The 144,179-nt window shown below is 38.5% G+C and overlaps 3 protein-coding genes across 10 annotated transcripts; all 3 read left to right on the forward strand.

The window, feature by feature from the left end:
• The first annotated feature begins 661 nt into the window (after positions 1–661).
• On the forward strand, positions 662–34,360 carry erf (Ets2 repressor factor). 2 transcript variants are annotated; one of them, XM_067361332.1, is made up of 5 exons: positions 662–1,190; positions 23,997–24,231; positions 29,911–30,026; positions 30,132–31,069; positions 31,162–34,360. In XM_067361332.1, the coding sequence occupies exons 1-5, from the start codon at positions 1,169–1,171 to the stop codon at positions 31,717–31,719; spliced, it is 1,869 nt and encodes a 622-aa protein (XP_067217433.1). In that variant the 5' UTR covers positions 662–1,168; the 3' UTR covers positions 31,720–34,360. The 2 variants fall into 2 exon arrangements, with proteins under 2 accessions (XP_067217433.1, XP_067217434.1); XM_067361333.1 differs by having other exon boundaries at positions 24,012–24,231.
• Positions 34,361–38,483: 4,123 nt separating this feature from the next.
• Positions 38,484–67,457, forward strand: cica (capicua transcriptional repressor a). 4 transcript variants are annotated; one of them, XM_067361591.1, is made up of 22 exons: positions 38,484–38,698; positions 43,324–47,059; positions 47,497–47,553; positions 49,029–49,160; positions 49,304–49,457; positions 51,720–51,819; positions 52,100–52,282; positions 53,165–53,297; positions 53,411–53,698; positions 54,241–54,338; positions 56,729–57,590; positions 58,649–58,788; positions 58,886–59,046; positions 59,997–60,184; positions 60,270–60,683; positions 61,080–61,258; positions 61,382–61,506; positions 63,770–63,921; positions 64,049–64,180; positions 64,267–64,392; positions 65,908–66,224; positions 66,907–67,457. In XM_067361591.1, exons 2-21 carry the CDS (start codon positions 43,495–43,497, stop codon positions 66,177–66,179), a joined length of 7,461 nt encoding a protein of 2,486 aa, XP_067217692.1. In that variant the 5' UTR covers positions 38,484–38,698; positions 43,324–43,494; the 3' UTR covers positions 66,180–66,224; positions 66,907–67,457. The 4 variants fall into 4 exon arrangements, with proteins under 4 accessions (XP_067217692.1, XP_067217691.1, XP_067217693.1 ...); XM_067361590.1 differs by having other exon boundaries at positions 65,908–67,457; XM_067361592.1 differs by lacking the exon at positions 47,497–47,553 and having other exon boundaries at positions 65,908–67,456.
• A 1,948-nt stretch (positions 67,458–69,405) lies between these two features.
• gsk3aa (glycogen synthase kinase 3 alpha a) lies at positions 69,406–92,245 on the forward strand. 4 transcript variants are annotated; one of them, XM_067361595.1, is made up of 10 exons: positions 69,406–69,792; positions 70,835–71,022; positions 76,155–76,238; positions 76,716–76,826; positions 77,308–77,438; positions 78,436–78,640; positions 80,263–80,397; positions 81,231–81,417; positions 86,770–86,847; positions 89,488–92,245. In XM_067361595.1, exons 1-10 carry the CDS (start codon positions 69,537–69,539, stop codon positions 89,538–89,540), a joined length of 1,428 nt encoding a protein of 475 aa, XP_067217696.1. In that variant the 5' UTR covers positions 69,406–69,536; the 3' UTR covers positions 89,541–92,245. The 4 variants fall into 4 exon arrangements, with proteins under 4 accessions (XP_067217696.1, XP_067217698.1, XP_067217699.1 ...); XM_067361596.1 differs by having other exon boundaries at positions 69,407–69,792; positions 80,302–80,397; XM_067361597.1 differs by lacking the exon at positions 86,770–86,847.
• Positions 92,246–144,179: the final 51,934 nt, after the last annotated feature.

Here is a 144,179-nt window from a genome sequence, read left to right on the forward strand (position 1 = left end):
GGTGGTTACGGCCTTGCTTCTAAATACAAATTTTGTCATTGTTTTGGAGCACACTGCCTCATAGATAACATTAAGGCTAACATATTCATACTAAAAGCTAAGAAAACGTCACTTTTGATTTCATGGGGACTTTAAGAAAATGACAGAATCATAATAGTATCATATAATCTTATGCATGGACTACTTTATGTGCTTGAACTCCAACAAATGCTGCAAACAGAGCAGCCAAATATTCTGCTAAACTTCTCCAACAGAGCTCCACTGAAAAGACATTTGGGTTTGGAACTAGGCCTACATGATGATGTGTAAACAGATTTTCACTCTCTGGGTGCACTATTATTCACTAAGTGACACAACAACCCTTAATACAAAGCTAATTTTTTTGCAGTTACGTGAGACCACCACTGCCGACAGCTTTTTTTGGTTTTCGGTCTGTTTCTGTGGGACAACCACATGTCATCTGCACCTCGCTATGTTAGTCGAGATCGGACGGCGTTGGCGGTCTCCGCAGCAACGCCGCAGTGACGCCAGTCCCGGCACAAACGGCGAGTGGGCGTGGCTACGTGCGCTCTCCGCCCCTACTCCCCCGCTCAGCGTGGGCGGCCCCGTGTGGCTGGAAGAACGAAACACGACACCCCGATAGAAGAAGAGGAGGAGGAGGGAGGGGGCAGACGGGAGAGAGAGTTGCACGGAGTGAGTGGAAAAAGAAAAAGTCCGTGGAAAGAGAGGGAGAAAAGTGGATCGGGCATTTCTGCCTTCTCGTTTGTTTTGATTTTGTCGGCTTCGCCTCGTGTTTCAACGTGAAGGCTTGAATATGCAACTTCGAAGCGTATATGAAGTAATCATGAGTTCAGCGCGGACACGGACCTCCTCCATCGGCACGACGCGCTCCGATATCTGACCGTAAAAGAGCGAGTGTGTCCGGCCACAAGGCAACAACGTCCTCCACGTTGGGGAGGAAAAACATAACACGAAAACTCCAAACAAACCGGGGGAGGACGAGTGAAGGGGCTGGATTTGAGGAGGAAAAGTTTACAGAGGAGTTTTGTGTGCGATCCTGAGCTCACCGAGAGGAAGAAGTTCATTTCATCTCTCTCTCTCTTCTCTTTCTCACTCACTCTCTTTCTCAGTTAGCACGACTGCTAACGAAGCGGCTATACTCTCCAACATGAAGACCCCGGGCGATACGGGTAAGTTTTCCCACACAACAACCACCACAGGTCGATTTAATCCAACTTTAGATTGCTGTATTAGGAAAAGCAAAGGGCTAAAACGTATTTTAGTGAGTTTTGAGTTGTTTTAGGTGAGTTTCTCTGCATATGCACCCCGCGAATTCCCCTTAGATTAGGTGATGTGTTTGTAATATCTGTATTTAAAACGACTTAAGTCTAGGTAAAAGTCACGGGTACAGTGTTGTTTTGAAAGGCTTGTAAAGTTGAAAGTAAGAACAACAACAACCATGCAGCTAGTTGACAAAGTTAGTTTTAATGAGTTTTGAATCAGTCGTCTGTTTTTATGTTGGTTAAACCGCTATTGTAGGACATTTACAGTTCTTTTCCTTTGCGTAGCTGTCATTCTGTCTTTTTCGCTTACACGAAAAAGTTCGCGTTTATGGATTAAAATCGATATTTGGGAACACACAGATAGTTTTCATAACTTTTGAGGCGTCCCGACTTAGACAGTCGTGGCTGTTTTAGATATGATTGACATAATAAACGTATTTATCCAGGTGCATTAAGCTTTATGAGAAAACGTAAAGGTGTTTAAGATGGCTTTATAACCGCTTGTGTTGATCCAGTATGGCATCCACCATTTGCGAGCAACTTTCAGCCATTTGGCCCTGAGAAAGTGGCATCCCATCACAGCGCCTCTCTGTGTGTGCTGGAGGATTTTACACAAGATATTTCACATTTCTAATTTCTTTGTGTTTACTGTTGTGTTTTGTTCCTTTATAGAGAGTTGTGCCTATATATGTAAAATTAAACTTCATATGCTTTACTCGAGGTCGTTAAATAAATCCTGCTTTTCTTTGTTTACTTTATATGGAGGCTCGTTTTGGTTAAGCTGACAATCACTTTAACTTGCTTGAACTGGTTGTTTGAAAAGCTCAAAACACTTTTCTGTAACTCTTAAATAGACAGGAACATAAAACACGGTTACTTTCGGTTTTAAAGTATGTAATTGTAATATAAATAACAACATGTCAAAGATTTCAGCTCAAGTTACTGTTAGATAAAAATAGCGAGTTTTTATACCAACTCATCTGAGCATCACCGTTCATCTATCATCTTAAAACTGTAGAATGAAACCGGTTGTGGTAGCTTTGCATTGTAATCTGTGCCTTACAACCTCTTGATTCATAATAATCTAGTGATTATTCATCTGGTTGTATGGAAAAATGCTGCCAGTTCATGTCAGCTCAGTCTCTGTTGGGTGTCTGAGCTCCACCAACGCTGAAGTCGTGGTCTTATGCATTAAACCATTAGCTAATTCTTCCATTCGTCCTCCCCCTCATTTGGTCTGCAGTATAAAGTAACCCTTCTTATGGTATGGTAGAAGTTTTCCATGTTGTGCGTCGTGTCTGGGACGCAAGTCTGCGTTTTCGTGTAGGCGTGCAGAGGTGGGGTTCTGCGCACGCTTACTAACTCATGTCAACTCCAAACATATTGGGATTTAAAGGTAACAGAAAGTACCCAATCTTAGCTGTCTTAGTGGTTTTCATTAAACCAGGGTATTCCAGTTCCAGTTCCTGCAAGTGTATCATGGGTAAATATGGTATGTACGTGAATTCATTTCGACCCTTTACTTTAAGATTGAACAGTGCTTAAAACAGAGTTTGTACAAACGGAAATGAGCAGCACGGTTAGTCTTTGTGCCATATCGAATTGTTCCTTTTAGGCGAGGTGTTCCCCGCCCAGGTCACCTAGGCTTTGTGTTGGAGCGATGAGATCGGCCCCTTTCTTTTGAATAGCTACTTTGCCACCCGAGGGATTAAAGAGTCACCTAAACCAGCTATTTTACCTGCCGGTTAATAGTATTGTCATGGTATGAAGTCACTGGCGTCCTGCTTTGATCACGTTTGAGATTTTTTTACACTGTTATTTTAGTATTTTCTGCAACATATTTTGGCCTAGATCACAGAAAAAGAGTTTACATTGTATATAAACGTCTGCTGTTAAAGTTCCAATGTGCATCTGACTAGGGTTTATGCAAAAAGATACACCGTTGCATCAGTTGATTGCACTTTGGCTCTCTGTTTGGCGTCAACTCCTGCCCAGCTAAGCACGGTATCTGTCTGTCTGCCTTGTAGGCCAATAAGTGGCCTATTTTTGGTGCCTTTTTCCAATTGCGTTATTCATTATATCAACAGTTTGCCACATGTGGGTCTCACATCTGGAACCGGGCTCTCTGTTGTCTCTTCTAGCGTATGAAGTTTAAGGGACCCACATGGGCAATTAGCCAGCGCTTTGGGAGGGTGGCGGTGGGTGCCATTATTTTTTCAAAGGAGGGTCTGGGTCAGGGTGGGCTGAGCGTAGGTGTGGGTGTATAATTTCTCTTTCGCTGCAAGGTATGATTCACTGTTCCATTGGCAGAAACGTGCCATGGGTGTTTCTTTCTTTCTTTCTTTTTTTTTTTTTTTTTTTTTTTTTGTGAGGCACTATTTGGATGTTTTTGCATATACTTTTTTGCTCTTTTTACCCTCTTTGTGTAAGCATAAGTAGTAGTCAGTGAGAGATGTAGCAATTAATGCTGTACCAAATTCATCCCAAACCCATCAGTTTGTAAATACAGCTTTTCCATAACAAACATTCTAGTATATGGAGGAACCTTTTGTTTCAAATGTTTGGACATGAGATTCTTTGCAGACAACTGGTCTTGCTTTTTAAGTTAACGTATCATGTTCTTGCTTACTTGTATGATTTTAGACTGTCTAGAGTCACTCAGGAAGTGTGCATGCGATTGGTTGGTGTTTTATGTGGCTCTGTAGATTGGCTGTGTTTCCTGGCCTGTTTTTTTTCCTGGAAACACGTATAGACAAACGTCTAACCATAGTATACGAGTCTCACTGTACAGCTCTGCACAGTAAGACTCATATACTATGGTTAGACCTATATGTTAATTTACTTTCTCCCTTAATATTGGCCTGACTTTTCAGAATATTTAGAGAATTATCCAAGCAGAAGTGAAGTGTATATATCAACTACCAGATCATTTGGGGCTTTCTCGTTGCATCTGTAGACTATTTCCCCCCATTAAATGGACCCCAGAGTTACTATTTTTCCATTTGCATAAGAATGACTTCTTCCAGTGCTAAAGTTAGTTCAAATAAAAACCTCTTTCCTAAAAGTACTGCTTAAAGGGTTAGTTCACCCAAAAATTACATTTCTGTCATTAATTATTCACCTTCATGTCGTTCCACACGCGTAAGAACTTTGTTCATGTTTGGAAGACAAATAACGATACATATTTTGATAAAGATATATTTTATCCTCAATAGAAAGCAACGAAATTACCACTTTCAAGATCTAGAAAAGTAGTAAAAAATTTTTTTTTTCCTCTTGGATTTCATCAAAAATGTCAATTTGTCTTCCGAAGATGAACGAAGGTCTTACGGTTTTGGAACGACATGAGGGCGAGTAATTAATGACAGAAATTTCATTTTTGGGTGAACTAACCCTTTAAAAAATAGACAATTTTGCATAGTAGGAAAGTTTGTCATGAGCACCTGTTTTGTCTCATTGTTTTTATGTAAGGCATTTTCTGCCATCGAAAGATGGATCCAATCACTGCGACCTGAATGATGTCTCATCTTAGTTCAAAAGGTATATCTCTGGATATATCTCTCTTTCTATCTCTTTAGAGTCAGTTTTGTTTTTCCTGTCTGTAGTCTCAGATCAATAGCTTTCTCAGTCTGATTCAAGCTGGTTGTCTCAATACAGGGTTGAATCTTATGATGAGCAATACGGTTTGTAACGGTCTGCTCAGCTCATACGACTTCCTCCCTTTCTTTGTTTCCTTACTCAGGTGGTGTAAAAGTTCAGGCTGTGTCAACTAACAGCACACCTTTCTTTAATCTGCATTTCAAAACTCAGGTGTCCATGTTTGTAATGCCGTGCAGCTGGATCTTTATGCCAAGCAGGTTGCTAACCGAGGTTTGAGCTCAACCAACTTGTGGAGTGTTGTGTCTAGTGGCGACCACGGTTTGGTGGGAACTCTGAGGTTTTGTCGAGACTGCGGCTGACAGTTTTCCCCCCGTGTGTGTTTGTCTGTGTGAGCGTGTGGCTTTGGCCGTCCTTTTGGTGTGTGTGTGGTCACGCTCGTGTAACAATTTGTGAGTTTGCAATGTGTATACTTTCCCTGACATTTTCAAGAGCATTCCCCTTTGGAGTTTGTGCCCAGGCTTATGGTGAGGAAAGTTGTGAAGTGTTAGGGAGCATTCAGAAGGTTATTTTCAGTTTTGAACTATCTGAAAAGGAAGAATGGGGCAAAAAAAATAAATTGCTAGGTTACTAGATTGGGATAATTTGTTGTTGATGTCAGAAAATGCCACAAATCGGGTTTTTGTCACATTATATTGCACACTACAGACAAACGAACTATGGCAAATAATCAACGACACTTGTGCAATCTGTCTATCTCTCATATGAATTATTGCAAAATCCTATTTATTGTAGCAAATAGTTTCTTGTTTTTTTTTTTGTTCATTTCAGTGAAATTATTACAAACAGGGTTGTCAAAAGTACCGACTTTGATACCAAGTCGGTACTGAAATTTAAAAAATGTGAGCGGACGATACCAATGTTTGAAAGCAGTCGTCTATCAGCGGATATATTAGGGATGTGCTGAAAGATGCCTGCTATCAAACACTCCCGTATGTGTAAGTGCCCGGTGAACAGCATTAACAATGTCTATTTACAACATGTTTTTGAAGTGTTGATCATTGTAGCCAATCACAGACCTATCTGTTGAGTGCGTGAACACAATGGCCAATCAGAGGTTTAAGAATAAGATTTTTTTTTTTTTTTTAGTGTACATGGGTCATGCTGGAATGGCTAGTCATCCAACAAATTAGTTTTATACACTTAAAAAAAGAAAAGAAAATTCAATTAACTTTTTTTTTTATTATTATTTATGTTACCATGAAATACGTTAGCTCTTTGACGGTTTGCATTCAGCATCTTTAAGCAACACGCAAAAGCCATATTCATCCAGGCAGTCGTTTTTGTCTTAAATTTTTGCACAGTTTTGAGCTTCTTATGCAATGAGTTTTGAATTAGTACGGCATGTCAAGATGAAGATGGCCTCAGATTCTGACATGGTATTAAAATCTATACTACTTCGGTATGTCGAGATATTAAAAAAGTAGACTTTTTTTTTTTTTTTCGTTTGTGCTAAGTTCATCAGTTTTCCTATATTACTAAATTGTTTTATGTAGTGCACAAGCATTTGATTTCTAGAAAGAATTCCAGCTTGTAGGTTGGTCACAGCTTCGCCCATCCAGCTTTTTTTTTTTTTTTTTGTATTTTTATTTTGAGTTGTGCTCAATCGCTTTTTAGAATTTTTCTTGTATTATTTTTGTCACAAATATAAATCAGAGTGATTTTGTGACAATGGTGCACCCCATTCCCGTAATATGGTTGTAATGAAGACAAGAAGTCACGGTTGAAGTATGGGTTTTGTGTGTGTATGTATGTGCAGCACATAGTTTATTAGTGGGGCCCAGACCCCCCACATTCCACTTTAATGGCTGCTGTCTGTGTTGCATTACACACAGACACACACAAACACAGACACACACACACACACAAACACAGACACACACACACACACACACCAGCCTACGCTCAAGGAGGAGGCACACACACGTTCCTAATTCTCACAGTTGCGCGCTCTCTCCGTCTCTTGAGCTGCCATCTTTGTGGTGACGCCACTTTGACTCGCTCCCACTTTTATTTTTATGCAACCAATTTATTTTTGCAGGCAGGATCCAGTGCTGGTGCAGTATGGCAGGGAATAGAGAGAGAGAGCGAGAGGAAGAGAGAGACAGCGATCATGATTGATACTAGATAGGGGTCATGCAGGTTCGATCTGGGCTCTTGATCTGAGTCACGGAGGTCTGTGTGGAGGAGAGAGTGCTTTCAGAACCTGTCAGTGGGTTTCTGATTCCGTGTAGGCCATTGAATGTGGCAGTGGAACTTTCAGCCACTTTTGCAGAACAGTGGAAATTAGAGTATTAAAAGACAAAATTATTTGCGAAACGAACGTTTTCAGTGGGATTCTGAAGTCTCGTGGCACTTAGGTGATTTCCAGACCCTTTAACCATGTGGTTTCAAGTAGAACGACCTATAAAGTTGTGCCGGCCTCAATGGGACATTTAGCCTAATTCTAACTTCGTCAAGAGCTAGTGGCTGTGACTGACATGTGGCTACGCATAGTTTGCGGAGGCTTGATGTCTGTGCGCTAATGGAAAGCTTGTAAATGAAAGCCCCATTAGCAGCGAGGGAAAGGATTGGCGAGGGTTTTGGTGCTGCAGTCTTGGCCCGGGGTGGGAGAGAAAACAAGGAGCGACCGTGGAGACGGCGTTCTAATCCCACAGCTGGAGCCACGCCGTGTGCCGCCAGCAACTGTGTGTGTGCATGTGCATGTGCGTTCGTCTTTGGAGGAAAATGAAAGTGAAGACAGAGTCTAGAGACCTAACCACAACACAGAACTTGAAAAGAGGCAATCTATTGACTTCTCGTTCTCTGCCCCACACCGCCACCTCTTTTTCCACTCCATCATGTGCTTGATCTCTTTTGTGATCTTACGTTCTTGCTCGTTCTTAATTCCAGATGGGTGGTATCGGCGTCGAATGCGCAATGCTCTACAGTCATTGTTGTACTCCTTGAAATAGTGTCTAGGAAACTACGTAATACTACACACTGATATGGAGGTGGAAAGTGGAATTAAAGTCAACATGAAATTAAAATTGACACCCTTTTACTTTCTGAATACGCACTCCTGGTCTTAATGTGCTTAATTGATTTGTACACTTGTTTTTCTAAGAAGAACAGTTTTTTTTTTTTTACCTTAAGCTATTAGAGATGGCTAGTCGACTGGTTGTCTAGTTAATTGGTGAGGTTGACTTGCTTATCTAATTTCTTAGATTTGACATTTAGGGTGTGTTCACACTTGTTTGGTTTGATTAAAGCGGACCCTGGTGCGATTGCTCTGTTAGTCTGTTACCGAGACTGCTAAAAAGATGGGTCTCGACTCACTTCCACCCAAACTCTAGTGTGGTTCGAATAAAATATGAACAACATGGACAACAGACAAACCAAAAACAGGACATTGTCACAATATGCAACCCTAAAAAGGAAAGCGTGCTCACGCATACCTGTTTTTTCTCGTCATAGTCACAATGTTGTCCGTTTCAGTTCAGTACAGGCATCAGAACCACGTCTCCTCGCACCAGATATTCATATGTGTGTGTGACAGAGGGATTCCTGTCGCTGTTTTAACTACTTTACACATTTTATAAGCTCTTCACAAGTTCTAAACTGGTCAAAATGCCATCATATGTAGGCTACGCACATACAATGAGCACATTTAGCCAAAGCACAAAACATTGTTTTGGATGTTTAGTAAGTTCTGTCATGAAATATACATCATAAAAGCTGTCCAATCATTTTTTGAACGTATCCCTCCCTATTATGGGTGTAACGATACTCTCATGTCACTGTTCGATACATATCAGGATACTGAACTCACGATACAATGTCATTGCGATACTCCAAGACACATGGTAAAAGGATAAAAAAAGTACTGTTAATTAAAATGCTAAATTTAGTATTACATTGTGAGTGGAAATGAATAGGTTTGGACTTGGTGCTGGTAACCCAATGCACAGGACAATGGTGACACCAGAATAAAAATATTCATGATTCTAACACGCAAACTAATTCAATTTAGATGAATATGTTTGCACTCTATTACTGACTAGATATATTTAAAATAATGTAGGCCACTTTTTACTGGTAACATGAGACATTTGGCATCAGGACCCACAAATTGCGATACTTTGTGATATATTGTGACAAAATATATATTTTTACACCCCTAATCCTGATGCCTAACTGTTCAGTGTTAAAAATGCAAATACGAATGCTAAGCAGACCAGGACTAAATTGTTTTTTTGCTTTGGTCCAGACCAGACAAACCAAGCGAACCAAACTACAAGTGTGAACACACCCTTAGAGTTGATTCTCAAATTTTCATGCTGTTCTTCAGCTTTTTTGACTTAACACAGTAAAACCATTGTATAAACATTGACATGATTCTTCTTCCAAGAACAGACATCTTTGGTCATTGCAATAGCTTTTTGAGCTTTGCTTTTTTAAGATGGTTTATTGCATTAAAATACTTTTAAAAACTTGATTTAAAAGAGCCCCAAATTGTTTTATTGCCCTCAAGTAACTTTTTGAATATTGTTGAACGTTTAAGTAAAATGCGAATGCAATTTTGTTAATTTTAAAGCTAAGTCATAGAAGTGCTTCTGTGGTTAGTTGTTAATGGGGGAGGTTGAACACACCAAATGTTGCCTCCAGGGTCCCCATGGAGATATTCAGACACCTAGTCTCCTGTCTACCACACTCTCACACTCATTCGCTTTTCTTTAGACATTCCACAAGACGCATACACACACACTTCTCAGCCAGGTCACACACATACAATCTAGAGAATCACCTGGGGCCCAGATGACTGTCTCCTAGCCAGCCTTTGGGTTTAATAGTGCTTTCTTGCTGTTGATGTGGACCAATCACCGCTCTCAGCAGGGTTCCAGGGTTTGAAATCAGACAATCACATTGCCATTTCACTTTATCAGACGTTGCATCATTGGCAAAATGCAAGCTTAGGTTTACTTCAATGCTGGCTCCACCCGCTACTTCAAATACGGCACTCAAGGTTTGAATGATGCTGTTATGACAACTATTTTTTTAGTATATCTTTGAGTCAACATTAGCAAACTCGACTGATTTTGCATATCAGTTGAATACCCATCCCCATCCCCCAATTGACAGGTAAATCTCACAATAGGGATATCAACCGAGAACGTCTTCAAGCATGTTGCAACAAGTAGCCGAGCTTTGTGTTAAATGCTATCTTTTAGATGTTGTTGCTGCAGAATTGTCTTAAATCCTGTTTTCAACATCATGGAAATTGCAGGGTTCACCAGTGAATACGCCTCGTTTTTAGCACGACAGAAACTTTCAAGGCTTTGCATTGCTGCAAGGGGTAGGTACGGCGTCTATCGCAAGTTGCAGCCACGTGGAAATGCCAGTAATAGAACAATGATCTCCGACAACTGGACGAGGAAGAAACGGAATCAAAGCCCACAACTAGGAGGGAACACCGTAGAGAATTTAGTAAGCTGTCTTCTGAACAGACCAATAATAGGGAACGCAGTGACCGGGCGAGACAGTCGCACACCATGTTTATTGCTCAGCTAAGTCAGTTTAAGTTTGTGTTGCTGTTTTCGGCAACTCTGGAGAAGAGTTCTCCTGGTCAGTCCTGCCCAACCCTGTATAATCTGGCATAGGCAGGGTGATGGCAGTTAAAATTAGCTGCTCTGAATGAGCTTGGAGCATCAAGGAGAAAATGCTGAGCTTGATGATTGTAGCCAGATTCAATCTGGCTGACTTCCACCTGCCCTTAAAGACCAGAAGGGTGAGGTTCTCTTTAGCATTACCATGCACAATGTTGCTGGTTTGGAGTATCTCAGATTTAAAGGGGTAGTTCACCTAAAAATGAAAATCCTGTCAGCAGTTACTCACCCTCATTTCATTTCAAACCTGTTAGACCTTTTCTTCTTTGGACCCCAAAAAGATATTTTGAAAGATGCCCCAGTCAAGTTTTTTTTTTTGCCCATACAATGAAATTCAAACATTCTTCAAAACGTCTTTTTTCGTCAGGTTTAGAATGAAACGAGGGTGAGTAAGTGATGACAGATTTTTGGGTGAACTAGCTTGGTGAAAACAACTCCACCTGTGTAGATGCAGCATTAAAAACATCTAGATTGACCTTTGTGTCATAGACGTCTTATCATTTTTTGGGGGGTTTTCTTATCTTGAACCAGTATCTGGAACCGGAAAAATCAAGCAGATCTGCACTGGTTTTCCTCTGATTGATCTTCTCTGGCCATGACTAAGTGCGAACAGAAGAGGGGGAAGGAAAAGAAATCGGTTAAAAAGTTCATGTAGAAGTGGCTCCCAGCAGGAGATAAAGCCAAGATGAAAGCTTTACTGTGATAAGATATTAGAAATCCACGTCTTGCTGATAAAACGTAATGCCACTATCACCCTTGCAACCTCTGCGGTTCTAATGACTTTTGCTCGGCTGCCTGAGCGAAGGCCACTGGAGTGTGTGATTTAACACTCTGATGAAGAGAACATGATGGCTGGAAGACTTTTAAGATTAAATCTTAGAGATTTCACATTTCCAGTGAACTAAAGAGGTTGCTGTTTTCTGCTTTTTAACTTAACCTTTTTTTTTTTTTGCACTCGTAAATCATGTTTTAAACAACTTTTTGTTTTCTTTAAGGGTACTATTTAGGTTTCATATTGAGTATCTTATACTCTAATATTCGTAAACTCTTAAAGGTGCTATATGTAATATTTTCTGTCCGCTAGAGGTTACTAGAGGCCTGTTCAAAACAAAGGCGTAGCTTGATAATGCCAAGTTTGAGAGCGGAATCTTGGGACATGTGGTCTTCACCTCACAGCTGGTGGAAAACAATTGGGATAGAACTCAGGAAGAAATCATGTTCATGGATGCGATTATTAACATTACTGTGGTATGCTTCTTCCACTTTTCCGGTCATGAGTATGAGGTAACGCAGCTCTGTTTATCATATTAGATACATTTGAGTGTGTTGAAAATGTTATAACGTTACTCTGCGTTCGCTTGGCGGCTGCTGTGAGACACTGTTGCACACTGCAGTAAGACAGATCGATTTTAGAATATCATATTAAATGCTGGATGGCTTTTGTTGATAAATGGCTAAACGTATTGTATGATGGAGAAAATGCTGTATAACTGTTACTAAAAATAAAGCTGTATCTGATTATGCTATGTTAGCTACTTGACAAAATAGTGTTTTTCTCTGAGGCTTGCTAAAAAAACATGGTCAAATCAAGAAAATTATAGTTAAACAATAAGACTAAACGTGTTGAGCTATATAACAATTAGTTTTCTGTCTATAAATGTATCAAAACAGTTGTTCCCTTGTCTATTAAAACATGTAAATATTAAAGCGTCTTTGGTGTTTCCATGGTTTCTGCAAACACCAAGGGTAATGTGGGTATGATGCCTATGGAGCCTTGATTAAAATTTTAAATTTTCTCACAATTTACAAATAGATGCAAACATTTGGGATATTGTAAGTACTCAAGTGAACAAAATGCCTAGTGGTTTTTGGATATTTTACTGCAAAATTCTTACATATTGCACCTTTAATAGATATGCAAGTATAGACATATAATTATTTCATGTAATACCAGTGGTTTGAAGCTTTTGGTTTTCATTAAATTAGTGATTGTGCATTATTTTAATTTGATTATTTTAATTTTAGCTTAAATTCATTTACATGTTTAAAGGGATAGTTCACCAAAATATGAAAATTATCGCATGATTTACTCACCCTCAAGCCATCCTAAGTGTATATGACTAGGTGCATCTTCTTTCAAATGAACACAACCTGAGATATTTTTAAAAAAAATATCCTGGCTCTTCTAAGCTTTATAACTGTAGTGAATGGGGGGCATGATTTTGAATCCCAAGAAAGTGCATCTATACATCATAAAAATAATCCATACGACTCCACTGGGTTAATAAAGGCCTACTGAATTGGAGCGATGGGTTTTTATAAGAAAAATATCAAAATTTAAACTTTATTAACTATAATAACTAGATTCTGGAAGACGGCCCCCATTCACTACCATTATAAAGCTTGGAAGAGTCAGGATATTATTAAATATATCTGATTGAGTTTGTCTGAAAGAAGATAGTCATATACACCTAGGATGATTTGAGGGTGAGTAAATAATGGGGTAATTTTCATTTTTGGGTGAGCAATCCCTTTAACATTGTCATTTCTCACACTGTTAAAAAAAAAAAAATATATATATAGTGCATTTTCATCTTTAATGAAGACTGGTTGTACAGGTTTAAAATTGAGTATCACAAAATATAATTAAATTGTAGTCGCATTTTATTTTAATAAGTTTGAGTTTCGAGGGCATGGAAATATACTTTAGTTTGTTTTATTTGTTGTTTTTTTATATATCACAGAGTATTTGACTTAATAAATGAATGAATTTCATTTAGATTTTACTTTTTGTTAATGATATAAGCAACACTGTGAGAATGCCATGTTTACATGTACACCGGGTCAAACAGCAGGCCATAAGCCTTGCACTTTTGTATACTTGATTATTCAAACATTTGCTTTCTATAGCAAATCCAAAATTAGTGATTGATTGACACTGAACTTTTTTACAGCTAAATTCTTGATTTTCATGTCCGCTTAAAACTATATACCAGGCAAGTTTTGGAACAGCGCACATGCAGAAAAGTGTATAGTCCTGCAGGTATCATGTTCGTTTTACAAATTGAACCCAAACACATGCATTTCAACCAAATTTTTTTGTGTCATATGAGGTACAACATGTAGACTAATGTTTCAGAAAGGTTTTTGGTGATACTCGCTGGCCCGGTTAGCGAGTGCACGCGCAGTTCAGGAGACCTGCACAGGCCTGTTGGTAAGGATTGTTTGGCAGACGGCCGTCGCAGGCTGCTCCTCATGCTCAGCAGTCCTCACATAGCAGGAAAATTGGCCCAGAAACGCGCCCTGCCTGACCATTTATGGTTGATTTAATCATATCCCTACGAGGAACTCCCCTGTGACGCGTCTGGTTTCTGTCTGGGCAGAGTTGGCCGTCGCACTGCGGCGTCCCGGACATCTGGAGCGCTGTCTCCACCGCCGTGTGCCGGTAACTGGAGTTTTTGGTCTCGCTGGTGTTGACATGAAGATTGTAGACATGAAAATAACAGCTACTAGATGTTTAGCTTACGGAGCCACAGCTGTGAAAGTATTAGACATGGCTAATGGCTCCTCCTTGGCGACACAAGGCGCTCTTCAGTCGCAGCCTGGGTGGGAAATACCCTCACGGTGTAACATGGGTGGCAAAATGACCTCGCGTAACACAGAGGATAACGTGTAAATGTAATCAAACACTTGATCCCTTTTGCCCTCGGTTCTCTCGTATTTGGGTTAAAGTGTTCCCAAAACACCTGTCCAAGTGCGCGATATCACACACACTTTAGATCAAGGAGACTGATTATCCGTATTGTGACTATAATGTAGACTGTTGGCACACGCTGCATTATTTTCATACTCTTGGGATAGTAGAGTCTACAGTTTTGTGGAAAAATGTAGATGCTTTAACATTTTTCCCTCAGGTAGTTGCTGTTGGATGATTTTATTTATTTTTTTTGGTTTGGATTTACATTTTGGTTGCATTTTGATTATTTATAAATGGTTAATTAATGCTTAAAATGTCAAAATTTTAATAATAAAATGAGGTATGCCCTATATTGGTACCATATGGTTATTAGCCACTTTTTTTTCTTCTAAATTTTGTATTGGTCAGTAAAATATTTATTGTATTCTCTATACCCCTATTGTTACATTTTTAGATTACTTTTGTCACTTTTTAAAGAACATTTAAACCCCCATTCTAAAGTTTTGATGCCTAAATTCTGTTTTAAATGATTGATTTTTTTTTTTTTTTTTTTTTTTTTTTAAAGTTTTATTTTTTATTTAAAATGCTGTAGTATTTTAATATTGACTATTTATGCATGCAGTCTTTTATCGCTTGTTTGTGTCTGTTGCATTTCACTGTCATCTCTGAATTAACTCTTATTGTAGAGATGTTGCGCTCTGTGTAAACCTGTTGCTTATGCCAGTTCTGTCACTGCATTTCAATTTTGTTTGTATGTCACCATGCGTCTGTGGACTTCAGCGGTGGCCCTGATGGAAATAGCCTGCTGTGATCAATCAACCTTGACTTATTTACAGTTAGTGATAACAATGCCTGTCGCACTTGCAGCATACAATAACGTGTTATTGTTCAGTCAAATGAGCTAGTTGTGCTGCATGTCAACAAACACATCCTAAATTAAAGCTCTGTTACAGTGTTTACCTTGCTACCACACCAGTTCAGTTTTGAATGCTGTTGACCATGCTTATTTACTTGACCTGCTGTGCAGTGATATTAATGCAAATGCGATATTGGTGATATATTTGGTAAATTGTTGCCATTTAAATGTTTACTGTAACAAATGGATTTTAATGTTAGTGTATAAGCCAGCTTACTTCATTACATATTTTACTAGCATCCAATTTGCATCTAAGTGCAACTGTAAACCATTGCACTGCGGTGGCGCCCCTTTACTAGCGTCAATGGAATTCATTTGGAAGCGCCTAATATTCACCCCCATGTCATTCAAGATGTTTTTGTCTTTCTTTCTTCAGTCGAAAAGAAATTAAGGTTTTTGAGGAAAACATCCCAGGATTTTTCTCCATATATTGGGGTGAAGCTTCAAAGGGCTCTACATGATCCCAGCCGAGGAATAAAGGTCATGTCTAGCGAAGCGATTGGTCATTTCAAAAAAAGAAAGAAAGAAGAAAAAATAGTATATGCTTTTTAACCACAAATGCTTGTTTTGCACTAGATCTGCAATGTGCCACGCATTACGTAATCATGTTGGAAAGGTCACACGTGACATAAGTACCATGGTAGGGCGAAAAACTGAAAAAAAAAAGTTAAAATCTTTTTACCTTTTTTTTTTTTTTACGGGCGTTTGACTTAGTCTTTGTGATTACGTCATGTGCAGAGCTAGTGCAATACAAGCATTTGTGGTTAAAAAGTATATACAGTTTTATTTATTTATTTATTTTTTTAAGAAAATTACTGATTAAAGGTCACCAAACTGCAATTTGGACCTTCAACCTGTTGCACCCTCATGAAGTCCACTGTATTGAGAAAAATCCTGGAATGTTTTCCTCAAAAACTTTAATTTCTTTTCAACTGAAGAAAGAAAGACAAATATCTTGGATGACATGGGGTGAGTAAATGATCAAATTTTAATTCTCAAGTGAACTAATCTTTTAATTATGTAAGCAAATTCCATTGGTTTGCTGAATTTATAATATAATTTATCATTCATCCACTTTCAGACAGTTACTCTGCCTCTTTCTGCATCTTGTCAGTGTCCCCAAGAAACTCACACCATTGGCCTGACCCTTCACTAGGTAACTAGAGATTAACCAGCAGAGTATCAGCACACCTTCTCCAGTTAGCACTGAACCGCCAGCTCAAATGGATCCCAAAGGTTTTTATTTGCTTTTAGGCATGAAAGAGATGAAACGTAGGCATTTACATGCCTGTTTGCTGCCTGTTAGGGGCAACAACCCTGAACCTTTACCATCAGGGTTGGCAAGAGGAGGCATGACTGTGTTGTGGGCAGACAAATACACACAGCGAGTTATGTAAGAGTGCATGGCGGCGATCATGTGAGGGCTGCAGGCTAACACTGCGCATCTACAGATGACTGGCCGACGCTTTGATCCTCTCCTCTCAACCTGAGTGTTTGTTCTCTCTTTCTGGTTGACTCGCTCTTTCCATATGCTCCCCTTTCTCTTTCTGTCTGTTATCCACTGATCACCTTTTTCTGCTTAGTGTGTTCAAATTTTTCCTGTGGAACAATACAGGGCTTGATGCTAAGGCTTTTTTTTCTGCTGGTCCAGTCGCAAAAAAGTAATAAATAAGTAAAAGAAAATAGTTATTGTTTTTATAGTTTTGGACCCATGTAACCTTGTATTGTAAATTAGGTTAGGATACCGACATTAGATACCAGTGAAATTTCTATTCTCTATTCCAATTTTGATACAACCGCAAAAACTGCTAGCCTAACTAATATAAATGTAATACATTATTAAAGACAAGTGAACAGTCAGTAATAAAATAAGAAAAACTACAAGCAGTAGCACAAATAAATACAATAGAACATGGATACAAATGAAATAAACAGTGTTTTCAGGTAGGTCTGACAGTAGTTTACAGGTGCAGAAATTGAAATAAAGTAATCAAATGTAAAATAACACTGCATAGTCTTCACTGTATACATTAAATATATCTTAATCATTGTTAAAGTAGCAAAAGTTATTCAGTCAAGATTTATTTTCTTTGTTGTTGTTTGTTTAACTTTAAGACAGACAGCAGCAGGTACTGTATATTATACTGCTGTCACTTTAAGGCCTAATGCACAGATCCAGTACACTCATACTGTTACACAAGTTTTTTTTTTTTCTCAACTGTTTACGTTCACTTAAGATATAACCAACTGTTTACTAGGAAACGGGCCAAGACATTTTGACATAATTTCATGTGAATTTTTCCATTCAATTTGTCCATTCAAGTGCAAGAAGACTTGAAAGAGAACTCCATTCAGCATTACTGTGATGTCTGAGATGCAGCTTGCTTTCTGGGCGTGTGCTTCGGATGTGTGTTGCGCACACAAAACTTCTCACACAGCATGCGAGTACTGAATTAAGTTCACTTTTGCATCTTCTTGCACTTGAAAATTTTAAGTTGTCAGGGTTTAAAAATGTACAAATGATAATCTTTCGTGATGATGCACGAAAGTGGCCTGATTGGGACAGTGACGTTTCTGTCAACTGTCCCAAGCATCATTCATGCTGGCCCTGGGCCATCGAGCAGTCTTTATTGTCGATCCCTACTATAAATATTGCCTATAGAGATGGCTATATTATCATTCACACAAAAGAATGATAACGTTCTGTTTATTATAATTAGCCCTGCTGTTTTCACACAAAATTAAGCAACTGAGTGATTTTATTCGTGAATTGTTGAATCCGTGATTCATTTAAACTGAAAGAATTCATCTGTGGAAATGAATCAAACTCCTCAAACAGTTTGGATTTGTGATTCTTAAAGTTTGCTATTTAAATGGCTGTCTTGACTAGGGTTGTCAAAATCGGTATTGAAAATTTACAATACCAGCATTTCCCCCTAGCATTTTGAGTGCTGTTGAGCAGATTCTTAATCACTTCTGATTGGCCACAGATATGTCTGTGATTGGCTACAATGATCAACGTTTGAAAGCAAGTTATCTATCAGCGGATCTCTAATATATCCACTAATAGATGGATCCGCTGATAGATGCTTGCTTTCAAATGTTCACGTTTGTATCTGTAAGCGCCCTGTGAAGAGTGTCAAAGATGTCTATTTACAACAACATGTTTTTTGAAGCGTTGATCATTGTAGCCAATCACAGACACATTTGTTGAGCGCATGAACTGAATGCATGACTGTTTCGCCAATCATTCTTACATATTCGGGTCTTTATCGACCCGGATCAATATCTAACACAGAAGGATCTCTACCTGTCGTGATAATATAAAACTCCTCTGATATTAGAGTAACAATCACAGAAGAATAAAATAAAGCATATTTTGTTACCTTTTGGAGCTTGAAAAGGGCTCAGTTTGAGCAGATGTTTTATGCCATAATCACTGTCCTCGTCAGAGCTCATTTCCCAGTACATTCAGCAAATAGGCTAGTTTTATGTTTGAGTTCACGAATATGAGCACATTCGCGATCTCAAACGTATTCTCAACTATATAATTTTCAAAATCAATATTTTGATTCACCAGATCAATCCAGTAACAGTTAGTCATATTTGATTGCATTTAGTAGTTGTTCTGCAGTAAATCTCTGAGCCATTTCATGTTTTTCTTATTTCCTTTTCTGTCTGAATGAGTCGTCACTTCAGCGTTGTGTATCAGTCATTGCCACCTTGTGGAATAAAGGTGAATTGCACTTATTCCGTCATCTAAGATTCAATTATTGTTGTGCAGAAAAAATATATGTACACTCATACACACCTCGGGTCGTTTGCGACCCTATACAATTTTTTTTTACCAAAAATGAATACAAAAATAGGCATTCTTTTATAATTTTAGGATTTTTTTTCTTGTTATATTCTTTATAATGAATTGATTGAGGAATACCAAGAAGGTTGATGTCTAACTTTAAAAAATGAACGAGGAGGAGGGTAGTGAATGACGTTCCGGGGTCACTAAAGACCCGAGGTATGCATTTAAGGGTTAAGCATCCGCTCAACAGGGCTCAAAATGCTAGTCATATTTGTAAATTCTGGTATCATCAAATTTTTTACATTTCAGTACCGACTTGGTACTGAAGTCGGTACTTTTGACAACCCTCGTCTTAATGTGACAAGCAATAGTTTTCGAGAATGAAACTGGTAGTAAAAGTATCTCCAAACTATGTATTTTTAAGTCACTGTTACATGACTGTGAATCATTGATTATGTGCATCTAAACCAAACATCCTCCAGGTATCACCAAGATGAGTCGTCTTAACGCAAACAAGAAGGTGAGATCTATTTTGCCTCGAGAGAATGTGAGACACAAACATGCAGTTTGCAGGGTTTTGTTGTACTTTTCATCCGGGGCACTCTCATTAGCGCAAAACAACACTGACTCATTCTACACAGTTCAAATCAATGCAAACAACTGCTGAACGTGCAGATGGACGCCGAAGTGCCCCGTATCATTCAGCCGTCAGTATTTTTAAGCTCTGTGCAAGGCATAGTGACATTACTGATTGTAAGACAAACATTTAGGCAGCAGAGCTGCTCGTGGTTCTTTTGTATTACTCATCCTGCACACATTCAAGCTGGCACACACTCATACCATTTTTTTCCCTGTCGCCACCATCATTAGTAGATGGAGAACGACCTTTTCCTCTGCCTAAATATAGAGTCCACAAAGAATAGGAGGAAGGGAGGGAAGTGGGGGAGAGATGGAGAGAAACAGAACGAATGAGCGCGGGGGCCCTAAACATTTCTGAGGCTTTAAATACAGACCAGAGATGCAGAGGACGGCGTTTTTGTTTTCTTTTCGTACTTGCGTCACGGCTTCACCATAAAAAAGAGCTGTTGCAGCTGAGCACTAATCGCAAACAGAGACGACTGCAATAGGTGCTGTTTTTAGAGACTTTACCTACAGAAACGACAAAAGAACCAGGCCAAGATGGATGTTAGTGTCTAATTTCCTCTACCTTGCGTGTAATTTTCGCTCAGATGTTCGTCAGCCAGTTTGTTTGTTCGTGCCGGTACAGTTTGTACAGGTGCTATCATGTAAGGCTTATGTCATATTGTTTTTCTGAGTGTGTGTACAGGGCCCTGTCAAGCGAGGGTTTTGTCTGGCAGTCTCCAGACTCCATACCCATTAGTGACAGTAACCGTCAGAGAAACAGCAGTCCCAGCAGAACCCACAGACACCAGGGGACATGCCTGTTTTAGCTGTTATTGCGCTTTGATTGAGCGTGTTTGTGTGCACGCGCTAAGTTGTCTTGTGGGCTTGTGGTCTTGTGTGAAAAAAAAGAAAAAAAAAATGGCACACTGGTTTGTTTGAAAGTACCTCAAAGTGGTTTCTTATAAAGTCATTCCTCGGCCCTCCCCAGAGTCTGCCGTTTAGCCCGTGCCTGGGGTTTGTTTTATGTCCCTATTTATTAAAGGACGTCAACCTGTTGATCGTCACCATATTGCCAGTGGCTTTCTCATTCACTCTTTGTAAGGCAAACATCACTATTACTGTTGCTGGTTAGAGAAGTGGAAAAAAATGCCCTGAGCTTATGTATTAAAATTTGGCATGTAACTTGTCCTGGTACACTAATTGTGTGGCTTAATAAGTTATATCAAATTGCAGAAAACTACTTTTGAAGAACCAACTATCAATGCCTTAGCAATAACTAGCATAGGTTGTTTCAAACTGCGAAACACAAAAGAAGATATTTTGAAGAACTGTCTTTGTTCATACAATGAAAGCCAATGGGGTACAAAACAACATTGAAGCCCACTGACTTTCATTGTATGCACAAAGACTCTAAGGCATTTTTCGAAATATCATCGTTTGTTTTTTAATGGAAAAAAAGAAAGTGACAGGTTTTAAATAGTATATGAAGGTGAGTAAATGAACTGTCTTTGTTTATTAGAATCAAATGTACTTTGGATAGCTTGTGCATTTTCATTAATTGATTAATTGAGTTAATTTTTTTTTGTCCTCTGCGCTATACGTGTATTTATAGCATTAAAGTGTCTTGTTGCTAGGAGATGGTATGGGAGCCAGAGACCCAACGCACGAGAGAGAGAAAAAGGTATGAGAGCAGAGGGAAAAGGCGCACTTCTTGTGAAAGCTGAATGACAAATACACTCACGCATACGCTGTGAGTCAGTGCTGACGCGCACCCACTGTGGGAAGCTTTGTGTTGCTGTGTGCCCACTCGCTCGGTGGAGGTCTGATCCCACAAACACAACTAATCATGTATGATCTATTTAGTGTGACATGTCTTGGTAAAATTGGAATGAACAGTGGGAAATGCATTTAACTTGAGGATCTGGAGACTTTTTGAAGACACGTTCCTACAAACCTCTTTGTGAAAGAGGCTGAAATTACAGGCAGTTTGGTGGGGTGTTTGTTTTTATTTATTTTATTATGTCAACCAGTACACATTTTCAATTTTTTTTTTCTATTTTGTTTATGCCAGTGTGTCCTGCATTGCAGAAACTTGCTGAAAAAGGAATCATATTTTACTTATGTGTGGTAATAAGTGTTTGCAGTCTGAATTGTATGTCGAGAACATTCAAAGTTTTCCGCAAAATGCAGAGAATGCATCTTTCTGTTGAGTTGATTCATGAGTCTAATTCATGATCAAATCCTTCACTGAATGAACTTGCTGAATCCACCAGAGTGGTTAATGAATCAGCATCTCGGTACTGAACTGTTACTAAAGATATCATTACTATATACATTAACCAAATTTTGTGTATTTTAAAGTTTGTAAAATTTAAAGGTGCAGTAGGAGATGCTAACATTAGCCTGCTAGCATTGAAAGCATACGATCCCACCCTCCCTGCAAATAGCCGTCCAAAGCCATGCCTCCTCCAAAACACATGCGTGCACACAAACGGCTGCTCTCGGCAAAGCGTCACAAGAGACGATGTTAAACTAACTCATGTCTCAAAGCGCATAACATTACAATAATGTACGTAAACAACTTGGAGAGCTTGTACGTGACTGCCTCAGATTAATTTCGTTGTTGATACTGTTGACATGGTCATGGATATGCACAATTCCGAGTCTGACTGAACATCTCTGGTTACAGCGTCACGGGTTGCCATCTCTTAATAACGGTAGCTATGGCATGAATGCAGCATAAGCTCGTTGTTTTGATTCTGTAGGAACTGTAAAATTGGCTGCTGTTTGTTTGTGGTGCTCCTTGACTGAGGTTGGTCTGTAAAAACTGCATAGCATGAAACGCGCTGGTGACGTATGATGTCTGCGCGAACAGTATGCGAGGGAACGTAAAAATATACGCTGACAGGCAGGTAGGACATCATAGTATTTCATTCGGATCGAATATAATAATTGGATGCCCATTTTATGGTCCTACGTCTAACACAGACGAAATATATTTATAAAAATACATTTAGACTGTTTAACAGTGATTATTATCAGGATATGAGGAGACTTTCAACTAGTATAACAAAAAATGTTTCTGTAGAATCACCTATTGCACCTTTTTAAATTCAGTGTAATTACTGACTTGTTGACCATATGACAGTATTAATTACCTCTGGGTTAATCGTGCATCTATATCAAGTAGTCTAACTGATCTGCTTCTTTATAGTAGGTCAAGTCAGTTTTACATCTCTGATCTGCTAGATGTCTCAACCAAACATCTCAATCATGAGTCAAGCCACATTGCCGACTGTTTAGCAGTTGCCACGGACAGTTAGTACCAGCCCACGATGTCCAAGTCATCCTACCGCCCCCCTGCACAGCGTGCGTCCCCACAGCACATGTGTGCGGTTGGCGGTACTGCTGAGCTGTTCTGCATTTGCTGCTTAACACGGTGATAGGCTTTATAAGCAGCCAAGCTCTAAACCATCTGAAAGGGGCATTCCACTGAGCACAACAACACGTTGTGCGCCAAGACCCTCTCTTTCCCTTTTGTGTGCGAGTGTGGGAATTATGCTGTTATTTTCAGTCGTTCCCACCTGACATGGTGCGCCTAGAGATAGAATCTTGGCTCATTGTTTTTTGCTCTGATTTTGTTTTTTCTTTCCTAATAGGACATTGTGTCTAATTTAGAGCCAGCAGAAATACTGCACCTCATTCTGGTTGAGTCTGCAGACTTTGCTTTTTTCATACTTGACCAAGTATGCCAACGGCAAACTCTCTCAGGTGTTTCTCCAATGTGTTTGACATGCTTGCTTCAAAGAGCTTTCCCGCTGTCTCATACTGTCACGTTGACTCAGCGTTGTGCATGAATTCATAATAGGTCTGTCACTTAGCATGTTGTGTAACCGTCTGTCCATGTTAACGTCCCAAAGCACAAACAGTTTCTGTAATGAGACATAAGACCCTCGAAGTCACGGCCATGTTTTTGTCTCGCCTCCAGCGACCTCCTGCTTATTTTCTTCTTTTTCTGCAAGTATTGAGTCTAAAAGTAGAGACTGTGTACAATCTCTCCCTCTCTCTTTGTGTGTGTATATTAGCATTTGTTTTGACTACTGCCTCAAGGATTCTGTATCGAAGGGCTTGTTAACTAGACACTATGGCTTTCTGACGACTTATTCAGACTCCGAGATAATTGAGAGATAGGAATTGCATACAGACTTTTACCAGACTAAAATTCAGGAGAGTTGGTCTGCATGAAGACCTACAACCTTGGAAGCACATTGTTCCCTTATTAATCGAGATAAGATGTGGTGAAACATGCCCTCACCTTATGAAGAGTAGTGAAGTGGCAAGGCTCTCAAGTGTTTTTGTGTCTGACCTCTAGGGTTTGCCTTCCCAGACTGGGCCTACAAGCCGGAGTCGAGTCCTGGTTCCAGACAGATCCAGTTGTGGCACTTCATCCTGGAGCTGCTGCGGAAGGAGGAGTACCATGATGTCATCGCCTGGCAGGGGGATTACGGCGAGTTCGTCATCAAAGACCCGGACGAGGTGGCACGACTATGGGGTGCCCGCAAGTGCAAGCCCCAGATGAATTATGACAAGCTCAGCCGGGCGCTCAGGTAAAGACTAACTCTGCCTATTAAATCCCATTGTAATTGCAATTGTGTCTGTACTCTGTTGTTTTCATCCACTGTATCTTCGCTCATGAAAAATTCTACATTAGAGCAGCTGGATGAACTCAGGTAATCACTCCGTTCCACAACCAAGTGAGCTTCCTAGCTAGGCAACATTTGTAGGCATCATTAGTACTCTATTGATGCAGTGGCTGCTCTCGACGGTCAGCAACTAAAGATTGGATGTTTTTGGGCCAAAATGTTGGTTAAGGAATTCCCATAATGCACTGCATCAAGTTAAAATTTCATCCAATGTAGGGTAAAAAAACAACAACAAAACAAACAAAAAATGGTAGATTATACATTTTTGATTATTTAGAGTATAGGCCTTTTCTCACCAAGAACGATAACTATATTAGCATCCATACTATTGGACAGTGTCCTATATATCATAAGCATATTGCAGTTATGTCGCCTGCCACTTAAAAGTTCAAGCTTTCTGAAGTCAGGTGGATTCAGATTGGAAGTCAATGTTTTATCATTATTTGTTATCGCTATATCTATGATGTAAATGTCTCTGTTCTAATAGAATTAGAACAATTAATGAAACTTTACAGTTATCATTATAGTTATCCTTGGTGTGAACAGGCCTTATAACTTGTTGCAACTTGAGATAACTTGTTAGCTTAGCAACATGCAGACACACTCTATGCCAGGGATGAGCAACTTCGATAGTGACGAGGGCCAACATTTTTTCTCCTTCATACCAAGGGGCCAGATTACTAATCCACACTCACACCTTCCTCAATTTACTTTTTATTAAGGAACATCAGTGTATAATTAATGCAATTTGTTTTTAAAGATTTTATTAACTATAAAACTTGTGCAATTATGCTAATACAAATGGGAAACTTTGTTTTCAATTGATAAGCAATATTTTACCCCAACAAGCAAATGTAAACATCTCAATTGCATTGTCTGTAAATTTGCAACAAACAAATTTGATCATAAGGTTAGAGAACATTCTCAACTCATCATCAGAGAACAGTTAAAAGTGCTTATTCAAAAAATGGTTGTTCCATATGGTATTACCATAATCCACATCCACATATTACCATGAATAATAAAAATACTATTTTTTGAAAAATGTTTAAGAACATAATTATGTGCATACATTTCTGTCATTTATTTGGCAAAAAGGTTTTGTAGACTATGCATTTTACCTAAATTGAAATCTAAGACAAGTGCAACTCTGGCGTTGCAGGTTCATCTTTCATACTTCTCATTGGTTGCTTTTTTACCATCGGGCCAAACCATTCTCTTTGCTTTACCTTTCCATTCCATGCCGATCCAAGCCGGCTGGTACAGATATGGTTTCGTTTTCCACTGTGGGGCTGATAACGGAGCTCTTCAATCGTTACCTTAGTAATGCAAGAATTTACACATGATATGCGATGTAAATAGGGACCACATTATGGAGGATGACCAGTTATTTCTTTTTATTGTATGATTAATTTGTGTTCACGTTGCTCAAATAGCATGTTTAGCAAACTACGGAGAACCTGGCAGCCAGGCAACAGACATGTGACCAGTCCTGAGTGGCGACGTCACTACTCGCATTCTAGCTGCACGGTTTGGCCGTACCGTACCAGGCTCAAGTGGACAACTGCAACCGTTCCTTACCATTCTTAGAATTGTTCGGCCTGGCGGTGGAAAAGAGGATTTTGTGAGCAGTGCAGTGGTGTAATGGCAATGTACATTAAAATCTTTCATTACATATTTCATTTCCAACCAAACAAATGGATGGCCCCTTGAACTTGGTAAAAAGATAATCTGTTAACCATCCTGATTGGATTTTTGCTAATTTTAGTACTTTCACATTAGCGTAAACTTTTAGTAAACTTTCACCTACACTGAAATAATACGGGGATCGACTGGAAATAGCGACCTCTCCTGGTTTGATTTAATATTAACATCATAATCTAAACGCAATCATTCTATTACTTGCTTTTCAAATGTTTTAAAATTGATCATCCAAGAAGTCTAGCGACCATATTTAAAGACATCGCGGGCCGCCAGTTGCCCGTCCCTGCTCTATGCAAACGGATATCAGATATATACTGCAGTTGTGGCCTAATGGTTGGAGAGTCGGATTTGTAACCTGAAGTCTCGTTACCGGCAGGAAATGTTGGTGGGGGGAGTGAATGAACGGTGCACTCTCCCACTCTCATTACCCACAACTGAGTTGCCCTTGAGCAATGCACCTAACACCCAATCACTCCCCGGGAGCTGCAGCAAAAATGGCTGCCGACTATTCTGGGTGTGTGTGTGTTTGTTCAATACTCACTACTGTGTGTGTGCACTTGGATGGGTGAAATGCAGAGCACAAATTGTGAGTATGGGACACCATACTTGGCTACATGTCACTTCACTTTAATTTCATATTAGATTGTGATAATTTCCTGTACTCATTAGTAGACCTACTTTTGAGCATAACTGAGGACTAGAATCTATTATTCATATTTTTTTGTTATGTGTATCGACTGACTATTATGCTAACATAAAATAGCATGATAGACTATGAACTTCAGATTATCAACTGTGAACGTTAGTCAAGTCTTTGTTGTGGTTCATTTTAGTGTTATTTGTGTGGTATGCCTAAGTGACCGTTAACGGAGTTGCTTACCATGAAGAGCATTTCAGATTATTCACTTACAAGGTCCATTTCAGTTAGGATGCTGCCCATGTAGGCAGTAGACGGCAAGGCAGTTACATTTTGTAGCTGTAAAGTAAAGCATCTATCTCAAAGTGGGGTTTATATTGCCAGTTTGATCATTTCTCAGTCTAAAGCATTTTGTTTCTCTGGTGATTTTATGTGCACTTGTTCTCATGTCAACTGACTTTGTGTTCAACAACAACACTTCTGCGCTGTTTGTCTGTTTGTGTTAGCGTTACTTCCCGTACACCATTTTTCTGCCTTTGCCTTTGTCCGTCCTCGTCTGTCAATTGCAATCCGTCCAGTTGCCTGTTTGTCTGTCTCTTCGTGTTATTCACCGCTTTGGACCGGTCGCCATGGCAACCTGCGGATGCCCACTCAAACCTGCTGAACCTGCCTTCACCATCCTAGAATAATCAAGCCCACTTAGCGCTCATCAACCATCACTTACAGGATGAGTTTTCATCCTCCACTTCCGAGAACTCTTTCATTTCTCAAAGAGATATGGACATATGAATGGAAGAGGAAGAGAGGGGGAAGAATAAAGGCAACAGAAAGCTGCTTACAGTTCAGATGTGAAGCAGAAAGTTCTTCGATGTCAGCAGAGAGCGTGAAGACTACTGAGAACCAGAGAGAATTCGCCTCTGTTCAGCACATGTGGAGGACACAAAACACGTCCTCTCAGTTCACTCCAAAAAACGCAAAGCGCACACACTCTCTTGTGACCTCATCTTGACTTTTTCAGGCTCTGTTGAAACTGGTTTTCTTCATTTGCGTAATTTTGAATTTTAAGGTCTCTGCATTTGCAATCTTTTCTAGGCCCACACAGAATCTGTTTGAGTAAAAAAACTTATTTCTAAAATTCTACAAATCTTTCATCCTTTTCATGTTCATTCAACTATCACTATTATTTATATGCAAGTTTAAGGGTTTGCTCAAATGCCTAAACTTAAGTACTACATTTTGGTGTTCAACACTCAATGTTGGTGCAACCTTTTTTGAGTTGGAATAGCAAGCAAAAGCCTAGCAACCAACCAGAATACACTAGCAACTGCTTAGCAACACCCTGGCAACCATGGTACTTTGGAATATACCATGATACTGAATGAGTACCATGTTTATATAGTCTTTCAAGGTCCACCATCAAATCATGTGATATTATCATGGTACGTTTCCAAAAACCATAGTAATACTTTTTGTGTATAATTGCATTTTGAAAGGGTTTAAAATAAATGTTAATTTAAGATATGGTAAAATCTGAACACTTTTTGCTGATTTCATCGTGTTTTCAGCTACCAATAACAGTATTTTCAATACAAGTAAATCTATTCTGCAGATCTTTTTTAAAAATGTGTGAAAAGTGTGTTCATTCAGCGTGGATCTATTCATTTGGGAAAGAAATGCCTGAAGGCATTCTCTCTCTGCTCACTCTTTTCATCCATACCTAAGAGGTTGCACGTGTTCCTTAAAACTCAAACACCATTCAGACAGACTCCAGGCTGCACAGGCATCCCATTGTTGAGCTGTTGAAAATGAACAGACTTCAGACCAACAGACAATTCAAAACAACATGTACACACTTGTTGTATTTACCTGTTAACCTGATGCCGCTTGTAGACCATGATATAGCCAGAAAGGTGCTTTCATGATGAATGTCATCTATTATGCTTGGTGAAAGTAAACGGAAAGCCATTTGGATGCTCAACAGCATATGTACTCCATGTATGTGAATGTCTGCACAACACACGTGCACAAACAGGCACACTTGAGAGTTTTTGTGCTCTTTTGAAGCAAGTTCAAATGCACTTCAAAGAGTGGTGTTGTGCACGTGTAAGTGTTGTTCATGCGCATGTGCCCCTTTCTTTGTTGAGTATGTGCCTGTGTGAACTCTTGAGTGCCCTGATTCACACATCATTGTATATCACAATCGTGTCGTCTTACACATGCACTCTCAGCACCCTCAGTGACGTCTTAATTAAACACATTGAACCCATAAATCATCTTAACATCTGAAGCTTCAGATGGCCATGAAGTCACGTATCTGCTCTGCACATATCTGATTCTGGTTGGCTGAATCCTTTCATGTATGTGAGAATTTACCATGTGTATTTTATATACAGTAACCTTCAGCACTCCTTTAATGATGCAGATAATTACGTCAGGCTTTAACTGAAAAGGGTTTGGTTTTTCTCTTTGGAAAAGCTGGTCAAAAATATTGCTTCCTGACAGCTGCAGTATGTGATAGTTTCACCTAAACATCTTTTGTACACCACTTTTGCACATTACTTCATTCAGAATATCTCACACAGTGATTTTATCTATCTCGGTCAGACAGTCAAGGTGAAAACATTGAAAATTTAACATGATCTATAATTTACGTTATAGAAAGATCATGCAATCAACAGACACAGATTCAGTAAATCACTATTCAGTCTTGTTACATGAATATATAGTACAGTGTTCAATGTTCTATTTGATTTTACTAAAATTTTGGCGACAGACATTAAGAAACATCTGTCAGGCATAAAAGGTGTAAGTGATCTGATTGTTTAATTAATGTAATTTCTTATATAATTGGTGGTTTGTTTTGTAGTCACTCCAAATATAGAAAGAATATAGTGTAACAAAATAAATAAATAGAATTTATTGGTCTTCAGAAGTTAATTTAAAATGAACAGTTTTTGGGTTTTCACTCCTGAGTTTTCAGTTTCAGCCAAGAATTTTCATTTTCAGTGCATCACTTATTGGAAGAGAACTAGAAGTTGATGTATTCTGTTAGAAAACTGATCACATTTTTATCTTGGGAAACATGCAAATTCAATGTTTTCATCTCTAAACTGGTCATTGCCTGTGCAAAGTTTGGCAAGTGTGAAAATGCCAAATACATAAAAATGGGTAGCCTTCAACATATTGTGACTTCTAATAATGGCTTTAACAAGTGTGTAACCATGCCAACGCTGTCTCCGCAGATACTACTACAACAAAAGGATCTTGCACAAGACCAAAGGGAAAAGATTCACCTACAAGTTCAACTTCAACAAGCTGGTGCTGGTCAACTATCCGTTCATTGACATGGGCTCAGCAGGTGAAGATCCCTGCTTCTAAATCTCAATCTTTCTGAGACCCGTTTAGTTTCATATACAAGTAAAACAAGACTTCATCTATTAAAATTTCTAAACCTTTCCCTTAGGTTCTGGTGTTCCACAAAGTGCTCCACCTGTCCCATCTGGCGTTAGCACCCACTTCCGCTTCCCTCCATCCACGCCCTCGGACGTCCTCTCTCCTAGCGAGGAACTGCGCAGTCCAGGTGTCTTCAGTGCTGTGCCTCGACGCATAGCCCGTGGCTCTGTCTCCGACTGCAGTGATGGCACCTCCACCAACTCGGAGCTTGAAGAAACTGGCATGGCTCCTGGCGATGACCGCCCGGCCGACCGTGCCTTCAGAAACCTGCTCCATCCACGCTTGTCCCACGACTCCTTGTTCCGTGTCTACGGAGCACCGCCCAACCCAACTGGGCTATCCAGGAGCGGACCCCATGTGCCCCCACACAGGGTCCACCCTGAACCCTTGTCCCCATTCCCAGTGTCCCCTCTCCCAGGCCCTGGAGGCTTGCTGGCTCCTGCTCTTTCACCAGCTCTCTCGATGACCCCTACATCTCACATGCCCTACACACCTTCTCCATCCCTGTCACCTATGCTGGGCTCCCACTTCTCATTCAATCCTGAAGACATGAAGCGCTATCTGCAAGCTCACACTCAGAGTGTCTACAACTATCATCTGAGCCCCCGTGCTTTCTTGCACTACCCCAACATTGTCATCCCCCAGCCCCAGCGCCCAGACAAGGGACTGGGAGGGCCAGTGGGTGTAGGTCCACACCTGTCAAGTCACCCTCTGCACCACCAGGCTGAGGAGCCTCATCTATCTCCTTTCAAGTTTAAGTTACAACCACCACCACTGGGCCGCAAACAGAGAGAAGGGCCAACTGCACCTGGAGCAGGACATGCTCCAAACTCTGGAAGTGCTGCTGCTTCTTTCTCGTACAGTGGGGAGTCTGGTTCATCCTCAAACTCTGCCTCATCTGGAATGATGACCAACCACTCAACCCCAGCTGGTCCACCAAAGATCAAGGTATGTTCACCTTTAAGTCAATTCTGAAGAACTGTAGCTCCTTTGTGCTGGAAACTGGTTTTCTGTAACTCTCCCTATGTTTCCTCCTCTAGGTCGAACCCATCTCAGACATGGAGTCAGAGGAAGAAGTTGAGGTCACCGACATCAGTGAGGAAGAGCATGAAGATGATGAATGTGATGTCTTTTCACCTCCCCACCCCAATGGTGGCCCTGCCCTTCCACCCAACCACGATCGTATGACAGATGATGATGATCTTGAGGAAGATGTCTTCAAGACCCCAGCTGCCCCTACCTCAGGGGTTGGGCTGAATCTTTTAGGTCTAAAAGCAGAACCCAGGGAGCTAAACCTGGGCCAGGGCGCTCCCGTCAGCCCTGGGGGTACACGCTGCATCCCCCTGAAGCTGCGTTTTAAACGCCGCTGGAGTGAGGATCAGCGGATGGAGGCAGGAACCGAAGAGGCTGAGGACAAGAAGAGCAGGGCAGAGAGGGAGGAGCTTAACCAGGAGGTGGAGCCCAAACTGGGGGAGGAAAACGGAGACCGGAAGAGTCCGGAGACTTTGGTTGCACCCCTGGGGACAGGCCAGAGGAGGGTGAGCTCTGAGCTGCAGCGAGCAACTGCACAGCTGTCTTTAGAAAACAACGTTTGTTGAAGAGGACGTGGTCAAACACATAAACTTGGCAAAACAAAGCTGTTCTCCTTACAGGCTGAAGGCAACTGTTGCTCATGCAAGTTATGTGAAGATCATCATTCAGCAAGTTCAGATGCCCAAACCATCTTTTAAATTTCTGTGCACACAGGTTCACTCACTTCAAAAATGTTGCAACACTAAAAAAAAAAAAAATACTGACATCTTTTTTGCAGTTTAATTAACCAGACCCTTTCCACAAGTTTAGCCAGAGCCCCTTGCTTACTGAACCCATTCCTTTCTGTTTGCTGTGTTAGACAAACACCATCCCACTAGTCTCATTGAAGCCTTGGACAGGATCTACTCAAGTCTAGGATCGGCTCAATACCTTTTAAAACAAAATCAAGATATTACAGAAGTGCCTAAACCGGATGTTGATGCACCCCTGTAAAATATGGGTAGAGATGGTAATAATGACTAATTAGATGGTGATAATGAGTCTTTTTTTTGTCTTGTCATTCATGCCTATGGAATTTAGGGTCACGGGCCAGTGGACATTTTTTCTATTAAACAGACACTCTTGGATGAAATGCAGGAAAGATGCTGCCCCCCAAACTCAATCACAGTTCTCATAATTTGTGGATATGGACGCTTTTTCTTTTTCTTTTTTTTCGCGTACCAAGATTCAAGTCCCAGACGTTTTGCGGAACCAACTTGCCTTTCGCGCTCAAACCAGGACCTTCATGTCACTGCCTTCAGAGCCATAAATGCTAGTGTACTACCAGCCTTCACTACCAATTCTGGACACTTTCCTAGCTGTTCAGCGAGCTCAGCCGACTAACGGGACCACTCAACAACCTCTTAAAGTAATCTTAACACGTGTATATACATTGGGGAATTCATTTTATATATGTGTTAGTACATCTTCATGACCACCAGCTGGATGACAATTTATTGATCACATATGATTATTCCTTCTCCAACTTATTTATTTATTTTTTCTATAATACAGTTTTAATCCTGAGGGAACGTAATAGGAATGCTGGGGCAACATATCAGAGGGCGCTTTATGGTTTTAGCCTCGTAATCATCCTTAAAACCATTTATACAATGCTCCACGCCCTTCTGTTTTGTAAAAGAACACAAACCTTCTTGGTTTGTTAGGCGTAAATCTCAGGCATACCTCCCCACATCCCCTTCCTCTATCCAAAAGGTTGTCTTTGAATATAAAGCCTTCAAATGAACAAACATTTGTGCCTTTTTCACGGAAGACTGACCGCCCAATGCTTTTAAATGGGTTGTTTTATTGACACGTACAAGCTCACATACAGAAGAGGCCTTAGAAACATGACCTCAAACACTGCTTTTATGCCTTATTTAGTTTTTTACCTTAAAAGAAACTATCCTAAATAAGATTTGCATTTAGAGTCATATTCTCACTCTATTGCTCGATAGTCATATATATATTTGATAAAAGAACAAACGCTGGTTTTGATACAAATTATATTTCAGAAGGTAAATCTATATGGAAAATCTATGTAAGGAAGATGTTTAGTTTCAGGGCCCTACAGTGCTTTACTGTGAAAGAAAAGTGTTGTTCTATCTAGACAAAGCTAAACATAACTGACCAATCGTTAAGAACCCTGAACGGCACAGTTGTCCTTGGCCTTATAAGGTATACGTATAGTTTTAACACGACCCGTCGCATTTGCGTTCTCCCTCTCAGTCTCTCTGCAGTGTTTTAGTTGTAGGAGGCTGTGTTTTATCCACGATGATCAAGATTGAACAGGTATCGCATCCTATTTGGCTTAGCGTTTGGCTGCGGCCAGCTCCATTTGTAGCAAAATGCAGGGACTTTGTAGTAAATGACGTCACGACCATATCCTTGAGAAAGGGACCTCAATTCTGCGAACTGACAAATAGAAAGTGGACATGCAGCCTCTTAGCCCTCATCTAAGGAGGAAGTATAGGACCTGACACACTTAACACTCATCTTTTTTCCTCATTTTTTTTTTTTTAATACTTTTTTTGGAGTTTGTTTGGCGGCCTTACACCGGTTCAGTGTCTGTATTTCAACTGACTGCTGCCTTATTTGTTAGAAAATACTTTTTCTTCTCGCTCTCTCTTCAATATAAACAGTGCTGTTTTATTATACCTTTTTTGTTTATATTACCATTTATCATTTTTAATGTTGATATTATTGCTGGTATTTCGTTTGTACCCCTTACCTGAATTTTAACCTCTCAAGATGAACATTTTAATAAATCGTACTCCTCTACCCTCTTTGATACCTTGATATAAAATTGCTCTGGCTTTGTATTAATGCTGGTTTTTAGTTGTAATTAAGAAAACCAGTTGAAGAGGGAAGAGTGACATAATGCTATCACATTATTTTTATTTTAATATGTCTCTTTTTTTGGTTGTGTACATATATAAATATATATTTTCCATTTTGAGGGGATGATGTAAGAAAAAGACAAATATTTCTTTGTGTTCAAGGTCTTTTTTTGCTTCTTTCTTAAAGCTTTCCATCTGTCTCTCAACGGTTATGTAATACTTTGTAAAGAGAGACGAAACTTGACGTTACAAGGAACCATGTATACTTTAGTTTCTCATGTGGTTTCTTTTGCTCTTGTAATTAAAAGTGTAATCAGGGTTCATTAAAACAGGTAAAAAAGGATCTGGCTTTCTCGTACTTTACTTCATTTGCATCTGTTTCCTGATTTTTCCCTGTTGATGGTGTCTTGTATCTGATATTTCAATATTTTCACAATGCTTTCAATGAAACTTATAAAAAAGAAAAAAAAAAGTGGTCTATAATCATATTAAATCAAATGTAACTTTTTAATTTAAAAACTAATTCAATGAGTACCCGTAATTAGAATGGTAGATTACTAAACCTAAAAATGCCATTATAATATTTAATTTGGCATAGTACTAAAGTATTGCACCATAGAAATACCATGGTGTTTTTGGGACAACTCTAAAAGCTGCTGAACATGAACCCAGGCCTGTACAAGCACACATAGAGATACATTTATGGGGTTTTTCCAGTTGTTTTGCTTCTGTTGCTTCATTTTGAAATACAAAAGAACAAGTGCTGCTATTCTAGATCCTGTTTGAACTGAAGCAAGATGCAACTAGGATTTGCTTTCCTAATGAACTGGAAATTCACGCCACAGACCGTTAATAGCGTGTGTTGAACACAAAACAACATTGTCGTTTTAGAGACAAACCTGGAATCAAACGTGTCCTTCGATAATTTCATCAGACTGCACAAGGCATATTGTATCCGTGAGGAAGAACTTTAGACTTGAATTCACTTGTAATTATTTGTAAAACAGCGCCCTCTGCTGCTAAAACATCGCCATCGTTCACTCTTGTTTAGAAGTGACACACTCGAGGCTCTTAAAGGCGAAGTGTCGTTTTTGAGGTTTAATTACTTTGTCTAATTCTAGTTTCATGAACGTCAGCCACTCGTAATCATCATTAATCGCTATTTTTGCAATTCCGTTTGGTGTTGCTAGTGGTGCAGAAACAGTTCACCTCAAAGCTAATCTACAAAGCCTCATCCTTTTTGACTGAGTGAGTAAAAATGAAGCTCCTTATCTTTCAGAGCAATTCATCAGGATGCCAATATCTATGCCACCGCGGAAGGCTAATTTGCCATAGTTTTACTCTAAATGGTTTTTAAAGTTTTAAGTTAAACTAAATATAGTTTGTAGTTTGAAATGTGTTGTAACAAATAGGCTCTTGACATTATAATGCTAACTGATAAAAATACTTTTATTAAAGATATGCAAGAAATGAACACATTCAAAGTGTTACTTTAATTATTAAACGGCTTATAATTTCTGATAAGGGTCCTTTTAGTGTTTCAAAAGCTAAAGTTATAAAATTTTTGCATAATTAGTAGTAGCTAGCAGCATTATGTATTTGTACTAAAACACCCACAAATACTGTATGTATGTACCATGCCATTTAATGCACAACGTACAAATCTCTTTGCATTATTTATTCTGTCAAGGTTTTTAATCACTTTTTTTACACCATAGAACTCTATAAATGTTCTTTCTTCATCCTAAAATAATCAAGTATTTGCTCATAATTGGGTGGGGGTAGGGGTGGAGGAGTTGGGGTCACACATTGCTTGATTGACAGGAAAGCCTGGACGCTTGCTGTGAGGGCTCGTTGACCTGTTAAGAGTAGGTCAAAGGTTAAGTTTTGCTGGAAAGTGAGGCACTATGAACCAGTGGCTGGTTGTAACAAGGAGGCCTAATTTGTCTTGTCTTGATTGTGTTTGTGTGTTTTGAAGAGGCAGTGCGGATCTGTGGGATTTGACTTGATTGATTGACACTGACACTTGGCTTTTGACTTTCTCTTTAAATGCATCCAAATGAAAGATAGAGATTACAAAGGAGATAATGCAGTTATAAAGTAAATACTCATTCCTCAAGGAAGTTTACTGTATGTAAGTGTGATGTTTGTAGACTTTGTGCTTCTTGTCTTTGCGGGTTTGTTTATTAGTCAGCCCAGAGTAGAAGTTTGTTTCCTCAGTCAAAAGCTCAAATAGGCCTCTCTTTAAAGCAGCCTTCTTTGTAGTTTATAATATATCCCCATCAAAGTGTGCATCTAGTCAACCTGAAAGTCTCATTATGACTGAATATGCTACATTTTGGCCTCCCTTTCGTTTTCACTTTGTTTTATAGGTCAGGGTGAAACTAGCCTTTGAGCATTGGCATAACCCTAGTTCTTCCTTCTCGTAGTTAAATGTTAACATTACACAACTGTTCACATATCTGTACTGAACATCAACCCCTGCCAGGACTTCTCTGGAGCTGCAAGAGAACAACAGAACAGGGTGTGGCGTGTATTCGGAGATTACTGTCTCGGTGTGGATGAGTGAGTGTGTGTGTGTGTACGTGTTATGCAATTTTCCATTGCATGTCATAATTGCATGCAGAGTGCGTGACAGTCCAGCTGAGCTGTGATGCATAAACTGATCATCTCCATAGTATGCAGCTCCACACTCACAACCATTCGCATGCGTTGAAACCACACATACATTCAAACATGGCTCAGAAGAGGCCACCCACAATGATTAAATCACATCAAAATGAATTTGCAATGCAGAACTCTATATCTGCTACACTGTGGCGTTGCATTCTAAACCCTCATTTTGACTAATTTACTCACAACCCTTCCTGTTTGGTTGCAGTGATGGCAACAGGCATAATGAGCTCATCACATGGCTTGGTCATTGGTCTGAAGACCCCTGCAGCTTGACCAATCACAAGTTGATTTGATGACGCTGGCTGTGGAAGGCGGGCTCAAGACTCTAGGTGATGTCATAAGTAGTCTGAAGGAGCTCTGCGATTGGCTGGATTCATGAAGGTATAGAAGGTGTAAAATGAAACAGGAGTTGTTGAAGTTGTTGTGAGTGTTTTTTCTTTTTAGATTTATTTTTTTTAATGCTAAAATATCGGAAAGTTCTTCAGACTAGGAAATTAGTTTTCTTCCTGTTTTTTTTTTTTTTTTTTTACACATAATGTCATCTTTATGGAAAATCCCACTTAAAAACCCCAGCTACTAGTTTAAGTGGGATTTTCTGACGAGGATGACATGTAAATAAATAATAAACAGAAAGGAATCTCATTTCCAAGTCTAAGTAAGTTTGTGATTTCAATGTAAACACACGTAAGATGAAAAAAATATATATATTTTTGCATCACTTAAAGATTTTAAGACATTTATTAAAATGTATACTTTCATCTAACCAATAACTAGAAATTCATTAATGTCTGAAAAATATGTATTCATTATTTTGTTGATATTACTGGCACATTATATATATTTAGCAGACACTTTTAACTTATATATATAATGAATAGATGAATATTCATTATATATATATATATATATATATATATATATATATATATATATATATATATATATATATATATATATATATATATATATAAAATGAATAGATGGAATAGAAATAGACTAGACTAGAATGGGTTAGTAATAAAGTGTTGACGAAAAAAATGCAGTTTCTCGAAAATGGTTAAAGACTCCCCATATGAAAAAATACTATAGTAATTTATAGTAAATAATATAGTAAATTGTAGTATACTGTATATATTATTGTATTTACATCACTTTAATGAATGCTACAGCATACTGTAGTATTAACTATAGTGAACTAATAAACTGTAATACATACTGTAGTATACTTTAGTTTGTAATACAGTAAACTGTAGTGTATTGTAGTATAATATAGGCCTACTCTATAGTTGTAGAAAACTGTACAGTACAGTATTGGTAAAGTAACTTGTTTTTATATAACTACAGCAATTGCCACAACACTTGAATTAAAGTACTTTACTATAGTATGTTTTAAAAACACTACAGTATTTGCTATAAATTACTAGTATTTTTTCATGTGGGTCGATCAGCAGCTCGTGTTGAGATAGGCATGTCATTCCATCATCATATCCGTGTAAGTGATTTTATTTATTTTTATTATTTTGCAATGATGCTTTAGTCAAAAGTATTTTGAAATTGCAAATTGTTATTAATATTCTCGATTTCGCCCACCTACTCGCTTCGGCTGCCCCTCCCTTTAATTCCCATTGGCTGATACAATTTCAGGATCGACCAGCTGTTTCTTGTTTTCCCATAACGCGATTGGTCAGAACGACCTGTCGATCAACGGGACTTTGACAGATGACTCCGCCTTCTTTACCGCTACCCTAATACTGACAGGCTACTGTACCCTTTTGTGAACGCTGATTGGCTGATGGCGCTGGTTGTCAAGGCTTAGTGCTTCATTCACCATTTTGCGACTGTAGAGTACCCTAGAACCTCAACGGCTGGACTTTTTTCTCATTTGCGGAAGAAAAACATTCTTTGCAAACCCCTTCTCGGGGATTCCATGGTTTTAAAGGCTTGGTTTTCGCATCGACACCATTTCAACGGCACTGTAAACATTCACGGGGTGAGTTGAAACCTTTCATCTGCAGTACTGCAGAGATCTGCCTATATATTTAATGCTGTGTTTTGCCTTTACGTCGCGGGTCTATCTACAATGTTTCGCTGTCAGTTTATTTTTCCTTAGTGGATTGTATAAAATGGCGGAGTAAGCATTTTAACATACACACACACACACACACACACACACACACACATTAAAAGGGAGGGGTGGAGGTGCACAGTCAGCCTAAAAACTTTTTTTCCTGAAAATATTTGTGTGACACTACAGTTACTGCTTCAACAAACTGCTTTTGTGTATTCGTTTACCTTTCGGGGACTGTCACTTTGTATTTCCATAATTCTTTACATAAATATAAGGCGATTGTTTTGTTATTTAAACTTGACTATATTATATTAACATTTTCAGTTGCATTCAGTAAATTTAACCCGGATGTTTTCATATTTATAGCCTATAGGCACACATATGAGAAAGATTATTTGTTTTTTCCCCTCATATTTAATATTATGGCCGCCCTCGCTTCAGAAGCCTGAGGGAGACGGGAAACTGCTCTGCGGCCTTGTGTTATGGAGGAGGCCTACGCCACTCGACTGTGTCGTAGGTGGTTGTAAGCGTAGAGTAGGGCACTACGACCAATAAAAGCGCTTGACACAGATACGGCGGTGTACTACTCAGCAAAACTTTAGCAAGTCGACGACAGCAGCACCACTGTTGATGGGAAACAGGGCCTTTACTTTGTTTCGTGGCATTTGTGTTTATTTGGACTCTTGCTGTTGCATGGGAACATTTATTATTGTGCATTGGGCAAGTCAATATAATATTGAGTTATTGTAGTTATTTGAAGGGTCAGTGAGTGCAGTGAGCAAGCCAAAAAAATTAAATGATTGTTTAGTGCATTGCAAATGTACCTTTTAAAAAAGTTGTACACAGAAGAAAATATTTAAATTTATGTATTTTGAAGATATTTCCCTCAAATTGACTAATATACTATGGTTTGAGTTACAGAATCGTTAAAGTTATACATGAGATTCCCTACATGAAGCAGGTCACCACTAGTGTTGCCAGAATGGGTCGACGATTTCCAGCTCCCCAAAACATTCCGTGCAAAAAGAACGTGATGGAATTCTATTGTCATGACATCCAAGGTTTATAAGGACCATTTACCTCCTTAAAACTAAATAATGGTGACTAAATAAAATCATAAAAACGAATGAATTTCCCTGCCAGGAGAACAATACAATAGGAAAAAGGATCAAAATATGGCAATTACAGTAAATGAGCAAATATGATAATGTTAACAGACTTTAACTATTGCATACCATAAAAGCCCAAAATTTGTCATTCGTGTTCAAAAAATGAACGACAATTATAATAATGCGCATACCTTTGTGTTGCGCTTTAAATTCAAACCGAACTACAGTACATCTTGAGTATACAGTACAACTCAAGTACACATGAGTATACCAGTGTGCAGTCTGAACGGTTTAAAAGTTGCAGATTTCCTGGTCAGGCCAGTGTGCACATGACAATGGACAAGAGTAGTCCCGTATCCAATTTCAATTAAGTCATTTAACTGTGCTCTCAGACTTACAGTTATATTTTACAGTTATGTTAACACCACAGGTTGTAGTCCAAGATTTTGGGCACTCTCAAACACTTCATTGTAGCTACAACTTATATTTTTGCCACTTTGGCATAGTGGTCACTTAAATATACAGCTAGAAATTCTAAATCGGATCCCTTATCGGGTTAAATACCTTTCACTCGTGAATCATCACGTCTTCCTGCTATCGCACTTGATTGGATAAAAGTGTGGGCTCATCGGCAACGTCAACACTAGGCGTGTTTAGTAATGTCATGATGACTGACTGGATGGAGTACTTGCACACTTGGGTTTTGTTCGTTTACCAATTAGTCTATAAAATTTAAATGTTTGAAAACTGCAAATCTGATGCCAAACCATCCCAATTTTTGTCCCCCCACCCAAACCTTTTGACAATTTGGAGAATATATATATATATAGTACAAACGTAACCATAGTGATGGTATGGATAAACATGCGATACGCCAGTCCAAACAGAATAGGAAAGAGTTGTAGAGGACTTCAAGTGTCCACTTTGATCCGAAAACCCCGAGGTCCAACCCAAGACCTGGGGCCAGTTGCATAAACTTAAGGTTTGTTTACACGACAACGATGTACTACAAATGGAAATGGTTTTTCACTAGCTTTTTTCGTGTACAGACAACATTGTTGTCAAAACAATACCCGTTCACATGGATCCCTGAAAACGAATGCATTATTCTGCCAGGCCAGTAGTTGGCAATGTCAGTTTGTAAAGAAACACTACGCAGCTATAGACTGAACACATAATACGCATGTGTACGTCACAGTTTTCACAAATTCGCATTTTTGTTGTTTACATGGGGACTATAACTACTTCATTTTCAAAAACGTGCACTTTCAAACTTGCTTGTGTTTTCAGGCCGCCAAAATGCCGTTGTGGAGTAAATTAATTGCCAAAATGCATAAAAAGTTTTCAGTTTTTAGCTTAAAATGGTGTTGTGTATACAGCTCCTTAGCCACTATGTTAAGACTGTGTCTTAAGAACTAGCATTTTTTTTATGTAACTGACTGAAATTAGGACCAGTCTTGTGAAACAATTAGATGACTAACTTTTAGGACTAGTCTAAGAAGTTTTTGCAACCGCCCACTGAGCTGGTTTGGGTCCAAAACTTTGACGAGTGCTACGGACATGGGTCGGGTCTAATATTAGTAGCCTTGGGTCACGGTTAGTTTAAAATAAATGTGCTTTTACAGAATGGACCCAAGAAAGACTCTTTCCATTTCCATTTCCAAATTTCCATTATTTGTTTTTTTGTTTTGTTTTTTTGATTAACAATATTTTATTATTTAAAACAAATACATATTAAATAATTCTGACAACATTCTTATCCCCCTTCTTTGTTTTCGGTCAGTTTGCACATTGTGTGTCAATGACCAGTCTCCTCAATGTGCATGCAGTAGCGGCGTGTGGTGAGGTGCAACAAAAAGCTTGTGAACGGCTTATCTACTTGGAATTGCTCATCCAAGCAGAAAAGTGTTATATTATTGCCAGATATTGATTACAGAAAACCATCTAAATGCAGCTAATGCCAAACTAATCATTTAAATCAAACTAACAAAATTAAACCATAACTGTATATTTTGTTTTTGCTCAGATAAAACCATTTGTGAAAAACACAAATGTTTGAAAAATTATTGACTACATTGTCTGACAATATGGCTTGGGTCTCAGGGCTAATTTTCTTGGGTCTGTCTCAGGTCTATTTTTCTTTTTTAAAAAGTAATTTTCAGGTACAGGCAGGTACAGATCTCATAACCTGAAAAGACCTCTAATGATTGAGTAAAAATCAATAAACAAACAAATAAACAAATAGGCTAAATATGGAGTGATGTCAGTATAAAACCCAGTTCAGTGGTACTATTGAGACAGAAACTGACTGCACCTTTAAATAGAATCTTTCATTATTTACACTTTGTGTTATCTTATATGCATTGGAATGGTTTAGTGAACGAAAACTATACTCCCCTACATGCCCAGGCAATAAAAGTCTTAGCAGGTCTTAGTAAAGTATTTTATGATATAATTTTCTTACTGAAGGTAATATACTGCATTTCATATTTGCATGTTGCCTGCAAACTTGTCTTACAGTGCAAATGGCATTGTGGTTACTGTGGTTTCTGCTCACAAGAATGGGACAGTTTTGTACTGCGGACCTACAATGATGTTACATCTTCATCAATTCGAGCATGCATTGGTTCATCAAAAGAGGTCATTCATGTCCTGACCTTTAACCATAATATAAATTAGATACACGTCCTTAATTTAATTAAAACCAGTGAGTCATATTTTATAGTCATAAACCCTACATTCGGTTTTTGAGATATTCAAAGCTTATTGAGATATTTAAAGTTTATTCTCATTTGACTACACTGGATTATTTGTAATATGTAGGGTGTATTTAAACTGGGTTGTAGCTCTATTCAAGTGTCTAAATATATTTATGCAAACATTAATGTTGATAAAATATCTTGATTGGGTTTACTGTAAGTTTGGATAGTGAAGAAAAGGGTGGTTTGGTAGGATGAAAAAATGTGTAAGTAGTAATGTGTAAGGGTGGTATTGTACATTGAGATGTTGTAGTGCTGTGACAGGAAGTGAGGACTGTAGGGGTGGATTGCCTTTGTAACAAATGTAAAAAGGTCATTTGAAAGAGCGAGCGAGAGAGAGAGCCTTAGAGTCACAGAAATACCACTGAACAAGGAATTCCCCCGCCTCCTCCGATCCAGCCAAAAAACCAAAGTGTGTGTGTGTGACTTGTCTGGGCAAGCATTTTTCTTTGTATTCTGTTTTTGTCAAAGTTTTTAGCATTAAGTTGTTTTATATCCACTTTGTAAGGCTATGGCATATCACACGTATGATGTTAGATTAGGCACTAAACTTAAAACATTATCTCCTGTGCTATCTTGCTTTTTAATTATGCTGTATTCTGTACTCCCTATTCTCTATATGTGGATTGCAGTTCTGTATAATGAACTGATCCATCTCATGTGCTGTGTTTCATTACAGGGTTTAATTAAAGAAGGAAAGGATAGTGCAAACAGGAAGAGGCTTGTACAAGAACAGAAGAAAAAGACAGAGAAGGGGCGGGATGCAAGAAGGAAACAGAGTGGAAGATATCGATAGGCTGGGACTTGCAGGAAATCAGGAGGATTAGAGACTATCTTAAAGCAAAAAAAGATGAAGCCCATTAAAAAGCAAGACAGGCGGTCGCCTCCCTCCACTCGTGCCAAGGGAGTTAAGAGGAGGATGGTGGATAGTAGCCCACAGGAAGAGAAGAGAGAAACAGAGGAAATACCCCAAATTTCACCTACCTCTCCCAAGAGACATATCTCCTCAAATTCTGACTCATCACAGGAAGGGCCTCTGAGAAGAAATGGGTCTCCAGAAAAGGAGGGGATCCACAGTGATGGGGTCCTCAGTATAGCGGTGGATTTTGGTAAGACGGATGAACCCCCCGGGAGCTCCAAGTCTGGCGGAACACAGAGTGACAGTAACAGTAGCACGACCAGTGCCAGCAATAGCCCCAACCCTTCGTCTAGTCGTAAGACAGCCACTTTTAAGGCCCGTGTACCCAAGAAGAAGTACACCTCTGAGCACTATGCCGGAAACCATGGCAATGCCAGCACTCCCAGCACACCCCCACAGAGCAGCAGCAGCTCTTACAATATTACTGGTGCTAACCAGGTCCCAGTTGCCTCTGCTGCACACACAGACCCACACAGTCAAACCCAGCAGGCTGTAGACAGCATCGCTGAGTATGGACACAACAATGTAATGGGGCCCACAGGTAGAACTGCAGGTGAGTGCGGAGAGAAGGATGGGACAAGCGTATCCAGCCCACAGCGTTGCTCCTCCACCGATACGGCCAGCGAACACTCGGCTGACCTAGAAGTGACAGCTTCAGGACGTGATTCTCACTCCAACTCCCAAAAGCCACAAGCACATAGCACTTCAACACCCTCACAAGAGAGCCTGTCATCTGGGTTAGCTGGAGTTCTCGCCAAAGGTCTTAAGAATCAGAGAGTTCTGGCCCGACAGGGTCCCAGATTAGGGGAAGGCTGGCCTCACGATCGGGGTCGGGAAATGTCAGGAGTGTTTCGCGCTGGCGTCGTACGGAGAGTTAGTGAGTCGCATGGGAGTGTGGAGGTGCAGCTAAATGGAGAAAAGACCATATGCAAGTACCCTTTTCGAGTGACTACTGATTCTGTTGACCTCATTCTAGATGCGTCACCTCCTGGTGTGGCCCCGGTGGCTATAGGCACACAAGTCTGCATCCCCTTTAGAGGAGGTGATGAGGGCAGCGAGGGAGCGCAACAGTGGTACAGAGAAGGTGTAATCACTCAAGTAGATCAACATCCAGCTGTATCTTTCCCATACCGTGTCCAGCTACGGGAGGATCTGTCTGATGAGAGAAAGGATATGAGACATGGAGAGGATGACGGAAGGGCTATCAGTGCTCAGGCCATTTGGGTATCACGACAAAATCTTCGCCTCCTGGTTCCTCCTTGGGACCTAGAGCCACCTCAGCCAGCAGAGCCAGGGATTGATGGTAGGAGGGTAAGAGAACGAGAGTGGGAGGAAAGAGAGGACATGGAGGTGTTTCGACTGACAGCGTTTAAAGTTCAGAGTTTGTTGCACCCTGTGACCGTACCTTTCACCTCATCCCATTCTTCGTCTTCTGCCATTAACACTGCCATCACGTCTGTACTCAGTGTAGCCCCAAACAGAGACTATGATCATCACAGAGAGAAGGATCAGGAAAGAGACCTGCATAGGCACTTAGAGAGAGAAAGGGAACAAGATCGAGAAAGGGAGAGGCACAAGCATCATCCTCTTCATCCATCCACCCCAGAGGAGGATATGGAGGTCAGCCGTCTCAGTCAGCTAAGGGATGGCGGCATCACTGCAGCCATGAGTAGCAAAGCTCTTGGGGTTTCTTCTCAGCATCGGCACATTCTTTCTAAACCAAACTACCTCAGCCCTGGGAGAGGGCTTAGCACCCCAATTGCACCCCATCTGCCTCTTGCTCCTCACCCAAATCATCCCACTATGCTCCTGGGCCTAGATTCAGCTACAGGTGCTGCAGTCATCTCCTCCACGCCCCAGCTTCCTCCCTTGCCCCCAAGCTCTTCTCGAGGCTCCCTGGACAAGACCCCCAGTTCCAACTCACATGGTGCATCAGGGGGTGGCTCTGGATCCTCGTCCTCTTCGTCACGTTCCCGCACACCCCTCACAGCTGCTCAACAAAAGTACAAGAAGGGCGACGTAGTATGCACCCCTACAGGCATCCGCAAGAAGTTCAACGGCAAGCAGTGGCGCAGACTGTGTTCACGTGAAGGCTGTTCAAAGGAGTCACAGCGCCGCGGCTACTGCTCACGGCATCTCTCCATGCGCACAAAGGAGATGGAAGCCGGAGGCGGGGTGGGCAGAGAAAGAAGTGGCGCCAGTAGCACGGGCACTCTCACACCTGATCTTCGTTTAGGTGGACGCACCAGCAGCGAGTATGACTGGGACGACAACTCACGAGACAGCAGTGAAGCAAGTAGTCGTGGCGGGGACTCTCGACCACGTCTGGTGATGACCTCTCTCATACCGCAAGAACTGCCACGTGAACTGTCCCGCTTTGACTTTGATGAGTGCGAGGCTGCAAATATGCTGGTCTCACTTGGCAGCTCTCGCTCATGCACACCCTCATGCACACCCTCATACTCACCAGTGTCCAATCAGTCACCATTCTCCCCTGCGCCTTCCCCCTCACCCACACTATTTGGCTTCCGCCCAGCTAATTTCAGCCCCATCACAGCACCTTCACCTCTGACCCCTCGCCGCCCTCGCCACCTCAGTGGCACAAAGATCCCGGGCACCCCAAGCACAGAACGTGAGCGCCACATCTCTGGCATCGTGCCCACTTTTCAGACCAATCTGACGTTTACTGTGCCCATGAGCCCTAGTAAACGTAAGCTGGATGCCCCACCACCCCCGTTGCCCATTGCATCAGACTATACAAAATCTGATCCCCAACTCAGTGACCCCAGCCTCAGCCTCAGCGCAGCAGCATTCAGGGTTCTCTCACCCCAAAGCCAGCCTACAACCCCCTCTTCTCTCTCATTCCCTCGACAGCGGAGTGTCACAAGTCGACCCTCATCCTCTGCTGCCTCCACTCCACCCCCTATGCTGGTTTCTCCTACACCACCCTCACCCCTGCCTCAAGATCCTAGCTCACGTCGTATCGTTCCTCTACGTGATTCGCCTGTCATTGTTCGTAACCCAGATGTGCCATTGGCAAAATTCAGTGATAGTCCCCTGAGTCGTAGAGCAAGCTCACGCTCAAGGGAGCACAGCCAGCCTCCTCACCATGCTGCGGGTCTTCAGGCCCCTGTTCCCATTAATGGCGCTGCCACCAACGGAGCTGTTCTCCTCCGCAATCCTGCTTCCACCTTAGTCCTGGTGACCTCCTCTCAGTCATTGACACCTGTGGCTCCCGGACATCCCGCCCATTCAAACTCTTCCGCTTTAAATGTGTCCACTTCTAATGCAACCACTGGACCTGTCCTTGCGATATCTGGCTCAGGAAGTAAAGAGCAAGAGAGGAAGTCAGGTGGCCATGCAGATGCAGGTGGTGCTCTCCCACAGCCTGTCGCTTGCCATCCTTCACCCACCGCCCTGTTGCCCCTCATCCTGCCAGCCGAGTCCCCTCACCCTGCTCCTCGCAAAGATATCATCATGGGACGACCTGGCACTGGTAAGAATCATGAAAGATAAATAAACACCAATTGGAACACTACTTAGTATTGATTATTACTAATTATTATTGATCACCATAGTCATCCACAAAGTTATGGTTATTATTTTTACACTACCGTTCAAAAGTTCAGGGTATAATAAGGTGTAATCAATATATATATATATATATATATATATATATATATATATATATATATATATATATATATATATATATATATATATATATTTGTTATTATTATTATCATTATTATTTTTAAAGTAAATTAAAGCGGTCATGAATTGCATTTTTTATTTTATTTTATGTTCTCTGAGGTCCACTTATAATGTTATCATGATCAAAAAACATCCTCATTTAGAATTAATAAGCTATTTTCTACCCTGTTTTTGACCCTCTCTTTCGAACACCGTTTTGATGGGCGTGCTGCATTCAAGACTTGGAAGTAAATGCCCACTGCTATGATTGGGTAACAGTTTTGCATATTAAAATAAGTAAGTACTTGGAGTTACCACAGTTATAATGGACAAAGGATGACTTACAGTGTTTCGTTTAAACGGAATAATGAATGAATGTCGTTTTTATTGGCTATTTATAGTTCATCCTTATCAATTGTAAGACGGATACGTTGTAATATGCAGTGTCGTGTTTTAAATAAAATGAAACGTGTTGTAATATCTTACTGATGACAAAACAGAAGAACTTGCTCACTGGAGCTTCTATTCAGGATTACATTGAATAGCTTAGATAAAAAAAATAAGCAAAGCAGCGTTCCCTATGTGTTTTCTTCAGTATTTGGATATCCCCCGCATTAACCCCATAAATGCCGAAGCAAAGGAAAGAATGGCAAATCACAAATGTCACAACTATTAACAGACTGTGGTGCTATGGTATAAATACTCAGTACATATCAAACGTTCTGTAACAGACAAAGCAATAGTGACACGTGGTAAAATGATGTAGAATGATTCTGGTGGTCTTTCGTTGCACTATGACGTAATAATGTAACAAAATCTGAAACGAGTCATTCCCTGTTGAAAAATATATAAGCATAAGGTATGTTTTGCATGCTAGGACCAGCAAGGGATGCTAGTTGCTGGTCCCCAGCATGGGAAGTGGGAGTGCTGGTTTCACTTGTGAACAGCATGACTATGGAGCTCCACCAGCTAGACCAGCACTATACTAGCTCTAACCAGCATTAAAGCATCCTAGACCAATATAGAATTCATGTTGGTATATGCTTCTCATCAGGATTTTCTGAGCTTGGTTTCAATAAAAGCTGTTTTTGAACTAACATGAAAGTTTTGAGTTCTGAAACTTACAGGATATTTTTATAGTACAATGACCTCTTATATGTCAAAAGATCAAGGAAAATTTGATTTCTCAATTCATGACCCCTTTAATACTTTCATTCAGCAATGCATTTGATGAATGCATTAAATTATTTATTTATTTATTTTCTTCTGAAAAAGATGTCTAGTTTTATGAGATGGAGGACACAAACAAACACTTTCTATTTCCTATTAGACTGGCAAACTGTAAAAATAAGGGGGACTCAGAGCGACTTTGGTATGCTGGTCAGCAGCAGGTGTGTTTTGGTGTGTGTAGTGAAAAATGCTCCTGTGCTTTCAGGGTCAGTGTTTCTTTAGACAGTTGCAGCATGTCTGAAATGATACACAGGAACTTGCCCAGACATGCATGGCTAGAGGGTGATTGGACTGCCCTGATACTCATGAGTACTTAAATTGAGATACACAGTTAACTGTGATGACAGATGCCTAGGACATGATACACACTTTCTTAGTTTTCACCCATCATTGATATGCAGACATGCATATGAATGGCTTTCAAGTTCAGTCTGACACAGAGAGGTGCTGTTTCAACGGTTTCCTCTTAAGAGAACAGAGAGGCTGTAGGTTTTCCAAAACAATCATGTGTATATAAAAGGTTTGTCTGTTTCTGCATTTAGTTTGGACCAACGTGGAGCCCCGCTCTGTGCCAGTGTTTGCGTGGCATTCATTGGTTCCTTTTCTGGAGACCAGCCAAACAAAAATGTCCACGCAGCCTACAGATGGCCAAACACTTGTAAATCAGAGCAAAGGTAACATTTCATAGAAAATGGAACACTATCATTTGACATTGCAACATTTTCTTGTAGGACACTGCATTGATTATCCACAAAATCGCATTCAGAATATACATTGATGTTTTCAGTTGATGTTTTGAAACTGAATAAACTTGCAGAACCTCGCTGTGGAGTTGCCCTTGTTACTGAAGGACTTGTTGACCATCCAGCACCAGAGAGAGGTTCTCCATCTTGCCCCCCTCCTTCTGCTGAAGACCCACCTGTGGAGAGAGAAGGAGGCGACAGTGAGACCGAGAGTGATGCTGACGACCTGTAAATATCTGTTTGCATCTCATCTCAATTAATGGGGAGGGGGGTCAAATTAAATGTTTTCCCCATAAAATATGTATGTGATGATATATTTAATTAAAAAAAAAAAAAAAAGTAATCTGCCTTTATCACTAACACCTATCAGCCTCAGCCAAAAGTATTGGCAGTGACATAATTTTGTGTTCCGCAAAGTTGGCTGCTTCAGTATTTGTAGATTATTTTTCACTTTTCTATGGTATACTGGAAAATGATACGCATTTCATAAGTTTTAAAGGTACAATATGTTAAATTTTTGCAGTAAAATATCCAAAAACCACTAGGCTAGTGTTATATATTTTGTCCAGCTGATTACAAACAATATCTCTAATGTTTTCAACTACTTGTAAATCATGAGAAAATTCCCATTCTAAACCGTGACACGGGGCAGTGCAGTCGCCTGTCAATGACATCAGTTAGCCTTTGTTACCGCCTTTACTGACGTAGAAACCACATGACAACAGTGCCGTGGACAAATGCGGAAGTAGTGTCTAGCGTCCAGCAAACCACTAGCTTGCTTCAAGCAGTTCCTTATTTACTTCTTGCACGTTTTATGGTGCATTGTGTTACTTATTTATGGAACATAATTACTGTTTACCATCTGCCGCTGGTTCTGTCGACAAGGACAGCTCCCGTAAACTCATGACCGGAAAAGCGGAAGCGGTGCCGGCGACTGTGTCATAATAAAAGTCCCGCTGCTCGTGCGGCGTGTGTTGATCAATCGCTCCAGCTCCTCGTTCAGCTCCCGCAACACTCGGTCCTGCTCTGCTTCATACTACAGTAACGTTAATAATCGCATCCACGAACATGAGTTCTTCCAGACTCCAATCCCTATTCTTTTGCACCGTCCTTTGAGATGGAGACCACATGTCCCAAGTTTCCGCTCTAAAACTTGGCGTCATCAAACTACGCCTTTGTTTTGAATAGGCTTCTAGCGACCTCTAGCGGAAAAAAATATCACAAATTGTACCTTTAAAGCCTTTTATTGGCAAAAACATTGCATATATGCAAAGTGTCAGTATTTACAGTGTTGACCCTTCTTCTTCATAACCTCTGTAATTCGCTCTGGTATGCTGGATATCAGCTTCTGGGCCAAATCCTGACTGATGGCGATCCATTCTTGCCTTATTAGTGACACAATATATGGACTTCTGCTCGTCCTCTGGCCTTTTAAGGACTGACCACAGGTTCTTAATGGGATTGAGATCTGGGGAGTTGCCTGTCCATGGATCCAAAATTTTCAATATAATGGTCTCTGAGCCACTTCATTATCTCTCTTGCCTTGTGACATGGTGATCCATCATGCTGGAAAATGCATACAGATCATCACCAAATTGCTCTTGGGTCGTTAAGAGAAGTTGCTCTTGCAGGATGAGTTGGTACCATTCTTTATTCATGGTAGTGTTTTTGGGCAGAATTGTGAGAGAGAGCCCACTCCTCAGGGTGAAAAGCAACCCCCCACACATGGATGGTCTCAGGATGCTTCACTGTTGGGATGACACAGGACTCCTGGTAGAGTTAACCTTTTCTTCTCCAGAGAATCAATTATTCAACAGGGCTTCATCAGAGAAAATAACTTTGCACCAGTCTTCTGCTGTCCAATCCTTGTACTTCATGCAGAATTTCAGTCTGTTCTTGTTTTTCTTGGGAGAAGTGGCTTCTTTGCTTCCCTTCTTGACAGCATGGCATTGTCCAAAAGTCTTGGCCTCACTGTGCGCGCAGATTCATCACACCCATGATGATCGCTGCACATTTTTCTTTGAAGGCAACCGTTGCTAACACTAGAACACAATCATAGGAAGTGCTTCTTCCCTCTTTTTATAGCAATCAGTCTGCTTTTATAATCCAATCAAAATAATAGAGTGAAGTCACCTGACTTGTACTTATTCACACTTTCCCATGTGCTGATGATGTGATTAGTGAAAAGATTTTAGCTGGGCCAAAAACTGTGAAATTAATTTTCTTGGCCAATGAAGCTTTTTCTGATCACTCTGCACAACAATCTAGAAACAATGTGAATCAACATCAAAACAACAGAAGCAGCAAACTTTTATTAAAATTTAAAATTTATGTCACTGCCAACACTTTTGACCATGGCCACCCCTACAAATAAAAATTATTTCCACCTCTGTAAAGCATTTTGAGACAAAGTTAAATCTGATTCTTTTTTTACACTTTTTTTTTTTTTTTTTAGTTTTTTTAATATAATTTTTTGTTATTGTTTTTCAGGTTTTTTCCAGGCGTAGCTCAAGACCCTGCTCCATCCACCAGCCCAGCAAAAAGGCGTACACAATCTCTCAGTGCACTCCCAAAAGATGGTGACAAGAAGGTAAGTTTCAGCCTTCTCTTCCTGTTAGTGTCTTCATTCTGAAATTTTGTCCTAGTCAGCTACAATAGTGACATACAATAAGAAATTTTGTCAGTTGCTTGGTTTCCTTTGAGTAGTATTGGGCAGCCTCACTACTTTGGTTTTAGTGAGGACAGAAAAGTTACCCCAGACACTGGGGGTACAGGCTACAATTAAGCATTGCATTATCTTCTGTGCTATACAAATGTACACTTATCATTTCTCCTCTCTTTCTGTCTCTCTCTCTCAAATCTACACAAAGAGGGAGAAGGACCACATCAGACGGCCAATGAACGCTTTTATGATCTTTAGTAAGAGGCACCGTGCACTGGTCCATCAGCGGCACCCCAACCAAGACAACCGCACTGTCAGTAAAATACTGGGCGAATGGTGGTACGCGTTGGGACCCAAAGAGAAGCAGAAGTATCATGATCTTGCCTTCCAGGTACAGTCAGACTCATAAAATATTGCACAAGAGGAAAATGTAATGCCAATCTTTCATCACATTTTTTTTTATAACATGGACTTTTTGCATTTGAATTAGTGGTAGACCGATAACAGTTTTACAGCAGTCAATATACATTACGTACTGTAGATGCAAATATTTGGACGGCACTATAGTTGATGACCAGTTTAATGCGAATATGCACTACTGTTCAAAAGTTTGACTTGGTAAGATTTTTTTAATGTTTTTGAAACGCCTTGCTTTTGTTTTCTTATGCTTATCAAGGCACCTTGTATCTATAATACAGTAAAACAGTAATACTGAGAAATATTATTACAATTTAAAAACTGTTTTCTGTTTTCATATATTTTCTAAATGTAATTTATTTCTGTGATGGCAAAGTTGAATTTTCAGCATCCTTCAAAAATCACTAAATGCTGATTTGATGATCAACGCATTATTATCAATTTTGAAAACAGTTGTGTTACTTAATATTTTTTCAGGATTCTTTGAGGAATAGAAAGTACAAAAGAACAGCATTTTTGTAACAATGTAAAAGACTTTACCATTTTGAGCAATTTAATGCATCCTTGCTAAATAAAGTTCTTTTGCTAAATATGTTTGCTTTTTAAAAAATTAAATAAAAAACAAACAAAAAAACTTACTAACCACAAATGTTTTAACAGTAGTTCATAATTTAATAATACTGTTTAGTACTAATAAATTACAGATTTTAAAAATTGTGCATTTACATTACATTCATTTAAAAATAATAGAAATCAGATTATGTGCATGATCCAAGTGCTGTACATTTTAAAAGTCTTTATTTAGCTTGTTACTTTATTTATAACTCTTAAGTTTCATACTCATGTTCTCTTTTAGGTGAAGGAGGCTCATTTCCGGGCTCACCCTGATTGGAAATGGTGTAACAAGGACAGGAGGAAGTCCCTGTCTGAGGGCAGGGGAACTCCAGGGGCCAAAGAAGCTCGCGAGCGCAGCGTGTCTGAGAGCACAGGTCCGTGTGGGTGTTTGTTTATATGCGTGGGCGTTTGTTGGTCTTGTGAAACTATGAGTGCATAGTAGTGTGAAACACAACTGATGTAGAGTTAACCTTCTTTGTCTCCTCAGAGGCCCATTCCACCTCTCAGGGGGCAGACCACAAAGGAGCAGGGCCCAGCTGGACTTCCCCTCGATCTGACAGTCATGGAGGATCAGTGGGTGGGCAGCTTCAACGACCTCGCGCCTTTTCCCAGAGCGCTGTGCATACTCTGGACAGGATGGAGCAGGAGAGAGAGCTGGACAGTGCGGGTCTGTTTCAACCACGCCCCCCTGCTCACCCTCAGCGCCAGAGTGAGGATGTGACCAGTGATGAAGAGCATATGGTGATCTGTGAAGAGGGGGATGATGATGTTATAGGTAAAGTACATGCATTATATATATCTTTTTCAATATCATATCTAGCAACAATCCAGAACACCTTCTGCAATGTCCTAGCAGAACTCCCTAGTATCATTGTGGCATGTTTTGCATATGCAAACACCACTAATAGTTTCTTCAGAAAAGTAAAAACTTTCTAGCTAATGATCTGTCAAGCATTATATATTGTATTTATTTCATAAACCTCACTTTTTACACTAGAGGGTCTGGATCTGTTGAAAACCCCCGATCTGTTGATAATGCTGTTATCTGTGGAACATACCCACCATCAGGAAATTTTGTTTTGATGTTACAAGTGTTTTGCGTTCCATTATCATTGTCTCATTATTAGTCAGTCCTGTGACTGATTCTTGAGTCTGTGTCTCCCACGAGCTCTGTGCTCTCTGATGCACCACCACCATCCAAACATCATGAATTGATTTTTGGAAAGGCAAAATCTCCTCACTGCTCAGATTTCTCAGTCCCGCGAGTGTGAGATATGCAAGCCCTGGTCTCACAGCTAACGTGTGATTCCTTCACAGAAGACTCGTTTGCAGACGGCTCCATTGACCTGAAGTGTAAAGAGAGAGTGACAGACAGTGATGACGAAAACGACCATGCAGATGAGGCTGACAGCAAGGTAACACTTAATACATCACATGGGTAGTTGGCATCATGACAATCCCACAGTGTTCATAGCTGAACTAAAACTATTAAAATAGGTTCTGTTTAATTGTTATACATGCCGTTTTTTTGTTTTTTTTTGTTGACATTTTTAAATTAGAGGATTAGTTCACTTCAGAATTAAAATGTCCTGATAATTTACCCAACCCCATGTCATCCAACATGATTGTTTTTCTTTCTTCAGTCGAAAAGAAATTGTTTTTTGAGGAAAACATTCCAGGATGTTTCTCCATATAGTGGACTTTATCTGGGTACAACAGATTGAAGGTCCAAAAAGCACTTTCAATGAAGCTTCAAAGGGCTCTAGATGATCCCAGATTAGGAATAAGGGTCTTGTCTAGCGAAACGATCTGCTCTGCGATGCGCCACGCATTACGTAATCATGTTGGAAAGGTCATGCGTAGGCGGAAGTACCGTGGTAGGGCGAAAAACTCAATCTCGTTTTCTCCTCCAGCTTCAAAATTGTCTGACATCGTTGTTTTATCCTTTTTTTTTTGTAAAGGCTTAGTCTTTTCACATTCACTTTGTTTATTCTTTAAAAATGTCTTTGGAAATCTGATTAAAAACACACTTTCCCCTTTATAAATTTGTGCAAGTTATAAGCTAAAATCTTGATGTTTGAAAAATGTCATTGTTATTTGCCTACTAACCTCATCCAGCTGTGATATATTGTCTAGAACAAAGTTAATGTTTGTATTTCATTGGTAAAAGGACTTTAGATCGCTTGTTAAGGAATATGCTTTAAGTTAGATAAGCCTCATTACCATAGCAACATAAATTATATTTGTTGTCATCTAATTATTATTTATAAAACCAGATTATTTCAGCATCTCTATTTGTTTGTCTGGAAAGTAACTACTATTTCTTCTTAAGGTTTTCCACACCAGTGGATATATCCGTAAGGCAGCAGATGTTGTTCCTTTTCTAAGACGGTTCACTGACCAAATTGTTTGCCTTAAAGGGATAGTTCACTAAAAAATGAAAAATTTGTCATTATTTATTTTACACCCCCTCAGGTTGCTCCAAACCTGTATACATTTCTTCGTTCTGTTGTACACAAAGGAAGATATTTGGAAGAATGTTTGTAACCAAGCAGAACCCCCCACCCCCCCCCCCCCCCCCCCCTCATTGACTACCATAGTAGGGAAAAAAATACTATGGTAATCAATGGGGGCGAGATCTGCTCGGTTACCAAATATCTTCCTTTGTGTACAGCACAACAAAGAAATGTATGCCTTTTTGAAACAACTTGAGGGTGAGTAAATGATGACAGAAGTTTCATTTTTGGGTGAACTATAACTTTAAAGTAGTCCATATGACTCTTACATAATATTCCACATTGAGCCTTCCTAGAGTTAAAACAGTAAAGCATGACTCCAAAAAACGCCAAGTTCATGGGTTCAATTCCCAGGGAACGCACAAATTGCTAAAAAATAATTGTAGATCGGAATGCAATGCAAGTTGCTTTGCATAAAAGTGTCTGCCAAATGCATAAATGTAATGTCAATGTAAATTCCAAGTCCTCTGAAGCCATACATTCACACTGCGAGCCTTAGTGCTCAATTCCGATTTATTGCTCAGATCCAATATTTTAGTATAGCTGTTGCTTTTTTAAATTTGGCCAATATCAAATTCCAGTATGAACAGATCATGGTCCTGAATTGACCCGCATGCACAAAAGAACGATGAAACATAAGTGATTATGCGTTTATATTTATAGTGTGATCTGCCATAGAAGCCAACATATTTATGTGCATGCAAAAAAAAACTAAGCGAAAATGTGAAAAAAAAGAGAGCAGAGTTTTTAAACATTTATGATATGAGCCCTCATGTTTTGCTTGTAAATAGAGCTCTCGCTGTAATACTTATGAGCTCTGACACATCACTGTCCTTCACTGACTACCTCTCACAACTGTCTTGATAATTGCAGTTAAGTAAAATCTTTGAAGTGACTCCCATGAGCACAGAACTGTGACGAATATTGCTCTCTAGAGTGATGTAAAAGTCACATGAATTCCGATATGACTGTTCAGACTGAGGTCTCATTGACCTGTATTGGATTTAGTATCACATATGGAAGTGGCACAAATCGGAATTGAAAAGATCAGCATCCATGTGGTTTGTGCCGTTCAGACTGTCATGACAAAAACAGATCTGAGTCACATGTGATTTGGGCCACATTTGCTTGCAGTCTTAATGTAGCTATTCTCTATTACCCGTATTTGAATCGTCACAACTTGTACAGTTATAACACACAGAGTCATAAATGTCAAATCCAGCACAAACCTCATTTTTAATCAATGAAATTATCATTGTAATCTGATGTCACAAATGATCTTCTTTCAGCGCGCCTTCCAGTCGGCGGTCCATTCCTCTTTGCCGTTCTCTCTGGCTGGCACAACTGGCAACAAAGATGGAGAAGGGCATGAAGATAACCTGGAGAAGAAGAAAAAGAGAGGGATGGGTGGTGCAGAGATGAATAATGAGGGGCCCAAAGAAGGGAAAGGAGGTGGCGGAGGAGGGCAGGTTCCGTTTCATGTTAATTCAGCCTCCGTTACTAATATAAATACCACTTTGCCGCACGATGTGGGGATGTACTATTCACAAGGCACTGTCAGGATGGCCCCCACCATAGTGACCAATGTTGTTCGACCCATCACTAGCACCCCTATCCCCATCGCCAGCAAGCCAGTTGATGGGGGTGTGGCTGTTGGGACCCTACCTCCAGACGGGAAGCCCAAGCTACTGATAGGTGCCGGTGGAGCAGGAGGAGGTGGGTACTTTTCCTCCTCTTCTCCCAAACCTAATGGGCAAGGAAGCTTAGTTACTGGCCTAGTCTTGGGAGGAGCCTTCCCAAACCAACCCACCGTTCAGCTCATCACCCCACCCCATCCTACTCCATGCAATGGAGCCCCCAATAACAGTGCAGTACCTCTTCCCCTACTTCATCACCAGTTCCTCCCTTCTGCCTCTATTACGCCCCCTAGTGGTGGGAAACCTGTAACACAGGTGCAGTACATCCTTCCAACTCTACCTGCAACTGCCAATCCCAACAGTCCCAACTCCCAGCAGACCTCCAGCATCCTTGCCTTGCCCAGTGCTGCACCTACCCATGTGACCCTGGCCAATGGTGTACATTCAGGGGCGGGGCAAGGAATAAGATATGCTTCAGTCCCAGCAGTGGGAGGAGTCAGCCCAGGAGGTGGAGGTGAGATTTGAGGCAGTTAAATTGTTGTGGAGAAATTGTTAAATTCAGGGTTCACACAGTTTGGGGGTTTTCAGCCTGGAAAATTCATGAAAATTAATCAAATCTTACAATTCATGCAAATTTTGCTGCTAATTTAGCTCACTTTAGAGGCTTGATTAGTGTACACTAACGTTCAAACGTTTGGGTCGGCAAGATTTTTTAATGGTTTTGAAAGAAGCCTTTTATATGCTCACCAAAGCTGCATTTATCTGATCAGAAAATACTGATATTCTGAAAGAAATATTCTGAAATATTACAATTTTAAATCCATTGTTTTCTGTTTGAATATCTTTTAAAATGTAATTTATTCCTGTGATCGAAGCTGAATTTTCAGCAACATTACTCCAGTCCTCAGTGTCACATGATATTTCAGAAATCATTCTAATATGATTGTTGAAAACAGTTACATGTTTAAACTATGTTTTTGTGGAAACATTTTTTCAGGATTCCTCGATAAATATAAAGTTAAAAAGAACAGCATTTATTTGAAATAGAAATATTTTATAACAATATAAATGTCTTTTACTTTCAATTCAGCATCCTTGTTGAATAAAAGTATTAGTTTCTTTAAAAAAATAATTGTAATTGTTCCAAAATTTTAGAATGGTAGTATATATCCACAGCCATTTTAGTTTCTGCTTTAAAGGTTTAACAAAACAAAACCTCTGGTTTCGAATCACTGGACTAGATAATGCTTTTGGTGTAAACCAAGCCAAAAATTTGACGTGAATGAATTGGTTCTTTTCAATAAATCAGTTGAACCTGTTCACAGATGACTCTTTCATGAAAAATCACTGAAATTCATTTCAAAACATGTGGGAACCCTGTAAATTATCTAATGTGTCCACATCCAAGTAAAAGAGAGTTTTAGCATGTTTTTATTCATGATTTTGAGCAGATATAATGAGGTTTCTCAACTTACAGGGATCAGGATTATGCACAGTGTTTTGGAAATTAGGCACTTCATCAAATCTATTCTCGGTCTCTACTATATCAGTCCTTTTCATCTCTCCGCACAGTTCAAGCGCAGTCCCCAGTCTTGCAGAGCAAGATGCTTGTTCCCATGGCAACTGTCGGAACAGGATCTACACCTCCGCAGCCAATTTCCCTGGTGGGCCCACCCCTTCCTGTTCAAAATGGGGCTCAACCAGGAAGTAAGGTAGATTGACTTGACTTACTAACCTGCTATATGAACAAGAAGTATTCATTGCATTAACAATAGATGCGTCAGATTCATGCGCTTCTTTGCTTTTCAGATCATTCAAATTGCACCAATGCCTGTGGTCCAAACAAATGTGCATCCTGGTGGATCAGTGCATACTGGCAGCTCATTTCCTGTCTCTATGCCAACCGCGACTGTCATGGCCCCTGGGTCCACCCCTCCTCAGACGGTGCTCTTGACGCCACCACCTACAAGGTACTCTACCGCCCACTGTCTCTTTAAAACTGCTGCCAGACATCTGAGCATTGAAACATAACCTAATCTAACCTTCTAGTGACTGTGCCAAGTAGGACATGTTCCTGGATCAACATCCTTGTTGGTCCTGGGACAACATCCTATAAAGTTTCAGAAAGGCTAGGCTTTGAGCTGGGGTTAGGGGCACCAAACGATATCAAAATTACTGACAAATATGTTAGTTGACAAAAGTTTTTTTTTTCTTCTTCACTGATAATGAAGATGAGACAAATAAGATCGATAATTGTGACAGTAATTAAAGAGTTTTAATGAAAACATACTCTCAAAAAAATAACTTTGCAAGATTTAACAGTGCACTAACAGTGTTTTTTTTAAGGCAAAGCATCAAGGTCCCGCCCACACTCCCAACTCCATTTGCAGACTCAATTGCAAGCACAGCTGTCTATCATAATGTTACACCCCGTTTTTTATAGCATCACATAACTAATTAAAAGTCAAGTCATCTTCATTTATATAGCACTTTTTATAACATACATAGTTTCAAAGCAGCTTCACAGTGATAATAGGATAATAGATTCACATAGGATAATAATGATAATAATTAAGGGACGGAGATTGTTTTGGCTTCACAGCAGCTCTAGGAAAAAGTCATTATCGAGCTAAAGCAAGTTTTTGATTGAATCACTTCCGTTTTAAAAAATAGTTAATTATTAACTTAGGGGCCGTTTAAATGACACCTTTTTAACTGAAAACAGAAGACTTTTAATGCGTTCATGCCATTCATTTACGTGTTTAGTCATCTGTGTTATAAGAGCTACCAAAAATTAATTAAAAATTAATACTGTTATTCCATTTGATCAATCATTCATCCTCTGATTTTAGGGTAAGCAGTTACTTGGGAAAATCACAGTGACTCAAAGCTAACTTCCTGCTCTGCTTTTGTTGTTCAGGATCACATATGTCCAGTCCACTCCTGGAGTTGCGGCTCCTTTGCCATTGGGTTCTACACCTGCAGTATCTTCCACCCAGCAGGCCTCATCACCTGGGGGTCCATCTTTTTTGCAGTCTCCAGTGGCGACCCTTGGCTTTACTGCAATTGCCCCAGCTGGTCAGGCCTTGGTTCAGCCTATTGTTGCAAGTGAGTATAATGGCTGACAGTTCTTTAAACCACCAACACATATTTAAGACTGTATGACAAACATTATCTCAAATTTCTACTACAGGTCAGCCACCCCTCCTGGCTCCATGCCCGCCCTCAAGTGGATTGTCACAACCTGCACAAGCCTCGACAGCCACCCGTCAGCTTGTGACCGCCATTTACCCCAGCGTCAGCTTAGCTGGAGGAGTTGTATCAGTGACAGCCGTGCCACAAAGCACATCAAGTTCCACATCAATTCCGACATCATCCTCAACGCCTCAAGCAAAGAGCTCCTCTGCAGTGGCTGCGCAGTCACACACACAGGCAGATGCGCAGCTGCAGTCTCAGGTAAACATGCAAATGGAAAATGAGAGAGGACCAGAATCTACGAAAGAGATGGAGAAACAGAGAGACCTGGTGTTAAAGGATGGACATCAGACACCACCTAGTGGTTTGGAGGAGTCGGTGCAACACAGCTGTACATCACACACACAAAAAGGTAAAAGTAACCTCATAAATTTTCATAAACTACTCTTTTGTTTTAACATTAATTTCAGTAGATTAATAATACTGTTTGGTTATGAATAAAGACTACTGTTCAAAAGTTTGGGGTCAGTTTTCTAATAAATAAAACTTTAAATATATTTTATATACTTTTGATAATACTTTTATTCAGCAAGGGCACATTAAATTGATCAAAAGTGACTTTGAAAAAAATATATATATATATTTCACCATAATATAAGCTTTTGGTTATACCACCCATTGCTACTTCAAAATTATATTTTGGCCATTTCGACTTCTTTAACAGCAGTTATTAAATATTGATCAAGCATTTGTTACATACAGAACGGGCTTGCAGTCCCTTGAAAGTCACATTCAAAATGTTCAACAGGTCAGCATTGCGAAGGGAAGGAAGATGGAAAGAAAGGGAGCAAAATGGAACGAGAGTACATGAGAGATGTAGGAGGGGGCCCGTCTCAAACAGAGAGAATTGAAACAGCAAGAGTGACGGAACAGATGGAGAAAGAGACTCAAGCTGAGACCAACAGCAAAGATGAACAGAGTCGAGAAGTAAGATGCTTTTTTCAGCTGTATAATCCAACTTTACTAAATTCAAATAGTTCTCCTACAAAACTTCATTGTGCAAGTTTGAATTCCCATGTTCTTCAATAAAATTTAGTTTTTTTCTTTCAGTCAGGGCGCAGGGAATCTTCTGTTTTGGATCCACCACCACCTCCTTTGCAGACTGACACTCCTTCAGCTAAAAAGACCAAGTTCCGCCCACCTCCACTGAAAAGCACTCCTGATGCTGGAGACAAGTGAGTGGCATTGCCATAGATTACACGTTGACAAGGCTACCAGTGTTATTTTATTATTTATATATTATTATAACATTTATTAATATTTTAAATTGGCTTTTATGTTTCAAGTTTTTAATCTATTGTTTAGGTTTTATTTTATTTGAGCTTTTTTCACTTAATGATTACAACACCGGTCGAAGCCAGTGACATGAACATTATAACTGTATCACATTCACCAAGTGGCCAAAAAACAATATGCATTAAACTCTTGGCCAGTGCATTGCAAACATGTGGTCTAGGATACATACTTAACGTACATCCTTGCGATACTGTACTATTAACTAAGTAACCTTAGTACTCAAGGGTTCAATAGACCTTTAAATATAGGAGCCATGTTGACAGATTACTAACTTCACTTCAAGATTCTTTTCAAACGTTTGCTAAGCCATGATGATATTTGACCTGAAAAGGAAAACTGACTGTAGTAGACCATTTAAGCCTTTGAATTGTGACACATTTGTTTGCATTGTTTATCAAAAAAAGTCTTATTCTCTGCATTTATTCCAAATTGGTAGTCGTTGGTAGTCACATCCCTCCATTTCTGCTCACCTCATTCATGAACTACTAGAGGTGTGACTAGATCTCGTGCCACGAGATCTTGCGACATTAAAATGTGACGAGATTTTTCGTCGAGCTGAAAAGTTGTCTTGTGAAAGCGAAAGTAAACGATTAAAACTATTTTAATACCTCGCGTTTTGAAGGCGGCTCCCTGATGCATGCAAATATCTTCCAATATGAAAGCTATCTTGGGCTGGGCTGTGTAGTTGTAACCATCTCTTAGCTCTGTATCATGCTTAAAGAAAAAATTGGTCTCTGTTTGCACTTTGAATATTGAAAGAGTAATTTGATTATGGTTGCACTTATTGTTTGCACTTAAGAACACTAAGAAAAAATAATTTTAATTTATACTGTTTTTATTTCTTTGATCAATTTGTGGAGAGGAGTTCAGTTAGGAGGTCAACAGTTGTAGAAGCTCATAAATCATGTACAGTAAGGTCTGAAGAGACTGAAATCTTACAGAAGAGAAGTCAGTTTGTTGCAAAACCTTTTACAGTGCTTGAGTATTGTTGTCTTTTACTGCATATGATAATTAATACTCAAAAAGTAGAACTGAAATGACATTCATTACAAAATGATTGGTTAAAGTATTTCAAATGCACCTGCAGACTGTTTTTCTAGTCATGCCTTTCATCAGTAAGGATTTTTTAAAAATATTCGTAAAAATCTCGTCTCGTTCTCATGAACCCAGTCTTGTGTCTCATGAGCTAACTGTCATGTATATGTAATTGTATATGTGATGTACATTATTTCTCTGCTGATATACAGTACTGTGCAAAAGTCTTATTTTCACCCCCCAAAAAAGGTTTTAAGCCAGTTATTTATATCTTTTGCTGTAGTGTGTCAATAGGAAATAAACGTTCACATTTCCAAACATTAATTTTGCCATTAATTGTAATAATCCAGTGAGATTTTTGATTACACAAGGAGTCTGACAACAGCCGGTGCTCCACACATTGATCTGATCTCACCATCATCGAATCCATCTGTGATTACATGAAGAAACAAATGAAACTGAGACAAACTAAATCCAGGAGAACTGTGGCCGTGTCTCCAAGATGCTTGAAGAAACCTGCCTGCAAAGATGCAGTACTGTGAAGAGTTTTAGGCACTTGTCTAAAAATGCTGTAAAGTGAGGATGTTTTTAAAAAAATACTGTTATAAATGGATTTTATTTATCAATTAACTTATATTAACTAAATCAAAACAATATTTTGTGTGACCACCCTTTGCATTTAAAACAGCTCTTGTCCAGGTACACTTGGGCATCATTTTTCAGGTAGCTTTGGAGGCAGGTTTCTTAAAATCTCTTGGAGACACGGCCACAGTTCTTCTGGATTTGGTTTGTCTCAGTTTCATCTGTTTCTTCATGTAATCACAGATGGATTTGATGATGGTGAGCTCCATGTGGAGCACCGGCTGTTACCAGTCTTTTTGTGTATTCAAAAATCTCACTGGATTATTACAGTTAATGGCAAAATGAATGTTTGGAAATGTGAACGGATATTTCCTATTGACACACTACAGCAAAAGATATAAATAACTGGCTTAAAACCTTTTTTGGGGGGTGAAAATACTGTTGGCCTAAGACTTCTGCACAGTACTGTATGTCAGTTTCATTGTTATATTTAATTTTCTAAAAATTATATTTGCTCTTTCTCAGGGCACTGTTTGGCTCCTCTTTTGAAGAGCGTCTTAAAGAGCTGCCAGAGTTCAAACCTGAAGAGGTGCTGCCCTCTCCCAATCTACAGAGTCTAGCAACTTCCCCTAGAGCCATACTGGGTAGCTACCGCAAGAAGAGGAGGAACTCTACAGGTGAGAGCAAATACTAAATGTAATACGCATTTGTAAAGTCATTATATTAATTGTATTGTTTTCCTCACTTTTGCTTTTTTGTGTGAATTTGATCTTTCCTTTCATTCTCTTTTCTTCCCTTCCCTAGATCTGGACTCTGCTGATGACCCCAGTTCACCAAGGAGGAAGAGTCGTCGCCTGTCCAGCTGCAGCTCAGAGCCCAACACGCCCAAGAGTGCTGCCAAGTGTGAAGGGGACATCTTCACCTTCGACAGGGCTGGTGGGCTCATTTTTATGTATTAACTCACACTCATTAACACATACATAAAGATATTTATATGTTTTCTTGTCTTCTGTGTTTATCAGTTGGAGAGACAGAGCATATTTTGGAGGAGTTGGACCGCGTGCCGCCATCCTCTTTGCGTCGGATGCTGGACCAGCGGCGTGCACTCGTCATGCAGCTCTTCCAGGAGCACGGCTTCTTCCCCTCAGGTAACATCAAGTTAGCATCTCTTGGGGTAATAGAGAGACTTTTGACTTGCATTGCTGATTAAAATTGACAGTAAAGTCATTTATAATTATGTTACAAAACATTTCTATTTCAAATGAATGCTGTTCTTTTGAGCTTTTTATTTACCAAATAATCCTGAAAAATATGTATCTGTTTCCACAAAAACATTAAGCAACACAACTGTTTTCAACATTGATAATAATAAAAAATATTTCTTGAGCACCAAATCAGCATATTAGAATGATTTCTGAAGAATCATTTGACTCTGAAGACTGGAGTAATTTAGCTTTACCATCACAGAAATAAAATACATTTTAAAATATATTAAAATAGAAAACCTTTATTTAAAATTGTACACATATTTCATAATATTACTGTTTTTACTTGGGCTGGGTTAAAATATTGATTTCTCAATTTTTATCAGTTCTCATTTTGAAGAACCGTTATTGAACAATCAATCAGACTAAGGTCTTTGCTGTTTTCAGTTGATGAATGAACAAAAAATTGTCACAAACATCCCATCCAATAAATCTCAATAAACTTTGTGCTTCTTCTGATAAGAAAATAAGTTTCAGCTTTCAAAATCTGTCAGTTTTATTACTTTAACGTGACGTGACAGATTGCTGTAGTGCCTGAACTGAACATCTCTTCCTCTTTACTACTAGAGCATGAAATAAACATGAATGAACATCAGAAGGTATGTTGAAAGATATAGTACAACTTACTGAAATCCGTATCATGTCACCTCGGAAAGACGTCAGTTAAATAGCTTGTAAACAATATCACGTAATATTACATTTACCTCAGAAAAGCCATTTGGTGTCCATAAACTCATCAGCTAGAGAGTAACTCTGGAGAGGAGCATTTTGCTAATGTATGCACAATATTGCATATTCATTGTAAATTTATGCCTATTATTACAATGTTATTATTATAAAAACTTCCTTATGTGTATCTTAAATTTAAATAAACTAAAAATCTGTTTATTTTAACCTTAAATATTATAGTGATGTACCAACTGGGGTTCCCTGTTGTTCCCTTAGTTCACAGCATTAGTTGAGAGATGTCTTTTCCTTGAGGCAAACGTGACTATACCTTATAGGCCCCAATTAATCGATATGGTATTAAATCGCAAGCTTGTGAATCATAATCGAATCGCGAAATTCGTGTCATTGCCTTGGTGAGCATAAGAGACTTCTTTTAAAAAACTTTTGAACAGCAATGTACTTTGTTTGTGGAAAAATAACCACTCAATAAAAATTATTGTGTACGATTTATTATCGTAATATTATGAACAAATTATTTACATTTCAGTTTGACTTTTTCTTTCTTTTTTAGACTATTTCTCTATACGTAATTTTTCTTTTTATGTTTCAGAGATATCTTTTTTTTTTCTGTGTCAGATGCAGCAGAGTCAATGCTATTCATTGATGCTAACATTACAACAACTGAAAAAAACTGGAACTTAGCATGCATATTTCATTTTTCTGTTACAGCGCAAGCCACAGCTGCCTTCCAAGCTCGCTACTCTGACACGTTTCCCAACAAGTTGTGCCTGCAGCTGAAGATTCGCGAGGTAAGGCAGAAGATCATGCAGACCGCCGGCAGTTCTGAAATTGTGGGAGGCGTGGCTCTTGGAGGTTCTGACTCCGCCTCCACTTCTGGACCATCCAATCCTGCGCCCAGGGAGAATTCCGAGCCAGATGAGAGGGGCAGGGCCACGGAAGAGCCAAAGAAAGGCGCGGACGATCCGCAGGAATCGAGATGAAGAACGACTGAGGAGACGAGCAGAACGGAAGGATGAAAGACGAATGTAGGGAAGGATTCTAGAAATGTGTAAAACCATTTCCGCTGACAGTACAGCACTTATGTGGATTTTGCTTCATTTCTAATCGAACTGATTTCGTTGCCATTGCGTTCACTTCGTTGATGTTCTGTTGTTATGCACAGTTACACACGCACACGTTCACACACGTTATGCAATTACATAACAATATCACTTTCTCACATTAATGACTTGCACAAGGAACTATTACATATAGCGCATGAGGTCGCACTCATTTGCATATGCCACTCGTGTCAGGCAGCCATTGGTCCACCTCTGCATTAGGGCGGGCGTCACTTTCTGTCCGAATTTTAGAGCCCTTCAATGCTGCACCACAGGCAGCACCAAACCAGCCTGTCTGCACATGCTCAGTAAAGTCCCCGCATGGGGCTAGCACAGATTTTTATCGAATGGACTGAATGTTTTAGAAGAGAAATTAGACTGTTTGAGGTACCGGTAACTTTCAATTCAAAACAGGGATGGGGTGGGGGGGCGGGTTGTGGGGGACAAATGCGCTTGCACTTTCATTTTTAGAGACCGAGGAAAGCAATAGCCTGGGAGGAGAAGGGTCTTCGTGCAAATGTTACACCCCCTTGGCGGGGTACATGCATCGGCTGTTACTGTTCTTCAGCACGGGCTGTAAATTCACAACAGGTTTTTTTTGTCCCAGAAGCAACAAACTCAAGACTCGTAATCACGTAGACCAGCGGAGCAGAAAACAGAGGCTACGGCGACCGCCACAATTGCATAACAACAACAACAACAACAACAACAACAACAACACAGCACACTCAAAGCCAGAGAGGAAAACATTGTCCTAACCTCGGAAGAATCATACGAAAGAAGACGAAAACGAATAGAGACACTACCCCTCTTTGAATCAACGTGTAGATATGCTTTGTCGTTTTGTTGTTGTGTCGTAACGGTGGAACTGACTGATATCTTTTTTTGTATTAGCTTGCGCCTCTCTTCTTCTTACTCAAGTAATATTTTCAGCATGGACTAATCCAGCTATCTAAGTGTTGGAGCAATTGCGTCGAAAACAAAAAAAGACTGTGTTTTAGCCTCTTAGCTGAAGCTCCTCTTCTCTGGCCGCTGACTTAGGCTTTTCCCCGTACACTGTATATATATATATATATATATATATATATATGTATGTATGTATGTATGTATGTGTATATATATATATATATATGTATGTATGTATGTATGTATGTGTATATATATATATATATATATATATATATATATATATATATATATATATATATATATATATATATATATAACCGTGATGGCTGGGGAGGGGGGCAGAGGGTGGGCACGAGGCTCTCTCTGTGTTCTTTTCCTCGTTTCTTTCTTTTTTATATTTCAATCAGGTGTTTGCACAATATATGGTCCTAGACCATGGTTTAAATCAGGAAAGTATTTGTTTTTAGATATTTAAAAACTAACCAACGACTTTGTTCCATTGCGTTCGATTCTCCCTTTCCGCATCCCGTAAGGAAAGCCCTTATTTTTTCATCTCCTTAAGACTTTTAACTGAAGTGTTGATGGAAAGCGCCACTTTAAGCACTGGTCTGGAGTCAGAGCAAGCTTTGTAGTCTGCGAAGACTTCGATTCAGGATTACGCAAGGGAAAGCTGACCCGAGACCAGCGCTGGGGCGGCATTTCTCAGGATCTCCTCTTTCTTACTCTGCCTCTTCTTTCATTGGTGCAATAGGACGTGGGTGGGAATTTTTTTGAAGTAGACGAGTGACCTGTTAGTGCCATAGATTTTCACTGTACAAGCTGTAATAAAATGATATATATATGTCAAAAAGAGAGTGGGAAAAAATGTCAGAATTCAGAAGCGAGTATCAAGAGAGAAATCCAAACTGAACAAACTAAAATCTGAAGAAGAAAAAAAAAAGAAAAATGGAAAAAAAAAAAAAAAAAAGTAACCTAGCACTTTCTTGCGTCTGGTTTTGCTGAAAGAGAAGGAGTGATGAGTATAAAAATGCTACTCAGTCTTCACTTGAATGTGTGACAATATAAATGTATAAATATACCTATATATTTCTATATGTCCCATGATATACAGATGTCTGTGTGTGTGCGAGCGTATTTGTGCATATACATTACATGCACCTTGACAAATCAAACTTGCTCCCAAGCAAATGCTATTTTCCCTGCCAGAAAAGCAGTGGCACTACATCAAAAGACTGTTAGCATATGCTGGCTACTGATGTGCGTGAGGAGAAATCGGCATATGTAACCATTCAACTCGATTCTTAACTTGACTTATCTGCCCTTTCTTTCCCTCCCCCAGCAACAGACAAATGCTTGCACACACACATACACACACACACACACACATACACATACCTGCACATGTATGCGTGTACACCTTATGATTGTGTATCCAATAAACTGTCTTTACTTGGAGAAGGAGTTTTAGAATGAGAAAGGTGAGTGTTAACTCATCAACAGGCATGTTGACCATGTGCAATATTTCTAAACAAGAGATTATTGAAAAAATTAAAGACCTAACACAACACTTGGTTTTTGTGCAGTTCTTTTGTGATTGATTTTTACAAGCAAAGTGGTGTACGTTATAGATATGGTTTTGACATTTTAGATGCTCATGTTGTCAGTATGTTGAAAATGATGTATTTTTTTTATTAGATACATTTTTAATGCAGAATCTGGTCTTGTTTGTAAATTAGAATGTAATTATATAATTGTATAGAGAATCAAGATGCTTCAAGTTTTAGATAGATGGATAGATAGATGGATGGATAGATAGATGGATGGATAGATAGATAGATAGATAGATAGATAGATAGATAGATAGATAGATAGATAGATAGATAGATAGATAGATAGATAGATAGATAGATAGATAGCACATGAATCCACTGAATAATATTGGTGTTATTTTTATAATCTGTTTTAATATTTATTATCTTTATCAGACCTTAATTTTTATTAATAAACAGCTCTTTTCTCTTTTTATTTAATTCTATCCATCTATAAGTGCATTATTAGTTTATTTATTAGTGAATTTTTTTTTTTTAGTTCTTTCATATTATTATTTTATATGCATAATACACAAATAATTAATTGTACAAACAGGTAGTAGTGAGCTCTTTGCTCAGGTGTATGACACCTGCTTCTGGAGTTTTTTTTTTTGTCAGGATCCTACAGTGCGCTCGAACTGCATTCCCCATGAGGCTGCGCGTATTCTCAGCGCGTGAGAGAGTGGGTGAACGCTGAGGGTCGCGGCAAAACGTTTGTCATCTTTTGGTTTTTAATCCAATGTTTCACCCAGGACCAGGCCAAGTCGTCGAGGGAACAGGTGATCATCGCCCCCCAGCCTCGGCACACTTTCAGTCAGATATGAGCGGCAGCGGGCGGCCCAGGACGAGCTCGTTCGCTGAGCCTCAGGGGGCGTCTGGAGCCGCTGCTGCATCCGCCGGATCCGCCGCTGTCGTGGGGAGCAACGCAGGAAAGCCCGGGGTCTCCCAGGCCTCGGCGGATAGTTCATCTGCTTGCTCAAATTTAAAACTAGCTAGTGAGTATATACGCGAAGTTATCTCAGTTATGAGTGTTTAATGAACATATCGTGTGTATAATGAAATAACACACCTGTGCATTCTTGATATTGACAGTTATGTCATCTCCACGAAACTAGCCCGTGCTAACCAAGGGAAATTGTCAAAATTATGAGTTAAACGATTATAAACGAGAGGTATTGATTTGGCCTCAAAACCTATTGAGCTGAGCCTTTTGGGATATTAACAAAAAGTCCTGTTGCGTTACCATGGTACAGTGATGCTAATACCATGGTACTTTTATATAACATGGCATGATTTCCACATTCATGTGCATTGATATTTATATGGTACTTAAAGAAAACCATGGTGCTACCAGAGAAAACAATTTTACCATGGCAATACTATGCCCAAAAATAACGTGACATTAAGATGTCCAAAAACATGGTAGTACCCTAGTCAGTGTTTTGTAGTGTATACACATTTATTGCAACCTGTGGATAATGTTGTCTAGGTGGGCAGCACACTAGTATTTGAGGCACTATAATAAACTTGAGAATAACTGGTTCAAGACTCTGTCATTAAAGTGATTGTTTTACTAGACAACTCACTAGGTTTTAGGGCATGTTGAATAGGTGGTAATTACCTGTCCTGACACGCCCACTGTCATAATGTCCTATGTAAGGGTATTAGGACACGTCAGGACGGACACGTATTTAGTGATATATGTGCCATGTTTTCTTTAGAATGACAAATACACTTTTTACTAAGTACACTTGCACAAGGTTTGTTTGTGTTTCTGGTCTACAGCACTAGACATTTAGTAGTGACAGTTATGCTTTCAGTATATTAACTTTTTTTTAATCAAAATGTTTCCTTAACAATATGTTATGAACCAATACACCTTGTAAATGCCAAGTATGTAGTAAAATATATGTATATTTAGAGAATAGCATTGCTTTTTGAGTGAATGTAATTGCTGCAAGAATTAATTGGCTAATATTTGCTCATTTACACCTCAGCTTTGGGTAATTAGATCTAATGTCTGAAATGTTTTTTTAGGAGATAGTGGGAAGGTGACCACAGTGGTTGCCACCCCAGGCCAGGGCCCGGATCGCCCGCAGGAGGTGTCCTACACTGATATCAAGGTGATTGGTAATGGCTCCTTTGGCGTGGTGTATCAGGCACGCCTCATTGACAGTCAGGAGTGGGTGGCCATCAAGAAGGTACTTCAGGATAAGCGATTTAAGGTATGACACACCCTTTCACACATCTAAGCGCACAAGTACTTGTTGACCCACTCAGTTTAATAAGACATTTTCTAAGTGTTAATATTTTTAAGGGTTGCTTTGTAGTACAGATGATTTTGGGGCAAAATATATAACACTATTAGTCTTTGACATTGATATTAACAACAAAAGATATGGAAATCGATTTTAAAAGTAAATTTGCTTAACCCAGCCAGCATGAAAGACATTTGGGACAGTTGACAGAATTGATCGGGCCAGTTTATTTGCACATGTCTTGGCAGTATAAACATTCAACCAATTTTAAACCATTTAAGTGCAAGAAGACACTAAGGAGAACTCAATGCTGTGATTGAACGCTGTCTAAGACTTCGCTCTCTGTTTGTGTGCACAGAAAACAGCGTGCAAGTACTGAACTGAGTTTTCTTTCACGTCGTCTTGCGCCTAATTTTTTTTAAATTGTTTGAATGTTTAAACTGGCAAGACACATGCAAATAAACTGGCTCGATCAATTTTGTCAACTGTCCCAAGTGTCTTTCATGCTGCTGTAAACCTTACTTTATTAGGCATTACACAGATGTAAAAATGCCATTGCAACAGTCAGGTTTTTTTTAGATGCATTCATGCAATTCATTCATTTATATATTCATTCCTATATAATTTCCCTCAGCATTCTTGTAAAACCGCTCACCGTTTGTTGTTAATTTGCTTAAGGAAGGACAGTGTTTACCTGAGTTTTTCAAATCACAGTAATCAAATATGGTTTTAATGATAATTAAAATATGAAGTGTAATACTAACCATCTGAAATCTTATCATGATTTATCATCAAAACCCGTAACCATTTCATCACTAATATATATATACATCAGAGCTTCCCACAGGTTTGAAATATACTTGCGGTGGTAACTGGCCTAAAAATCCTCCTATTAGCCACGGCACAAAAATGGTCTACTACATGTGACGAACAAATAACGTGTGATTTTTAACAGTATTTTTATTTATTGAAATTAAGTTTAATGACATAGCATACTATTACATTTAATTACATACTAATATTATGCATTCTTATGCATTGTAAATTATGCAAAATTGCAGCATTTAAATGGTTCTCCTTTTCCTATGTTCTCCTTGCTGTCATATAGTGTCTCTCTGAGTGAATGGGACACAGATTTTACTAGTAAAATTTATGAAAAAACAAAAAAATGAATCCCGCACACTATCAACTTGCAAAACAATAAGAAAGACACTTTATTAGCAACGTTTCGATCGTAAGATCTTCATCAGGCATAAACATTGTATTCAAACTCCATTGTATTTAAAACATCATGAATCACATGGGATTGAAAAAGTGAATGTGCCACCTAGAGGGGGCGATATTGAATTGCTCTTACAGAGACGTGAATTGTTCTGGATTTTTACTCTTCAGACTTTATCACCTATGGGTATGAATGATGAAGCATTGTTTAATGTGATGTTATGAAATATGATCATTAGATATATGATATCATTAATAATACTCCTTTATATTTATTATATATATATATATTCCATTTTATTATATAATTGTTGAGTTAATAATGTGATGTGGTGTTAATGATTATTTAATCACTGATCTTGATTGGATATTGATGATTCTTTGTGATTCATGATGTTTTAAATACAATGGAGTTTGAATACAATGTTTATGCCTGATGAAGATCTTACGATCGAAACGTTGCTAATAAAGTGTCTTTCTTATTGTTTTGCAAGTTGATAGTGTGCGGGATTCATTTTTTTGTTTTTTCATATTATGACTTTATTAGTCTTCTTTCCTACGCACCTATCTATCACCTACAGGTGTGCGACGCTAATCATTCACTAGTAAAATTTATAAAATGAATAATATATGTGTCAAATAATGTTCTTAGTCTTGTCTTCCTGTGGGGGAGACTACAATAATTTACTATGAATTAAATGGAAATCAAATTAAATACAATTTATTGTGTAACCAAAATACCAATAATGCCCAAAAGAAAAAACTTTTTAATTACTTTGACTTTTGACTACTTGACTTTTAATTATAAACAACCCCGAAATACTCTGGGACTTTTATTTTGAAATGTCTGTACTATTGTAGGCTGATCCTTCAGATTCTTACAATCGTCTAAAACATTTTATATAAAGGCCATGAAGTAGACATTGTAATAATTCATCAACTTGAGTTCATTAGCAATCGCTTGGCATAATTATGCGCTTTTCACTGATTGAGAATCACTTTGAAGCAGTCTGAACATAGTCTGAAGCACTGTTGCGCGAGCTTGTAGAACGCGCAACAGCGCCGCCTTGTGATTTTGCAAAATGCAGCGCCCGTGGGAATGTCAGCGGGAGTAAACTGTTCTGACGCACACATAACGAGCAGGTACGAAACGACTAGCTATTCGATCACGGATGGTTTCATAATCTTGCGCGGTTATGAAATTATAAGAGGATAAAAATAATAAAAGCAAAAATGTGTCTCCAAATAAACTTGGGCGGCCGTTATTATACATGGGTGGCCCGCCCCAGTAAAGTCTATGTGTGGGAAGTACTGTACATACACTGACGAGCCAAAACTTTGGCCACTCATAGGCCAATTTCATTGATTATCTCCTAACAAGGCCACATGTCAAGGTGCCACATGCCTATGTATGGGTCATAGCATCTCTGAAATGGCAAGCCTTGTGGGTTGCTCCCGATCAGCAGTGGTAAGAACCTACTGACAGTGGTCTGAGGAGGGACAAATCATAAACTTGCGACATGGTGTTTGGCTCCCAAGGCTTCTTGTGCAAGGGCAACAAAGGCTATCCTTTCTGGACCAGACTGACAGAAGGCCTTCTGTGGCACAAGTCACACGAAATTTTAATGATGGCTATGGGAGGAATGTGTCACAACACACAGTGCATCACACTTTGCTGTGTATGGGGCTGCATAGCCCCAGACCAATTAGAGTGCCCTTGATGACCCCTGTCCACAGCCGAAAGTGCTGTGCACGCCAGCATAGGAACTGACTTCGGAACAGTGGAAGAAGTTTTCCTGGTTTGATGAGTTCCATTTTCTTTTACGTGACATGGATAGTTGTGTACATGTGCGTCATTTACCTGGGGAAGTGATGGCACCTGGATGCACTGTGGGATGACGACAAGCCAGTGGAGGGAGTGTGATGCTCTGGGCAATGTTCTGCTGGGAAACGGCCATTCATGTGAATGTAAATTTGACATGCGCCACCTACCTAAACATTGTTGCAGACCAGATACATCCCTTCATGACAATGTTATTGCCTGGTGGAAGTGGCCTCTTTCAGCAGGATGTTGCACCCTGCCACACTGCACACATTGTTGTGGAATGAGTTTTAGGAGCATGATGAAGAGTTCAAAGTGTTGCCATGGCCTCCAAATTCCTTAGATCCCAATCTGATTGAACGTGTGGGATGTACAGAACGAATAATTCTAATCCATTGTGGCTTCACCTTGGACATGAATGATCTGCTACTAATGTCTTGGTGCCAGAGAGGTGAGTCGGCACTGTTAGGCAGGATGCAGAGGACCAACGGCATATTTGGCAGGTAGTCAAAATGTTTTGGCTCATCTGTGTATATAAATATTGACTGAGATGAAAACAAAATGTACATTTTAGAAACTTAAATGCTAATTAGAAATGTTGCCTTAGCAACTTACTATAGTAAAGAATTTCAAGTACTAAAAATATTAAAACTGCTTGCACACAAAAAGCCACCTCTTAAGCAGCTTGTGAGTACAAAAATAAGTGCTTTTTCGTTGCCTATTGTGCTTAATGTCAGAAATGCACAACAGTATGTCAGGATGTGTAAACTGTTGAGAAAGAAAACAAATTTGTATCAGTATATTGGATCTGTGCATTAGCTCTTACAGTTACAGCGGCCTAATATACCTGCTTCTGTCTGTCAGTAATGTTAATCAAACAACAAAAGAAAGTGATAAGAATTAATCTGTATTTAATTTATGCAATTAAACATTTAATTCATTAAATTCCTGTAGTATTCATGTACCTGAATACTGTTAGACCAACCTGAAAACTGTAAAGAACTCTTTATTTAATTTTTGTATTTTTATTTTATTGTATTTTTTTGTGCTTCTGCTTGTAATTTGTTTATTTGTTCTTGTTTATTTTGAAAATTCAACTCAAGTTTGAAATCAAGCTTCCTTGTTCTGTATATGAACTTGTGTGCAACAATATTACCCCATTGTAAAAACATAAATACATAGAGTGAGCATAGATTAGATAAATGTAATAAAAAAGCCCCCCCACCCCCTCAAATTAAAAAAAAATACCCCCCATAAGAGTCACCTAAGGGGGTGAAAATTTTCAGGCCCTGAAAATTAAAATGAAAACTATAAACTAAACTATTATTTTATATAAATTGTATAACCACAATAACACTAAAATAACATTGGTTGTGCCTTGCAAGTTAAGAATCACTGGTTTAAAATGTGAGGATTACTTAAAGAATAAAATAAAAAAAGAATAAAAAAATTAAATTTACCTTGGCATAGTTAAATAACAAGAGTTCAGTACATGGAAATGACATACAGTGAGTCTCAAACACCATTGTTTCCTCTTTCTTATGTAAATCTCAAAGACCTCAGAAGAATAGGCGAATCTGAACAGTTTTACTGTGTTAATGCTGTTTAAGGCAGTCGCGAGCATGAGAATTTAAAGGGGCAGCAGCCTGAATCAGCGCATATTTAATGATGCCCCAAAATAGGCAGTTAAAAAAATGATTTAAAAAAAATCTATGGGGTATTTTGAGCTGAAACTTCACAGACACATTCAGGGGACACCTCAGACTTATATTACATCTTTTAAAAAGACGTTCTACGGCACCTTTTTTTAAAAAAAATAAAAATAAATAAATAAATAAATATATCACCAGTATGTTGTCACACACCACCCTATCTTTCATACTGAAACGGCTAACCATTTACTTGACCCACTTGTGCTGTCCACTCCCAAAGCAAACACTGTGCCCTTGAACGAGGCTGCTCTAGGGGGATTGCACTGTCGTGATTACTCTTGTAAATATTGTGACATCTCTTACCCCTGGGAGATGCTAACAGTCTTTCTTCTGTCTTTATGAAGAATCGAGAACTTCAGATCATGAGAAAACTGGACCACTGCAATATAGTGAGGCTGCGCTATTTCTTCTATTGCAGTGGAGAGAAGGTAAAAACCTGTGACATTTTTGCAAAGCTCTATATATTATGACACCAAATGGAAATAAATATGTACTACTTTTGAATGGTAGTGTATTTCTTGAATATCTGTTGAATTTTTTTCAAATTGTAAAAAAGAAAAGAAAAGGTGACTCTTGGCCTGTTCTATGGTTGTGGTCTAATTGTAGTCTGATGATCTTGTTGTGATTTTAAAGGGTTTATATTCTGTCCATAACTACACTATATGGACAAAAGTATTGCTTGTTGAACATACAGGCAGTGATAATGAGAATGAGTTGGTCCTGCTATGACAGTTTCCACACTTCTGGGAAGTCTTTCTGGTAAATGTTGGAATGTAGACACAAGCAGTTTCCCAAATAGTTGTGGCCATGTGTATATATAATATATAATATATATATATATATGTTTTTTTTTGGCAGGTTATTGTTTTATATAGTTTATATAGTTTTTTGTCTTTATTCCACAGAAGGATGAGGTATACCTCAATCTGGTGCTGGACTTTGTGCCTGAGACCGTCTATCGGGTGGCACGACACTTTAGTAAAGCTAAAACCATTATTCCCATCTTTTATGTGAAGGTAAAGTCGACTGAACAACATACTCCAATACTGAGTCAATTCTTGACTTCTTAAAGGCAACACAAATTCACCTTATTTATTCTTTTAATAAATGTCTTTGGTCTTATTGTGCACAATTCATCGGATTGAAAGCTGTGGTAATATGTGGATATGTATGCACATGTGAGTTGATACCATCACAAGCAGCTTTCAGTTAGAGTAATATTACTGCAGTTAGAACTATATTACTTGGCAGATTAAATTTAACTGTTATTGTGTACCATTTTATTTAATTTCTGTTAATTTTTGCTGTTGCCACTGTGGGAAAATCACTGACACACAGCCTCTCAAGGCTTATTGCTTTAATAATTACTTTTCACCGCCTCTGACATAATCAATTTCTCATTAATCAGTCTTCATTAATGGAAAGATGGGGACTGATAAAGATTTTTTTTTCTTTAACATAAAGATATTTTTGCTTACTGCTTTTATTTTCTCTTAGGTGTATATGTATCAGCTTTTCCGCAGTTTGGCCTACATCCATTCCCAAGGTGTGTGTCACAGAGATATCAAACCACAGAACCTTCTGGTGGACCCAGAAACAGCTGTTCTCAAGCTCTGTGACTTTGGCAGGTCAGTGCTGTGTGTGTGTGTGTGAGAGAGAGAGAGAGAGAGAGAGAGAGAGAAGATTTGATGGGTTCTCAAATGTGTCCTCCTGCCCGCCAGAGAACATTATGTTCTGTTTTAATGGGTGTTACACTTTTATAGTCATTGTATTTTGAGACTGCACCTCTTTATAAGTGCGGGCCTTAGTTGGTATCTAGATTTGCTGTATATTGTCAGTGCAGTATCTCGGCCTCATTGCGGTCTTAAGGTATATTTGTTTCTGATTGTGTTGTAAATGTGTAAGCAAATGAGGTTGTTCATGTTCTCTGTTTATTGACAAAAGTAATATGCATCCGGATATTGATGCTGATGGTCAGATTGTTATTCTGCTGTGTTCTTTTTCTTCCTGCAGGCCAAACTTTGGCCCCCTTTTTCGATGTTTTTAAGGGGAATCCAATCTGTTTTTCTGAGCTGTTTTTATGAGAAACACTTGAATTATCGGATGATCGGCAGACATGTTGACCACTGTAATCCAGACCACATTTGTTTAATCTATTGCAATTTCAAGTATTTAATTTTTGATTTTGTAAGGCACTTGTTGGCTTTCAGGTCGATTTCTTTTGGGGGAACATAAACACTGACTTTTGTATCTGTAAAAAAAAAAAAAAAAAATGGACAATTTGGCAACTGAAAAAGCTTGAAAATAGTTTGGCCGAGCGGAGATGCACATCAGACTGGAATAATTGCTTTGTTTGAAAGTGCATCTGTATTGCATTGAGCATTATTCTGGAGCTGTTTTTCCAGCTGTTCTGTCATGCTGTATTTTAAAGAAAATTACAAAGCATTTAATACAGAAACGTTTAAACAACAGTGCACTTTTTTGTACCGTGATGAAGGAATATTTTTGGCTATTTTGTGATGTTGAGCATAATTCAGTGTTTGTTTTATTGAAGAATTATAAATCTGTCGTTTTTCATACTGACTGCCTGATTAAAGTTTTTCTCATAATTCAAATCTTTCTCAGTGCAAAGCAGCTGGTGAGGGGTGAGCCTAACGTCTCTTATATCTGCTCACGATACTATCGCGCCCCTGAGCTCATCTTTGGTGCGACAGACTACACCTCCAACATTGACGTCTGGTCAGCTGGATGTGTGCTGGCCGAACTGCTGCTGGGGCAGCCTATCTTTCCTGGAGACAGTGGTGTGGACCAGCTAGTGGAGATCATAAAGGTAAAACTAACCCCTTACTTTTGATCTGTACTTTTATTTTTTATTTATATGAAGCCAGACCTGGATATATTAGACCTTTTGGAATGAGGATAAAAGCTTACATGGAGAACCTGGATATTAATTTGGACATCTTAACTCACTCATTTTTGCAATATTGCTCCCTGAGATCTGAGGCCAAATTTTATATTAACCTTAAATCAACACAAAAAGACATGTCATGAACACACCCTCATGAATATCGACAGAAATGTTTGGAGTCAAGATGCAGTTTTCCTCTCCATAGACCTGTATTCACAGATCCAAAGCATATAATCGTGCATCGGCACTAGCATTAAATGGAGATCAGTGTCATGGCATGCGAATCCCAGGACAAAGTTCTGTCTTTACAGCTGATGTTCATGCTTTACTCCTGGCTGTGGAAAATATAGTAGAATATATAGTAAACATAAGAATATATAGTAAATATAGTAGTATATAGTAAAATATATAGATAATCTTCACCGGCTGCCTTTAGGCATTTGAATCTGTAAAGGCTGATCATCCCATAATTATGAGTATCTTTTATGGAAGGATTTATTCTGCTAAAATTTAAAAACTTTATCACCTTTAAGTTTAGGTTTAGGGTTAGTACCTAGTTATTACCCAGTTATTGCAATTACCATAATAAGTACATAGTATGTACATGGGGAATAGGACTGTAAAATAAAGTGCTACCGTCTTAGGGTTTACGTAAATGCCGTAAAATTACTGGATAATGTCCGGGTGATAAGCTGCCAGTAATTTTTACAGATTTAGTTTTTTACAGTGTATGGCTATTATTATTAAAAGATGAAGAACCACCATAATGCCTTCCTCTTCAAACTACAATGTGTGGCAAACATAACTTTACTGGACTGTACTGTTTTTAATGTAAATTGCCAATGTTTTTATTCAGAGATGTTTAACTGATGTATTTAAAAAAGTATCACCAAAATGTATTTTAGAGTTTCTGTCTAGTATTAATCTAAAATGACTTGTATAGATTTTTGTTAAGTGTATGACTGTTGTCTTATTCTGTTTTCACCATGAAGATAGCCTTGCTACTGACATGGATTTAAAAATAAATAAATAAATTTAGGTTCAGTTCAACACTGTTAGGCAAGATGATTTTATAATGTCCATCTAATTTCTGTAGTAATCAACATAAAACTTGTATTGAGCTTCTATATTGAGTATTTACTCTACCGTTCATCTGGGGTCAGAAATTATTAGTTTTATTTAGCAATGATGCATTAAAGTGACCAAAAGTGACGTACGGGGGGGGGGGGGGGGTGATTTCTGAAGGATCATGTGACACTGAAGATTGGAGTAATGATGCTGAAAATTTAGCTTTGCCATCACATCAATAAATTACTTTTTAAAATAGAAAAGTTATTTCAAAATGTAACTATTTCACAATACTACTGTTTTTACTGTATTTTTGATCAAATAAATGCAGCCTTGGTATGCATACGAGATTTCTTTCAAAAACATTTATAATTTTTATGAATGATTTTGTGTGTGTCTTGTGTCTGTGTCTACACACACACACACCTGATTTTGAATCATATATAATGTTGCGTTTCAACTTTGTTTTTTTTCAGCCCAGCATTCTTCACAGTTGTTTCTGTCTGTCTGCTCAGGTACTTGGAACCCCCACAAGAGATCAGATCCGTGAAATGAATCCAAACTACACAGAGTTCAAATTCCCACAGATCAAAGCACATCCATGGACCAAGGTAAAATCTCAAACCCAAATCTAGCTCATATTTACAACCAAAGCCATGAGGTATCTGTTGGCAATGTAAAAGATTGGCTTATGAATTTTCTCATGTAACAACTTTGGACATTTGGCATGTTTACTGCTTGTTCTGGTCAAGAACTGTTCACTTAGACAGGAAGAGACCATCTCACTGACATGTGAGGTAAAAGACTGTTCTTGCATATCTTACAAAGATTTTATACAAAATTTGTACTTAGCTTTTTACTAGTGGAGTGCATTTTTCAGAGAGTAGCTAATGTCAGTGAGCTGTCTTTAGTGTTGTCAAAAGTATCAACTTCGGTACCAAGCCGGTACTGAAATGTACAAAATGTGAGGCTTTGAGCATTGTTGAGTGGATTCGTAAACACCTCTGATTGGCTATTGTGCTCACACGCTCAAGAGATATGTTTGTGATTTGGCTACAATGATCAACGCCACAAAAACACGTTGTAAATGGACATCAATGATGCTCTTCACCAAACACTTACACAGATACACACAGTAGCATTTGAAAGCAGGCCTGCTGATAGACGCCTGCATTCAAACACTTTCAAACCCTCCCGTGCGTTGAACATTGTAGCCAATCACAGACATATCTGTTGATGGTGTGAACACAATGGCCAATCAGAGGTGTTTACGAATCCGCTCAACAGCGCTTAAAGCATCACATTTTTTAAATTTCAGTACCAACTTCGGTGCCAAGTCAGTACTGAAATTTTAAATTTTATCTTTTTGACAACACTAGCTGTCTTATAACTCTTGTGTTGTTTCCTCCCATTTCTCATTTTTATTTTTGTCATTCCTCCACAGGTGTTTAAACCAAGAACTCCTCCTGAGGCAATAGCCCTGTGCTCTCGGCTCTTAGAGTACACACCAGTGACCCGACTGTCCCCGCTTCAGGCTTGTGCTCACGGCTTCTTTGACGAGCTGCGCCAACCTGGCACCCGCCTGCCCAGCGGTCGAGAGCTGCCTCCGCTTTTCAACTTCACCATGACAGGTGAGTCACATGAGCCTTTCATGCGTACATGTTGGCACAAACTCGCAGATTGCGTATAGATGTCATTCAAGTAATGCATCTCAAAACAGATTTCCATAGGATTAGTATCAGTTTTGGCCTGAGGCTATTTAATCTCAGAACAAGGATCCGGATCAGTGTATTTAATCCGCCTTTTCTGTAATTTCAGCTATGAGAATCACTTAATTCAGACATCAGAAATCTCCCCGCCCGGAGCATTTATTAAAATTAGCCTGCTGTAACAGCTTGTTCAGAACTGAACCAGTCACGTATTTATATGTAACAAGTAATATATGAGGCCTTTTTGCCATAAAACCATTTAGTTCACCTCAAAATGAAAATTTGGTCATTAATTAATTACCTTTCATCAAAAAGATATTCATTTGTGTTCCAAAGATGACCGAAAGTCTTTTAGTGGACTTCAATGGCCTCCAGACGGTTGAAGGTCAAAATTACAGTTTCAGTGCAGCTTCAAAGGGCTTTAAACGATACCAGACGAGGAATAAGGGTCTTAATTTCAAAAACAATCAAAAAACTTAATTACTTTTCAACTGAAGAAAGAAAGATATAAACATCTTGCATGACTTGGAGTTGAGTAAATTATCAGGAAATTTTCATTCAGAAGTGAACTAATCCTTTAAGCACTTTGATCCTCTCTGATAAAAGGTTATAAAAACAACATCAGTTTGCAGTGCTCAGCCAATTATAACAGTTTATATCCATACACTACTGTTGAAAAGTGTGGGTTCAGGAAGAGATTTTTTATTATTATTATTATTTAAAAGAAATGAATGTTTTTATTCAGCAAGGATAAATTAAATTGATAAAAAGTGACAGTAAAGACATTTGAAATGTTGCAAAAGATTTTTATTCAAATGTTCCCTTGAACTTTCTGTTCATCAGAGAATCTTGAAAAAAGTATTGCTGTTTCTACAAAATTCTAAGTAGTACAACTGTTTTCAACATTACTTATTATCAATGTTTCTTGAGCATCAAATCAGCACATTAGAATGATTTCTGAAGGATCATACGATCCATGTGTCATGTTGGCAATTTTACTGTTTTTACATTTGATCAAACTAATGCAGCTTTGGTTAGCATTAGAGAATTCTTTTAAAAACATTATACAATTCTACTGACCCCAAACTTTTGAATGGTAGTGCAGTGTTTCCCACAGGATTTTGTGAGACTGTGGCGGGTGGTCCCTCTAGGAAAATTTAGTACATTTTAAATATAAATGCATAAATCTGGTGCATTCTGAGACCAAAATTGAAGTGATTAGATCAATGAAGAAATTTGTTCTCTTGTAAACAATTTTGTGCTCTAATAGTAAATTTATTTATTGGTGATGGTAGGGCACATTAGTCACGTACACAACATATAGTAGGCTAAATGATAGTTCATATGTGGTCAGACATGTGGAGTATACATTTAAACCATTAAAAAATATGTAGCAAAAGAGGTCACTTTTGTTGAATTAATTTATTTCTAGAATAATTAGTGGGGGCCTGTATCTATACATCTGTATTTGTGGAACTAATGGTCACTCTTTGATTTGTTAAACACAATCCAGAATGCACTAAACACACTACTTCATTATAGAGAATAACAACAAATGAATGAAAATATATAATAAGCTGACCAAAAAAATATATATATATATAATTATTATTATTATTATTATTATTAATTAATAAATAAATAACTATATACAGTGCCCTCCACAATGATTGGCACCCTTAGTAATTATGAGCAAAAGCAGCTGTGAAAATAAATCTGCATTGTTTATCCTTTTGATCTTTCATTAAAAACAAAACAAAATTATAACCTTTCATTTAAGGAAAATAATTGAAGGGGGGAGGGAACTTGCATTATGACATGTTTTTCTCCAAAACGTTGGCGACAATTATTGGAACCCTTGTATTCAAAACTTTTTGCAACCTTCACCTATAATACCTGATGAGTTTGGAGAACACCTGACAAGAGATCAGAGACCATTCCTTCATACAGAATCTTTCCAGAACCTTCAGATTCCCAGCTCCATGATGGTGCTTCTTCTCTTCAGTTCACTCCACTCATTTTCTTTAGGGTTCAGGTCAGAGGACTGAGAAGACCATGGCAGAAGCTTCATTTTGTGCTCAGTGACCATTGTCCTGATTGAAGATCCAACCACAGCCCATTATTGGATTTCTAGCAGAACCGGTTAGGTTTTGATTTTTTTATCTGTTGGTATTTGGTAGAATCCATGATACCATGTATCTGAACAAGATGTCCAGGACCTCCAGCAGAAAAATAGGCCCACAACATTAAAGATCCAGCAGTATATTTAACTGTGGGCATGGGGTACTTTTTATCCATGTGTGCACCAAACCCATCTGGTGGATTTGCTGCCAAAGCTCTTTTTTTTTTTTTTTTAGTTTCATCTGACCATAGAAGCCGGTCCCGTTTGAAGTTCCAGTCTTGTCTGACAACTGAATATGCTGGAGATTGTTTCTGGATGAGAGCAGAGGATTTTTCTTGAAACATCTTGTGGGGATGTAGGTGCTGTTTGATAATTTTTTTAGGCTTTCTGAGACTCAAGACTCTCTGCAATTCTCCAGCTGTGATCCTTGGAGAGTCTTTGGCCACTCAAAGTTTCCTCCTCACTTCACATTAGGATGATTTAGACACGCGTCCTCTTTCAGGCATATTTGTAACATGTTTAGTTGATTGGAACTTATCAATTATTGCCCTGATGGTGGAAATGGGGATTTTCAATGCTTTAGCTATTTTCTTACAGCCACTTTATATTTTGTGAAGCTCAGCAATCTTTTGCTGCACATCAGAACTATATTCTTTGGTTTTACTCATTGTGATGAATGATTACGGGAATTTGGCCTTTGTGTTTCCTCATGTTTATACTCCTGTGGAACAGGAAGTCATGGCTGGTCAATTTCATGCTCCTAGTCACCCAAAAAATGTAAATATGAATGGGAATATACTTCAAAGATATTTTACTAAGAATTTCTAGGGGTGCCAATAATTGTGGCCAACATGTATTGAAGAAAAACATTTATAATGTTCATAATGTGAGTCACAACTTCATAATGTGAGTTTCCCCCACTTTCAACTGTTTTCTTTCAATGAAAGTTTAGAATTTTGTGAATTTTTTGAATGAAAGATCAAAAGGATAAACAATGCAGATTTATTTTCACATCCACCTTTGCTCATATTTACTAAGGGTGCCAATAATTGTGGAGGGCACTGTAATTCATCACCAAAAAGTATGCTAGCCTAATTCTTGGGAAAAAAAACTTTGCACAGTAATTTTATAAAATTTAAATGTTAATAAAAAGTTTAAAATTACTATTTGCATTCTTATCAAATGGAAAAAAAAAACTATTTATATTATTTGTAATTAGATTAAAATGTTTATTTTAAATGTATTGTGCAGCTTTTTAATGGGACAGCAAAATATGATAGATACGACAGAACAAAATAGGTTATTAATAATATTTCAGTGTGCAAAACCATGATAATATGAAACGCTTCAAAACAGCAGCACAACCACTTATGCACATCCCGGGTGCAGAATGATGTGCTTGAAGCAATATGGAGTTACAACTCGCAGTTGCGCAGTGCATTGAAAAGTTAACGGCACAGTGTAACGCCATTTCATAGTCCTTGTGTTGTGCGATCTAACAGAAACCCTGTGAATGACATCGTTCAGAAACGGCAATAAACTCCAGCAAGATACAGTCATTTTATGCAAATCCACAGACCTTTATCCACATATCAAGTATTATAATGGGAGTAGTCTGACTGACTGTCTGTCTGACTGTCGTTACCGAACACAACGCGACATTTGAGTGCTAACCAGAGAATGATTGACAGCTGCAGCGGAGGGAACAATATACATGTTTTTCTGTCCCTCACATGAAGCTAAGAATGGCTTTAGATGAGTTTAAATATAGTACACGAAAACTTAATTGGTGCTAGTCTATTTCTTTTGCTCTATGACTCCAATTTGTTTGCCGTACAAAAGAGCGCAATTATCAATCGGTTATTTAAATATCACGACAGGCCTACTTTGAGACTGTGGTGGGACAAATTAGAATGTGGCGGGCCGCCAACAGTCTAGTTAACATATGGGAAACACTGGTACACAGCAAAATCAACAGAGTTAAATCAACTCTGCTCGGAGTACATTTGGTCCCTCTCTAAATAGTGTTAAAATAACACTGAAGCGGAGTTAAAGTTAATGAGATAAGTAAGCAATTAATTAAGTGATAATTGAGCGTTAGTGATGAACACCTGCTGTTAACAAGCAGAATCAATGAAGAAAAGAGAAACACAAGAACTACAACTGACTTCAGCCACAGATTTGGATGAAATCACCTGAAGATAAAAGACATTATATCTCTCAAGATCTTAGCAGAGGAGGATTATCTTTTCTTCAGTGATTCAGCTTGTTAACAGCAGGTGTTCATCAATAATGCTCATTCATCACTTAATTAATCGCTTAATTATACCATTAACTTTAACTCTGCTTCAGTGTTACTTTAACACTATTTAGAGAGGGACCATATGTACTTTTTGCTGTGTAGTGTATTAAAACACAAAGGAGAAGTTCTCTGTCATTGTTTACTCACCATCAAGTTTGTGTCCATGATGCCATGTTTGATGCCATGCACATGCTTTGTGCAGAACTGGAGAAGCTGGACAAGTTTATCAGTAAATAATGATTTAAATTTAAAGTCTTTCCCTCACTCAACTATATTATATGACCAGAAAACTTCAGATGGAATCGTTGATACTTTTACATCCTTTTTGAAGCTTGAAAGCTTAATTCCCCATGGAAATTAATTGCATGGACAAGAGCGGCCAGTACAAATCTGTTTTTTGTGATCCACAGAAGAAATAAGTAATACAGATTTGAAAAGACATGAATGTGTGTTAATTATGACATCATTTTGATTTATGAATGAACTATTCCTTTAATTTTAAGGGTTAGAGAGGGGGCAGCAAATGGTCATACAAAGCTAAATTACAGCTACGTTTAATGCAAGAAACCTTGTCTAACATAATTGGACTTCAGGGAACAAAATTAAATGCTACAAAAGCGATTGAGAGGAGACTAGCTGCACTTTGCTCAGCCCCTTCAAACTGATCCTGTTGCTTATCTTGGATTTGGTGATTTAGTCTTCTTCGGTATTGCTTAGTGATCCAGTGCTTGCCCATTTTATGGGATTGTATGTGTTAATCTTTTCTGTTCTTAAAAGAGCATTTGATATGTTTGCTGAGTTGTTTGTTCCTCTTAGAGATGTCAACAGAATGTGTTTCTCTTTATTTCAGAGCTGATGATTCAGCCCCAGCTCAATTCCATTCTCATTCCACCTCATGCCTGTGCACAAACCGTAGCATCCTCCAACGGTAATGCTGTTATTCTTCTCAGTGATGGTCTGGTTTAAGACCAAGTTAAATCAAAATTTGATGTTAATAAAGTCTTCCTGTTGTTTTATTGTGCATGATTCATCAGTGATGAGGAAAATGCTTTCATTCATTATCTTTCATGGACAATAATTTTCTTCTGAAATTACTTTCCCGATGTAGTAATGCCTTCACAATGCATTTAAAGGATTAGTTCACTTTAAAATGAAAATTACCTTTTACCTAATTAATTATTACCTAAGCTTTACTCACCCTCAAGCCATCCTAGGTGTATATGACTTTCTTCTTTCTGATGAGCACAATAAGAGTTCTATTAATAAATATCCTGATGCGTCCAGGCTTTATAATGGTAGTGAATGGACCAACGAGTATGAATCTCAAGAATGTGCATCTATCCATTATAAACAAACTCCACACGGCTCCGGGGGGGTTAATAAAGGCCGTCAGTTACACTTTCTTCGTAAGTTAAATATGGAAGGTGGTCTGGTGGAAGCTAGACATTTTACTTTATAATTTGTTAAATAAAGATATTTTTCTTACACAAATGTATCGCTTCACTTCAGAAGGCCTTTATTAACCCCCTGGAGCCGTGTGGAGTATGTTATGATGGGTGGATGTGGATGGAGACACTTTCTTGAGCTTCATACTCATTGATCCCATTCACTGCCATTATAAAGCTTGGATGCGTCAGGATATTTATTAATATTTCTCTGATTGTGTTCATCAGAAAAAAAAAGTCATATACACCTAGGATGGCTTGAGGGTGAGTAAAGCATGGGGTAATTTTCATTTTAAAGTGATCTAATCCTTTATCTCCTGTTACACCAGTGGTTCTCAAACTGATCGCAAGATCGCACTACAAAATTATCTTGCATATTGTGTGTCTACTCTCCACATAAGTAAATAATTGAATGCAAAATATTAATTTGACATTTTATTACCTCAAAATGACTTACAGTACCCGATTGAGCGGTCTGTTATCTATTGTAGTGGTTGTTGTCATGCAGTAACAAAAGGCTGGATAGCATGATTGAAGAATCAGAATTGAATATTGCAGGGAGCGATGCAAAATTATAAACGAATGGTGAATGCATCATTCTGCACTTAGAAGTTTGTGAAAGAAAGCCAGTGCCAGCGGCTCAACGCAACAACAAATTCCCAACAGTAAACAAGTAAACCCATTCTATTGCAACCTCTGACACAAAAGGACAAATGTATTTGCAACGTTTTTGTCGTGTCCTTGAATTTGTTTTACTCCTATAGTTACAATGTTTCAAATAAATCCTATAGGATTTTGCAAGCAAGGTCATGTCTGAGGGTGTCTTTATGTAGATGAATGTTGGTGAGGGGCTTAAATAGTTTTATCTACAAAAAGGGGACCTGGCAGAAAAAGTTTGGGAACCATTGTGTTACACTATCATTCAAAAGTTTTGGGGTTGGTGTATATATATATATATATATTTTAAAGTCTCTTATGCTTGCTGAGGCTACATTTATGTGATCAAATATACAGTAAAATAGAAATGTTTTGAAATATTTTTACAGTTTAAAATAACTTGTAATTTATTCTTGTGATGGCAAAGCTGAATTTTCAGCAGCCATTACTCATTCATTAGTATGTTTAATATTCTAATTCTAATATGCTAATTTGGTACTCAAGAAATATTTTTATTATTATTGTCAATGTTGAGTTGTGCTGCTTAAATATTTTTTAGGATTCTTTGATGAATAGAAAGTTCAAAAGAACAGCATTTATTTGAAATAGGAATATTTTGTAACATTATAAATGTCTTTTCTGTGACTTGTCATCAATGTTTGTGTCCTTGCTAAATGCAAGCATTATTATTTATTTATTTATTTATTTATTAAATCTTACTGACCCCAGACTTTTAAAAGGTTTTTGAATGTATTTTGTGTGTGAGTATGGAGCTATGTCTTTGCTATGGAAGCTTGTTTCCACCACTAAATAAAAAAAGGTAATTGCGACTTTTTATATCACAATTCGGACTTCTTTTCTCAGAATTGCGAGATATAAACTCGCAGTTGCGAGTTATAATGTCAGAATGGCGAGATATAAACTTACAATTGTGAGAAATAAAGTCAAAATTGCACGTTATAAACTCAAAATTGCGGGATATGAACTAGCAAATATTGGCTATTTTCTCGCAATTGCGAGTTTATATCTCGCAATTCTGACTTCTTTTCTCGGAATTGTAAGATATAAACTCGCATTTGCTAGTCATAAAGTCCAATTCTGAGGAAAAGAAGATTATTTTTTATGTCTCACAATTCTGACTTTATAACTCGCAGTTGCATGTTATAAAGTCAGAATTGAGAGATATACACTGGCAAGTTTAAGGAAAAAAGTCCGAATTGCGAGTTAATATCTCACAATTCTGACCTTATAACATAATTACGAATTTATAACACCCAATTTTGACTTTATAACTCACAATTGTGAGTTTATATCACTCAAAAATAAGTCAGAATTGTGAGAAGTTGCACTTACCTTTTTTTATTTTTTATTAAAACGTGGAAACAAGCTTCCATAGTTTTGCGGATCACGCTGACAAATTTTATTTTTCAAACTCTTTTTGTTTTGTCCTCTCTGTTCTCTGTCAGATGGCTCTGAAGGTCCTGTACAGCCTGGATCTACTCTCACCAACAGCACCTGAGGCTGTGACTCAAAAAAAAAAACAAGCTCACACACCACAGCATCTGAGCCACCACAGCGCACATCCCTCCCTCTGACAAACACATACAGTCTTACACCCTCTTTACCTCATACACGGCTCCTCCTCCCTATAGCTCTAATTCACACATTTACAGACTGATTCAGGTGTCACGCGTTTCAGAATTACCAGCGACTGCACGGCGGTCTGGAAAGCCTGATGTTTGCTGACTGTCTACCGAGAAACATACTGTACACACACACACCGACACTCTGCCATGTACATGAAACAAACAACAAACAGAGTTACACTGCTAATATTTGCTTCAGATAATAGAGGTAGTCAATATCAAGAGTGCTCCGAACGGCTGCATAGGCCCGTAGCAAAGCTCATGCGCATCCATAACGCAACACCGCACGTGCTTTGGAGGTCAAATGCGATCTGGTTCAGTGGCTAGGGGCAGGTCCTCTGTCTAATTTTTATCTTAATTTATTTAAATCGACATTTACAGTGGATGTTTTACCTTGATTTGTTTAGCTAACGCTCACTCATCCCTCTCAGTCTCCCTATCTTAAGTATAATACATTTCGCAGGGAACGAGCAGTCATGGTAAATGATGTATCTTGTTGTAGATGTCAAGGAAAATGGGCGGGACTAAATGTTGTGGTTTTATACAGTTATTTTAATATCTTACTTTTAACTTCCAGTAAATATATTTGTTGTTTTCAAATTGGGAATTGGATGGACTTTTGAGAAAGCATTCAGTCTTTTCCCCTGTGGAACAAAGGCACAGCGAAGAAGAGCTGGTTGGGAAATTGTTAAATGTTCTTGTTGACCATAAAGAAGGGAAAGAATGATTTATGCAAGACAATAGCATATTAATATTGTTGTACTGAAGTGACTTTATGTTCCTGGGCATTATCATTAACTTTTAATGATGCTCCAGGTCTAGGCTTAATTTATTCTTGTGAGATTACACATTCTTCATCCGTTCAAAGTCATTTTTGAATGACGTCAGGTCTGTAGACTGAACCTTGCATCGTAATTGAGTGTTTCGGTACATTTTCAGTCTGTTTTAGCATTTCAATCAACATCATTTTTCTGATAAATTAAGCTACTCTTATTAAAGGCCTTTGTGGTAGAACAGTTCTATAAAATGTTTGTGAAATCTCCACACGAGTTGAGAATCGTAACGTCAAATGGTCTCAGTCAATCGTATCGATCCACAAGCTGTCCAAAATGACTGAAATCTTTTTTTTTCTTCTTGAGAACAGATCTGTTAGCTTCTCAATATACCCTGTTCTGAGGCCCTCAATGGCCTATCTTCCAACTTTCTGTGATGTTCATGCTATTCTCCTGTTCTGTTTCATTTTTTTTTTTTTAATGTTCAGTGGGTGTGGTTTGACCAGTTTTGCTCCACCCATCTGTATGTAAATATACTTTGTTTTTTAAGCTCTGTGCAGGATGTAAATATCAACACTGTACCACTTTTGTGTTTTTGTTTGTCTTTCTCTCCCTTTCTCTCTCTTGGGCCGTCTTCATTTTGTTTGTCATTTACAGTATTTATTGCTTTGTTATGTAATGTTGGGGCTGAAAGTTTCACTTTTTTTGTGAAATAGTAACCCTTATCAGAGTACTGTATGTCAGTTCATAAGCTCAGCACTTGATTTGGGAGGGAAAAGGAGTAAAACTTAAGCTTCATGTCCAACATGGTCATCCTTTGTTCTCTACTTGGCAATTTGAGCACATTTTTGTAAAGGTGCACTGGAATTAATGCTCATACGGTCTGCTTTTCATGAAAAGGACAGTCTCTGAAGTGAATCAGCTGCTTGAAATATTGCAGCTCTTTGTGGCGGTTTTGCCAATCTGGCTTGAAGCCTCAAAGACAGTGGAATGTGTTTATTCTTTAATCTGACATCTGTGAATCAAGCCCACAGCAACATGTATGTGTGCTCTTAGAAATGTGAATTTTTTTATATATATACAAATGTGTATTTGGCTTTGAAGTTTATTTTCCTCCCCTTTTAAGGCTTGTTAAATGAATTGAGACCAGCCTGCAAAGTCTCTTCCTCTTCATTGCTCCTGTAATCCTGCCCTCCTCCTCGTCTCTGCCTTAAGCCAAACATTAGCCTGTTATTAACCCCCCCCCTTTTTTTTTTTTTTTTTTGTTTTATGGGGCGGGGCGGGGGTTAATTGTTGGAACTTTCTGCCTCAGTGTTCTGGCCCAGGGGAATTGTGTCCTGAGACAAAGAGAGACGAATGGAGAGCTTGTCAGAATAAATTGAACTCATTTAATAAAGTGAGTTTTTAGAGGCAGTGCTGGTGTGTGTATGTGTGTGTGTGCGCTGTGTGTGAGTTTTAACATGCCTTACCTGTTTGACATGACATCAAATTATACTCTATTTGAATGAATGTATGGTATTGGGCCAAAATTGAACATTTGTGATTTGAATTAAAGCTAAGGTTAATTAAAAAAAAAAAAAAATTGTAAAAAATTCGTAATGGAAATCATTTGTATCAAAATAGAAAATGCCAAACAGAAGTGTATTTAATAGTGGTCTTGAAACTTTGAACCCCACTGAATGTGTAATAATGTGTAATATGCTGTGAATATGATGTCTGTGTGTTTCTTTGTTTTTATAAAAGTTATTTGTTATTTAGCAGATGCTTTCTTGCCCAAAGCAACCTCTAATACAGGACAGGCAGTCTGGAAGTGACCTGGAGTGAAGAGATATGCTCAGTGGAACAGTGAGTACAGTATTATCAATTTTTTAAATCCTTGTACAGTTTATACCAGCTTGTTGTGTTGTGTTACAGGCAGGTGACGCCATAAAATGCTGCAGGGATGATCTCAAAACTGTGAAGACTAATTCGCCACTGGTTCCCTCGAGATTTTCCTATGGGGTTTTATAATGGGTTCTTTCAATTTATGAGTAAAATAAGGTCTGTGGTAAACATAACTTGATGATACTTGAATGTTTTTCTCTATAACAAGTAACTAGATAAGAGTTTGGGGTGTGAGTGTGTGCAGTTTACACTGTAAAACAAAACATTCGAGTATCGTCAAGTTATGTTTACCATAGACCTTATTTTACTTATAAATTGAACAACCCCATAGGAAATTCTTGAGGGAACCAGGGCCGAGGTTTTGACGTCATTCCTGCAGCACTGTATTACATCCTAGAAAGATCCGTGTTCATAAAGCGAGTGTCATTGAAACCTGTCGTCATTTATTCACCGTCATGTTGCTCCAAACCTGTATGATTTTCTTTCTTCTGAGAAACGCAAAAGGAGATATTCGAATGCTTTCTCAGACAATACAAGCAAACCAGAGCATTCAGATTTATAAAAGAATGAAAGATTCAATACGAGTACTGCATACTATTGTGCGCTGTATTTTATATACAGTGCTCAGCGTAAATGAGTAAACCACTCTTTGAAAAGTAAAATTTTAAACAATATCTCAATGAACACAAAAACAATTTCCAAAATGTTGACAATACTAAGTTTAATATAACATCTATTTATCTTGTCTTATAACATGAAAGAAAGGATAATAATATAACTTAGAGAACACAATTTTCAGTTTTACTCAAATTAGGGTGATGCAAACATGAGTACACCCCACTGAAAGTCTCTGGAGCAAAGCTTAATTTTAGACCACAAATGTCTAATTTAACAAGAGTTCAACCACAGGTGAGTCTAATTATTAGTTGTCCAGCAGACAGTCGACTATAAAAGGGTGTTAAAACCCCTTCCCATTTCATGCTGTCAGCAATGGCACCACATGGAAAAGAAATGTTACAAGACCTGAGAAAGAGAATAATTTCTTTACACCAGAAAGGTGAAGGTTACAAGAAGATCAGCAAAGCTTTACTTACCAGTCAGAATACTGTAGCAAAAGTGGTACAAAAATTTTAAAAAGATGGAACTGCAACCATCTCACAGAGATGTCCAGGTCATCCACGGAAGTTAACACCTCGACAGGAGCGTCTTCTGATGAGAAGGGATGAAGAAAGTCGGCATGCAAGTTCACTGCACTTATCTAAAGAAGTAGAAAGCCAAACTAAGGTGACCATTTCCCGTGACACAATACGGCATACACTGCAGATGAATGGCATGCATGAGTGCCGTCCACGAAAAAAGCCTCTCTTAAAGCTCAGGCACAAAAAAGCCCATCTAGAGTTTGCCAGGGCCCATGCTGACAAAGATGAAGACTACTGGGACTCTATACTCTGGAGTGATGAGACCAAGATAAATGTTTCTGGAACTGATGGCTTCAAAACTGTATGGTGTCGCAAAGGTGAGGAATACAAAGAAAAATGCATGGTGCCTACAGTGAAACATGGTGGTGTCAGTGTCCTTATGTGGGGCTGCATGAGTGCTGCTGGTGCATTTCATTGATGGCATCATGAATTCACAGATGTACTGCTCTATACTGAAAGAGAAGATGCTACCATCACTCCGTGCCCTTGGTTGTCGTGCACTTTTCCAACATGACAAAGATCCTAAACACACATTTAAGGCCACTGTTGGATTTCTGAAGAAAAATGGGGTGAAAGTGATTCAGTGGCTCCTGATCTGAACCCAATCGAATGCCTATGGGGAATTCTGAAGAGACAAGTTGAGCATCACTCTCCATCCAGCATCCAGTCTCTAAAAGAGGTCATTCTTGAAGAATGGAAAAAGATGTTTCAAAATGTTGGCAACTTGTTCATTCCATGCCTAGAACACTTGGTGCTGTCATTAAAATTCAAGGATGCCATACAAAGTACTTAGATGCAGTAGTTTTGTTGTGGGGTGTACTCATTTTTGCATCACCCTAATTTGAGTAAAACTGAAAAATGTGTAATCGTAGTTATATTATTAACCTTACTTTCATGTTATAAGTTAAACAGATGTTATATTAAACTTAGTATTGTCAACATTTTGGAAATTGTTTTTGTTAATTGAGATATTGTTTAAAATGTTACTTTTCAAAGGGGGTGTACTCATTTACACTGAGCGCTGTGTGTTTGTGTTTGTATATATATATATATATATTGGTTTTAAGAATGGCTTGTATGAGGAACAGAAACTCCATTGCCACATCTTACAAGTTTAATTTTGTGTTCAAACTATCAAGAAGCAAATAATAAATTAATGTTTTTCACACACCAAGCTATCCTATTGCTTCAGAAGTATTGAAATATATTGTGAGTTGTATTTCTATATTTTGTTTTTTCAAATAATCTATTCTTTGTAGCTTAAAGGGTTAGTTCACCCCCAAATAAAATTCTGTCATTAATTACTCACCCTCATGTCATTCCAAACTCGTAAGACCTTCTTTCATCTTCAGAACACAAATGAAGATCTTTTTGATGAAATCTGAGAGATGTCTGTCCCTCCATTGACTGCTTTTGCAACAACCACTGCTTCAAAAAATTCATAAAGAGGTCGGAAAACTAATCCATATGAATAGAGCGGTTTAGTCCAAAGTTTCTCATGAGAATCGTTTGCTTTTTATGTTGATTAGATTTAATTTAGGCTTTTACTCAATGTCTTTAGAAATTTGGAGTAAACCGCTTGATTCATATGGATTAGTTTTAAGATCTCTTTATGAACTTTTTGAAGCAACAAAATTGTTGCAAAAGCAGTCAATGGAGGAACAGATGTCTCTCAGATTTCATCAAAAAGATCTTCATTTGTGTGAGATCTTCAAAGTCTTACGAGTTTGGAACGACTTGAGGGGGAGTAATTAATGACTAAATGATGAATTTTCATTTTGGGATGAACTAACCCTTTTAAGTCATACAGGTTTGGATCAGTGTGAATTTGAGTCACCATATGCCACCATAAGCACTAATCTTTAGTCATCTAGTTGAGTCCAATATTGACAAAGCAAGGCCATCTTCTGTTTACAATACAAAAAGAGTTTAAAAATAGTTGTTTTCCCCTTCAAGCCTCAAACATTTTCAAAATACATTTTGAAAACCCCAGTGCTGTGAATGAGCAATAAAAACAAGTGTGCACCAGAGGGCATCATCACACAAATATACAAAATGATGGGCAATAAACATGCTTCCTCTCAATTCTGTTAATGGAAATGATTTTTGAGGAGCCCTGTGAGTCTGATGTGCCACTGAACCCATCAAATTTATCGGGCTCACGCCATGCATTAGCATGCGATGCTGATTGTGTTAATAATTTCACCCAACTTTGGCCTTTTCAGATTATCACTGTCTGATGGCTGAGAGCCTTAAGAGATGGTTGCCTGGAAACAACCTGCGCATTAATTGCCTACATTTCCGATAATTCTGTTTAATCTGTTCAAAAAGATTGACTCGCTGGTGCTCGTCTAGGTGGTGTCAGTTTAAATGAATGGAAACCCAGGGAAGCGGCCCAAAACGGCCCATTTTCGCATTAGTATCGGCTTTTCTGTCCGTGTCCATGGGTCAGTGCACAGCCGTCAGGTCATTACTGCTGGTACTGATGCACTTTGAGTCACCCATGATTCATCTGATACTCACCAGAACTTGTTGTATTACTTATGCGGGGCAGGGATGTTGACATCTAGGGAATTTTATTAGGTATTGAATGTGTATTCCTTAATATTTATGAGAAAAAAACCTAGTGGGATATTTACCAATGGTGTGTGTTTGTTTGTTTGTTTGTTTGTTTGTTAGTTGGGAGTATGTCCATATCTTAAGGTCACACTGAAATCAAAATTAACAGTTCTTGGAATATTGCAGTATTTATTATAAATGATTATCTGTGCATATCTTTTTTTTATTTATTTTTTTTATTCATATGCCCTCGTAAACTTTAATCAAAATAACATCCCCTCCCTCTTGCAATGAAATCTCTTCTTTGATGACGTGTTTACTTGCGTGGGAGCGGGGCGACCTGTCACTCACATGACATCGACCAACAGCAAATCACTCCCATCCAAATAAATCCCCATGGACAAAATCAAGTACCACCCTCCATTTTTTTGTCCTTGTTTGCGATGCCGTTTCACTCGGATATACATCACAATAGAGAAGAAAAGACTGTCGCAACTTCCATTTCATGATTACTTTACACAAAAATTGTTTCAAAGCAACTCCACAGTAAAACAGGAAAATTACAGAAGAGGATTAGGGCCAAGCAATAATAAAAAAATAAAACCATCTCGAGATTAAAGTTGTTAAATTTTGAGAAAAAACTCATTAAATTTTGAGAAAAAGGTCGAGATAAAATGTTGAGAATAAACTCGTTAAATTGCGAGAAAAAAATTGTTAAATTTCGAGAACAAATTCATTAAATTATGAGAAAAATGTCTTTAAATTTTGAGAAAAAAGTCAAAATATTGAGAATAAAGTCATTAAGTACGAGAAAAAAAGTTGTTAAATTACGAGAACAAACTCGTTAAATGTTTTTTTTTTTTAATTATTTTTTATTATTGCTTGGCCTTAATCCTCTTCCGTAGAAAATAAATCTGAATTCTTCGATTTTTTTTTTTTTTTTTTTTTTTTAGGCCATTTGTTCTGACAATTTTAAAACAAAGTTTCAGAAGTTGCCAAAAAAGTTACTTTTAAACTTTTTTTTTTTTTTCTTTTTTTTTCCAAGGTGATTTTAAAGGTTGGTTCACCTAAAAATTAAAATTCTGTCATTAATTCCTCATCCTCATGTCGTTCCACACCCGTAAGACCTTCATCATCTTCGGAACACAAATTAAGATATTTTTGATAAAATGCGATGGCTCAGTGAAGCCTGCATTGCCCGCAAGATAATTAACACTTTCAGATGCCCAGAAAGCTACTAAAGACGTATTTAAAATTCATGTGACTACAGTGGTTCAACCTTAATGTTAGGAAGCGACGAGAATTATTTTAGTGTGCACAAAAAACAAAATAACAACTTTATTCAACAATATCTAGTGATGGTTGTTTTCAAAACACTGCTTCATGAAGTTTTGAAGCTTTACGAATCTTTTGTTTCGAATCAGTGGTTCACTGTGCTCCGAACCACTGATTGGAAATAAAAGATTTGTAAAGCTTCGAAGCTTTCTGGGCATCTGAAATTGTTAATTGTCTTGATTACCATCAGATTTTATCAAAAATATCTTAATTTGTGTTCTGAAGATGAACGAAGGTCTTACGGGTGTAGAACGACTTGAGGGTGAGTAATAAATGACAGAATTTTCATTTTTGGGTAAACTAACCTTTTAATCATTAGGTTTTTTTGTTTTGTTTGTTTGTTTTTTTAAGAATAATATTTGATGTTTGAATACCTGGAGTACAACTAACCGGATTGAATTTATGTAAGATGTGATATACTTAAACCCCTATGGCTTTTTACACCAATTAGATTTTTAACCCGAAAATGTCTTTTGCCAGTTCTTTTTATATAAATGTTGTATCGATTTTGAACAACAGCAAAAAAACAAAAAAAACAAAGAAAAAACACTGTACTTTAAGATCATAATATCTTATTTTTCTTTAAAACCTGTTACATCTTACATACAGTGTATTTAACAAAAATTATAAAGCGACTATTTATAAAGTTTAGTGTTTACTTTTGGCACTGAATCTCAGTTCAAGGCTAATGCATGACTTTCCCTTACACTTAAAATATTCTGAGCTGTTTAAAAGAAGAAAAAAAAAATCTTATATTTTAGCTTTGATGGAATTAAACATTTGCGCAAAGGTTTCAGATTCCTAATCCATTGTTCGGCATGTATGAAGGAATTCTGTAATGCTGAATTTGGAATTAAATTTAGAGTTCGTCAACTCTGTTCAAGGTGCATGAGGAGCGTTTGTTGGAAGTGTAAAGTGTTTTGAGAGAGCATTCATTCATAATGAAGGGGATCCTTTGTATTTGTTATTTAGAGAAGTAAGAAAATGCCTTTTGCGAGCCGTGTAGGAGTGAGTCATTAATTAACTTTCAGCAGTCTAATGAAAGACCTCTAAGGAAAGAAACACACTAATGAGATTAACAACGGTGTAAATAAATTAACTTCAGTACAGGCCTATCAGTCACCATTGCCGCGGACACCAATTGCTGTTGTTTAGCAAAGTCACGTCAGTCTGGCTCTTCAATGGTCTGTTATCATTGCCCTTTTTTTGGCCTTTTCTGAATTTTAATAAAGATTTCGTTTGTAAGGTTTATGATTGCAGAGCTATGTTCACTGAATAGATCTTAAAATAAATAGATGTTAAAATGTACCATCTCTGTCATATCACTATGCCTATTTGTACTTACAAAGCTATCAATAAATGGACGGATGTAAGAGTGAGACTTAAATCAAGCAAAATGAACACGGGCTTTGTGTGGATTGTTGAAAAGGCTATAAAGCAGAAAACTGGATTGAAATGACATCTTTAAATTGTTAAACAGCTCCAGCAATTTCAGCTTCATTACCACACCTTTCACCCCTTAAGTTATATTACGGAAATAGGACAGAAAAAGTGAAATAAACAATATAGTTTATAACATTTTGTAAAATTTGCACATCAGACCTCAAGAAAACTGCAGATAGCTCATAGATTTTAGGCCGTTTACGGTTCACCAATGCTTTTGTTTGTTTCGTCAAAGAGTCAAAGGTGTTTGGATGGCATAGCATACAGTATTCAGGTGGATTATTCTGTACTTCCTTTTTGGGCAACGAGTGGCTTTCTTCATTCAAATGTACAAAGTCAGCATACCATGTTCTCTTCATACTTTGTAGAAGTATGCAAATTGGTCTTATCTAACATTAGCACTCCTTCATGTTTGCGAAGGCTGCTTAAACTCCAATACATAGTCATTGATTCACGAGTTCAGAGTTGAATGAGTTAACCATCACTTCGCTAAGTCATTATTGGTGTAGTTCATGTGGACTCCTGGCTCTTCCTAATAAAAATGCCATGCGTGGATGTATGTCTTTTTTAAACATTTTCATTCAGAGTAACGTGCTGATCGTGACCCCGGATTGCACCTTGACAATCTGTTCTTGATGACTGAATTTATTGTTGCTGATGTAGCTCTCGCCCATCAGTATTTTACCCTCAAACCACTGAACTCCAGACAGAGAAATGGATGTGCATTTGTTATTGTAGTACGCCTCAGAGAATATCATTCAAACATTTCTTAAATAGCATGAATATATCTTAATGGGGTTTATAACGGTATATTTAGGGCAAATCAGGCAAATTATAAAAGCATTGCAGAGAAAATGTCAGTTTGATGGTTTTTGCGTGAACACCAATTATAGGCTTCAAAACGAACCAGCTTAAAATTGTAGGCAAATGACAGATATATAATGGAGATTTATCAATTTTTTTGAGTCCGAAATGAAGCTTTCAATGATGAATGTTCATCTGATACAGTGCATCCAGAAAGTATTCACAGCGCTTCACTTTTTCCACATTTTGTTATGTTACAGCTACAGGGATTAAATTCATTATTTTCCTCAAAATTCTACAAACAATACCCCATAATGACAATTTGAAAAGTTTATTTTAAATCTAAATTTAGATATTAAAATTTTACATAAAATGTACGTAAGTATTCACAGCCTTTGCCATGACACTCAAAATTGAGCTCAGGTGCATCCTGTTTCCACTAATTATCCTTGAGATGTTTCTACAACTTGATTGGAGTCCACCTGTGGTAAATTCAATTGATTGGACATGATTTGGAAAGGTCTGAGGACCTCCGAGACAGGATGGTATCGAGGCACAGATCTGGGAAAGGGTACAGAAAAAAATCTGCAGCATTGAAGGTCCCAGTGAGCACAGTGGCCTCCATCATGCTTAGTGCAAGTTTGGAACCACCAGGACTCTTCCTGGAGCGGGCCGCCTGGCCAAACTGAGCAATCTGGGAAGAAGGGTCTTAGTCAGGTAGGTGACCAAGAACCTGATGGTCACTTTGTGGAGAGAGGAGAACCTTCCAGAAGAACAACCATCTCTGCAGCACTCCACCAATCAGGCCTGTATGGTAGAGTGGCCAGACGGAAGCCACTCCTCAGTAAAAGGCACACGACAGCCCGCCTAGAGGAGTCTCAAACCATGAGAAGCAAAAGTCTAATGAAACATAGATTGAACTCTTTGGCCTGAACAGCAAGCGTCATGTCTGGAGGAAACCAGGCACTGCTCATCACCTGGTCAATACTATCCCTACAGTGAAGCATGGTGGTGGCAGCATCATGTTGTGGGGATGTTTTTCAGCGGCAGATACTGGGAGACTAGTCAGAATCGAGGGAAAGATGAATTGACATCCTTGATGAAAACCTACTCCTGAGTGCTCTGGACCTCCAGACTGGGGCGAAGGTTCATCTTCCAATAGGACATCAACCCTAAGCACACAACCAAGATGATAAAGGAGCGGCTATTGGACAACTCTGTGAATGTCCTCGAGTGGCCCAGCCAGAGCCCAGACTTGAACCTGATTGAACATCTCTAGAGACATCTGAAAATAGCTGTGCACCGACGCTCCCCGTCCAACCGGATGGAGCTTGAGAGGTCCTGCAAAGAAGAATGGGAGAAACTGCCCAAAAATAGGTGTGCCAAGCTTGTAGCATCATACTCAAAAAGACTTGAGGCTGTAATTGGTGTAAAAGGTGCTTCAACAAAGTATTGAGCAAAGGCTATGAATACTTATGTACATGTGAGATATACATGTGGAAGCATCTTGCTTCCCTCTTATCATTAGGTTCTTGTGAAAACTGATTGTCAGCAGGATTTCAACCAGGTAACACTTGCTTAAAATTAAGTGAAATTCACTAGAAAAGACTGATCATTTGTTGTACCTGATGAATCATCTAATACAGTGGTTCTTAGTAGACAAGTCCCCATTGTCTAAAACAAATTTCAAAGGCCCCATGATTTTTGCAGTTGTTCATGAATTGCTGGGAAAGGATTTCTACATTCACAAACGCCATCACAAACTTATATGCCTAGAACTGAAGCTCTCAAGCTGTGGTTAGAAGCATAGTTTCTTGTTAAATGACATGTGGACTTAAACAGTTCATGCTTTTGGGCGCAATGGGCAATCTAACCTTCAGTACGTTATTTATCTATCATTCAATTTTAAATATTTTTAATCTATATATTTTGCTGTAAACAATTAGTGCCATTTTTTACGCATGTGCGTAAATGCGCAAGGGAACTCCGGAGTATGAGGGAACCTGCGATGAATAAAGCATCAAATAAAGCAAAATGACATGGAACAAAAGCAGTGAAGTAGTCATTAAGTGCATTACAGCAGCATCTCTGAGATCTGGAATAGATTAATTAGCAGATGTTCTTACTCCTCCACACTGCGAGTGACATCAATAAGGACAGTCTTCTGTCGTTTGAACCACATTGGTTCAACAATATAAGTGCGACTATGTTACGAAAGTTTTGGGAAACAGTCATGATTAGTTTGTTCGTTTCTTCAAGGATGCATCGCATATGGTTGTTAATCAGCGAGTTACATCGTTGAACAGGAAACGCACCCCTGGTTGAAAACCCCTGGTCTTATCCATACACAATGTTTAAAATGTTTAGTGTAGCTGGAGTACAAGCTTTTGTAAGCCTTCAGTGATAATGAGTGTAAATGGTTGTCTTGTGTTTCTGTGTGATGACTGTTTACCAAGCAACAACAAACCTTTGGGGTTTATCAAGCATTACAGTTAAAAAAAAAAAAAAATACCATGGTAACTACATTTTCTTCCAAAATTTCTATAGTAACTGCATTTATTTTTATTACTAGAACACCAGAGCTAAATTTTTACATTACATTTTACTAAGGTAAATTATGAATTCTGGGTATTACTACTGATATCCAAAGCCCTCCCTAAAGTCTGTAGATATGGATCAAGTTCATCTTTCAATATAAGGCCAGAAACATGTTAACTTGCTCAAGATTCTCTTCAAACTATTGCTCTTACTGTAAGATTTCATTGTCAAAGACACAAACGCCACCTGCCATAACACTGAGACTGCATCATGCACTTTTCATTTTGTTATGAAACACATTTTACCTGCACACATCGAGTCTGTGCATTCATTTGATTGAGTTTGTTTTCAGGCCAAAGTGTTTGTGTCACCGGGTGAAAATTTAAATCCCTAACTTTAACTATATGAGCAATGGAAGCATTGATGTTTGCCTCAGTAAATGCCAACATCGTAATATGAGATCTCAGTCAAAGAAAAAGTTTTTGTCTTAAAAGAATATTTAATTTAATTTCCTTTTTAGATGACGGTGCCTATCATAAAGTTAATAATAACAACAAGTCACTTGGTTTTGTGGTGGGTGCTATGGTTACAAAGGTAAAGAAAAAGGTAATGGTAAAGAGTGTTTACAGTAATAAAAATGTTGTTATGGCAACCTGAGAAAGAGATAATTTAGAAAAGAGAAAAAAAAGTGGGATACAAGATTAAATGTACTTTCTCTTTCTATAGAGGCAACAGAGGCTGGTGGCAGAAAGAGCAGAAGGTGGGTTATCATAGGTTATCAGTCGATTTGTAAGAACATGCTCCGGTAGTTAAAAATCCATTGTTGTTTAAATCAACAAAGCAGCGTCTCAGATATATTTCGCTGATATGGGATTCGAATGCGGAGCTGTGGATTATAGTGGAAAAGCGTCAACAAAAGCACTCATATCTAAGATCTCTCATATACCCTGCGGGATGTTTGTCTTTTGTACGTCGTTCATTAATTTCATTCACATTGACTGCGGAAATTACACCTGTATCGGCGACCATGAGGCCTTTAATTTTAAGCTGGTGTTTCTGCGCCACGGTCGATGGCACGGGGCGATAGCATCGGCTTAACTTGATCTGTTCATTCAATACGAAAGGATTCACAAAGTGAGACTGACAGAAGAACACACATATTTCTTTGTTTTTATTTTCATTTTCATTGCCATTGTCTTCCCTGTACATATGCTAGCGGGGGTGGCTAGCGACGTCCACCGCCAAAGCGTTGCAAAATGGCCATCTGTCTGCAGTGTCTGTCAATGCACACAATCCAATAAGAAAGAAAATGTTATTCACAGGAGGCCTTTCACACCTCTAGACTCCAAAGGGAGCGCTGACACGCCGCAGGTTTGGATAGTGTCGCTAAGCCGCCATTCATCCTCTCCGAACGTGTGCGCGGCATGATAGCGGGTATTTAACACTCATAAAACCAATCCTATTATGTGGATGTGTGTGTTGTTCTGATTCATTCTCATTATCTCTCTCATGCATTACTTTCATGTTCACTGTACTTGGTTTATTGTTTGTGAGTGTGTGTTTTTCTAGGTCTGTTGGGATAGATGGTAATTCCATCCTGTTCATGTTCCTCACCCTTTTGGCAGCTGTTTGCATCCCTGGAGGAAGTTCACCTGTAACTCCTTACAACATCTGCTCAGCCACTGCAACACTTCTGATTATAGTGATTTTAAAGTAGGATTTCAAATGCATTAAGATATAAGAAGCTGCATTAAAATGATTTTATAGTTATGAAGTATTGTTAAATTGCCCCTATTATGCTATTTGAAAGTTTCCTAATTTTGTTTAGGTCTCCTACAACAGGTTTACATGCATCAAAGGTAAAAAACATTTTAATTTTCTCATAATATACAGGTGCTGGTCATATTAGAATATCATCAAAAAGTTGATTTATTTCACTAATTCCATTCAAAAAGTGAAACTTGTATATTATATTCATTCATTAATCACAGTCTGATATATTTCAAATGTTTATTTCTTTTAATTTTGATGATTATAACTGACAACTAAGGAAAATCACAAATTCAGTATCTCAGAAAATTAGAATATTACTTAAGACCAATACAAAGAAAGGATTTTTAGAAATCTTGGCCAACTGAATAGTATGAACATGAAAAGTATGAGTATGTACAGCACTCAATACTTAGTTGGGGCTCCTTTTGCCTGAATTACTGCAGCAATGCAGCGTGGCATGGAGTCGATCAGTCTGTGGCACTGCTCAGGTGTTATGAGAGCCCAGGTTTCTCTGATAGTGGCCTTCAGCTCTTCTGTATTGTTGGGTCTGGCATATCGCATCTTCCTCTTCACAATACCCCATAGATTTTCTATGTGGTTAAGGGTGCTTTGGCACTGACTCCAGCTGCAGTCCACTCTTTGTGAATCTTCCCCACATTTTTGAATGGGTTTTGTTTCACAATCCTCTCCAAGGTGCGGTGATCCCTATTGCTTGTACACTTTTTTTTCTACCACATCTTTTCCTTCCCTTCACCTCTCTATTAATGTGCTTGGACACAGAGCTCTGTGAACAGCCAGCCTCTTTTGCAATGACCTTTTGTGTCTTGCCCTCCTTGTGCAAGGTGTCAATGGTCGTCTTTTGGACAACTGTCAAGTCAGCAGTCTTCCCCATTATTGTGTAGCCTACAGAACTAGACTGAGAAACCATTTAAAGGCCTTTGCAGGTGTTTTGAGTTAATTAGCTGATTAGAGTGTGGCACCAGGTGTCTTCAATATTGAACCTTTTCACAATATTATAATTTTCTGAGATACTGAATTTGGGATTTTCCTTAGTTGTCAGTTATAATCATCAAAATTAAAAGAAATAAACATTTGAAATATATCAGTCTGTATGTAATGAATGAATATAATATACAAGTTTCACTTTTTGAATGGAATAAGTGAAATATGATGATATTCTAATTATAAGACCAGCACCTGTACATTGCACATCACCACATTTTTCAATGATTCTTAAATGACTCGTCAGATCAATCAGTCTCTTTAAACCCCTCCTCTTTCCGCGAGCCTGCTCGGCTCTGATTGGCCAGACAGCCCAGTCTGTTGTGATTGGTCTACCACTTACAACGCAAGTCAGAAACAAACGTCCATTACCATGATTGATTCAGCTACGTGGGCCTCCTAAAGCTCAGTGATTGTACACACTGTAAAGACAGTAACGATGGCATCGCTTTTACTATAACAGTCTGAGTGTGAGTCTGATGATGAAATATTGGAAGAACTAGTTATTTAACCTGAACCTTCATCGCAAGGATGATTAATTAGGATATTTCTAATTTATTGTGGTGCACATGTGGGAACTGTATTATTGACAGTATCAATAACAGTGCATACGTTAGCCAAGCACTAACGTCAAGACTGATGTAATATTAAAGTTTGTAAAACAAATTTTGCTCCATCCTTTTTCCATTAAAGTATTAAGAAAGAACAACAGACAATCTGTATTAATGGACACAGTTTTAGGCAATAGTGGCCAACAGCTGATTAGCAAAAGTATTTCTGTAAGACAGTAATAACCTGAGTTAGCTGGAGAAAAAAAAAAAAAAGCTTAAAGTCTCTTAGCTGTGATAAAATCACAGTAATGCACAGGCTCAAGGAGCTTATTGCGTTTGCTAAATAGTGGTCACAGCAATATAATAACATTATTTACGTTTACATATTAATTCATTTACATATTTAAATATTTACATACTTTACAAGAATTAGTCAAAGTAATTTTTATGCCAATGTAATTGTTCATTAGCTGTATGCTATATTAATGTCCAATAGGAACACAAATGTTTGTAAGCACCTAACAATTGTATCATTACATCAATTTAATTTTATTTTTGAAGAATCAAATTTCACTTTCATTGACTAAAATTATTATCAATATACAAACCAGTTGGGACACTGTACAAATTGTGAATAAAAAAGGAATGCAATAATTTACAAATCTCATAAACTTATATTTTATTCACAATGGAATATAGATAACATATCAAATGTTGAAAGTGAGACATCTTGAAATGTCATGCCAAATATTGGCTCATTTTGGATTTCATGAGAGCTACATATTCCAAAAAAGTTGAGACAGGTAGCAGTAAGAGACCAGAAAAGTTAAATGTACATATAAGGAACAGCTGGAGGACCAATTTGCAACTTATTAGGTTAACATGATTGGGCATAAAAAGAGCCTCTCAGAGTGGCAGTGTCTCTCAGAAGTCAAGATGGGCAGAGGATCACCAATTCCCCCAATGCTGCGGTGAAAACTAGTGGAGCAATATCAGAAAGAAGTTTCTCAGAGAAAAATTGCAAAGGGTTTGAAGTTATCATCATCTACAGTGCATAATATCATCCAAAGATTCAGAGAATCTGGAACAATCCCTGTGCATAAGGGTCAAGGCCGGAAAACCATACTGGATGCCCGTGATCTTCGGGCCCTTAGACAGCACTGCATCACATACAGGAATGCTACTGTAATGGAAATCACAACATGGGCTAAGGAATACTTCAAGAAAACATTGAATCCACCGTGCCATTCGCCGTTGCCAGCTAAAACTCTATAGGTCAAAAAAGAAGCCATATCTAAACATGATCCAGAAGCGCAGCCATTTTCTCTGGGCCAAGACTTTAAAATGGACTGTGGCAAAGTGGAAAACTGTTCTGTGGTCAGACGAATCAAAATTTGACGTTCTTTTTGGAAAACTGGGACACCATGGACTAAAGAGGACAAGGACAAGGCACAATCAATGCTGAAAGGTATATCCAAGTTCTAGAACAACATATGCTCCCATCCAGATGTTGTCTCTTTCAGGGAAGACCTTGCATTTTCCAACATGACAATGCCAGACCACATACTGCATCAATTACAACATCATGGCTGCGTAGAAGAAGGATCCGGGTACTGAAATGGCCAGCCTGCAGTCCAGATCTTTCACCCATAGAAAACATTTGGTGCATCATAAAGAGGAAGATGCAACAAAGAAGACCTAAGACAGTTGAGCAACTAGAAGCCTGTATTAGACAAGAATGAGACAACATTCCAATTCCTAAACTTGAGCAACTTGTCTCCTCAGTCCCCAGACGTTTGCAGACTGTTATAAAAAGAAGAGGCGATGCCACACAGTGGTACAACATGGCCTTGTCCCAACTTTTTTGAGATAAGTTGATTTTAAATTTCAACACATCAACACATTTTTCCCTTAAAATGATACATTTTCTCAGTTTAAACATTTGATATGTCATCTATGTTGTATTCTGAATGAAATATTGAAATTTGAAACTTCCACATCATTGCATTCCATTTTTATTCACAATTTGTAGTGTCCCAACTTTTTTGGAATCGGGTTTGTAAAATATTGACTCAATTTAAAAGATATAAACTATGCCGGAAAACTGTTTTTTAACTCTGGCTGTGCATTGTTTAGCAACTTGGCATATTTATATTAAACTGAACTGTTATGCAGTCACATTTAGGTGTTTAGGTTGGTTCACTTTTCTTCAGGTAATGCTAACAGCTAACAAACTTGAATACTTTGATTGCTTTAAAATAACTGGATATTAAGCATGGTATTTCATTTACCAGACTTGCTGTTTCATGTGCATTGACTAGCCAAGTGGTTTACTTGATTTAGAAGTAATTCTGACATTGTTGGTAAAGTTCATTTTTTCTCTTATATGCCATGATCTGGGCAATAAGGGTATTTTTCTGCACTTAAAGAGGATGATTACATGTCTCTTCACCCACACAGGCTTTATGTGTGGGAGCAGCTGGCTGTTATGTTGTCCTGTCACAATAACCTTCTGAATTTTCCTCTAATTAAGGGCTAGCCTGCATGCTCATAATTTAGCATAAATTGCAATTTCCAGTGTTTATTAGTATGTGTCAGCCTTCAGATGGGGTGGGTCCTGACAACCCAACTCCACCCCCAACCCTGCGTGATTTCCTCCTATGTTTGTAAGGGGACCCCTGTCAGTGCATTCATAGAAACCCCAAAATGACCCCAAACTCCTTAATCCGTTCTTTCAGAGCAGTTTTACAGACAGTAATACTATAATATGTTAAAAACAAATGAAATAAACAATTTAGCCTTTATTAACCCCCCGGAGCCATGTGGAGTACGTTTATGATGGATGGAGACACTTTCTTCAGCTCATACTCGTTAGTCCCATTCACTGCCATTATAAAGCTTGGATGCGTCAGGCTATTTATAAATATATCTCCGATTGTGTTCATCAGAAAGAAGAAAGTCATATATACCTAGGATGGCTTGAGGGTGAGTAAAGCTTGGGGTAATTTGCATTTAAATTATCTTTGAGAGCAAGGTGCCCCACGCAACTTGTGTAGTTTGCGTATAGGGAGGACCGGCCTTGGGTGTGGACACAAAAATGTACATGAAGCCCACATTTGCCACATTTTTTTAAAGAAATTTAATTAAGTTGATTAATGAAAATTAAAACTGCTTTTACCAGCCATTTATTTTGGCTATAAACAGACAAAATCATGTCACTATTCAGATGTCATGTTATAATAAAGTGTGAACTCAAGTGAGGATCAACTATCAATGTTAATTTCTTAAGATTCATGTCTAAGTCACTCATTTGTTTGTTGCAGGTATAGCTCTGACTGTAGTATAAAGATCCGTCTCAGGCAATCCGATCAGAAGTGGACAGCACAACATGCACATATAAAAAGGGTACAAAACTATCACTGAAACCACATTTGGACGCATTTGAGATTCATGTTACTATCAGGTGTAAACCTGAAATCTGTCTCGCCTGACCACTTGTGATCAAATCAACCGAGACGGATTTTAATCCCAGGTGTAAACAGGGCGCGCGGCTTATCTCCAACACATCCTCTCATCCGTTACCAGTGTCAGGAGTGCAGGACTCTGTTTGTTTCTGTCCAGGCCTGTCAGAGCAAGCATGCCGCAGTTCTTCACAAAGCCATTGCAGGATGCAGGAGAAAATGCTGTGACAAAATCACAGCCAGTCAGAACATAATTGATGTTTAAGCCATTCACGTCATGCCAGAATTAGAGACATGAATAACAGCAGTTAGTCCCTGCTGGTAGATGCCAAAATTACTCCATTATGCAGGCAAAAGGCACGTTTCATTAATGACCATTCAAAAATAGGTGTGTATTCACAAAATACATAGGAAAACATCTCTCATGCTGCTCAAGGCTGCATTTATTTGAACAAAAATACAGTAATACTGTAGTATGTGAAATATCATTTAAATATTAATATAAATTTGATTTATTCCAGTTTTCAATGTCACATGATCCTTCAGAAATCAATTTAATATGTCGATTTTGATTTACTGCTCAAGAAACATTTACAATTATGCTGAACACAGTTGTGCAGTTTAATATTTTTGTGGAACCCGTGATGCATTTTTTCAAGATTCTTTGATAAATAGAAAGTTCAAAAGAACAGCATTATTTGAAATAGAAATATTTAGTCAATTTAATGTGATTAAAACGGAACAAAGTTATAATAGAATATATTTCATCAGAGCTTTACTTTAACTGTGTAAAATAGACTTGTGTTTTTCACTGTCTGTGGCAAGGAGCCACATTTAGAGTGATCAGTCACATGACATTTATGGCTTTGCAAAAAAAGGCCAAAATAATTGTTTCTGGAACACAGCATCCAGACCGTGCACTTTCAGGGCCAGCCGAACAATTGCTATGAATGTGATGAATGGGAATGTTTAACAGATGATACTTTCCAGGTATATTAGAACTCCTCAGAAGAGAGGCTACCTGTCAGAAGTCCAACCAGAAGCCATGTCTGCTCCCAGAAAAAGACCACCGAAAAGGTCAAGACCTCAATCTTTGTGTTGCTTCAAGCTACCTGTTCCAGCCTACAGCCATCTCTTCATCTGGTCAAGCTTCAAGGTCAACATACAGGCATGTTTTCATTCAACGCTATGAGCTGTGCCACATTTGAGATAGGGACCATCACTGCCACACGCAACAAGCACACTTCACCCATTTAGGCACAGATGGATGGGGAAGATTGTGGAGGAAGTAGAGGAGTGGACAGAAGGAACAACAATGGCCCATAAGTAAGTGTCCTCTCAACATTTCGTTGCCATGGCAACAATAATTAAACTAATGACTAGGAGTGAAGTAAGAGGTTATGATTATGATAAAGGTCACTTTATAGAAATATGACAGCAGCCTTATTCACAGGCCGCAGTGAAATCATTTACAGAATAGCTTACAGAGAGTGATAGCATTGACTGTCATTACACATGTATGAGGTCAGTCAGTAATGTCAATGACGGTCTTGTGTCAGTCACATTAGCCTATAAATTATACTAATGATAATGCCACTGCTGATGATCACAGTTGCTGTGACAGTCATTTGAGCAGATGCTTGCAGTATATGCAGTGGTGGATGAATGTACAAAAATCACGTACTTGATTTAAGGTTTAGAGACCCTGAACTTGACATAACTTCCCAATTTTTGAGACTGCATGGACAGTCCGCGTACAACAGCGCATGTGCGAGTGACTTGAGTTTTTAAACAAAATCCACTAGAATGCGTCTTTCCGCAGTCACAGCCAAAGGAGTATACTTTGAAAGATGTGCGCGCGATGGAGCGGAACGTGGAAAATGAATACCCAGGCCTTTATGCTAAATTTAAGTCAAAAATTTAAGTAAAAACAGTAATTTTGTGAGATATTATTATCTTTTAAGTTTTCAGTGTCACATGATCCTTCAGAAATCATTCTAATAAGCTGATTTGCTGCTCCAGAAGCGTTTCTTATTAGTATCAGTTGAAAACAGTTGTCTCCGTGAGGCCTCCATAGGGAGCAATAACATTTCCTCTCTCAAGATCCATAAAGGTAGTAAAAACATATTTAAATCGGTTCATGTCAGCACAGTGGTTCAATATTAATATTATAAAGCGACGAGAACATTTTTAACAAAATAACGACTTATTTAGTGATGGCCGATTTCAAAACAATGCTTCATGAAGCATCGGAGCATAAACGAATCAGTGTGTCGAATCATGATTCAGATCGCATGTCAAACTGCCAACGGCTGAAATCACGTGACTTTGGTGCTTCGAACAGCAGATTCGATACACAGATTCACTGTGCTCCGATGCTTCCTGAATAATGTTTCAGAGCAAGCCTTGACAATTTTAATTGTGATTTTTATGTTTTTTTTTTGGAGTATTACAGTCATCATGTTCCATGAAAGAAAGAAACTCAAACAGTTTTGGAACAACACAAAGGTGAGTAAACGATGACAAAATGACCCTTTTTGGTTAAACTATCCCTTTAAGAGTTTTGCTCAGGACCACATTCATAATAGCTCATAGCTTGCAGGGTTTGCAACCTTTTGGTTACCAACAACGTATACAGATGCAGTTTATCACTCGACCAGCATGACTCAAATCTCCTATGGCCTAGTTACAACGGCACCAATAACCTGCAACAGATTTGAGGTCTAATCGAGTTTAAACTTGCTGCTCACCCCACAATGCATCTCCTTCAGCCACCCACACAAACTTCCGCTCATACACACTCAGTTGGCTGCTGCAGATAAACATTGGCAGGGCTAGCTGAACCAGGCTGGCCATGCAGACAGGACTGCAACAGGCCAGGCAAGCACCCATAAATTAGGGTGTGCAAGCGGAAGTAATAGCGCAAGCAAAACGACTCATTAACTTTGATAGCAGGGGGTTTCTGATCGCACCAATGCAATACTGCGGCCTGACACTGGGTGTGCACGTGTCACTGACACTGTGTCCTCTAGCCTAGCGAACGTGTTTTGAAGGGCAATAAGAGCTGAAAAAAAGATGAGTGGTGTAATAGAGCCTGTGCCTATGAAATAATGGCAAGCCGGAGGATCGGTCAGGCTGCTCAATGAGAAATAATCCTAACTGGTTTATAGTCAATTTCCTAAGTCACATTAAATGAGAGAGCCTTAATGAACTTGTGATTAGCTATTAAACAAGTCAGACGCATTATTTTCCAAGTCAAAGCCTCTGAATTAGACTGTAAAAGTCCTTTTGCAGTATTTCCCTAAGATGGCTGTGCCAGAATAATTGCTATGGCACAAACTACATCTTTGTTGTGCTGATGCAAGAGTTTGCAAAAAGATTTGTTTAATTATTTACTTTAGCTTCAAGCATTACATATAGTGCACTGAAAATGACTACTGACACACTGTGCCTGGTTCAAATTCAAGCAATGTCCTCTTTGTTGGTATGTTTCTGTGCTCGCTTTGCTCTAGTTCAGTCGGACCTTAAGGGATTTAAAGAGTTTCTAATGCAATTTTAACATGTCTACTAAAGATGCATTGGTTTGGTGAGTTATGCACCATTGTTCATTCTAGTTCGGTCTGTGATAAATCCTTCCTTTGCTACGAGCATCTACTGCTTTACTCCTTCTTACGTCAAGGTCAGAAGGAACATGTTAGTCTGAGGGCGAGATTGAAAGAGAGAGAATTAAAAGATAGTTTGGCCTGATGTCTTTGTAATGAGTCATATTCTTTAAAGTGATAGTTCACCCACAAATGAAAATGGTGCATGATTTTATTTCTTCAGCGGGACCATAAAAGTAAACATTTCCAAGATGAATTTCATACTCATTTTCATGCAATTACAGTGAACAGAAATGATCAGAGAATAATGATTTTAAAGGGTAAGTTCACCCAAAAATGAAAATAATGTCATTTATTACTCACCCTCATGTCGTTCTACACCCGTAAGACCTTCATTAATCTTCGGAACACAAATTAAGATATTTTTGATTAAATCCGATGGCTCAGTGAGGCCTCTCAACCTCTCAAGATCCAGAAAGGTACTCAAAGCATATTTAAAACAGTTCATGTGAGTTCAGTGGTTTTACCTTAATATTATAAAGCGACAAGAATACTTTTTGTGCAGCAAATCAGCAGCAGTAATCAAAACACTGCTTCATGAAGCTTCAAAGCTTTACGAATCTTTTGTTTCAAATCAGTGATTCGGATCTCCTATTACATGACTTTGGCGCTCTGAACAACTAAATCGAAACAAAAGATTCATAAAGCATTGAAGCAGTGTTTTGAAATCGGCCATCACTAAATATTGTTGAGAAGACGTTATTTAGTTTTTTTGGAGCACAAAAAGTATTCTCTTCACTTTATAAATATCAAGGTAGAACCACTGTAGTCACATGAACTGTTTTAAATATGTTTTAGTACCTTTATGGACCTTGGAAGTTTGGTGACATTGAAGATGAACGAAGGTCTTAATGGGTGTAGAATGAAATGAGGGTGAGTAATAAATGACATCATTTTAATTTTTGGGTGAACTAACCCTTTAAAGCTACAGTAAGACCGCATAATTTTTTACAAAAATTTTAAGGTGCTTTTGTGATTGGAAAGCTTCAGTGATTTTTCATTGTAATTGCATAGAAAACAGTCTTCAATACTGTGTCTCCTTTTTGTGTGCCACAGAAGATGAATAAATAATGACAACATTTTCATTTTTGGTCGAAATATTCCTTTAGCTGTGGATTTAAAAAGCTTCACCTGCAGGCTGAGGAGATGATTCACATCCTGTGAATGTATTTCTGTTTATTTGTTTTTATTTATGGGGGATACAGCGCACATGCTGTGGTATAAGTTTATATCTGATTTTCCCTTGTGTGTGTGTGTGTGTGTGTGTGTGCCGGTGAGCCAAACTGAATTAATTTTATCGCTACTGTTGCATCACGTGTTTATTCCTGAGCCCTTTCTTTCCATCTCCATGCACATGTTTTTAAAGATTCTCTTTGTCTTCTTCTACCTGTCTTTGTGTATTCATCACATCAACTTTACATTCACACTGAGCTGCTTTTGTACACATTTGCACCTCGGCTGCTTTTGGCAGAATTGTGTTAATAAACCCCGATCTCCTCCTCCTTCTCAAACGATGAACACACAGCAGCAGTGGCAGAGGGAGAGATGAAGAAGAAATGTAGCGGAGCGTAACACATCGAGTCGTCCTGTGGCCCGCAGCAACACTCGTCACACTACCCACTGCCAAAGCACATGATGGCTCTTGAAAACAGCTCCACTGCCTCTCCGGCTCGTCCTGCTAGCTCTGCTGTACATCATCTCTGTCCTGCTTTATTATTGTCATCAAGAAACTTTGTGCCGGGCGCAGAGTTGTTGGGTGTCAAAGAAGTTACAGACTATTATGAGAAATACAATCCTGGAAGTTAGTATTTTGTGGTTAGCTACAAGTTGTTTTCATAATAAAGCCTCAGGAAGGCTATCACAACCATTTCCAGATTGATGAAGAGAGTGTGGACCAATGCTGACAGAGTACACCAAAGTCCACGGACCCTGCATGCTCAACAAGAAAGTAGACTTCCACTTGCGTTGCCTCCGTCACATCCAGGACATTACCTTGCAGGAAAAGATCCTCAACTGCACCTTCCTTGAGAGAGCAGGGATCTCTTCCATGTTTACCCATGTTGTCCAAATGGATGATGGTCGCATTCTGAAGGATCTCCTGTATGGCGAGCTTTCACAAGGAATGCAACCAACAGGCAGACCCCATGTTTGCAAAAGAGATCTCAAACAGGGCTGGGACAATAAGTTAATGCATCGCGAATCAAGAAATGATTCTGAATTTTTTTCCGAATGCATTGCCATTCTCTCTCGAATCGATTCTGAGCTTAGTTTTTAAAAGAAAATGGCACTACATACTTAGAAACAGAATACTCTGCTTGCTTCCAATTCCTTACACACACCACTTGAACCTTATATAAAATAATCATTCATAAAGTTCGAAAATGTTGAAGCGAATTACAAGGGTGTTTGCAGTGGGCTGTTTACATTAATCTCACGTCATAAAAGCATTCTGAGGCACAATTCTCAGACACAGCCGAACACACAAGCGCTCTTCTTCATGAGCATTTGAGAATGAGGTTTAAAAACTAGCCTAGAGCGCCATCTGCTGTTAAAAACTAAGCTCAGAATCGATTCGAGAGAGAAACGCGATGCATTCAGAATATCGATCCAGAATCATTTCTCGATTCGCAATGCATTGTCCCAGCCCTAATCTCAAGGTCCTCAGAATAAACCCTGACTCTTGGGAAGCTACTGTCTCGGACAGACCTCAGTGGTGATGGGCTGTGCTGAAAGGCCTCTCCAATTTCGAGGAGATCTTTAATCAGCAGTCTTAGGCTACGTCCGAAATCGCACATGAGTAGGTACTACATTTGAATTTGAACGTACTTCCCGACCGTTAAAACAGTACGTTCTATATAGTATGAATATGGGTAGTAGTATGAATGGAATTCGGATGTACTACATCCGTCATGTTAATGTTGTCATGCGTCGTCACAACAGCGCGAAAATTTAATTTGTCAAAGTATAATCACCTATTTAGCTAGGAAATTTTACATCTGTATTTTACATACATAATAAACATACATCTGTGAATATCACGACAGAGGCTGATTTGAAGCAACGAAATTAAGTAACTTAATATAAAAATACACGAGAAACAAAAGACATGAATCAATAAACAAACTTGAATACATTATACATAAATAAATAATGTGTAGATAGACAGATTGGGCGATTGAAATACACAACATGGCCTAAATATTATATACAATATATACAAATAAATACAATGATAATGATATACATATTCTAAAAAAAACTACAAACTGTGAGCCCTATAAACTACTGCCGCCTGAATGTTGCTGTCCGTTAATTTTTCTAATCTCATTAAACTGCTTAACAACAAACGTCTCCATTAAATAAAACAGTTTTAACAAGCGGATGTAACGTTATCACAACCTGTTCGCTAGCTTGATGTGCTGTCAGAAATAATGATTAAACATCTTTTTACAGCCAACTCTTAATCTTCTCATTACATTGTTTAAACTTTCAATAAGTCAGCCGTTTACTTACATAATGTTATTCGGACATACTACTCACCTCGCATACTGTTTTTCGCATACTATATAGTAGGGAAGTATGCGATTTCGGACGCAGCCTTAGGCAAAGCTGCTATGAAGAGCCAACCTGCCTCAGAATTCACCTGCAGGTTTTGCGGCAGAGACTGCCACTCCCAAATTGGACTTTCGAGTCACAACCGACGTTTTTTTAAGGTACTCAAAGACACCTATATATTGGTTACACTTACTATGGCATTTTGAACAGCATTTCATCCTGAAGCAAAGAACATGAATGATGCTTCAAATATATAATAACTATATTAGCATTCACACCAATAGGTGGCAACGTTTTGTTTATTATAAGCTCGCTACAAATTTTTTCTTCTGGTGCTTTAAAGGTTAAAACCTTTTTAAGGTCATGTGGATTCTGATTGGCTGACAATGTTTTTATCGTTCATCAGCTATTGTTGTGATTCCAACAATATCGTTCATCTTTGTTAAAATTACAGTTGTGGTTTGGACTTCCCTATTTTCATAAAATTAGAATGATTATTAAATCTTTATAGTGATCGTTCTTGGTGTGAACGGCCTTTTACAATAATTAAAATATTATATAATAGTTAAAAAAAAACTTTATGGTTAATTTAGTCTTGGTTCTCTGTTTGTGTCTTCTTATACACTTTAAAACTATCGATTTGTTTTTTAACTCTTTCCTCGCCTAAAAAGTTGCCAACCACCGCCAGCATTTTTGATCATTTTCACAAAAATGTAATGGCCCAGAATATTTTGTTGTATGAATATCTGAACATGCAAGATATATATAAAAAAAAAGACAGAAAGAAAGAAAAAAGAACACAGCCTATGCTTTTAAACAACAACAAAAACATTTTATTCTAGCTCCATGCATTCTTTTTTTATTATTGTTGGTATTGTTGGTATTATGTTGGTATTTTTTATTTTTTTTTAAAAAGAGCACTTTTTTTTTGTTGCCTCTTTTGATCCAGAGATTTGTAATAGCGCCCCCTACCATATAACAGTGAAAACATGGAAAGCCGGAAAATTCCATCAATGGTGGAATTTTCTCATAAATGATGGAAAATTCTGTCAATGGCAGGGAAAGAGTCTTTTATCTGAAACAGAATCTTTCATTTAAAAGCCTTCATTTCTGATTTAAAAGTTTTTATTTCTGTTTTTTTGAGATTCAGTGAAGGTCAGCCAGAAAAGGCAGGACCATAGCAAGATAAAAACGCAACCAACTTGGCAATGGGATGGAGGGCCGGTGGTGCTCGCTGAATAGTAAGGTCGCATTGTGACCTATGTGGTCATCGCTGTGTGACTCAAAAAGAAGCTTGACCTTCATTGGCTCTCTCACTCCAGGCTGAAACCTCTATTCTCTGTGTTGCGTATGCCGCGCACATAACGCTTTGCTTCAAAATCTGCCCTTCAGCAGCACCTACTCACCACGACCCATCATCCTCCACAACCATTGGCATGAACGAATGTGCATAGCCACATCCGTACCACGGCCATTACTGTACAATACTTCCTCACTCAATAGTGTTGAGGACTTAACTAACCATATTTTTTAGTAGTGTGACGATAGCTGAGCTATTTGGGTAGCTCGACAAAATGCTAAATGACTGAAAATGACAAATTAAATTTTAAATATATTAAAATAGAAAAGTTATTTTAAAGTATAATAATATTTCACATTATTACTGTATTTTGATCAAATAAATGCAGCCTTGGTGAGCATAAGACGCTTCTTTCAGAAACATACAAAAATCTTACCGACCCCAAACTTTTGTATGCTAGTGAATTTTGTTATATAATTTATAAAATACTACTGTTCATTACTACTGTATTTAGTTAAATGAATAGTTTTATCTTAATTTTTTTTAAATGTATATCAATTTTCTGTATAAAAATGATCTATTTCAGCATTTAATGCAGTCACTCTAATTGTTTACTCACTGTAAAACCCAGAAAACTGATTAAATTATAAATGATATCATCTGATAGTTTTGTATTCAAAACAGTATTGCCCTCTTAAGTAGCTTCAAAGTATGTAGCTATTTCCTACCTTTTATTAAAAAGCTTTGCAGTAGTTTAACTACTACTTCACATATGACTGTAAATCTGCATTGTAAAGTTTGCTTTCCAACATAGGTTGTTTCTATGCAAATTTCTATTTGCAATTCACATTTACAGTAACTTACTGTATTTTGACAATGTTGCTTTTGCTTTCATCTTCCATTTCTTTCTTCATCTGCTTCAGTGGTTAGTGTGGGAAGCATTTCCAGCAGAACATTTACCTGCGGAAGTGCAAGCCTTCTGGCTTTCTGCATGTAGCATGTGCTGTGGTCACAGGCTGGCAGCACATTCATGCCCACACAATGGAAAATAACCCCTCCAATTGCACCTGTGCTTGCTGGCCTTCCAGTCAATGTCCAACCTAGGCAAACACAACAGGTGTTGTAATGTCCATTATGCTGGGAATGGAAAGTCTAGAGCAGCTGTTCTCAACTGGGGGGTCTTTTGTGAGTACTACTATTATTGGTATTGGCAAAAATTTGCATCTTTAATATTTTTATATTATTGTTTAGAAGGTTCTTTGATATTTGAACAATGACAAAATTTTGCACATGCTCCTGTTTCTGAACCATTGCTTAGTGGAACCACTATAGAGGACTGATATGTGCGGTAGGATTAGTATTATGGGATGGCCAAGACAATGGATGTGAACAGTTGGCAGCTGCCCGGGAACGCCGGCCAAACTCTAATGGTGTCAGTCTTCCAGCATTGTCCTCTTCCTAATGCCCAGCACACTGACCTCACAGTGCCGTGATACTGGCTCCAGCCTGCCTCCACCACTTAGGCCTGGGTCTGCAATGCAGGGGAAGAAAGGGTGGGAGGGCGAAAGGTGTAGAATAAAAAAGCACACGTTTCCGTGCGCGCAATGATACTATCATGATGCCCAGAGGATCCTTCGACATTTATTGCTGCCTCCACTTTGGAGGCAAATAGTATTATCCTAACATTAAGGACAACCAGCCAAATTACACTTGCAAAATGACACTCTTAAAACTGATCTGAGATCTGTCCTCAGGGGAGAGAGGCAGGCAGTCACCCTTTGCTACTATCAGCATTTATCAAGAGCAACATTATATTAGGTGCTAACTCCTCAGCAGCGCATGTTCTCACGGAAAGCTGATTCTAGCAAATTGCTGACTCTGTGAGGGTGCGTTTTAATGCCCATTTTCCGATAATTCATCATTCTTTGAGCCTCGTGTGTCTGTTTGCAAATGTCTGAGGTGCCTGGGGCACTGTGATAACCTTTGGTTGGGTGGAATGGGTGAGGAGCAATGTCAGAATTGATCTAACACAGGGAACATACATATCACATTTGGTTAATTTTTTGTTTTGTTTTCATTGCTGAAGTAAAATTTCTCCTATTCTTCTGCAATCCAGAATGGCACAGCACAGCTGAAAGGTTTGTTTGAGCTGTGCCCTCTACTGTACAGTCATGAATTTGAACAGTTATTTTTTAACTTTTGTAGTGAAAGGGCCTTTTCATTTGCCAAAAATAGAACTTTTTTTCTTTTTTGTTATTAAAAAACAAAACAAAAAACAAGCAAACCCAGCCAAGGTGAGAAAAAGTAACGCAAAAGTAATGTAACGCATTACCATAAAAAATAACTCAATTAGTTACTTCTTATGGAGTAACGTAATATTGTAACACATTGCTTTTTCTTTTGTTTAAAAAAGCGGTCCCACTTTATCTTAGGTGTTTTTAAGTACTATCTACTAACATTTAAATTAATCATTTGATGCAATGCACTTGTGTACATACATGTTTTTACATTGTACTTATTTATTTATTTATTTTCTTGATTCAAAAATTGAATTTACCTCGGCATAGTTGAATAACAAGAGTTCAGTACATGGAAATGACATACAGTGAGTCTCAAACTCCATTGTTTCCTCCTCCTTATATAAATCTCATTTGTTTAAAAGACCTCTGAAGTACAAGCGAATCTCAACATAACACCGACTGTTACGTAACAGTCGGGGTGTACGCCCCCAATATTTGCATATGCCAGCCCATGTTCCCAACATTATGAAAGGGATTACACGTCTGGATCTGTGCACAGCTGAATCATCAGACTAGGTAAGCAAGCAAGAACAACAGCGAAAAATGGCAGATGGAGCAATAATAACTGACATGATCCATGATATCATGATATTTTTAGTGATATTTGTAAATTGTCTTTCTAAATGTTTCGTTAGCATGTTGCTAATGTACTGTTAAATGTGGTTAAAGTTAACATCGTTTCTTACTGTATTCACGGAGACGAGAGTCGTCGATATATTTTCATTTTTAAACACTTGCAGTCTGTATAATTCATAAACACAACTTCACTCTTTATAAATCTCTCCAAAAGTGTAGCATTAGCCGTTAGCCACGGAGCACAATCAAACTCATTCAGAATCAAATGTAAACATTCAAATAAACACTGTACTTACGTGATTAGACATGCTGAATGACGAACACTTTGTAAAGATCCATTTTGAGGGTTATATTAGCTGTTTAATCTTTTTTTATGTTGTTTAAGGCAAGCGCGAGCTCTTGGGGCATGGAGCACCAGATTTAAAGGGGCGGTGTACCCTGAATCGGCTCATTTAGAATGATGCCCCAAAATAGGCAGTTAAAAAAATTAATAAAACAAAAAATCTATGGGGTATTTTGAGCTGAAACTTCACAGACACATTCAGGGGACACATTATACTTATATTACATCTTTTTAAAAAAAGTTCTAGGGCACCTTTAAATACCTGCATGTAATTACAGCTGCAATTACATCTATAATTAAACTATTGACCCTTCCCTTACACTTTAACCTATCCTTAAACTTACCCATACCACCAAACCTGTTCTTAACCTTACCCGTATCCCAACTCAATAGCAGCAAAAGTGATTTGCAAAACAATATAAACACAATAAGTACATTGTAATGTAAATAGTAGTTAAAGACACCTAATATAAAGTGTAACCAAACAAGCAAGCCCAGCCAAGGAGAGAAAAAGTGAAAATAATGTAACACATTACCAGAAAAAGTAACTCAATTAGTTACTACTTAGGGAGTAATGTAATATTATAACTCATTGTTTTCCCCAACACTGGTGGTGACTTATGCAGGACTTCATTTAGGCCACGTACACACTGCAGCTAAATTCGTTTGTCAGTTCACCTTTTAGTGCTTAATCACGTTTTGTACACACACAGTTCAGTAAAATACAGGACTGACAACCGCATTCTACAACCGTTTTAACTCCCGAAAAATACAGGTAGTGACAACCGCATTTACAGAAATTCTATGCAGCATGTAATGATAATTTAGGGGATTCACTCCCGCATTTAAATGCGGTTGTCACTGCTGAAACTTACAGTGTGTACGTGTGGCCTTAGTCCACATAAACCCTGTCATTGCTAGCTCACATTGATCTGCCTTCATTCAACAACTGAGGCATATAAACAAGTCCCCAGCCTACATTTTTTCCCCCCCATAAACTGTTTCACTTAAATGTACTGTACATCACAATACAGAGGAAAATATTTCGTTACTTCCATTTCATCATGACTTTAAAAGCCAAAAAATTTAAATAAAAGCAGAATAACAATATAATGGTCAGTAAAATGGCTTTGGAATAGACAAATAGTCTTCCAAAGCCATTTTGTATGGGTAACAGACTGAAATTGAAGTCACTGATTATTGAAAGTCTGAAAGTTCTGCTAGATCTCCTTGGCACATTCCTGAGAAATGTAGAGACGAATTCATGAACAAATCATTCTTTTTTGTCAAATTTCAATCTTTTTATCTAAATGATTTGTTCATGAACTGAACGATTCAAATTGTCTTGCGTTGTGTTTGAACTCGCCCCTATACCCTCATTCACTATTCCCTACAATACCTCACTAATATAGTCCACTTGAAGGACTGAATGAAAACAAGTGAGTGAATTCGGAAACTGATTGCACCAGAAGGGCTGCCGCTTTTACATAGTTTGTGCTTGCTGTTTAATAATCATATGTCATGGAAACTATGTATAAACTTTAATTAAACAATCTGATAATCACTTAAAAATTAATTTATACATGTATATTATGCTGTTGCCACATTGGACCAGTGCGGTTTAGAAAATGGATGGATGAATGACTCAGCTGCGGGCGCCATCTTCTGGCAAGATGCAGGAATTCATTAGGCGTGCAACTCTCAGTGCAGTATGGGTATTCTCTAGTCGTTGAGCATGCAACAGTTGTGCAATTGTTACTGCGGTGCATTGTGCGATTGAGTGAGTGCATTCAATATCGTCCACTATGATTTCGGACACCATTACAAATGGCTGTCCCCTCAAATAGGGAGCGGTTTTGGACACTTGGTGTGGTTGACAGCTCATGAGAGGGGAACATTATCAGCAAGTAAAAAGCTGTCATTTGCCTTCAGAATACTTGGAATACAGCTCACAACTCATACATATTTTCATGATGTTTAAATGACACATTTAATATATACATTTCTAACTGATTGTAACTGGAAACACACTATACAAAAAAAATCCTTTTGTATTCCACAGATAAAAAAAACCTCATGGGTTTGGAACAACATGAGGGTGAGTAAATGACAGGATTTTATTTTTTGGGTGAACTACTTCTGAAATAAAAAGGTTAATTTGTGACAGTGGTGTGGAGAAGTTGAAGGTTAACAGGAGAGACAGGGCACTTAACCTCCTATAGCCCTGGAGGGCCCAGGTATCGTTTGGTACATGGACTACAGTTCAAGTGTCAGGTTAGATGTAGTGACCTTCTATGTAGACAGCGCGTGGGAGCCTTGAATGACAGGAGAGCAATTATTTCCAAGTCATTTTTTTTCCTCAGAAATGGCTACTTCCTTTGTGCAATACTGCTTCTGGTGGTCACTCTGTCATTTTCAGCTACTTCACCTAAAAGCAAAAATGGGCTATGTACAAAATAAGCCTTCATATGCCATTGAAGGTTAACAGTGGTGGGCTATTCCACCAGTGACAGTGAAAAGTGTTACAGCATTAAAAATGTGATCACCGTTGACAAATACCAAGAAGCAAGAAAGAGAAGTGAGAAATAAACCAATGACAAAGCTAATCAAGTCTCTGCCTGGGGCACAAGGCTAACAGACAAACTCATAAAGAGTCCTAAAAGCTCTCGAAATGCACTTCTCCTTAATGGCTTCCATCTTAAATTTTGCCCTTCGTGCTGCTAGGCCCTGCATTGAGCGTTTGATTGCTTCTATCTGATGTATTATTCACATTATGCTGAAAGAAGGAATACTATCTAAGTTATGTTGATGTGCACCCTTATTATTTGTGTTGAAACCTCAATTTCACACCGTGTGAGGCAGGCATACTGTTGAACGGATGGATTTTAAATTGACTGGATATTTTGTGACTGTTATTTGAAGACAAAGAAGATTTCAGTTACAGTTTATAATGGTGAAACATTGCATGCTTTGTACAACCCATGTTTTTACATTTGCAGCAATTCGACAGTGGAAATTGCCTGTTGTAAACTTGGAGTGTGGCATCTTTCTTGGTTTAGGGTTATTATGTAAAGACAGATAGTTTGAAAAAGTAAAATGTTATTTTCACTATTTGTTATAATAACATGTATTATTGTTAATAATAATAAGAATGTATAATTATTAATTTATTCCACCAATTAAATAATAAAGTACTGTGACAGTACCATGGAATAGTGATTGTATCAGAGGGTAATACCATGATCATGAACAAAAACACATGGTAGTACGATACGTTTTGGTTACATGAAATATCACTGTTGGAACTCGGCTTGTCCAGTCAAATTAGGCTACATTCACACTGCGAGACTTAATGCTCAATACCGGGTTTTGCTCAGGTCTGATTTTTTTTGTATAGCTGTTCACATTGTTGTTTTAAATGTGGCCAATATCAGATTTCCAGATCATGTGAACAGATCATGGTTCTGAACTAATATGCATGCACAAAAGAACGACACGAACGGGATTGCCAGCTTCTTACCACAAAATCCACTCAATTGCTTCTTAAAACTAATCCAAAACTAGCCCAATCACGTTCCGTGGGGTATCCCTGTAAAAATTACATTCCGAGGGATAAATATTGCATTAGTTTGGTCGCTTCAACCCACGGAGCTGCAAAACAACCCACAGCACTAGTGAAAAAGTAATCCAATTCTGCGGGAAAATCACGGACTTGGCAACACACACAGCGCGCTGTCATAGGGAAGTAAACACAGAGGGCTTTCTGAGGAAGCCAGCGAAATTATGCGCAGATGTAACACCTCCTGTTAAAACCACCCAGTCTAAGTGGGACTCGAACCCGGGTCCGCTGGTATGGGTGTCGTGTGCCCTAACATGGAGGCTAAAGACCGCAGTCTCTAGCGTCAGTTGCTAGAGTGCCTCTTGAGTTTAGGGGAGTGAAGTTTACACACGCAGCTCTTACTGGCCTACAACAGTTACAATCACCCCCTAAACTTCACTCCCATCTTGGTCACAACACCAGTGTAACCCCTCCTGTTCAAACCACCCAGTCTAATCAGGATTTGAACCTGGGTCCACTGGCATGGGAGTTGGGCCCTCTAACAAGGAGGCTAAAGACCGCAGTCTCTAGCGTCAGTCGCTAGAGTGTCTCTGGAGATCAGGGAAGTGAGGTTTACACGCACAGCTCTTACCAGCCTACATCTGTTACACTCACCCCCCTAAACCTCAGTCCCATCTGGGTCACGGCACCAGTGTAACCCCTCCTGTTAAAACCGCCCGCTCTAAGCGGGACTTGAACCCGGGTCCGCCGGCATGGGAGTTGGGTGCTCTAACAAGGAGGCTAAAAACCACAGTCTCTAGTGTCAGTCGCTAGAGAGCCTCTTGAGATCAGGGAAGTGAGGTTTGCATGCACAGCTATTACCGGCCTATGTCCTTTACACTCACCCCCCTAAACCTCACTCCCATCTTGGTCACGACACCAATGTAACCCCTCCTGTTCAAACCACCCGGTCTAATCAGGACTCGAACCTGGGTCCGCTGGCATGGGAGTTGGGCCCTCTAACAAGGAGGCTAAAGACCACAGTCTATAGCGTCAGTCGCTAGAGCGCCTCTTGAGATCAGGGAAGTGAGGTTTACACGCACAGCTCTTACCGGCCTACATCTGTTACGCTCACCCCCCTAAACCTCACTCCCATCTGGGTCATGGCACCACTGTAACCCCTCTTGTTCAAACCGCCCACTCTAAGCGGGACTCGATCCCGGGTCTGCCGGCATGGGAGTTGGGCGCTCTAACAAGGAGGCTAAAGACCGCAGTCTCTAGTGTCAGTCGCTAGAGCCCCTCTTGAGATCAGGGAAGTGAGGTTTGCATGCACAGCTCTTACCGGCCTACGTCTGTTACACTCACCCCTCCAAACATCTCATCTGGGTCATGGCACCAATGTAACCCCTCCTGTTCAAATCGCCCATTCTAAGCGGGAATCGAACATGGGTCCGCCAGCATGAGAGTTTGGTACACTAACAAGGAGGCTAAAGACAGCAGTCTCTAGTGTTAGTCGCTAGAGCGCCTCTTGAAACCAGGGAAGTGAGCTTTACACTCACAGCTCTTACTGGCCTACATCCGTTACATGGGAAATATGAAAAATAAAGACAATGATGTGACAAAGAAGAGCAGAGGTTTGAAACTTTTATGATACGAGCCCTCATGTTTTGCTTGCATTATTGAGTTGTCTCTGTAATACTTACGAGTTCTGACACATCACTGCCCTTCTACTGACTACCTTTCACAACTGTCTTGATAACGTTGGGTATGTAAAATCTTTGAATAGACTCCAATGATCGCAGAATCTTGACGAATGTTGATCTCGAGTTGCGTAAAAATCACATGAATTTCGATATGACCGTTCACACTGCGGTCGCATTACAAAACATTTGACCTGTATCGGATTTAGTACCACATATGGAAGTGGCACAAATCGGAATTGAAAAGATCAGATTCCATGTGGTTTGTACTGTTCACACTGTCATGGGGAAAACAGATATGATATCATACCTTGACAAAGGCTACTACTTGAAACGTTGGTGAATAAACAACCCTACACACTTCAGTGTGTGTGCAGTTGTTTCCCTTTAACTAGAAAACAGACACACACAAAAAAAGATTTGGGCCACATTTACCTGCAGTGTGAACATAGCCTTAGTGAACTTGAATTAACCATTATCTAATTATATTTTTATAATTTTCATTATGGGTATAATTAAGAATGGAAAAAAGTGTTGGAGAATGAGCTTGAATATGCTGGGTTAGTCACGTCTCATCAACAGATAATGTGAACATGTGGTAGACCATATTGAAGGATGTAATCTCCACATATTCCATATGTCCAAAGTGGTACGACATTAAATTATGTGCTGGAGACTCACCTTCCCCCACACGCCGTCCCACAAATCACTGCGTGCTTTTGAAGTGAAAGACATTACATAATTGCATATGGTTGTCCAGATGGTGATTATGCTCACCTTGAAGATGACCACACGTTTTGGCGAAGCTCACATTGGGCTGCTCTTGTTTCGGTTCACCCTTTCAAATGTCATTGAGAAGATTTCGCACACAATGTAGATTTCACCATTACATTGAGTCTGAACCGCGCTGAACTTTTTTATACGGCGTCAGTTTTGAACAACATAGCTGCACGCTTCATTAATCGCAGTGAGCCTCTGGTGCTGTTGGACTGCAGTGCTGCTTCAGTGCCGTGTGTTTGGAGGAGCTGCTGTGAGTTCAGTCTCCGCTCTCATCATTTTTCCTCTCTCTGATTCGTATCATCACATTGATCACTGCATGTACCACATATACGGCGAATGATGGATCCCCACTGCACACGCCCTCTGTGAAAGATTCTCTCATCCCTCTCTTTCTTCCGCTGTCGATTCTTCCTTTTCATCTCATCCCTCTTTCGTCATCTTTTTCTGTCTGTTGTCTCTCCTTCATCTCATCCCTCTTTTTCTTTCATCTCTTCTTTTTCATGCCATCTCTTTTCTCTCTGTTGTATTTGTCACCTCATTCCTTTTCATCTCATCCTCCTTACTTTAATTTTTGTTCCATCTCTTTCTCTTTTGTCTTTCATCTCATCCTTTTGTCTTTTTTATTCCTTTTTCTCTGTGATCTCTTCATCTCATCCCTCTTTATTGTTCATCTTTTCTTTTTGTCATTCTCTTTTTTTCATTTTTCGCTGCATCTTTCTCATTTCACCCAGTTCCATCTATTATTTTTCATGCTATCTCTTTTCTCTTTCATCTCTTCTTTTATCTCATCTCTTTCATTCTCCTCTTGTTCATTCTATCTTTTTCTTGTCTTTTACCATATTCAAATTCATTTTTTGTTCCTTCTTTTCAGATCTTCTTTTTCATGCCATTTCTTTTACTATCTTTTTTTTCTATCTCATTTCTCTTTTTTCTCCCTTTATTTTCCATGTCTTTTTATTTGTCTTTTATCTTAATCTCATCACTATCTCATTTTCTTTTCCATTCTATTTTCCTCTGTTGGCTGTCATCTAATCCCCATCTTTCACTTTTTCATTCAACTCTTTTTTTTTTCTCCTCTCTGTGTTGTCTCTTTTTCATCTCATCTCCCTTTTCTCTCGCATTCGTTCATCTGACTCATTCTTTCTCTTGGTTGCCAATACTCACCCCGACCTTCACCTATTTCAAAATAAACTTGTTTGTTGTTACTATTCCTGTGAGTCTGTGTTCCCTGACTTTCTTTCTTTCTTTCTTTCTTTCTTTCTTTCTTTCTTTCTTTCTTTCTTTCTTTCTTTCTTTCTTTCTTTCTTTCTTTCTTTCTTTTTTCACCTTTTCTCTCTGTTGTCTCATTTTATCCCTCTTTTTGTCTTTAACCACCCATAGGAAATAAAAAATGAATCTCTTTAATAATCTCTTTTCAACCACACTAGAGAGCAATGGAGAGCAAATTGAAAGATGTTTGCTGCTTCTCAGACTTTTCCTCCTGAGAACAAGACTTCAGTAATCTCTTTATATCATTTTCTTTTCTTTACCTTTCTCCTTTGTGTTCCACCTCTTTCTAGCACACACTAGCACACACACACAGTCCTCCATATCCCAATATCTGTATCTCAGTGGCCTTGCTAAGGTGACTCTACCTGCAGTGGCTCTGCCAGAGAGTGTATGAGAGAGGGAGTAACTGCCAGGGTTGCCAGGTCCCAGAAAAATTTCCAGCCCAAAGCTTACTCAAAACCCACCCAAAAGGAATGAAAATTTCCACCTGCCCTATGGCTGACAGCTGCGTCATTTCTGTAATGCGCCTTAGACTTAAACTTGTTTTATTTTATTTATTCTGTTTTAAATCTTATTTTGATCATTTTAGCTTGTTTATATGTAGCGTGCACATTATTTTATCTGTATTTTATTCCACATCATTCACTAAATTTTAATTGTTCTTATACTCTTTCTTTGATTTTAATTTAATCATGATACATTTTAAAATTAGTGCTGGGAAATATGACAAGAAATATTATGACAAAATTATTTTTCCATATCATATGATATAGATATTTATCACAATATTACTTACCATTAATAGGGAAGGATATGCTCTCCACATGTTTGTTAGACCTTGAGTATGAATGTGAACATAAATTGTTCACAATTAAACTGCATAAAGCCACATTTTAATTTAGGGTCCCATTAAATCTATTGTTTTTTCCATGTGTTTTATGATTTAATACAAATTTGCCATCAACAATAGATTTTAATAAAATGAATAAATAAAACTTTAACAATTATCAATTAAAGGTGATACAGAGGATCTTTTCGTCGACTGAGAAACCAAAGACTGTTAGTGAGTTTTTGAAATGAGCGCATGCGTAAGAACAACCCCCTCCTTCACAGCTCATTTCGAGGGAACGCATCCCAGAACTCGTGCACGAGTGTTTACCACCGGCATTCGCTGTATCGTGTTAGTGGATTCATTATGTCGGACTCACCGCAGGTAACTCATAATCTGCAGTTGTTACTCCTGTCTCCTGATAAAAACATTGCATGCGGCGCCTGAGGAGTGTGGAAAGTTACTGGAGCGTGCAGCCGCGCTCGTCTCTCACAAGGTACGTCATGGCCAGAGGGCCAATCGTTTACGCGATGATTGGCTGATGTTTTTAAGGCCCTATCTCGTGCACAGATGATGTATATTAATATTATTCCTTTCAGTGCACCTAATAAATAGTCTTTTATCAGTTAGTAAAGACAGTTTCAAGTAATATTGCAAAAATGTATAAAACAAAACATCCTCTGTAGCACCTTTAATCAATCTTAAATGAAAAATAACAATTAATTTACAACAAAACATATTTTTATTTTTGTGTCAAGTAAGATGCTGCACGACAGATCTGTTTGATATTAAAACAAGGATGGAAAAATAACTTGGTTGTTTGATATTCCTTCCAAACAATGGTAATATTATTATTACTTTGAGATACATTTACTATATCATAATAAATTTCTTTCAAGTTAAAGCAAATCTTTTTGTTTTTCCAAATGAAACTGAAAATCTCTCAAGTAGTTCTAGAGATAAAGTTCAGCTCATGTCCTCATATATTGAGAAGACAGATGTTTGAGTTTGTGTAGTAGACAAAACTATTTCATTCATTCACACAGAGACACGCAAAACATGTAGACTTATAAGTGACGCGCTTTGACTGGCTGTTGTCACGTTAATTTCTGCTGTGTGAAAGCCTTGAAATCTACTGTTGGTGAAACTCCGAAGCTATTTTATGAGGTGGCTAATTCGTACGAATTCATACCATTTGTCTAAACCCCAGAGATGGGTAGGTTTAGGGGCAGGGTTAGGGGTAGATCATTTGTACGAATTCCTATGAATTTGGCAACTCGTAAAATACGTACGATTTAGCAAAAAAAAAAAGTATTGGTATGAGTGAGGTCATACGAATTAGCCACCTCGTAAAATATGTACAAATTGCCATGAGGTCGGGTTAGAAACTCGCGTAATAGTTTGTGGTGACATGAAACGTCCCCCCATACCGTCTGTCCTTTGTCCTTGGGTTGCCAGGTATCCATTTCAAGGATATACACATTAGTAAAAGGATCGATTTTCATTTCCTTTGCCTACAGATTAACATTTTGGCAGCAGCGGTACATTCTAAAAGTAGCCCAAAAAAACCGCAACCCTGTGTAATTTTTCCAGCGACTGCATTTTCAAAATAGCCCAACTGTGCGGAAAAACCGCAACCCTGGCAACTATGGTAACTGAACATTCATCCTGTGTCCACATCTGCACAAGCGTGTGAACCTGTCGGTCCGTTCCCTCCTCCCCCTTCTGCCTTCTGTGCGTCCGTATGAGTCAACACAGTGAATGTGCATGAATTTACATGTGTGAAGCCTCACAGGCGTCCTGCAGTGTGTGGCATTATCTGTGATGGAGTGTGTGCGCGCATGTGCACTCACCATACATCTTCATCAGTCATGCTTAATGCTTCATCTCCGCATTTGTCAGTACTTTGCATCAACATTCCCGAGCCTCCCCTTCCCCTCTCCTCCTCTTGCTCTTCCCTCCCACTCTCCATCGAACCTGCAGCCCACCCTTTTCCACCTTGTCTCTCGCTCGCTCTCTCTCTGCATGGCTCACTATCTCTCGCTCTGTCTCACTCACTCATTGATAGTGGAGCTCATGTGACCGGAATGCTGATTGGCTAATCACTATTCCATGGATGAGGTCGTGTTGTGGGATGGAATGGCAATCTGTCTCTCTTTCTATGAACAGAGGGACCACACAGTCAACTCTGGGAGAACAGAATGAGTCTCTCTCTCTGTCGTCTTCTCTTTCAGTCCAGCTGACACATATAGGAGGCAGATAGTGGTGAGCTTGATTACGTTTAATTTAACCTGGATTACTTTTCTTTTTTGGCATGGAGGAGAGTGTGGTAAGCTGTGCCACTTTTCAAGTTCTCCTCTAGTCATGCAGAAATGGGACATTAGCTAAAACTAACTTCTAATATATATTTAAAAAGTTGTTTAAAAGTGGTCCAAGCGAGACAACTTTCCCCACATTAGGAATATAGATGAACCCTTGGGAAATATGTGAATGAATTGCATTCCAAATAATTATTTGAACAAAAGAAGATTTGTTAATGCACAATCACATGCCAAAGTCTTCCACATTAATCACATTTTTATAAACCATCCAATTAAAGGTGTAATAATTAGTGTAGGACTGTTGCATTGTCAGATCACTACATTAATATCATGGCCAAAAGAATTCATGATAACATCTTGAGAGCTACTGAAATGTAAAACATAATAAATAGCCTTTGTTATGTTACACAAATTCATTTTTAACTTGCTTAACTTTGTGTTTTGTACTTTTTGGCCAATAATTCACACTGATAACATAAGTGTAAGGAAGTGGATTGAGAGTTTGTAACCATAGCTGTACTAAAGTACTTACTATTGATCTGCACTTCCTGCAGACTGGACTGTCTTACACCCCTCTTTTTATGAAAACCAAAAAAAAAAAAATTCTGTTCAATGATGGGTTGCAACAAATGTTAAGGTATTGGAGTATCCATAGTTACTGGGGCTGGATTATTTAGGATATTATCATCTTTTTTGGGGTTATCAATATTGTGACACTAATCTGAATATTTAAATGTATAGCATTTCTGCATTTTCCTATTACCTTACTATAGGGTTAGGATTAGGGTTTGGTTTAGTCGCATGCAATTATGCATAATTTATAGTTATTACTACATTAACTACATGTAATTTGTGTAAAATAAAGTGATACCAAATCTTTTTGTAACATTGGGAATTTTTTACACCTGGTCACTTCATGTGTTTACTCTGACTGGATAGATACCCAATCATAAAAAGACCAGGTGTAAATGCCCTCCGAAACACTTTTCATGTGGATTTAAATCTATCATTCAAACCACTTCAGGAGGTGATTTGAGACTGATTCCAGATAGTGTAAATGCATCTGGTTTTTTAACATTTTTAAATTTTACTCCTCCCAAAATGGTAAAAAATAAATGGGGACACAATCATCTTCATTATAAGTAGTGAGACTAAATTATCTAGTGCTGATGCCGCTCTCTCTCCAATTGCGGTCTTTGATTTTGAAATTAGCTGATGATGACTAAAATGCAGTTCATATCTTTTGCTTTCGTTGATGCAAAATCTGTTAAATTTAAATAAAGTGTCAAAATTGAACATTTGATTTATATTTGTTTTGTGGAGACACATTTATGTTTGAAAAATGTACTGTTTTAACAAATCAGATAGCTATCCGATCAGTAAGAACACATGAAATGAATAGGTGTAAATCCATTATTACTAGTCTTTTACTGTCAATTTGATCAATTTTATGCATCCTTGCTAAAGTATAATTTCTTAAATATTTCTTGACGACCTAACGACAATACAGATTTATTATATAAAAACAGGTGTGAGATGTATTAGAGACACCCATTAACTTCTCAGATTCTGTTAGTTCACCCCAAAATAAAATTTTTGTCATTAATTCCTCACCCTCATGTCATTCCACACCCGTAAGACCTTCGTTCATCTTCGGAACACAAATGAAAATATTTTGATGAAATCTGAGAGGTTTTTTTCTCATCGCTTCATAATATTCATAATATTGAGGTTGAACCACTGTAGTCACGTTGACTATTTTAACAATGTTTTTAATACTTTTCTGGACTTGAATGATGATCATTTTGTTGCTTTTTATAGAGGACAAAAAAAAACTCAGATTTCATCAAAATATCTTAATTTATGTTCAAAAGATCTAACAGGTGTGAACCGACATGAGGGTGAGTAATAAATGACAGAAATTTCATTTTTGGGTGAACTAACCCTTTAAACTGTGATTCTTAAAAGACTGAAATAGGTGGACATAAATTGTCAGTAGTTTTGTTTTCTGTCTTAAAGTTGAGTATTGTGTTGCATGTTTTATTAAACAAACTGACAAGATGTGCTATTTTGCACGTCTTAAAAACAAATCATCACCATCACTAGATCATTTTGGACATTTTAAGTGCCACTAAGTTTGTGTTTTTATAAACACAAACCAAAATCAAGGCTCTTTGTGTAAGTGTTTGCTAAATGAAGTTTTATTTACTAATACTTCTTGATGGTAATTTGCAGCTGATCTTGCTTTTATGTGTTAACAAGCGCAGCTAATGATGGGTGACCAAACTGTCCACATTTATTTACTGTATTGTTGTTTTTGTTGTGATGTTAAAATGAATGAAAATGACAGCACCAATCAAGCAGTTTATCAGAGGCTAGTTTAAGGGGATATATTAAGGGGATGTATATGACACTGCTGGCTGGCTGTTCCAAGGGGCTTTTAGGAGTTTGATTGCTCTGCTTGTTTCTTCTTTCCTTTTCTTTGTATAACTATCAGACCCCCAGATATACATAAGCCTGTATGATATTTATGTAAAGCCTACTGTTAGCACATGACCCTATAAATGACTTTATGCTTCAATCTGATTCCTGCAACTCCCAGATCTGCACTAAAGAGTGAGGTGTTCATACAACAGCCAGTTGTGCGTGTCTATGAATTTTAAAATCCTCACTAAGTTTTGAATTATGGTCTTGTTTTTTGGTCATGTGAATGATTTTGCATTTAATTGAGGAATCATAAATCCTACTTCAATTAACTTAAAACATGTTATGCGCATCTAAAAGCAGAGCTAACACAAATGGAAAGAAGGGTCAGGAAACTTTTTGTCGTTTACTGAGGATGTTCACTGTTACCATAGTTTCTAATTGATTTTCCGACAAGGCATTTACAGAAGATTTGGCTATTTTCAGAAAGAAAAAAACACTGCATTACATAATCACGTTGGAAAGGTCACATGTGACGTAGGTGGAAGTACCGACCCAGTGTTTACAAAGTGAACGTGTAAAGACTAAGTCAAACGCTCTTACAAAAAAATGTAAAACAACAATGTCGGACGATTTTGAAGTTTGAGGATAAAATGAGTTTTTTGCCCTACTGCAGTACTTCTGCCTACGTCACGTGTGACCCTTTTCAACCTGATTACGTAATGCCTGGCACATCGCAGAGCTAGTTTAAGATGAGCATTTGTAGTTACAGGTGCCCTAGAACCAGTTTTTACAAGTTGTTATATAAGTCTAAGGTGTCCCCTGAATGTGTCTGTGAAGTTTCAGCTCAAAATACGCCATAGATCTTTTAAAATAAATTCTTTTAACTGCCTATTTTGGGCCATCATTAACTATGCACTGATTCAGGCTGCGGCCCCTTTAAATCGTGCGCTCCCTGCCCCCCGAGCTCTCGAGTATAATACAGTGCATTTACAAATTTCACACAGCTAATATAACCCTCAAATGAATCTTTACAAGATGTTAATCATGCATACTGCATGTATGCGTCGGATAATGTGATTATAGTATTTATTTGGATGTTTACATTTGATTCTGAATGAGTTTGATAGTGCTCCGGGGCTAAAGCTAACATTACACACTTTTGGGGAGATTTATAAAGAATGAAGTTGTGTTTATGCATTATACAGACTGCAAGTGTTTAAAAATGAAAATAACGACAGTCTTGTCTCCGTGAATACAGTAAGAAACAATGGTAACTTTAACCACATTTAACAGTACATTAGCAACATGCTAACGAAACATTTAGAAAGACAATTTACAAATATCACTAAAAATATCATGATATCATGGATCATGTCAGTTATTATTGCTCCATCTGCCATTTTTCGCTGTTGTTCTTGCTTGCTTACCTAGTCTGATGATGTCATCCAAGATGTCCATGTCCTTCTTTCTTCAGTTGAAAATAAATTAAGATTTTTGATGAAAACATTCCAGGATTAGACCATTATTCATCGTCTGGTATCATTTAAAGCCCTTTGAAGCTGCACTGAACCGTTTGGAGGCCATTGAAGTCCATTATAAGGAGAAAAATCCTGGAATGTTTTCCTCAAAAACCTTAATTTCTTTTCGACTGAAGAAAGAAAGGCCTGAACATCTTGGATGACATGGGGGTGAGTAAATTATCAGGAAAATGTTATTTGAAAGTGAACTAATCCTTTAAAAAGTATATAAATTTGTATTTTTTCATTTTTTATTTTTAAAATGACCTATCGTTTTGCTAGATAGGACCCTTATTCCTTGGCTGGGATCGTGTAGAGCTCTTTGAAGCGGCATTGAAACTTTAATTTTTACCTTCAACCCGTTGTACCCCAGTGAAGTCCACTATATGTAGAAAAATCCTGGAATGTTTTTCTCAAAAACCTTCATGTCTTTTCAACTAAAGAGAGACATAAACATTTTGGATGACATAGGGATGAGTAAATTATCAGGAAATTTGAATTCTGAAATGAACTAATCCTTATTAAGGGTATTTTGTTCCATATTCTTTCCCTGTCATTCTCCCTGCATAATGATAAGTCTATTGTTGGTTTATATGAGAGATTATTCAATAGACAACGCTTGCTCACTTGATACAAGTAGTAAAAATCATCAGAAGGGCACTCACACCTTTCTAATGTAATATTCTAGGGTCAATAATAGTTTGTGAAGGCAGTTAACCTTTCATCTCAATGGCCCTTTTGGCATTTTCGTTTTTCTGCACTTCCACGCTCCATGTTTCCTCCCTCCTTTCTGCTGCTTTAATCTCAGGTGAAAACACGTCCATGCATTACATACATCAATAAGTTCCTGCTGCAAGATCTCATTTCCTGCCGTCACCCTTGCGGACCAATGTCCCAGCATTCCCATGGCGAGAGCTGACACTACCAGAACAGAATGGATAGCTCATGCTAATGATAATAAATCAGGTACGTCGTCCAATCAAAACAATGTCTTGCATCTGTTTATAGTGTGTTCGGTGTCTTTTCTGAATGCCATCGAGAGCATGTTTGATTGTGTGTGCCATAGGAACTTGTGTGGGTGTGTATGTTACAGAAAGTGAGGGAAAATAAGACAGGCAAGGGACTCACAATAACCAATTCCCTACAGGGCATCACTCTGAAGCTGAAGGAAGAACGAGAGAGAAAACCGTGTGAGTAAATGCATGTGATTGAATGAGACAGTACATAAGAGACTCAGACTGCAGTGATGAGTTTAAAGCCTCTACCTTATGTTCAGATATGATCAAACACTTTTCATATACAGTAATCTGTTTTAAAATGAGCCAAAAAAATTAATGGGGCAGCTCACCCAATGTCGACATATGTTATTATTAATATTATTATTATTATTAATACTACTTATTATTATTATTATTTTCTCTCCCTGATGTCATTCCAAACCTCTGTGCAGCACAAAACAAGATATTTTGAAATACAATCTGACAGTGCACAATAAATATTGAATTAATTTAATGAACTGATTAATTAATTTATTTTGCTTATTTTAAATAAACAATGTTTTTATTAATATGTATTTATATGTATATATATAAACAAATATGATGAGCCAAACTCAGAGCTTTGTTTAATAGCGATATACAGTGGGTACGGAAAGTATTCAGACCCCCTTAAATTTTTCACTCTTTGTTATATTGCAGCCATTTGCTAAAATCATTTAAGTTCTTTTTTTTTTTTTCCTCATTAATGTACACACAGCACCCCAGAAAAACACAGAAAAACACAGAATTGTTGACATTTTTGCAGATTAATTAAAAAAGAAAAACTGAAATATCACATGGTCCTAAGTATTCAGACCCTTTGCTCAGTATTTGGTAGAAGCACCCTTCTGATCTAATATAGCCATGAGTCTTTTTGGGAAAGATGCAACAAGTTTTTCACACCTGGATCTGGGGATGCTCTGCCATTCCTCCTTGCAGATCCTCTCCAGTTATGTCAGGTTGGATGGTAAACGTTGGTGGACAGCCATTTCTAGGTCTCTCCAGAGATGCTCAATTGGGTTTAAGTCAGGGCTCTGACTGGGCCATTCAAGAACAGTCACGGAGTTGTTGTGAAGCCACTCCTTTGTTATTTTAGCTGTGTGCTTAGGGTCATTGTCTTGTTGGAAGGTAAACCTTCGGCCCAGTCTGAGGTCCTGAGTTTTTGTCCAGGATATCCCTGTACTTGGCCGCATTCATCTTTCCCTCAATTGCAACCAGTCGTTCTGTCCTTGCAGCTGAAAAACACCCCCACAGCATGATGCTGCCACCACCACGCTTCACTGTTGGGACTGTATTGGACAGGTGATGAGCAGTGCCTGGTTTTCTCCACACATACTGCTTAGAATTAAGGCCAAAAAGTTCTATCTTGGTCTCATCAGACCAGAGAATCTTATTTCTCACCATCTTGGAGTCCTTCAGGCGGGCTTTCATGTGTCTTGCACTGAGGAGAGGCTTCCATCGGGCCACTCTACCATAAAGCCCTGACTGGTGGAGGGCTGCAGTGATGGTTGACTTTCTACAACTTTCTCCCATCTCCCGACTGCATCTCTGGAGCTCAGACACAGTGATCTTTGGGTTCTTCTTTACCTCTCTCAACAAGGCTCTTCTCCCCCGATAGCTCTAGGAAGGGTTCTGGTCATCCCAAACATCTTCCATTTAAGGATTATGGAGGCCACTGTGCTCTTAGGAACCTTAAGTGCAGCAGAAATTTATTTGTAACCTTGGCCAGATCTGTGCCTTGCCACAATTCTGTCTCCGAGCTCTTCAGGCAGTTCCTTTGACCTCATGATTCTCATTTGCTCTGACATGCACTGTGAGCTGTAAGGTCTTATATAGACAGGTGTGTGGCTTTCCTAATCAAGTCCAATCAGTATAATCAAACACAGCTGGACTCAAATGAAGGTGTAGAACCATTTCAAGGATGATCAGAAGAAATGGACAGCACCGGAGTTAAATATATGAGTGTCACAGCAAAGGGTCTGAATACTTAGGACCATGTGATATTTCAGTTTTTCTTTTTTAATAAATCTGCAAAAATGTCAACAGTTCTGTGTTTTTCTCTCAATATGGGGTGCTGTGTGTACATTAATGAGGAATAAAAATGAACTTAAATGATTTTAGCAAATGGCTGTAATATAACAAAGAGTGAAAAATTTAAGGGGGTCTGAATACTTTCCATACCCACTGTACATGCGAACTGAATGGTAATTGAATTCTATATGAATGTTGCTTCAAACCACAAAAACGTACACATCGTGACTGACATCAGCCGTGGTAAATTCACTGTAACAAAAACTGTCTCATGGCTTATTGCCTTCGTATTTATGTATGTGCATGTGTTTGTGCATACATCCATGAAAAGCTGGTACGCGCTTTCTTGATGTCTTCCAGTCACTGTGTGTGACTGATGTGATTTTCAGGGTAAAGCCATGATCACACTAAACTTTGAGCTCCATTGACTTCCATTCATACCGCATGCAGTTGTGTGGGTAAGTGGAGTAGATATTAGATTTTATTATTTTATTAGATTGTATTATTATTATTATTTGTGAAGCCCTAGAGCATGACATCATGTCTGGTTTGTTGTGGTGTGTGAAGTAATTTTGAAAAGGTCCTCAGATTAAGGCTAAAAATACACAATGTAATTAACGGATAATGGTCATTACATAATAAACCCCAAGAGAGTGATTGAGAATTATGTACCTGATAATATAGTATCTTGTATCATCCTGAAGAGGTTTATTTAGCAGTAATAGCTGCAGAAAATTCAGCTTTGCATCACAGGAATACATTATATAAAAACCGTTATTTTAAATTGCAATAATATTTCAGAATATTTGTTTTTACTGTATTTTTGATCAAATAATCAGCCTTGATGAGAATGAGATTTAAAGAGTAAAGCTGACATTATATGGAAGCTTGTTTCTGCCACTAAATAAAAAATTAAAAAGTTAATTGCGACTTTATCTCATAATTTTGCCTTTTTTTTTCTCAGAATTGCGAGATATAAGCTTTTCTCAAAATCATGAGTTTATATCTCACAATTCAGACTTTATAACATGGGATTGCAAGTTATAAAGTCAGAATTGTGAGATGTAAACTCGCAATTCTGACTTTATATCTCGCAATTCTGATTTTATATCTCGCAATTCTGACTTTATAACTCACAATTTTGACTTTATAACTCTCAATTCTGACTTTATAACTCTCAATTCTGACTTTATATATCGCAATTCTGACTTTATAACTCGCAATTCTGACTTTATAACTCGAAATTCTGACTTTATAACTCGCAATTCTGACTTTATAACTCTCAATTCTGACTTTATAACTCACAATTTTGACTTTATAACTCTCAATTCTGACTTTATAACTCTCAATTCTGACTTTATAACTCTCAATTCTGACTTAATAACTCACAACTCTGACTTTATAACTCTCAACTCTGACTTTTTAACTCTCAATTCTGACTTTATAACTCTCAATTCTGACTTTATAACTCTCAATTCTGACTTTATAACTCGCAACTCTGACTTTATAACTCGCAACTCTGACTTTATAACTCGCAATTCTGACTTTATAACTCTCAATTCTGACTTTATAACTCACAACTCTGACTTTATAACTCTCAATTCTGACTTCATAACTCTCAATTCTGACTTTATAACTCACAATTCTGACTTTACAACTCAATTCTGACTTTATAACTCACAATTCTGACTTTATATCTCGCAATTCTGACTTTATAACTCTCAATTCTGACATATCTCGCAATTCTGACTTTACAACTCACAATTCTGACATATCTCGCAATTCTCACTTTATAACTCACAATTCTGACTTTATATCTCGCAATTCTGACTTTATAACTCTCAATTCTGACATATCTTGCAATTCTGACTTTACAACTCTCAATTCTGACATATCTCGCAATTCTGACTTTATAACTCACAATTCTGACATATCTCGCAATTCTCACTTTATAACTCGCAATTCTGACTTAATAACTCACAATTCTGACTTTATAACTCACAATTCTGACTTAATAACTCACAATTCTGACTTTATAACTCACAATTCTGACTTTTTATCTCATAATTCTGACTTTTTATCTCATAATTCTGACTTTACAACTCTCAATTCTGATTTATATAACACAATTCTGACTTTGTAACTTGTAATTCTGACTTTATATCTCACAATTCTGACTTTATATCATGCAATTCTCAATTTATAACTCACAATTTTGAGTTTCTCGCAATCCTGAGAAAAAAGGTCAGAATTGTGAGATATAAATTCGCAATTGCAAGAAAAAAAGTTGGAACCGTGATATAAAAAGTCGCAATTACCTTTTTTATGTCATGGCAGAAACAAGACTCCATAACATTATTGAGTGAGTAAAAAGTGATAGACATGAATCCTGAGAGACATTGTTTGCCCGGTGTCACTTTATTTTTTATTGCAATATGTGCTGTAAATATTCAAAGGGAGTTTAACAAATTTCCCAGCTTCCTGTAAAATTATTACATAGTCTATACACAAGTGTGCTAATTTATCATTTTTTTAGCAAGAATTGTATAGTACTAAATGTGGGAATTATCCTTGTCATTAAGTGTGTGTGTTTTGATGGAGGATAAGGCTCAGGAGACTAGTGTGACTGATAAATGTACATTTTGATGTTTATTTTACAGTATTTGTGGGAGTGAGAGTAGAAAAATATGAGTTAGAGAGGAGGAGAGAGAGAAAGATGTGCTTCTGATTGGATTGGAGGCAGTGCTGAAGAGGCAGTGAGACACGAGAGAGAGAGAGAGAGAGAGAGAGAACGAGAGAACGAGAGGGCACGAATGCAGTTTACACATTAGCCCAGCTGCCAGAAATTACAGCAAGCTCAATTCTGCCGGACTGGAACAGGGGGGCGTGAAACGGGAGGATGGCAAGGACGCAGAAAATGAAGAGAACCCACCATTGCATTCTCTTGGGAAATGATCTGTGGTGAATAAACAGAAACCGCAGAAGAGGCTGAGGAAGAGAGAGACCGAACAGGGGAACAGAGGAGGAGGGGGGAGCCTACAGCGTCCTCTGAGGTAGCGCCTGTGGAGCCTGCTCATGCCGCTGCGTGCATGTGTGTGTGTGAGTGCATTCATGCTGACATGTTGATTTATAGCTGCATGTGTAATTCTCTAAGACTCCGATTAGTGAGTCATTTTTGCATGTATGCATCTGACCAGGACTGATGCGGGGAGCCACTCGGACACTTAAGCTCATTTGATATTTTGGTCTGATCATCTTCGTTTTTGCACACATTCATATCAGTCCTTTGGCATTCTTTTGAGGTTTTTCTGTCTTTCTCTCTCTGCCAGCGCAGTAGACTTAGACCGTCTCAACTGAAGGAAAAGAGCCATGGGTGAGTGTGTCTTGCTTTTCTCGTTTGTTCTTCATCCCTCCTTTTTTGCATGATGCACTCTGAGTTGCCCGCAATCATTTTCCTCAACCCTCTTTTTTTTTTCCAAATGCCCTTTTTCTGTTGTCCATCAGCCATTTTATCCCCTTTCATCATCTCCTCCTACTCTTTCTTTCATTCTTTCCCTCATCTGTCACGGTCCCCCTTCCACTCTCCCCATCGGTCCCCATCTGCCCATCCCTCAACAACCATTAACAACTGTCTGTGTCACAGGAGCGCTCAACCTAAACCAATGCGCTCAGGTCAAACACATCCTTCACACATGCTTCTCACAAACACACACGCAGTACTCGTATATCGTCACGGCCGTATATATGCGTCTGCCGGAGAACTCTGCTTGTATTTCATGGGTGAGGCAGGGAGCGTGCAGATTGATGGTGATTGTGACAGCTTACCCACGATGCTGTGCTTTTGCTGGCTGTGCTACCACTGCCTCTGAGAGTGTGTGTGTGTGAAGGTTATTTAACTTAAGCACCTGAGAGGAAGGGGAAGCATACAACCACATATATAAAACGTTAATTTTGGATAAAGCAACTATTATTTTATGGTGTACACACTTGTAGAAAAGAAAAATCTCTTTATTATTCTCAGTAGTTTCTCCTAGACAGTGAAGAGACTAAATGCAGACCAAAAAGAGAGATTTTTCTCCCGAGGAAGCGACCCAAGTAACCTAATGCCATCTCTAGAGTTTCACAAGAGATGTTCTGAGTCAGAGGTCTCAGTATGAAATCAAACATTTCTCATCAAATTCTAGTTATGCTATCCACATTAATTGAATAGCTGTATATTCTTACTGTATGTCAATTATTCTCATTTGTATCCATTTTTAATGTCTCCAAGTTATCCAAGTTATCCTCCCATTAAACTAAAATTTCCTGTCAGCTGCTAGTCTACAATAATATGAGGATCTCCCACCTCTTGATAATGTAGATATAAGCTCAACCTTTCCTAAACAATTGTGTAAGTGCAAAAGATAGCAAAAATATAAAGCAGCGATGATGAGAAAGGCGATATAACAGAAGCCGCCTTATCGCCTGCGTGACGCGATTCATAAATTACCGTGAAATAGAGTTGTGTGATAGAGTGAAATACCGTTGTTGTCTCTACCTCTGTGCAACTGAGATGATGCAAAGCGTTGGTTTATCAGGGAAATCTTCATAGTTGTAAATCCTTTTCAGAGCCGCTATCTCAGACAGAGAGGGGCAGGAATAGAGGATGACAAAGCAGACCGAATTATGTTTCACTGTACCAAATGCAAGAAGTGCAAGAGAAAAACGAATCTCGTTTTCAACCTCTCACCTTCGCTTGGTTTCTTGGCACGATGCTCTGACTTGCTCGCGGAAGCATTAGATCACACAGAGAAAAGTACAGAATGTGATCTCGGCACCCTTTGCTGAAGTCTTTGTTAATATGTGTGCCGAAGGTACAGAGTTTGATGTCTGCTAGGGCTCAGACCTATTGATTTAACATGACGGCTTTTAAAATGGAGTAATAGGCCTTTGAGTAGGCAAAAATGGATCGGTTTGACTCCATGCACGCTTAGATAATAATAAAAAGTGCCTTTATTTACTTGTGACATGGCATGTTTTTCAAGGACAAATGCTGACATGCATTCGAAAAGGGAATGTTTTCCCTAGGATTCAAATTTCCTTATGTAAAACACATTAGCACAACTGTCACACAGAAACCAAGAAAACAGATCCTATCTTCCTCAAAATATTTGTAAAAGTAATACTTTACAAATGGCCTTTACCAATACCTAACCCAATACCAATTATATTGGTTTAAATGAGTCAAAACAAATCAAATTTGACTAAAGCATAATGTATTTTAATGGCTTAATGTGTTTACAGCATTAAGCACTCAATTCTCATGCCATGATGTAAAAAGCATCAGCTTGTTGAGTGTTCATGTTTAAAAGCACAGTAGATTGGTAGATTGACAGATTTAGAAACATGGCAGCCACTTGACCAGCTTCCCCTCTCTCTTTATTCCAGCTACGGCTAACAGGCTTACGTAACGTTCAAGCACACAAGGAGCCAGTGTTTCACTAATATTTATCACAGAACATTTTATATACGGTCCCTCGTAACACCACTTCACTCTGAAAATATAATCACAGCGATTGTTCTCTGCTCAAAGCAGTTGCATCGGCTTCTCACTTTATCTGGAGGACAATTGGCTGTAATTACTTTTTATATAGTAAAAACTGCTTGAAGCTTGTATATGTTGGATAAGAGGTAAGACTGTGTTGAAATGCTGGGAGGAAAGGACTTGGGAAAGGTATTGGAAGGGAGAATGTCAATGCAAGGACACCATAGAGTAAGAGGTATGAGATTGCACTCATAAAATGAGCAAGTAATGGAAAAAGACTATTCCGCCCCACTCTACATCCCTGGCATTACATCATTATGTCTTTTCCTACTTTAATTATATGTTCCTAATTGTCTGTTCCTCCGGCTCCAGGCTGTTTCCTGCTCCGTAAAGGCCAATTTCTCCACCCTTGACGCGTCTTACCGCTCCTGCCTGCTGACAGCAAGTTCTTCTTCCATACATCCCCAGACGCTCTCAGAAT

This window comes from Chanodichthys erythropterus, chromosome 15, assembly GCF_024489055.1.
Source record: "Chanodichthys erythropterus isolate Z2021 chromosome 15, ASM2448905v1, whole genome shotgun sequence".
In the NCBI taxonomy this organism is placed as follows: domain Eukaryota; kingdom Metazoa; phylum Chordata; class Actinopteri; order Cypriniformes; family Xenocyprididae; genus Chanodichthys; species Chanodichthys erythropterus.

Coding starts and splice junctions, on each gene's coding strand:
- cica (XM_067361590.1), top strand. CDS start 43,495: ATGAAGCCCATTAAAAAGCAAGACAGGCGGTCGCCTCCCTCCACTCGT. Junction 47,554..49,028: donor AGTTTTGCATATTAAAATAA/GTAAGTACTTGG, acceptor TTCTGCATTTAG/TTTGGACCAACGTGGAGCCC. Junction 49,161..49,303: donor ACTTGTAAATCAGAGCAAAG/GTAACATTTCAT, acceptor ATAAACTTGCAG/AACCTCGCTGTGGAGTTGCC.
- erf (XM_067361332.1), top strand. CDS start 1,169: ATGAAGACCCCGGGCGATACGG. Junction 30,027..30,131: donor CATTGACATGGGCTCAGCAG/GTGAAGATCCCT, acceptor CCTTTCCCTTAG/GTTCTGGTGTTCCACAAAGT. Junction 31,070..31,161: donor CTGGTCCACCAAAGATCAAG/GTATGTTCACCT, acceptor TTCCTCCTCTAG/GTCGAACCCATCTCAGACAT.
- gsk3aa (XM_067361595.1), top strand. CDS start 69,537: ATGTTTCACCCAGGACCAGGCCAAGTCGTCGAGGGAACAGGTGATCAT. Junction 76,239..76,715: donor TCTATTGCAGTGGAGAGAAG/GTAAAAACCTGT, acceptor TTTATTCCACAG/AAGGATGAGGTATACCTCAA. Junction 77,439..78,435: donor AAGCTCTGTGACTTTGGCAG/GTCAGTGCTGTG, acceptor AATCTTTCTCAG/TGCAAAGCAGCTGGTGAGGG.